This window comes from Macrobrachium rosenbergii, chromosome 56, assembly GCF_040412425.1.
Source record: "Macrobrachium rosenbergii isolate ZJJX-2024 chromosome 56, ASM4041242v1, whole genome shotgun sequence".
Lineage (NCBI taxonomy): Eukaryota > Metazoa > Arthropoda > Malacostraca > Decapoda > Palaemonidae > Macrobrachium > Macrobrachium rosenbergii.
In genome coordinates this window covers 58,495,455-58,639,633 of record NC_089796.1, presented here as the reverse complement: position 1 = coordinate 58,639,633, position 144,179 = coordinate 58,495,455, and the positions used below count along the sequence as shown (strand labels likewise).

At 40.4% G+C, this 144,179-nt stretch overlaps 4 protein-coding genes, 1 long non-coding RNA gene and 1 pseudogene across 14 annotated transcripts in view; 4 read left to right on the top strand and 2 right to left on the bottom strand.

Annotated features, from left to right (window-relative positions):
- LOC136836556 (uncharacterized) overlaps window positions 1-24,976 on the bottom strand; it is a 109,095-nt gene extending 84,119 nt beyond the window's left edge. The window contains exon 1 of the long non-coding RNA XR_010852426.1: window positions 24,906-24,976. This is a non-coding gene — a long non-coding RNA (uncharacterized lncRNA). The remainder of the gene's footprint in view (window positions 1-24,905) is intronic.
- A 23,517-nt stretch (window positions 24,977-48,493) lies between these two features.
- On the top strand, window positions 48,494-49,228 carry LOC136836219 (uncharacterized). Its single transcript, XM_067100220.1, has one exon. The coding sequence runs from the start codon at window positions 48,494-48,496 to the stop codon at window positions 49,226-49,228; it is 735 nt and encodes a 244-aa protein (XP_066956321.1).
- Window positions 49,229-55,530: 6,302 nt separating this feature from the next.
- LOC136836218 (uncharacterized) lies at window positions 55,531-57,868 on the top strand (annotated as a pseudogene).
- Window positions 57,869-60,597: 2,729 nt separating this feature from the next.
- Window positions 60,598-119,156, bottom strand: LOC136836631 (uncharacterized). Of its 5 annotated transcripts, none has more exons than XM_067101093.1 (10): window positions 102,531-102,621; window positions 100,810-101,073; window positions 94,334-94,411; window positions 92,987-93,087; window positions 91,006-91,216; window positions 89,752-90,489; window positions 76,799-76,919; window positions 74,244-74,446; window positions 66,910-67,314; window positions 60,598-63,288 (listed from the first exon to the last, which is right to left on the bottom strand). In XM_067101093.1, the coding sequence occupies exons 3-10, from the start codon at window positions 94,407-94,409 to the stop codon at window positions 63,281-63,283; spliced, it is 1,863 nt and encodes a 620-aa protein (XP_066957194.1). In that variant the 5' UTR covers window positions 94,410-94,411; window positions 100,810-101,073; window positions 102,531-102,621; the 3' UTR covers window positions 60,598-63,280. The 5 variants fall into 5 exon arrangements, with proteins under 5 accessions (XP_066957194.1, XP_066957195.1, XP_066957198.1 ...); XM_067101094.1 differs by having other exon boundaries at window positions 102,534-102,621; XM_067101097.1 differs by having other exon boundaries at window positions 92,987-93,084; window positions 102,534-102,612.
- Window positions 119,157-130,025: 10,869 nt separating this feature from the next.
- Window positions 130,026-144,179, top strand: part of LOC136836272 (zinc finger protein 37-like) — a 92,752-nt gene continuing 78,598 nt past the window's right edge. For 2 of the 6 annotated variants that reach the window (XM_067100300.1, XM_067100305.1), the window contains exons 1-2: window positions 130,346-130,466; window positions 142,931-143,679. In XM_067100300.1, coding sequence (XP_066956401.1) covers window positions 143,034-143,679 — 646 coding nt within the window. In that variant the 5' untranslated portion in view covers window positions 130,346-130,466; window positions 142,931-143,033. Of the gene's footprint in view, window positions 130,185-130,253; window positions 130,467-142,930; window positions 143,680-144,179 lie in introns of those variants that run through there. The other 4 variants (XM_067100301.1, XM_067100303.1, XM_067100302.1 and 1 more) reach the window with 4 other exon arrangements.
- The window catches only part of LOC136836273 (uncharacterized), a 130,018-nt gene continuing 116,183 nt past the window's right edge, over window positions 130,345-144,179 (top strand). Inside the window, exon 1 of the mRNA XM_067100306.1 lies at window positions 130,345-130,426. The gene's annotated coding sequence lies outside the window, so the exon portion shown is untranslated. The remainder of the gene's footprint in view (window positions 130,427-144,179) is intronic.

Here is a 144,179-nt window from a genome sequence, read left to right as displayed (position 1 = left end):
GATAAATCTGTTTGTCTGCCGACAAACACAGATGTCTGACATCGCCAATAACATCTTCCAAGATTCTAACATTTATCTCAGTAAGAACAACTGACAATAAACCAGTTAACACCCAAATGTGTCGCTCATACTACATCCTCTCATACTGAAACACAAGCATACAATAAATACATTTCTTCAGACTTCCTTACAACATACTAAAAAGGTATATTAAAATTCAGAATATAAATTAAGCAACATTTTAAAATTTTGCCTTCTTTTTAATTCAACAAATGTTAAAAGGGTTTTCGTGCTTTTACTATTTACTTATTTTTATATTTTATTAACGAATTAGTTCCTCAAGAACATCAAAATTGGAGCGATTGAAAATGTAAAAGATTCTGACAAAATTTCTTTCACTGATCTATTTCCAAAAGTTCTCATTCGTTGTTGGTCATACTTTGGACACTCGCATAATACATGTCTGACTTATTATTACCCTGCACTCTGAGCACTCGGGAGCCGGGCCATGTGGGCTGCTCATTATGTGCCCATGTGTCAGACGAGTATGGCCTATTCTGAGACGTGTTAAAATTACTTGTGAGTGTCTCTCTCTCTGATATAATGAACTCCATTTTTTAACATTAGGTTTTACTTCTTTTAATTTATTACTTTCAGGTTCTTCATCCCATATATATTGCCATTTATTTATGATACCCATTTTTGTGCGTGTTACATAATCAGTAACAGGGATATTCACATTTGATCTTGTCATTTGAGTTGCTGCTTTAGCTGCTTTGTCTGCATCTTCAATTCCTTTGATCCCTAATTGGGCAGGGATCCAACATATTTCTACGTTTTTTCCATTATTATATAAGTTATGGAGATATAATTTAATTTGTTGTACTATAGCAGTTCTGGAGTCACTAAAAATCACAAAATTATTGAATGATGATTAATTATTTTTATAGCTGATGCAATTCCATACAATTCTGCTGTATTAGGAAGAGAGAACTGATAAGTTTTGTCTTGGGACACTGCAGCATATCCCACTCCGTGTTCTGATTTAGATCCATCTGTATATACTGCGTAATGTGGACCTTTTTGGCTTACATGCTCTATTGTATGTTGTCTATGGTGTTCTGGTGTATATGATTTACTTTTTGATAAATACTTGAGCTGTGTGCAAATTCTCATTTTATTCATTGTCCAGGGAGGAGGTGATTTTACTATTAAAGGCACTTGTATATCTATATTCAACGACTCAAACAATCTTCTAGCTCTAATTGGGAAAGGTGGTGGATGGTTATTTATAAATACATCTCTTAATTCAAATAATTTTTTGGTTGGAGAATCACTAGTTGAATTCTTAAAGCACTTTTCATTGTTATTAGCTCTATATGGAGAGACAAAGGCAGTTCACCACATTCGACTTGTAACGATGATTTTGGTGATGATCTAAAAGCTCCTGAGCATATTCTAAGGCCTTCATTGTGAACAGGGTCTAACATTTTCAACACCTTGTCAGATGCTGAGCTATATACTTCGCTTCCATAATCAATGATGGACAACTGTTGCTTTATGCAGTACAGTAAGGGTATGTCTATCAGCTCCCCAAGTAGTGTTCCACAGTTTTCTAATTAGATTTAATGCTCTTTTACTTTTAGATTTTACATATGTAATGTGGGCTCTCCAGTTCAAGTGAGTATCAAATACTAATCCTAAAATTTTGCTGTTTGGTCTATTGGTATACTATGGTTTCTGATTTTTAAATTTATTTCTTCACCTTTTTTTCCAATTTTTTTTTTTAAACATGATTGCTTGAGTTTTATCTATGGGAAATTTAAAGCCTACAGATGAGGCCCATTCATCTATTTTTACTATGCTTTTATTAATGATTCGTTCTGCATGTTTTATTTGGGATGCTGAATAATATATGGCAAAATCATCCATATACAGGTTACTTTTCATGCCAATAGGTACATTTTTACTTATATCATTAATTGCTAAAGTAAACTGTGCCACTAAGGACGCTTCCCTGTGGAACATCATTTTCAAGTGGAAATGTTCTAGACAATTCATCATCAATTCTCACCTGAAAACTGCAATTTGTCAAAAAGTTCTGTATAAACCTAGGTAAATGTCCACGGATGTTGTTGTTTTGTAAAGTTTTTAATATAGCATACCTCCATGTAGTATAGTATGCTTTTTCAATGTCAAAAAAGACAGCTACAGTAATTTGTTTTGTTCAAAACATCTATGTATATGGTCTTCTAAGTTACAGAGAGAATCTAATGTAGATCTGTTACACTGTGACCCAAACTGAGTGGGAGTTAAAATTTTATTTTCTCGAATGTGCCATGTTAGTCGAGTATTTACCATCTTCTCTAACAATTTGCATAAGCAGCTTGTTAAAAAAATTGGTCCGTAATTATTTACATTACTGGGAGCCTCTCCAGGTTTGGGGATAGGAGTTATTATAGCTTTACGCCATTCATCTGGAAATAAATTTTGAAGCCATAAATGATTATAAAACTCTGATAAGTATGACTTTGCCAAAGGTGCTAAGTGGCAAATCATCTCAAAGCAAATATTGTCACATCCAGGAGCAGATTTATTGCTGTTCCAAAGAGCACATTCCAAATCTGACATATTAAATTTTCTATTGTAATATATATCTTCTATCATTTCAAAATTTATTGTTATTTATTCTATTTTATTTTTTTGTGCGGAGTGTTCATTTCAATTTTTATCACTACTTACATTTCCTAAATTTTCTCCCATTATATTACTTATTTCTTTTGGATCAAGTGTTCTTTTCCCATCTTTTAATATGGCATGTCTAGGTGGTTTAATATGGGTACCATTTATTTTCCTGAATTTTTCCCATATTTTTTGTATGGGAGTATTACTAGAGAGATCTGATATGTATTTCCTCCATGAAATGATTCTTCCTTGAATTACTTAATTTTTAAATTCTGCAGATATTTTGTTGTATACAGGTTTTATTGTATCAATTTCTAGTAATAATAGTCAGTTTTTGTAAAGTTCTTTCTAATATCGGCAATTTTTTTTCATTTTACTGAACTTTCTATTCAAATTATCTAATCGTCTCCCTATTGAGTGTTTTATATTTATTAATTCTGTTAACTCATCAGACCACCATGGAACTTTGTGTTTTGTTGGACGGGGTTTTGAGTTTGGTATTGCTTTATCTGCAGCATTTTTAATGAAATCAACAAGAAATTTATGTGTTTCATTATGGTCTTTTAAATATTCAAATGGTGGGATATTTCTAGTGTGCATTTCATATCATTCCCAATCTGCTTTATAAATGTTATAGTAAGGGACATGTTTTGCAGGATAAGTTTGTAATGAGGAAATTAATACTGTATTGGGAAATGATCACTGGTGTGCAAGTCATCAACTGTATTCCAATCCAATCTGTCAACTATACTTGGTGTACATAATGATAAGTCTACTGAGGAAAATGTTCCATGTGCTTTTGAAAAACGTGCTAATTTCATCATCATTTATACAGCATATGTCGTTTGAATCCATGAACTCTTCTATTTTACTACCTGTTCTATTTGAGTTTGTACAATTACAGTCCCATATTGGGTTGTGAGTGTTAAAATCACCTACTACTGTATTAATGTAGGTTCCTTGGTATTGTTAAGTAAATCTTTAAGTTTATCAACGTCGTAATTTTTATCTGGTTGGTTATATAAGTTATAAATCATGTAATTATCGTTTTTTATTCGTATTTTAATACTTGATATTTGCAAGTCAGTAAAATTTACAGGTACTCTGTCATAACATACTTTGTTATGTACATATATAGCAGTACCTAAATTTCCTTCTTCTTCTCTAGATGTAGATACTAAGGTATATTTACCTACTGTTGATATTGTTTTGTTGACATGTTGAAAACATAGTATCACTGGTTCATATTCCCTTAGTAATCGTTGTATTTCTTCCAAATGTAATCTGGTCTGTAGACCATTTACGTTCCATTGTATAATATAATTACTGAAAGTATAATGTTAGTGTGTTCAAGTGTTATTTTCTTTTTGTGGATCATCAATTTGCATTTTTTCTAAAATCCTATTTACAATATTTATTTGTTTTTCTTTATAAGACATTATGTGTCCAATGCACATACAGCCCTTTTCGTGAGTGTCTAGACTAGTGGTTTCTTTATTTCTGTATCTTATAAAATTTCATATAGTGTTTGTTAAACTGTCCTTTGTCATGCTTTCGTTTTTGTTGCCCAGTTCAGTGAAACATTCATTACAGCCACAAGTGTTTTCATGTGTCTTTTTTCATTTACTCTTGCTGCACCTACTGTTGGTGATGGAGTAATCTCTTCTCCCATCACATAATCATTCTTGTCAATGGTTTGTTCCTCTACTATTTCTTTGATGTTCTGGGTATCTGTTTCTATTGGTTTTATTATTACTTTAGGAGACAAAGGTATATTCTTATTTTTTGATTTATGTTCTTTCTTGGGGTCTCCTGCTTTTATTTTAATGGATGTATCTCTAATAATAGTTGGTTTTTTGTTGGTCTTGGGTGGAGTTCTCTCTAAAGGCCTCTTTTTTTTTTTTCTTTAGTTTCTAGTTCATCATAACTATCTTCTGATATTTCTGTGGTGCCTGTATTATCTTCTAGTGCTTCCATTTCTTTTATTATCTCAAATGAATTTGAGCAAAGATTTGTATACATTTCTTGGGCCTTTGCTATATAAGTTTCTTCTTGCAAAGTGGTTATTTTTCTTCAAGACTGATCTATCAGGGTTTTGTTACTCTTATTTATTTCCATTTTTGTTTTATTGTTTGATCTTATTACTGTAGAAAAAGTTCATTGCTTAGCAGGATAATGCATTCCTCTAACCTTTAATTCTAATTTGGCCTCTTTTATAGGCATTCCTGTCCTTTCCTGAAGTAATTTTAATTCCGTATTGTATATATAATACATACACCTTAGATCTTGCATGGTGATTTTGTCCACAGTTCACGCATTTTGTTGCACACTCCACTGTGTGTCATGTTTGTCAGACCACAGTATGCACATACATATGTATTATGGCAATTTTTCCTTGTATGTCCATACACACTACAGTTTTGGCACTGTAGTGGTTTTGGAACATACGGTCTCAGTTCTCTGCTTTGGCCCAAGATTTTAATTTTTAAGGTAATTCATGGCCTTCAAAATTTTATCTTTGCTATTCTCAGTGTTTTACCATCACTCCGTCTACTGGCTGTGTCGTATATTTCGCAATCTTGTATATTGTTGTAACTTTTTTTAAGGGAATCCAGCAATATATTCTTTTCTATTGGTTCATCATTATCAGGGAGTACTATGGTACCTTGCACACTGTTCATATTGTCATGTCTTTTTATATGTACTTTTACATTGTGAATATTTTTTATATTCAAGTAATTTTCTGACTGATTTCTTGTTGTGGTTTCTATCAACCACATCTGTTCTTTTACTTGTCTGAATGACACTTCAGTAGTTGAATGTCGATTAAACAGGAAGTTTTCTAATTTCAATGCCGATATTTTCTTCTCTGTTTCTAAGGTCAGGAATTTTGGCCAACTTCCGCTCCCAAAGAGGGAGTCAAAGTGAGACGAGGTTGGGTCAAGACGGTATTTACTTTTTATTGGTTTCCTCTGTACTGGAGCATATGGTTCCAGTGTTATTACATTCTGATTTTGTTTTGACTTTTCTAAAGACGGGTTGTTAGATGAGGTTCCAGCGGTTGTCAACTGTGCCAAGTCACTACCATCAAAGGGTCCAGGGGTACTTATATCCTTATAATGAATTGTCATAAAGATTAAGGGGAGAGAAAAAAAAAAGTAAACCTGAAAATCTTAAAAAGATATCACCAGCCTTTCATGGAGTTTATTCTTCCACTAATGGCACAAGTGAGAATTGACTCCCAAATGTCCATCTCCCTACCCTACCCCACAGGGGGATGGCACAACATGATTAGAGTGGCCCAAGTGTAAGCCAAACCCGCTTGGTAGGACTGAGAGTATTACAAGAATACAATCATCCCCACCCTAATCATGCTATGGACAAACCGGATAGAATGCAGAGAGTCCTATCCCTAGAACCAGACCCCCCGCCCCCTGGAATCCATGGTCTAGCCCTTAAGAATAGTTCTGCCCTTGAGCTATCAATCTGATAACTCTCAGGTCTGAACATTATCGGGTAGTTGATGGTTCTATCACATTTTCTCACTATTAAGCTTCGGATATAAACCCATTCCCAGCTATGATATCTTTTCCTATTTATCAGGTCCAATAAATTTTAATAACAGTGGAAAATTCCACATAACTTAATCCAAACAAATATATAATGCCATATAGGATTCTTGGACTTAAACCCGGGAACAGATTCCTGGGGTTCAAGAGCCCCCTCACCACGTCAAGGTGGTCCCTAGTTGAGGGGGCGAAGGTTCCTTTAATCAAGCATTAACCCAACTCTTTCCTCTCACTTCGAGGAGGAAAGAAGGATGGAGGAATGGAAGCAGGCCTCCTCCATTCTCCTTCATGGGGAAGCTTCTGCAAGATGACAAGATACCAAGAGGATTAGCTCTAGCCGGGTTGGCATTTCCCAAATCGGGAGCACGGGAGAGGAAGCAGGATGGAAGTTTGATGAAAAGAATGGCTGAGACCCAATGGAGATAGATACCTCTCCTGAAGGAATCCATTCCCAGGTCTCAGCAATGTCGCTGCCAGGTCCAGAGACTCTATAAGTGTCATTTCATTCAGGCATCTGCAGTAGGAGAACTTCTGCCCGGCCAATACTTCTTTCTCTCTTCCCTTCCACCCTCCTCCCTTATGGAAAAGAGGGTGGAAAGAGACACAGTTATGTGCACTTTTCCAAAAGGGAAGAAGAGGGCTATGTGTTCCGCGATCTTCTTCCGAAGCCTGGGACTTCTTAGGAGTTGAGGGGGCTGGCTTGAACTCAAGGCTGAGCCGAGATGACTAAGACCCAAAGGTCTTGGCTGTTGTCCAAAGGACAAGGCAGTGCACTGGTACGAACCTTGACTACCATGGTATCTGGCAAATCTCTGAAAGAGAAAGGCAGAACCAAGTAAAGGTTCGTTCCTAAAGGCTGAGCCTACTCAAGACTTACGAAACCAGAGATCCGAATTAGGACAAAGTCCTTCTTCTTAGCACCAGCACTGCCCACAGATTGCTGTCTGGTATAGGAATATCCACCCCTGGACAGGACCAGTCTCCAGAAGCCAGGGTTCTTTCCAGGAATGGTCACATCCAAGGAGAGAAAGCCTAAAAGTGAAGGATCATGGATCCAACAGGAGACTGCCTAGAGGACCCAGCAGGTGTCCTCCAAGATCACCGCCTCTCATTGCATAAGAGAATACCCTTCACGGCAAAGAGAAGCAGAGAGAGAACCCAGTCTAGGTGAAGCAGAGTCAGAACAACCTGCAGTCAGCAAGACCCTCCGAGGCAAGATGAATTTGTACTCTGTCGAGGTAGGGGAGGAGCTTGGTGTCTCGACCTTAATGAGCACCTTGTCCAAAGAAAAGTATTCATCTGGCTGAGAATGCTCTCACAAGCAAGGACTGCAGCGGCCCCCGAAACTCTTGACCGTTTCAGGAGCTGCAAGGGTTGCAAGTGATGAAGATTTTTCATTGGGGGAGCCGCGGTCCTGTCCCAGGGATCCTCGCATTGACAAATTGGAGCAAAGTTCTCCAAGAAACGAGGGTGATCACAACTTGAAGAGGAAGACCCTCGCTGCTTCCGAAGCGTAAAACTCCTGTACCTCTCTCCTTGAAGGAACTGGGCGGAATCAAACGCGGCTGGCTGGTGAGAACTTGTGCTGTCCTCCAGACGGGCCCCAAACTTCTTCGAGGCAGAAACCTCGCGAGAAGACTGAGTAGAGGACCTCTTCCCCGTCTCGCCAGGTGTCCGGACTCGAGACACTGGCGCACCTTCCTGGGTACCTTGCCTGACACTCGTATAAGTGCTAGCAGGAAGAGTCAGAACACCTGCTTGTCCGGACTCTTTCTCCCGTCCTGTGCCCGCGTCGGTACAGAGAGAGGTCTCTCCGGTACCAGACTGGGGTACCCAGGTCTCCTTAGAAACCCAGATACTCGGTGCAACTCATGAACAAGTGTCTGACAGAGCTGGCCTTAGAAGCAGACTCCTTCAGCACAGCAGCAGGAGTGCAAACCCCTCAGCTCTTGAGACGACTGACCCGGGGGTCAACGAATCGGTTCCCTGGCCTGCGGGCCAGGAAGAGCTGACAAGAGACCTCACTGTCTTCCCTGTGGAAGGAGGCAGTCCCTTAGAAGTCTCGGGGTGAGACTTCTTGGGGGGGGGGGAGACAGGCTTCTTCTTCTTCAGCTGGCGAACCTCAGAAGAAGAAGAAGAAGAAGAAGAAGAAGAAGAAGAAGAAGAAGAAGAAGAAGAAGAAGATGACTAGGATGACGAAGATGATGAAGACGACGACACCTTCCTAGACCTCTTCGTCGTCATCTTCAGGATGGCGGTCAGGTCCCCCATCCAGAAGGGAGCAGCAGAAGATGCAGGAGCAGCCACAGGAGCCAGGGAAGAAGGCGCAACCCGGGCAGTGGGACGTCGATGATTGGGTCAGCAGCTACTGGGGCTGGTGGTGCAGCACGAGAGCCAGGGAAGCCAGGAGCAGGTGCATGGGTAGAGAGCACGGGTGGAGCAAGAGCAGGAGCCAGGCTGGGCCGAGAGTCAGGAAATCGCAGCAGGAGCGGCTGATACCTGGGTGCCCAGGTGCAAGGCCACTGTTACAGGCAGCTTGGCAAAAGACGTCATGGTGACGGCTGACGTGGTGGAAGTGGCAGCTGCACGGGTTGTCACAGGAGTGCCGGACAGATAAGAGATCAGACCCTCCAATGATGGAACACCAGGTAGACTGAGGTGCAGCCAGGTAGATGTGAGGTCAGAAACCTGCCCACTGAGAGAAGCCTCCACCACCAAACCTGAGGAAAAATCGGGTCAAAAGAGGAAGCTCTACTTGCTCTGGGGGGGAAAAATTCCCCCCCCCCCCGTGAGGAGAGGCCACAGAGAGGATGTCCTGATCATCCACTCCCCCACAGCCTTCCACACCTGATGAAGCGAGTGAAGAAGGTGAGGGGGAGTCCTCACCCGAAGGAGAGGCAGCAAGAAGGGGAGGCATGCTGGGAGGGTGAAATGATCCCGACGGGTTAGCCACCAAGGGAGTCATCGGGGGCGTATAACCCTCATATGACGCCTTGGCAGGCTTCCTTTGGTACTGCCTCCTCCCCTCAAACTTCGCCCATTGCTCGGCAGACCAGGAACAACACTCCGAGTAAGGAGAGTTAAGAGAACACACACATCCTCTGCAGGTGGAGCAAAGGGTGTGTGGGTCCACATTTATATGCAAGCAGAAGCTATTGCACTTCTTTCCTCCCACCCGAGGACATACATCAAAACAAGAAAGATCCCACTGGGAAAACAGCTCAACAGCAATCAGGGCAGAGAGTGAGAAACACGTCTGCAGCGCATGATGGCCGAAAGCAAATTGGAATGTTTACATCCAGGCAGGCAGTACTCCCGCTTCCATGACGGTAGTTAACTGCCTAACCACCTTGTTCGAAAGTTCAACAGCTGTTTCCAGCTCTGCTGAAAGTAATTCCTAATGTAAAGAGACCGATGGTTTGTATACTGTGTCGGAACAGCTATTATCTATAGCTCATTAATAGATTAAGGCCGTAAAACAATTCATAAATTGCAAAGGTTATGGCCTAATGAAAAGCCTAACATAGACCAATTATTTTATAATGGAATGTCTAGACCAATTACTTTATAATGGAGTGTCATAACATTCAAGAATTACTTTTAAAAACAAAACTATTGTCGGCGGCTCCCTACTAGTTCATAGCCATAAAATAATTCATTAATTGCCAAAGTTATGGCCTAATGAAAAGGTGTAACATACAATTTACTTTTATAATGGAATGTCGTAATATCCAAGATTTATTTTTAAGACAAAACTATTATCGGCGGCGCCAGAAGCCTAACCGGTAAACGAAACATAAATGCAAATGGAGTCATTTACCAGTGGCTTGATGATGACTCTGATCAACGTACAACAAAATAAGAAAAAACTCATCCTGAAAAACTTCAGTTTGAAGGCTACAATACATACATTCCCATAGTTGATTTAAAGAATCCTCCATCGCAACCCAGTAAAATAATTAGAAAATAATGAAAACTGCTTGCTAGGTCATTCCAATATTCCGTTAGTGGGACAGGCTGATCACCTACCCAATCTACAGTATACTGAAGTGCTACCCGCAAAATTTTGAATCTAAGCTGCTGTTCAAGTGGAAACTATAGCTGTGTAATTACTTGGTAAGTACAGTATATAAAAAAAACCTACTTCTGCTTGTAGGGGGTGAAACAAATATATCTTGTAGTTCTCTCATTTCGTGCTTTCCTCCACCCAAACACCCAACTTTCTGAATGTTGTCCCTTAATAGGCCAATTATGGGGTAAAACTGAAGACTACACCCTCTGGCTTGGTAATTATCAGTTTATGTGCAAAACGTGTGTCATGTTTAGCAGGATTAAGGTGTTTAGTAACAGCCCCTTGGGGGATGAGCTTAAATGTATAGACAAAACTGTAAATATCAACATATACAAGACACAAAAGTAAACAAAATCACATACAAAAGGCGCTAAATATTCCAGTTTGCTACTGGTTGGAACCAAGCTGCAGCAGTAGTCTTAAGTTTGGTAGAACTATAGTATAACTTGCCTTCTATAATTAACCTGGAATTTGACATTTCCTACAGCATTTTGGTTGCATATCAAGAATTTAATATAACAATTTTTAAAAGTAAATTGTATTTTTCCTAACTATACAAACCTGAGGTCCTTTACATTAGGATTACTTTCAAGGCGTAGGCTGAAACGCCCGCTTAACTTCAAACAAGATGGTTAGGCAGTTAACTACTGTCAGGTAGGCAGGATACCCGCCGCCCGGATGTAAACATTCCAGTTTGCCTTCGCCCAGGTACAGATTGAGGGGTGGCATGAGGTGGGAGACAGTAAGGACCTCGGGTTTTGTATAGTTAGGAAAAATACAATTTACTTTTTAAAAATTGTTATTTGTTCCGACACAATATACAAAACCTCGGTCCTTTACATTAGGAGACTTACTGATTGGAGGGAGGAATCTGATAAAGTCTCTCTGAACTGACTGGAGTTCACCACCTTGTCTTCCCTTCCTGGTCGTAAGAGCGAGGAAGGGAAAACTGCCTCTGACAAAAAGATCGGGAAGGGAAAACTGCCTCTGACAAAAAGATTGGGTTGTAGGAAATGCAGGATCAGTTGTCAGACTTCTGGGTCCCTTTGCATGAAAGAGGAAACGTCAGTTCATGCAAAGTAGGCTAGGAAGAATTTGACGTCGGATGACAATAAGGCAAATACAAGCATTGGGTTTGTCTCAAAAGTCATGATCTCCTTCCTCCCTTGCAAGAGGAAGGAGTGGGGTTACTTCTATTAACCTGAACGGAAATAGAACGGGAGCTCCCCATTATGTGCTTACCTGCCTCGATCCCCGGTCCAGCTTGTAACAGCACGCCCGCTTCCTGCCCGTGGGAAGAGAGCCAGGATGGGGAGAAAGAAAGAGGCCTCACCAACATTCATTCTCCCAATCAACCGTACAACATAGGCGAGATGCAACCTGCCCCCGTTAGGGAGCTGGATGCCACAACTTGTTGAGCAGCCACCACAGGACAACAAGGAAAAGTGTCCAGGACTTGTTGCAACATCCCGGAGGTAGAAGGAGGTGAAGGTAGTCTGTTGGGACCACACACCTGCCTTCAGCACCTGTGGTACCGACATATTCTTCTGGAATGCGAGGGACGGACCAATGCTTAGGACCTCGTGAGCTCTCGGACGGCCGCACGTGTCACTTCTCCTGCAGCAGAGCACGCTCTCCTTATCCTCACGGCCAGAAAGAGATGGTAGGCTTGACACTTCTTTCTTGGTCAGCCAGTGCTAATGAAGAGTCATCGACACTCAGGCCGGAGGTGCCGAGTCCTCTTCAGACAGGCGCCGCAGCACCCTAACAGGACACAGTAGCATCTCGTCTGGATCATTACCTACAAAGTCCTCTAGGGGAGGATCGTGAAGGACTCGAACCATCAAGGCCAGGGACCGAAGGGTTCTGAGTCTTGCCGCACCTGAAACCGGGATGAAATCGAGCGTAACTGATCCCCATCCCTCGAGTGTTTAACATCAAAGGAAAGTCTGTGAAGTCGCCAACTCCTCTTCGCCGATGCCAGGGCAAGCAAGAAGACGGTCTTGAGGGTCAGATCCCCTGTCTGACGACTCTCTTAAGAGGCTCGTACGGTGCACAAGTCAGGCCCTTAAGACGAGAGTCACATCCACGCAGGGCCTGAGATCCCTGGGCTGGCAAGACCGTTTGAAGCTTCTCACGAGTAGAGAAATCTCGAAAGAGGAGGAGATGTCTAACTCCTTTCAGCCGCAAGACTAACAAGTGCGGCGGTGCAGCTTTACAGCTGAAACGGACAGCTTTCTCGGCGAAGGAAGACGAGGAAGTCTGCGACCTGCTGAACAGTAGCTCCGACCGAGAGATAGTCCCTTCAACGACACCAACACAGGAGACGGACCACTTTCTCCTGGTCAATACCGCCAGTGAGGATCTTCTGAGGTATCCTGCCATCTCTGTTGCTCGGGCGCCAAAAGGCACCTCTCGCCCAAGAGATGGTGGATAACTCCAGCCGTGAAGACACAGGGAATGCACTGCCAGGTGGAACCGCTCGTGAGGTTGACGCAGAAGGTTGGGCCAGGGGAATTCTCTCGGTGCCTCGGAGAGGAGAGCTAGCAGGTCTGGGTACCAAATGGCCTGGGGCCATTTGGGTGCCACCAGAGTCATTTGAGATCAAGGGTGATCATCACCGGGCTGATCACATGGCGAATCAGACAGAATGGGGAAAGGCGAAGCAGGAGATTGTCCCACAGGTGTTGGAACGCTGTCTCCGCAAGCCGGCCCATGGGTCCGAACGACAGAACAGAAGACCTGAGTTTTTCTGTTGTGCCGGGTGGCAACAGATCGATGGCTGGACGCCCCACAGGTCGAACAGCCTTTCCGCTATTTCCTGATGGGGACCATTCGGTCCCTACCACCTGTCTCTGGCGGCTGAGCTTGTCTGCCACGACATTCCTCTTGCCTGGAATATACCTGGCTGACAGCTCTACCGAGGTGAGCCTAGCCCACTCGTGCACCTACACCGTCAACTGATGAAGCTGGTGGGACACCAGTCCCCTGCTTGTTGACGATGCCTAAGACCCGAGGTATTGTCGCCATCAGTACCACGGAGTGTCCATCACTCGATCCTGGAACTCCTGGAGGGGGGAACCTTGAGCTCCAGGATGTTGATGTGCAGGTGCTTGTCGCCTCGGTGCCAGAACCGAAGTCAGCAACTCCTCCAGGTGTGCGCCCCATCCCTCGGTCGACTTCCGAGAACAGAAGATGTCCGGAGGGGGGGTACAGGATACTCTTATTAAGAGGTTCCTGTCGTCCAACCACCAGTGAAGGCCCTTTCTCACCTCCTCGGAAAGAGGAATGAGGAAGGACTGGGGGGTCTTGGGACTGGGACCAATCCTCCTTTAGTCTCCACTGAGAGACCGCAGGTGAAGACGCCGTGAGGTACTAGTTTCTCTAATGCCGACAGGTGACCGATGACGACTTGCCATTGCCGAGCTGGTTGCCCCTGCCGTGACAGGAACAACTGTGCTGCCTGCCTGAACTTGCTGGATACGAGAGTCCGGGGAAAGACTTTTCGCTGCCACCGTATCTATCAGCATGCCCAGGTACTTTGTCCTCTGCTTGGGGGTGAGATCTGACTTCTCCAGATTTACCATGATCCCAGATCCGGCAAAACTTCTGAGGAGATGATCCCTGTCCTGTAGCAACAGCGAGCGAGAGTCGCTGGGACTAGATCCAGTCGTCGAGATACCTCCTCAGCAGACGTTATCCCGATGCGAATGGGCCCCAAGCTGACATGAGAGAGAAAACTCGTGAACACCTGGGGCGGTCAAGAGCCGAAGCAAAGTCCTCTGAATTGGAAGAACGACTTCCCGAGGACAAAGCGGAGGTGTTTGCGCGAGGATGGATGGGTGGGTATCTGAAACACGATCCCTCAAGTCCACCGTAAGCATGAAGTCATTCTCCTGATGGAGGCCAGCACAGTTTGCGCTGTTTCCATCGTGAACCGAGTCTCCTGAATGAAACTGTTCAAGGAGAGAGGTCTATGACCGGTCTCCATCCCCTGAGGCCTTCTCTATGAGAAAGATGTGGCTGTAAAGCCTGGAGACTGGTTCGACACGACTTACAGCACTCTTGCTCAGCATGGCTTGCACTTCTTGCTGTAGTGCGATGTAGCTTGACAAACCTGGTAGATAAGTTTGGAGATGGACCGGAGTGTAGGTGAGGGAGGCCGAGACTCGGCGGTGCAGTAGATATCCCTCCCGAAGGACATCCACTATCCAGTCTCCGCCTCCGAGTCACTGCCACGTTGCCCAATGGCTCGACAGGCAACCCCACCTCGGCAGCTTTGGGGAACGCCGTGAAGCGTTTCCCTTCTTCTTCTTACCTTGCCCCCTTTACCGGCATGGAAAGGGGGCTGAAAGGAGCGGGAGTGACCCCTTCTCGAGGAAGAAGAAGGCTGGTGTTTGCTTGGGACCCCTTCGAAGACTGGGACTTCTTAGGGGCCGAGGAACGCCAGCCTGGCCGAAGACCTGGCTGCAGTGGGGGAGAAGACCCGGAGGTCTTAGCCACTGCCTGGTGAACAAGCCGGTCGCTGTCATCGGGCACAACGTTTGTCCACTTTCGGCAAGGCCCACCAGCTCCCTGGGGAAGAGAGGAGAACCCAGCAACGGTCTATTCCAAAGGGTGATAGCTGACTCCGGGACCTACGGACCTGGCAAAAGAGAGAACAGCGTCCTCCTCTTTAGCACTAGGTTTGCCCACAGGTTTGCAGTCTGGTGGGTGAGGTAGGAAATGGCCCTACCTCCAGACTGGCACAGTCTCCCAAAGGCGGAGTCCTCCCCAGGTACGATAGCGCCTGAGGAAGCAGCTACCTTCGATACTGTGAATGACCACAGATCGAGCCAGGAGACTGCTTGGAAGGCCACCATGGCAGTGGCTTCCATGGTTGCAGCTTCTTGCTGAGAGAGAGTAATGTTTCTCTGCAGTCAATTGCTGCAACGACAGACCCGGATCCAAACGAGTCAGGTCCGGGTCAACCTGTTTGGTCAGCAACGCCCCTTCTGCTGGTGCGTAGAAACGCTTCTGATGAGGCAGAGGGTGGGGGGAAGAAGCTTGTCCGAGCGGCTCGCTCAAAGCGAGCTGTCCTGCCCGGACACAAGACCGTTCACCTGATCAAGAACCCCCTCAGCAAGCGTGGACCACGGCAGCCCCACCGAAGCCTTGGGTTCCTTCTTGGGTCCCCAGAAGGATTCGAGGCGTGACAGACGATCCACAGACGGCCGTGGTCCCTTCCCGAGGTCATTGTGCTGACGAATCAGCGCGATAACCTCAGCAAAGTCCTCTGTATTTCGGGGTGTCCGCATCCTGGGCAGAGGACCCTGAGTCCTTCCAGGGGTGCAGTCTCCCGAACTACTCTCCCTGCAGGAGGGAGAACTCAAGACCCCTGAGGACCTTCCTGAACTAGGCAGGCGTAGGGACTGGTCGAGCCAAGGACCAGCCAGGTGCATACCCCCATGCAGTAGAACTCTGAGGAGAACAATCCCAGAGTTCCTCCTCTCCGACTCGCGCCCCTTTGGAGACCAGGGCGGAGGGGACAGGCGCAGAAGATTGGGCGCTCCCACTGCCTTTACTGGCAGAACCAGCAGAGGCAGCGGCGAAAGCGGTCACCAACCCGCGGCGATGACGAGGCTCCCAGGTCCAGGAGACCGCTTCAGCCCAGGTGAAACGATCCCGAGGAGAATGGAGTGGCTCGCGAGAGCCGAGCTGCGCACTCGCCTCCCAAGCCAGGCTGGCGCACGGAGGCGTGGCCGGGGACTGGGAGGAGCGAGGCGCGGCTGGCTGGCTCGAGCTTGCGCTGTCCTCTGACGCGCCCCAGACTTCTCTTCGAGGCCGAGCCTCCGGGAAGACTGAGTGGGGACTCTTCCCTGTCTCTCTCGGGCAGCCTGGGCTGAAACACTGTCCAGGAACCTGACTGGCACTGGAAGGAGTGCCAGCAGGAAGAGGCGGAGCACCTACATGCCCCGTCCTCTCTCGAGCCATGGCCCTGGTTTGGACGCGAAGTGTCCACTGCATCAGACCGTGCCCGAGTCTCCTTGGGGACCCGGTACTGGAGCAACTCGAACGAACGAGTGTCCGACGCGACTCGCTGGCCTTAGAAGCAGGAGGTTTCTTAGGCGCAGGGAGTGCCAACCCTGGTCTGCATGCCCTTGGCTCCCGGTGCCCCTGGGCCGGGATATGCCAGAGGCCCTGATCCGAGGATCGGGAAGAGCCGACGAGAGATCCCACTGCCTTCCCTGTGGAACTGAGGCAGACCCTTAGAAGTCTCAGTACGAGGTTTCTTGGGGGGAGAGGCAGACTTCTTCTTCTTTGGCCGAAGCCTCGGGAAGGAGAAGAGGAATGAACAGCAGACAAAGACGACGAAGATGAAGATGAAGACGATGACCAGCCTTCCTAGACCTCTTCTTCTTCTTCTTCTTCACCATCTCAACCTGGAAAGCAGTCAAACCCAAGATGATTAGGAAAGCGAGGCCGCCACTCAGGAACAGCAGGAACTGCCCTGCTGTTCCTGCAGCAGAAGGCACATCCTGGGCAGCGACAGCGAGCTCGGCCAGCATTTGCCTGGGCAGAGAGAGCGCGCGCTGGCCAGGAACCAAAGTGGGCGGGCCAGGGATGCAGGCGCCACCCTCCCACGCGTGAAGATCAAGTCGGGCGCACGGTCGCTGGGATGGGGATGAAGCAGACGAAGGGGCGGGCGGGAGAGTCGACAAGGAAGTGTAACGAAAACAGGCCATGGTCAGCAACAGGGGCAGCAACAGTCACATATGGAAATGATGACATCACCATGTAGGAGGAGCCAGGCAGCGTGAAAAGCCAGGAAGCCAGGCGGCAGAGGAACAGCGTGCTGGCACGCGGATGACGCCGACACTTGGGTGTCCAGATGCTCAAGATTGGAATCGGCATCTGGACGAACCTCGAGTAGGAGACGGTTGTCGTAGTGGCTGTCACTGCCATGTGGGTCGTGACTGGAGGGGGGGGCAGGGGAGCCAATCCCTCCAGAGCCGAGCCAGGTAGGCCCAGGTGTAGCCAGGAAGAGCTGGGATTCATCGCCTGGCTATCCAGTCCAGGACCTAAGCAAGAGTTGGGTTAGAAAGAAGCCTCCACCAGCTCTGGAGGAAAACTCCCCTCCGGAACAGGAAGAGACTTCGAGAGGATATCGTGGTCCAACTCTCACAGCGCCCTTCCACAAACGAAGAAACGTAAGAGGAAGGGGGGGAGTCTCACCTGAGGGAGAGGGATAAGAGGGGAAGTTCAGTCGGGAGGAGAAATGAACCCGACATTCGCCACCAAGTCATCAGCGATTTCCCTCAGACTCCCTTGGTAGGTTAACAATTTGCGTCGCCTCCCCTCGAACTTGCCCCCATTGCTCCTGACCACAAACAACACTCACTACAAGTATCGTCCGTGAACACACACGCCTCCTGCAAGATGTACAGAAACGGGCGGGTCCACGCCGACTCCAGATCTAAATGAATTACACTTTTTTCCCCTACCCCGGGACACACGCTGGGGATAGGAGGGTTTAGATGGCTTTTCCATAACTGAAGAAAAACAAGAATTTTCCAACCAAAAAGAAAAAATGAGGGTCAGGCAGAGAGCAGCAAAGAACAACGACCCGAGCGCTACGACGGCCGAAAGCAAATTGGAATGTTTACAAATTGCGGTACCCCACCTCCCGGACAGTAGTTAACATACAAACCTTGTTTGAAGTTCAACGGCCATTTCCAGCCTATGACTGAAAGTAATCCTAATGTAAAGGACCGAGGGTTTGTATAGTGTCGGAACAAGTTACTTTTTGGCAGTCGACTGTAATTAACCTGTAATTGACCTCAGAACTTTATTCAACTAGGTGGGGACCCCTTGTGGGAATCGATTCTAAATGTGTTGGAAAGACCAGGAAGAGAGAGCTAAGTTATTGTATGCTGGCCATCCTGGGAATGCTATTGCACATGATCAAAGTGTAGTAAACTGCATTTGGGATCAAATGTCAGATACTGAGGAGGTTTTCGCATGAGTGAGGCAAACGTGCAACTCATGCAAAGCCTTCCTGCAAGAATTTATAGTTGGATTGAAGAAAGGAAAAAACCAGAGATAGAGTTTCCTTATTGCCAGTCTCTCCTTCCTCCCCTTGCTAGAGGAAGGAGCAGGGTTCTTCTATGATTCTAGAAGAAAAATAGAAGGTGGTGCACTTTGAGTCATCTGCATCAGATGTCAGATCCAGATTATAACGGTTTGTCTTATTCTCAGAGGGAAGGAGGAAAGTAGGAGGATGGGAAGGAGGAGGAAGAGAGACCACACACACAAACGGTATCCATTTAACTTCCAGAACCATACACTTAGGCGAGATGCTACTAGTCCTCTTGAAGGAGCGCTCAAGAAAAGCGCAACTTGTTGAGCAGCCACCACAGGACCAAGGAAAAAATGATCCAAGGGCCTGGCAAGACCATAGGAAGACAAGAGTGCAGTCTATGAGACCACATCTTGCTTCCAAACCGACAGAAACTTCTGGAATGCAAGGGATGGACCAAGCCTTTGTCTTCGTGAGCTCTCAAAAAATAGGGAAAATCATTGTCGCCAGAAGCCAAGTAAGAAGAATCGCTTGAAGAAGGAAGAAGACACTTCCTCAATGGGAGAGATACCCACAATGAAAACGTATGACAACATCCAGGTTAAATGTCAAGCCTTTTCAAGAAAGTACCACAGCTCCCTAATAGGACAAAGCAACGGCTGATCTGGATCATCGATACAAAGTCCAAGGAGGAGGGGAACAGGAAGGATTCAAACCCAACAATAGATGGCCAGAAACAATTTGGAATCCAGACAGACATCTAGGAGAGTTAAGGCATTGATCCCTTCACCTGTTCTTCCATCTTAACGACCTAAGGCCAGGGAAAGATGAGAGATGGTCCTAAGAGGGCACATCTCTATCCAATGAAGGAAGGGCGCTGTGCAGAGCAAGGGACAGGAACCCTAAACGAGGGTCACATGCCACCCAGGGAACAGTTCCCTAGGACAGCAAGATCCGAAGAAGCTTCTCATTCGTAGCTAAATCTTGACTGAGGAGAAGAAGGCTACTTCAGATAGAAGACTAGGTCGTAAGGGCCTACGTTCTTCACAAATGAAAGGGAGAGATGCAAACCTCGGCGGAGAAGACGAGGAAGTTCAGACTTGAAGAGCGATTCTGACCCGAGAAGAAATTCTGTCAACGACACCAACCAGCGAAGACGGATCCAGTCCCTGGGACAGTGTTGCAGAGGACTTCAAGAGATATCCAGCTATATCTGTTGCCACTCAGTGAGAAAGCCTATGCTTGCAAGGAAAGCTGGAAGGTCTCCCAGTCCTGAACACACAGGGATGTGCTGCTTGAAGAACCGCTTCTTGTGTAGTTGATACATGAGGTTGGGCCAATGGGAGCTCTTCTTGAAAATTGGAAGCAGAGGAATCAGGTCAGGCAAAGGTGAAGACTTCAGCATTTGTCTGTGACTCAGGGTGAGCAATGTTTGTGAACCCCTGTGTATTAAAACAGACAAATACAATCCGGTAGGAAAAAAACGTAGATATCAGTTCCCCCCAAAAAAACAGCATGCCTCACCGTAGCAGCCCCTGGGTCTGGTAAAGGAGTGAGAAAACTACCAATTTTGTTGTGCAGGAGACAACAGAAAGATGGTAAAAATCTCAGACGAGCAGTCTCTTCGTGAATATTATCACAAAAGTGGAGAGCATTTCCATCCCAATCACTCAAACTCGAGACCGAGCTCAAGCCTACCAATACATCCCAACTGGGAATCATCTGGCTAATTGAGCTATATATGTTCCACAGAGAACACTAACGAGTACCCTCAAATGCTCGACAGATGAAACAAAGTTGAAAAACGATTCTATAACTGTTTGTCGACACTTTTAGCCTCTCAGCATTGTCAGCCATGATGAAGCCTGTTCTTTAACTTAGGAAAAGAGAACAAGTAGAGAGAAAGATAAATACCCTTACCTTATTTGCCAGAAGACCAGTGTATATTCTTCAAGGGTGAAAGGTGGCGATAGAAAACCAAAGGAGATACATTAACACAAAACTGTAAAGATATTATTTGCCGTAAAAGCTATAACTGGGAAAATCAGACAGAAAAAATGCAACTGTATAATCTGAGAACCCTGTACATAACTGTAAACCTGTTCTTTAACTTTGAAGAGCCAACTGAACTTTTTAACTATAAAAACTGATAATCACCTTTCAAGCTTGTGGACTGGGAGGAAAAAAGCGAAAAAGCCAGAAGAACACGACCAGGGCTGGGCTGGGCAGGGCAAGCCAACAGCTGAGCAAAGCCGAGCTGATCGATGGAAACAATTGGAACTGGACAGGCGGAACTCACCTGCTGTGAACTCAAAAGCTAGTTTCCCAAACTCCAAACTCCTTCAGAGGTTGAGGAAGGAAGGAAAGTTATGGTTAGGGAATTCGTGTTAAGGTTAGGAAGGATGCTCAAACCCCAAGATTCAAACACAAGGATGAGTTTAAGGTTGGGGAAGCAACTGAAGCACCTGGTAGGCAGTATCAAGACATCCGAATAGCCTCTCGGTACCTAATCAAACCAAGGTCTCCAGCTTTCTCTCACCCTGTGCCTCTAGCCAACATAGGCCTGCTGTAGATTCATAGCAAGAACAGGCTGACCTACTGCAACTCCCAGGACTGGGAGCTAACTGTTTTCAAGTAGCCTAAGAAATCAAAAAGACCAGGTCAGAACCAGTCACAGCCCTGAGGCCAAGAAGCCAAAGCCCAGCAACCCAAACTAAGCGTGAGACCCAAACTAAACGAATCGGTTCCATAGCCTCGGCAAGCCCAGAGAATCTTAGCCTCCCAGACCAGACTAAGCTAACTTAGCCTGACCAAAGATTAGGTAGCCTGACCAACCCAGCATAGCCTTCCCATTGCAAGATAGCCTCATCTAGATCAGCCTGACTGGGATTAGACTAACCCAGGCTGGAGAAGCCCTGTTACCCGAGCCTGACCCAGCAGCCTGACAAGACCCACTCACCCCAAAATACAGAAAGACGCTTTGCCTTAGGTCTCTTAGCTACCAACTTGAAGAACCTCCTGGTTCCAGTTCCTGGTTCCTGGTTCCTCGGTCATTCCACAAACATAGAAGAGCACACTACACGAAAAGGAAGCCCTTTTTATCTGCCTTGAATACATTTTTTGCAGGAATTTTTATTTTGGGAACATTATATCAATACAATTTTCTGTTTTATTTTTCTCCCATTAATACATTAAAACAGGGGTCATTTAATTTAGCACCCTACCCTTAACCTCCCAAATGATCCAATATTGAGAATTTCCTCAGAAGGAGGCAGTCCCTTTACGTTACTGTTAATTTTTAACTGGTGCAGCCTTGTTTTCGGTTGACGCGATGGATTTCTATCTGGTTCTTGGGATTCCACTCAAACCACAGGAGAGGAGGGGCAGAGGCCAGAAGTTGTTTTCTATTTTTGTAAGTTGGAAGACAGTGGCCAACAAATGTTCTTCCTTCACCTTCATTCTGCATCTTCTACAGACCAGATCCTTAACATCTTAACCGGTAGTTAGCTTTCAGGTCCAGGAACATATTCAGAAGTTTCCCTATTACATGCATCTTTTGTCTCTAGTTCCCTTAGATACACGATCAAGGACAGTTGATGAATCTCAGCTCATGGGGGTTTTCCAATGTCTGATATCTTGCGTTATTCTTCAACGGCCAGGAACTTCATGAAACACATATTTTTCCTTCCATTTAACGATCAGGACGGCTGGCGGCAGGAGACCAGGTTTTGAGACTTTGAGCCAACTTTGTACTTTTTGGTCGGGCTTAACACTTTGATTAGATTTTCTTGGGGAATTTATAATATTGTGAATAGCATTATTTTCTTGTATTCAATTCTATAGGCAACATATGCCACAGCTACCGCATGAAGGCCAGACACCTGGGTGCCTTTGGCTGTTCATACATTAAGGGGATCCAGATTGCATTTGTCTAGAGCTTGACCCGACCTGGAAGTTGTGCCAGACAACCATGTTGGCAAATAATGTTGAATGACCACTGTTTCGATCTTTTCCTACCTCTAATGCCATATTTCCAACTTTTCTTTACGTATCCAGCCAACTATTTCTGTTCTTAGTAGGTACTCTACTTTTTGTTTTCTCGATTTAATACTTGATTAAAAGAACCATTTTGGAGAACCACTCTCACTCAGGGGAGACTGGTACACAGCAATGGAGGCCGTTTTTAATTCGCCCAAACCACCTCCACCAGGAAAATGGGTATGTTTATCAAAGTTACTCCCAAAGTTACACCAAAGGGAGATGGAAGAACCACCAGTCTGGGACTGGAACTTTGTTCAAAGGAGGCACTGGCAGGAAGCACCTGCTAACACTTGGTTTGACACCCTTTGACCTTTTCCCTCCAGGTGCATTGAAATGTTCTTCCAGCAGAAAACATATACCTTCTAGAAAGGAGTAGTCATGTGGGGAACAGGGCGGAAGCAAATTTAGGGGAGTCTAATTTCTTTATTCCTGAAGATATTATGTTCTTCCTGTTTATTTCATTCACTTTGTCTGTTCTCACAGATAGTTTTCAGTATCTAAATACCCAGGGCCTTACTGGAAGAGGCTGTCCCAATAGTCTGTTACGCCTCAGGGCAAATACACCTGCTTTGCCGTTCAAATCCAAGACATCACAGGGGCATCTTTCCATCCTATCATTTTCCCAGGCTTTTAATGCAGTTTGTATTAATAGTTTTCAAAACATAATATACATACAAATACACCAGATCCCACCGGGGCCAAAGCACTTACATGACAGTCAATCACGCGTTCAGGGTTAGCAGGTGATCAACTCCATCTTAGTCCTATGCCACCAAATTGGAATGCTTATCTTTCCAGGCAGTTTAGGCAGGTTTCCCTCCAACCTCGGTTTTTCAACTCCTCTAACATGTTACCTTGATAAATATTTCTCATTGTTTTCTTAATAAATAATTTGCTTAATCTTTTGGCCGATGGTATTTTTATTTTCATTCAGGGAGCAGTTTTAACCTGCTCTATTTGCCCGGAATAAGAGCCTGATCTCAGGCTTTCTGGTCATTTCTGTCCCCATACTTTTTATCATTATGTTATTTAGGTTAGATTAGTCCGGGGTAGAATTTATTCTTCAGCCTGATTTAGCCTATCTTCTCTTTGTTTGAATGAAGGCTTCTTTGACGGCTCTGGCTTCTAATTTTTAGGTAGCTTTTCTCGTTAGGGCATACGGGACATCCATGAAGGGTTATGGTTATTTATTGAGGAACCTTCCTGGTGCCAACTGCAATCAGACAGCTACTAAGGTCAGGTTTGTCACAATAGTTTTGGATAGTTCCTTTTATCTTCTAGGTTTCTTTCAGGTTTTCCCCTCCCTTCCTTAGCTGATTTTTTATTGCCATTGACATATGGCTCCCCAGACTGAACAGCCCAGCAGTTTTTTCTTGGTGGCCATCAGCAACAATAAAACTCCATTTACTCTCTCCTGTGTTTTATTTCGGCTGCCATTTCTTTAATCCTGATTCCATCTTTTTGGATGGAGATTTCAATAATAACTGACCTTAATAAACACCACTTGCCTTAGCAATACTTCTCTTCTATGCAAAGACTTTTTTTTCTCTTTAGGATGTGCCATAGGCCCTCATTAGGTCTCTAATATTTCAGTTTTTCTTTTAATTTTCTTTTATTATCTTTCCAGGCATTTGTTTATTATTTTTCAACAGCTTTTTCTACACTTTTGGTGTTATGATACTGGTTGCATCTGTTTGTTGTCGGCCAAATGGAATGTCCTGTCGTCTTAGTGTTTTTACTGGCCCAGGGGATTTTTCTCCTTCTCCCACATTAACAAGTTATTGCATGACGGACAGTGGGATATGAACCGTTCGAATTTGTAACGGAGTCCCAGCTTTGTCTTCTGTCTATCCATTTGGAAACTTGTTGGATGTCTTATTGGGGTTAATTATAATAGTTAATTATTAAACTCGAGCACCAAAACTGACTTTCTGTGATTTTTCCTAAGTTGCAACCAAAAACTTTCAGCAATTCTAAAGTTTTCCTCCTTTATTTATTTGCATGACTATTGCCCAACAGGGGTAGTTTTTCCTATTTCAGTTAAAGTCCCAAGGATCAAAACTTTTAAGACGTTATGTTTATTTATTTATTGTTTATTGGTTTTACCATCATTATTTTATGTGAACCCTTCACCCCCATAATGAGGGACTATAAACATTTGACCATTAGGCCTAGCACGTAAAATGTGCTTTGTTTACAGCTTTCAACAAAGGACTGGATACTTTGTAAAAACCACAACTCAGGTTCATGTAAGTGAGTTTTTACACACAAAACTGCTCCACCTCATCGATTATTGAAAACATATTAAAACATAAGAAAAACTTTATGCCAGAATGCAATTTACATAAAATAAAAATGTACTCAAATGGAATTAAATTCACATAGCCTACAACTCCTTTCACACATCCACTAATTAGGCTTTGTCTTGTCTAACTACCTTATGTCTCTCTACGTATTCCCAGTTACAAATCATGCTTGCCTTCATCCTGCATCCAATTATCGCCTATTCCTTGACAATTTCTTACTGCAAGGAGATAATACCTCGATTTTAAAAATGGATCGGCATGAAACATTCACTCAACTCTTCTTAGCCTTTCCATTTTTGTTTTGAAGTTGTCTTCTTGGAGTTTTAGTTAGATGACATTCGGTCGGCAATATTATGTTCTTTAAAAAGAATTACCCACTTTCCTCCACTTTTGTTATCAGGTGTGTTTGGTTAAAACTTACTGTCCTCAGACCTATAATCTCATTTTTTTATTTTTCTTGGTTCTTTCTGAGTCGCTGTCCTCATTGACTTATCTCCTTATTTTGACTTTTTATGACTGAAAATTGTACTTTCCCAGTTTAGTTTTTAAGTTTTGGCTTTGACAAAATATTACATTCAAATTCTTGTAGCCAGCTAAAATTTATTCTTCCTATCATTTCCTATTTTGTGCTACTGATCCAGCCGGCTATATTTACTAAATATTGTATTTAAACAGAAGAAGATCACATGAGAGAAGGATTATTTAATTTTTTATGGTGATTTAAGATGGATGGTTCTTATGGTGTTTTGAAGTTCCAATTTGCATTAAGAGGGATGCTTTTTTCGTGACATTTATTTATTAAGAACCAAATTTTCATCATCTTTGGCCTTGCTGCTGTTTTATGTTTATTTTAATTCTTTCAGGATTCCTCACACTCCAAGTGTTGTACTTGGAAGAGCGTGGACATGGTTGGACTCCTTTGTCAGACATCCCCACCCACATACAAGTTTCTGTCTGACTTAGCATTGTTTAGACGGGATTTTCTGGTTGCAACCCCTTTCTGCTCCTTCATGTGTTTTACCACTCCCTGTGGATGCTTTGTGTCCTGATTGTTCCAACCAATTTGACTGTCAGCATAAAGCTCCTGTTTTCACCCATTAGAACTCAGCGTCCTTTCTAGTTTTTCTTTGTATGCTCTTGCCTGACTCTTTCATTAACAGCGGACCTTCTACAACGCCTTCGGGAGGAAAACTTTCTCTGTGGTTTTTATCCATTCAAGCTGATAACAGCTCTCTTATGATCTGGGTTTTTCTGAATAATGATTTATTTTTCATTGAACCTTTCCTCATCTGACTTGGACACTACAACTTATTCCTATATCTCTAACCTACACGAGAAATGTTTTCTTCATCAGAAATAACATCTTAATCTTCATTAGCCGGTAGGGAGTTGACTTTTCTCTCACAACAGCCCTGCTTTTCTCATAATTTTCATTTGAGACTTGGTTAGGGCTGTGTTTGCCCGGTCTAGGGCACTGAATAGAACCACTTTTTGCATTTATCACATTCTGCACTTTGTTGTCTGGTCTGGGCCAAGCTGACATTGCATAAGACATGGGCACGAACCTCTTGGAGACTTCTGCCCTCCGTTGTGACCTCCTTTCCTCCCGAGACTGACAGCGCAAAGAGGTCCAGGTCTAGTAACAGGAGATGTCAGTCAGTGTACCCAGCTTTTGGTGGGCAGATTTTACATACACCCAATGACACGTCTGCTTTCATCAGCTGACGGACTTTTTCGATTGCTTCTTTTTATTCTGGACTTATCTGAGTCAAACCCTTGGTCAACTTCTGATTGGGAGGACCCACAGACTTGCATCAACGCTTCTTCCGCCATGTTTGTTACCAGCAGACCACGCTGGATGTCTCATCCAACAAAAACAACGGCTGCCTTACCTTTAATCCAGATCTGATTCCACCCTTACTTCCTTTTCTCCCCCTTTTAGTTCTTTTTACTTTTCACACACTAGCAGTTTTTCCACCCCAAGGGTCTAACCTTTTTAAATTACTACCACTATCTGCAGGATGCGGAGCTGAACCTTTAACCTTTAACCTTGAATGAACCAGTGTTCCTTCTTCCAGACAGGACCTTTGACTAATTTCCGTCGCCTCCCGACTTTTCCTCTCTTCTTTCCCCATCCCCTCCCATGGGTTTAACGAGGCTCCTGTCGAACATCATAAGGAGAAGGTGGCTTCTTAAACATGTTAATTAGTCATAATTTCTAACTCGAGGCTTTGAAGAGAATATCCATTAACGACGAAAGTCGTTTGCGTCTCCTCAAACAGACGACGAGAATTTTAAGTTCATGACAGTGACGTCATCAGTTTTGAATCATGATGATTGTCGAGGAAAACATATTAAAAATAATTTCAAAATTGATATTGCTTACTGCAGTGTAATGTGTCAAAGAATATTTAATTAAGTATTATTTGCTTATATATTTATTAGATCCAACGAAATACGGATAATTATCACAGAATAATTGACGCCTAAGGCCATTCAGAGCCAATCGTGATTTCTTGAGGTCCGTGAAACAACAATAAATAAAATAAGAAAATTTTGTTATTATCTACATAAAATACAAAATATAGTATAAAGTCTTGATGTTTATTTAATTTTGTTATACATGTTATACACAATTGTGAATACGGATAAATACCATAAAGTAAAAATGATTCGAGTGACCTGGATAGCGAGTTTTACTTCGTGACGCCTTCTTTAACCGTCGATGGAACAATATACAATAAGAAAAACATAAAACACGGAGACTTATCACATGGCATAAGTAAAATTAAATCATGTATGGTATTATCACATCTCCCAAGTTATACACTTCTGTTTATATATAACGAAATATGGTGGAATTTATGGGGTGTTTGTTTCATAACTTGATAGGGAACCTCCTGACTGTCATCTGCTGTTTGGCAAATCTGGGGAATGTTCTTCATTCGGTGGTTATATCAATGCCTGACTGTGCGTTTGGGCGGAATGCAGCAATGTATCGCCGGGACATCCACGGATAATAAGACGGTAAAATGGAAACCATACATTACTGTATTGATATCCAGAACCAGATACCAGGATCCGTTCCAGTATATGTGAAGGGTCCCCCTTTGTGAATGAATTATGGGCGGGAATTAAGACTGCATTGAATGAAAACTTAATGTTGAGACTGTGGTGAACGTGAAGTCTGTGAATGAATTAAGACTCAGTGAATAGAAAAACCGGCCACGTTGAGGAGTGAATAAATTAGCTGACTGGGAATTAAGAATCATCCGAATGAATAAAGTGAATAAGTTAAGACTTGGTGAATGTATTCAGTGAATGAATTAAGACTCAGTGTCCTCAACCCGTAAGTTGAGGACTCGGTGATCTGAATTCCAGTCCTGAATGAAGCGGCCAGAGAATATGATTTTAATGTATTCAGTGAATGAATTAAGTTAGACCATGATCGTTGGAATGGGTTGAGATGCTGTGGTGAATGTATTCGTGGTTGCCAAGTTGGCCAGGGCAGAATGAATAAAGTGAATAAGCGGGAGCTCCACACAATGAATTAAAATCAATGAATGAATAAAGAGAATAGTTAAGACTGGAATGAATCAAGACTCAGTGAATGAATAAATGAATAAGTGGCTTCTGTGAATGAATTCAGTGAATGAATTAAGAATCACCTGAATGAACGGTCTACCACCGTAAGTTAAGAGGTATATTGGAGTCCGAATGAATTAAAGGGCCCGATGAATGAATGGGATGTGAATAGTTAAGACGCCCTAAGTTGTGAGTGGAATAAATAAATAAATTGACTCGGTGAATGAATTAAGAATCACTGGAATGAACAAAGTGAATAGGTTAAGAATTGGTGAATGAATTTGTCCTTTTGACGGGATAAAGTAAATAAACTGGCTTTTAAAAGCAGTTTATTGGACAAACTTCACTGAAGGTGTGAGAGAATCGTGGATGATGTCATTGAATCCAATAACCTGGCGAGCGGCAAAGCAGCATCTACAACAGACAGGGCAAACAGAGGCCTTCAGGCATCTGATGTTTCTTTGGCAGACAAACAGACGATTGTGAGAGACAATAAACGTACAGTGATGAAACATATATCAATGAAATGCTGGTTTCTGAAATATGGCCTGTTGCATGAGATTCGAGACAGATTAATGAACACAATGCAGTAGCATAACAATGTGGAATGCGAGACGTCAAGAATTCACAAACAGAAACACACATTTCTTGATACAGGAAGATCGTGGAACATTATGCATACATGATTAGAATGCGCTGCTTGGAAGACCATGCGTCCCTGTTGATTGTACATAAATCGAGACAACAATGGTTAGGAGAAACAGATGGAATGTTGTGATGGGTCCCCTTGGGTTCCTTGAGAGAGAGAAAACGGGATGCTCTTGTTTTTGTCTGTCTGGGTCCTCCGAATGCAAAATCACGCACACACATACGATCAGAGTTTTAATAAAAGAGATCATCACTTGTTGCGAAAAATAGCACGAGCATCAAGTAGCCGCGCAATGACGTCATCTAGCCCAGCAAAATGCTGGGTCCATTGCATGAAATCGAAAACACCAACCAGCTTGGTGTTGTGCAGAACCGTGGCTTTGGCAATCAACGGCCAGCAATTGCGCTGTTAAAACAACACTGATGCTAATTATTCCACTACAGAAGGTAAGCTGGAAAACCAAAAAGACATGAGGATAGAAGCGCCTCAAAGGTTAATTATCTTTATTAAATGCCAAATTCCTGCCTACATTATAATGTGGAGTGTGAGAACTTTGTTCATTTCTCTCCTAATTTCTTTACTCATTTACAGCAGTAACTTCTGGTCTGAATTACTCGTGAATTACTCTCATATTAAACATACATATAATAGTAAAAATGCAATAATAATAATAAAAGCTGGAGTGACTGCTTTGATTTACTGAGAGTACAGCTGTGAGACCTCACCAATATTATTAATGTCATGACAAGAATAGACAGAAACATTAGGTCCCCAGGATGCTTTTAATCCATACTATTTAATATCTATTTTTTAAAGCCTGGGAAGGTGGAGATACTTGAAATTAATAGGACAAATAGTGTGACGTGATGAATGGCTGTCTTTGTAACAGATAAAAATAAAGGTACCTTAATCACTAAGTTTGACATAATTTCCAATTTAGTGAATATTTTGTGACGTGACCAGTTGAGCGAAGGTCTTATCTTTTATTAACTGAGTTTTATAGGCTAAATATTATTTCATCGTATTGACGAGCTGTATAGGGTACAGTATGTTGACAATTTCTGCACCATTCTGTTTTGATAAAAATGGAATAGCTTTTCAGATGACATCCGTTATGTCCACGGCTTTTTCGCCTCCTAATAACAGCTGAGAGAGAGAGAGAGAGAGAGAGAGATGAAAGGGGCCCTTTAGTCACTATAGGTGGTATATGCTGTGCTGAATGAAGTCGGGACTTTTATTTCTATACATCCATTACTCATAGGGAACTCGACAGAAGGTGTAAAGCTGGTGGTCCAATTAGCAGGCGCTGAGAAGAGGGTCTGGGTCCCGAGTTAACGGAGAATTCCGGCAAAGTCGGTATCGAGGCGCTTTGGCCCCATCGACTATTTTTCATTTTATTGCGCCAGAAAATCGGCCCTAAGGGTGACTTTCCATTTATCCTCACGATGAAGTCCCAGGAGTAATTCTGGCCTGGATGGATCCTCTGTCCAGGAGCCTATTTTCATGCCGAAGAGAGGATTTTATTCGTTCAATTCCTCTTCAGGCGGCCGGGTTTGGGTGTCATTTTCCATTTATTCCTCTCTGGATGCTAGGGAAGACCGACATGAAGGCTCCTGTGTCGTGCCAGCATCATCCTGCGGAGGCTGTCCATCTATTTTCGAGAAACTTAGTGTTTTGAGGCCCTGGGTTCTTCAGGCTGCCCCGGCCTGTCCTGCTGGTCAATCACCCCCGTTTTTGAACGGTTGAAATGTCCAGGCAGTTTGGCTGTGACTTTCAATTTCTCTGACTAGCTCATTTCGGGACCACCTCATTCTCCTGTATCATGAAGGTGGGCGATCTGTTGTCGATCTCTGTCTCGGCGCAAATGTCCGGGCAGCTTGCCGTCCTCTTCCATTGATATATGTTTTATCTGTTTACCGGCTGAGTGGCCATCTTTTGTCTGTGACAAGCCACGGAGATGTCCGAAACATAACCTCTGCGAGGTCCCTGGTCTGTGTGTGTAGAAACGATTTGGGCTCACACCAGCCAATAACAACCATGGGGATTCTGTAGCAAATGAACTAGACAACACCCTGCATTTCCACTATGTCACTCAGTCTCCTTACAACTTATGATTTGTTGCTGAAACAGAATTTGAATTTTGACCAGGAGATGATAACCATCTTTGTTGCCTCTGCTTTTATCTAGTTATGTTTTATTCATTTATATATAATGGAAAATTTCAATATAGCAAGAAATTACTATAAACATTAGGCTTTTTGCGATGGAAAATTATGTAATGTGAATTTAAGGCCGAGAAGAAGAAACTTTTTTGTGGTCCTGTATGTGAGGGTATATGAGATATATATATATATATATATATGATATATATATGTTGTGTGCTTGTTGCATGGAAGGGCGTTGAGCACTGTGTCGGCCTAATAATATTTATCAATAAGGTTCATTGTCTGAAACACTCTCAATAAAAGCCTGAACCTATAGAACCCTTTAAACCAGCTTCTCTCTGTGGGAAACCAGGATAAGTTTAGCCCACCTTACCTTCAGTCATAATTTGACTGGGAGGGCCTCAGGGGGCAGGCCATGGCTGGGAGGCAGGTAAACCTTAAGACATTGATGCCCCACCAAGACTTTTTGAAGGAGGGGCCTTTGAAATAATAATAATAATCCTTTGAATAATTTACTGATAATAATAATACTCGTATAGTTAGAAGATGAAGGCAGACGTGTGGTTCCGCTTTACCCAGTACTGCACAATGCATGACAGAATCCCAGCTAAACCTGGAATACCCAGAATACCTCCACTTACCCTGAATAAGAGCGTTTTTTGAGAAATCCTGGGCCAAGAATACGCCAGTTTACTCCAAAATATAATGGCTCCCAGATACTCCGAATCACCAGAGTACCAGGTGTCAAAGAAAACGAGCATTACCCAGGTTACCTGATTTAGAATACCACGGCTTATACCCAGAATACCACTGAGACAAGAATTGACTGTGACCTGAGAATACCACTGAGGTACCCAGAATACCACTGAAACATACTGAGATACCCTGAATAGATACACTGAATACCCAGAATAGAACAGAGTGCCACTGAAGGTGTATAAAATAATAAATAAAAATGATTAAAATACCACTGAATGCCCAGAACATTGAAGAAAACGGGAATTCACCAAAGAAAACAAGCTCACTTGAGAGAAATGGAACCCCCAAACATACCTCTGAATGCCCAGAATGTGACTTAGAATACCAAATTACAAACAGAACAAACCATATCTAGCAATTCTTCCAAGGTCTCAAAAGAAAAAAAGAATGCCACTGATACACTATACATATATATATATATATATATATATATATATATATAAAATATATATATATATATATATATATATATATATATATTTCTTTTTACTGAAATGGGAATGTTATTAGAAAATATGACACCAGATTCATTTTAATGGCGCCAAATTTTATGATTTTTAATACCAGAATACCAAATTTGTTTTTCAATACTACAAACACATTTTTCAATACCAAATTTTAACTAATTTTGTATAGAAATATACCAGTTGGCAACCCTGCTTGAGATTACAGCTATGGATATATTTACCTTAAACACATGATTATTGTGGTGAAATTTTAAAGTTTTAGGCCCACATTCGGTACGATTTCATTCAACCTTAAGCCCTCCTGCACTAGCTTTGAATGAGACCAAGTTACAGTGCTGAGGAGTTTACTAACTTACTTAAATATACCATGAAGTCAAGAAACATTGCATTCTTTCCAACAAAGTGCAGTTGAGAAACAATCAACTATATTTCTGCACCAATTCTTTTTGGGTGATGCCACACGGGTTCACAAATACGCATTTAAAAGTTTAACACATATAATTAATACTTAAAGAACACAACAATCATCCAAGTTACGTTAAGAAGCAAGAAAACATTAACACATTACTGCAAAAATTAACAAAACATTACGTTACTTCGATAGAGGAAAACATAAATGGGCAAAAAAAAAAAAAAAAAAAGGGATTTCAGAATATCCTTATGAAGAAATTACTGCAATGGCGACGACAGTTCACGAGGTGATGGGGCTGTACTCTACTAGTACTTCTTCTATTACTCTCCTTCCTGGAGTTTGCTGTTAAACAGGCAGAGCTTCACGTTCACACCCTAGAAGAAAACTCTGGAGGAGTATATCGCATAACACAGTCACATCTACAAAATTACAGGGTTACGTAACAAACATCAACTAAAAAACAAACATTAAGCGCTTTAATCGTAACCCAACATACAAAAAAAAGGGGGTTTCGTCCAGAAGGCAAGCTTAAATCACTGGTATGTGCCCTTACAATAAGAAAACAACATATATATTCTCCACAAGAAGAAGTTTGACATCACTGTAATCATACGTCATCTAATTTTACAGAGATGGATAAAATTTGCAAAAGGTGTTTTTATTATTTTAAATATCAATGTACTAATTTATACCAACTCATTGCTATAGTTAATATAATAAAAACTTCTTCTGTGGAGCAAAAACAATCATATCAACGTATTTTCATAAAAACTGGGAAATACATCAAAATAAGTATTCAAGAAAAACTAGGAAATTTTATTCAAGGGGAATAAATGGCAATTTTTGACAATTATTATTATTATTATTATTATTATTATTATTATTATTGGTAATTCTAAGTATTAGCTCCGAGCAGCCTGTTTTTACCTTGGATACTTTTTTTTATACACTTTTAGGGCTTCTGATAATGGAGGTGAGTTTGTTTATTGTCAGCCAACTGTTATTTGCCCCTTAACTCTAATCAGCAGTAAAGGGGGACTGTGAGAATTTGGGTTCTGGGTGGGGGAGAACACAGAAATGGAGTGGACTTGTTTACATTTTGGAAGCATCCCTGGAGGAGGAAAATGCCAGGGAGCCAACCGCCGTTAGGAGCAAGCGGCTAAAAAGGAGGGAGGTAACCGGTGGTAGGATGGGAGAAAGTTTCTCACGTGCCCCAACAGAGGTGGGGGGGAGGAAGATTGCACAAACGCAGAACACGTTGGGAACAAGAGTGGGTAGCAATGAAACAGTAGGGGAGGGGGGAGAACGCACACAGCCTGGTAATGGGCATGGGACAAAGAACGTGCGGTTGACAAAAACAAAACTTCAACTCCTTTACTAGCAGCCCTAAAAGTGTAGAAAAAACAATTTCCAAGGTAAAAAAAAGGGACAGAGATGTACATAGAGTTCCAAATTCATAAAATAATAATAAAAAAAAACAGTTCAGTACACTAAGAAAAGAAGCCCTAAGAAACTTACCTTAGGGACTTCGAGATTGCACCCATTAGGCACCGGGGCTAAAATTAATTTTTTTTTTTTTTTAATAGGCTGTGATTTAGATGCAGGTAAATTAACATCTCGTAGTTGCCGTAAAAGTATACGTTAAGTTCCTGGAGTTGACGTAAGAGTTTTTGCAGGTAACGGCCAAAGGTGGCGTGTTTTAGGATCAAAGGAACGTGCAGCAAGGAATCAGCCGGTGTACTGAAATGAAATACTAGTGTCTAGTTATGAATCGTTCCAACACAAACAGGGAGCTGCAATAGTTGGATACCCCTACACCCCCTCCAACAACGGGAGAAACTTCTCAATCCCTCCTGAAACCCCTTTTGCCATGTTTGGTACTGGCATCTGGGGAATCAAATGTATTTTGCCGTGTTTGATTCTGGCATCTGGAGATTTAAATGTATTTTGCTGTAAACTGAAGCTTTAAAAGGACTGGAAATAAACATTATCTCCCCACACCCCCTCCAACAACGGGAGAAACTTCTCAATTCCTCCTGAAACCCCTTTTGCAGTGTTTAGTATGGGTACCTGGGGGTTCAAGTGTATTTCGCTAAGTTTAGTACTGGCACCTGTGGGTTTAAATGTATTTTGCCGTAAATTGAAACTTTAGAAGGACCGGAAACGAACATTAAACCCCAGCCCCCCTTTTTCCTTAGTAAGGAGCCGGCCTGTGTACCAAAAGCTCCCCTATAAGATTGTGCATGCGTGGCAGCATTAGGAATAGCAGTAGTAGTGAAAGTTTTTGTCTTTGTAACGGATACCTTTGTTGTCTTGTTGTTTCTATGTTTGTTCGGGGGTTTTTCATCTCTGTAGCGCCGTAAACAGTAAAGTTTGGGTGTTCTCTCATTACCCGTGGTCTACTCCACCCATAACCCGACTTTCCTTAGGGGTAACCCAAATTGCAGGGTAGTAACACCCCACCCATAACCCAGCATTCCCATCCGGTCCCCTAGCTTGTTGGATGGAGGGAGCAAATCAGCTGTCCCAGTGGTATACCCCACCCATGACCCTGCTTTCCCATCGGGTCCCCTACCTTGCTGGATGAAGTTGCAAAGTCCCCGCTCAACAGGTTTTCTTTAGTGAACCTTCCGTTTTCTATGGTGCCTTTTCTCCCGACCTTAGGTCGCAATACCTAGCCATGTTTTATTTATGTAAATGTGCATTTATTACTTACTCATTTGTGCCCTTTTGTATTGTAAGTGTGTCAGAGCATTGTTGTGTCTAAATCTGTTAATTTTATTTGTCACGTTATCTGTTTTTACCTGTCCTGTTTCACATTGAGAACAATTGACCGTGGGTCACCTGTATGTCCTTGTACTCAAGGTCTAGACCTTGTTTGTACTGATGTCCGCATGCCGCTTTATAAGCGGCCTGCTCCCTTAATAAACTAGCAGTCAATGTCTACCTGCTCTCTCTTTTGCACCCTTTCACAGTGGTGATCCCGGAGTGGTTCCCAGAGCCATTAACGGACCCAAACAGTGCCTTAGTCTTGGCCCGATGAACTTGTAAGGACTGGGGTATGAGTGACATACTGGCTGGGTGTTTACTGGTTTATTGGTGGTTCCTTACTGCGATAACTGTACAGAATCTTCGATGTTATTGACGTAAAAAGAAGCGGTAATGTAGTGTCTACACACAGACAGGTAAAACAGAGATAAAAGGTTCAGACATCTGTGTTTGTCAGCAGACAAACAGATGGCGATATCAAGAGACATGATTAACATACAGTGATGAAACATACATCAGTGGAAAGGCCAGGAAATTTACATATGGCCAATTGCTTGAGATTCAAGACAGATTAATGGATACAATGCAGTAGCATAATATATGTGAAATGGAGAGACATTTGGCATCTTCACAAAACAGAAACACACGTACAGTTTGATACAGAAGATTAGTTGGAACGTTATGAATGCATGATTAGAATGCTTGCATGGCAATGCAAGTAGTGGTGATTGTACATACATTAAGACAACAATGCTTATGGAGAAACAGACGGAAATATTGTATGGTTAAAATCGCGTTCCTGTAGAGAAAGAAATGAGATGCTTGTGTTGTCCTGTCCACTTCGATGATGACGATTGATCGAACACACGAACACACACGATGTTATGAAGAAGACAGCGTCATTAGGTCATAAGTACTTCTCCCAAGACGTGTGTAACGCCTGATTGTTTGAAGAGACGGCGTCACGGGCTTTGCTCATTAATGTTCCCCGCGAGCGAGCATCGATGCGGAAATTAATCCTGCCGACACCAGTTGGCTCAAGAGCTTGGGTTAGGGCGGTAGAGGCTGAAGGGTGGCACTGCCAGCAGGAGCTCGAGGAGGATGGGAGCGGGTTGAAGGGTGACGCCGGATGATCCTTCGCGGCCGGCTCGAGGGGGCTGAAGGATGGCGTGGCTGATCCTTGGTAGCCAGCTCGAGAGGGGCAGCAGCAGGCTGAAGGATGATGTGGCTGGTCCTTCGCTGGTCAGCTCGCCCAGTACGTGCAGGGGCAGCTTCAGTTTCCTGGAGGAGGCGTCCAGGGCTCCGGTGGGTGGTCAGTCCCGGATGGTCGACTTACTGAGAACTCAGGAACGGCGGGAAGCAGCGCAGGGCGCGAATGGTCTGTTGGCGCGGTCATCATCTTGGGTCGCCAGGTCCTTCGGTCACTCTGGGGTCACCAGTGTAAGGGACTGGGGTATGAGTGACATACTGGCTGGGTTTACTGGTTCATTGGTGGTTCCTTACTGCGATAAATGTACAGAATCTTGATATTATTGGCGTGTGCAGCGGTAATGCAGGCCTACACACAGACAGGTAAATCAGAGATAAAAGGTTCAGACATCTGTGTTTGTCAGCAGACAAAACAGATGGTAGATATCAAGAGACATGATTAACATACAGTGATGAAACATACATCAGTGGAAAGGCCAGAGAAATTCTACATATGGCCAATTGCTTGAGATTCAAGACAGATTAATGGATACAATGCAGTAGCATAGCCATATGTGAAATGGAGAGACATTTGGCATCTTCACAAACAGAAACACACGCACAGTTTGATACAGAAGATTTGTTGGAACATTATGAGTACATGATTAGAATGCTTGCATGGCAATGCAAGTAGTGGTGATTGTACATACATTAAGACAACAATGCTTAGGAGAAACAGACGGAAATATTGTATGGTTGAAATCGCGTTCCTGTAGAGAAAGAAAACGAGACGCTTGCTTTGTCCTGTCCACTTCGATGATGACGAATGACGAACACATGAACACACACGTGTTTGGAAGAGACAGCGTCCTGGCTCTTAAAAACTACCCCACTCCCCTAACGGACTAACTACGGCGCTTTAACAAAGCATTTGGGCGTACCAACCCTTGTCGGCAGATCACCAGCGTCATTAGCAGACCCACACGGCACGCTCCCAAGCGTGTATTGACACGAGTGTAACTCACACTCCGAGTGAGAGTGCAGAAGTGAGCATGTATGCAGACATTCCCTCCCTCATACAAATAACTGTGAACTTTGCGGAGTCTGATAGCTTCCTCGTGCAAAAACCACTCGCACCCTCCCCCACGCCAAGGCTCGCATGCTCCTCCACACCAGTACCCGCTTCTTGCGCGCTGCCCTTCCTGACGGACCAGCCGAGGTCTGCCCTCGCCATAAAGCTGCCACCATTCATGCACCACAACCCGTCATCATGGCTCTACAGGGTCGAGGGGCAGCTCAGGGTGGCAGTCCTGACCGACGAAGTGCTGCAGGCAGATATCGTAATTAACGCCCTCCCGGAGAAGGTTTACAGGAAGATCGCCCTGTGGGTGTCTTCCGCAAGTCCTGCCACCTACCAGAAGCTGAAGGCCTCTCGTGAGACCTACTCCCCGCCGATCTCCGAGAGCCGCCAGCGCTTGACTCGCCAACCCCGGCACGATCAGAACCTCCTGGAGACGTGGAACGTCATCCAGACCTTCTCCTCCTACCCGGGATGGACAGCAGCGGCAGGCACACGGAGATGAGCCTGCCGAGGAGATCTTCCTCCATCAGCTTCTCCTGGAGGTTCGGACCCAGATCTTGGAGCCTTACACCCTGTCGCTCGAGGACCTGATTAAAACGGCACAGCAGCTGACTGACTCCATGAGGGCAGCGAAGCGGGCATCCACGCCTGCACACCCCATCAACTCCCTCTAGCCGGAGGAAACCGCAGAAGAGGAGATAAACGTCGTCGTCAGGAGGCGGCCAACCCATCACCAGAAGAAGCAATTGCTGGGGCCTTGCTACTACCACTGGCGGTTACGGCAAGGATGCCCAGAACTGTGAGCCCTCCCTGCCCTTTCACCCATCCAAAAAATAGGGGCAACGGTGGCCAACAGCACAGGCCGCCATGGCAGCAGAAGCACCCAAGACCCCACACCAGTAGTTCTACGTCCTCGACACCGTCTCCAGCAGGATGATGCTGATCGACACTGGGGCCGTGCGCTCACTGTTCCCACCATCCAGAGAGGACCGCAAGCGCCCGTCAGACCTGGCTGCCTCCCTGACGGCTGCCAACGGGTCCCCCATCCCCTCCTATGACACCAAGCTCCTGTCGGTCTCCATCCTAGGCTGGAGGTACAAGTGGAACTTCATCATCGCGGATGTGAGGACCCCACCCCTGGGTGCGGACTTCCTTGCCCAGTTCGGACTGGCAGTCGACATCGGCTGCAAACGCCTGCTGGACACCGAGTCCTGCCAGTCCCTTCCCCTGGCAACAGGTCCCAGTGCGCCCACAGTCTGTTACGTCGCTCCACACCAGTACGCCTCATTTCTGAAGGCATTCCCTGAGGTATTCAAGCCTAAACTGCATCAGGTGCCTGGATCCCTGCCAAACATGGAGTTTACCACCACATCAAAATGAAGGGCCTCCCCCGACGCACGCAAAGTTCCGGAGGCTTCCCCCTCAGCGCCTTCAGGAGGCCAAGAACGCTTTCGCTGAGATGGAGCGTATCGGCATTTGTAGAAAGGCCTCCAGCCCGTGGACCTCCCCCCTCCACATGATGGAGAAAACAGATGGCTCCTGGAGACCTTGCAGCGACTACAGGTGGCTCAACCTTGCCACAGAGCCAGATCACTACCCTCTCCCAAACATGCAAGACCCCACGGCCTCTTTCCACGGGGCCAAAATATTTTCTAAATTGGATCTTTTAAAATCCTACTTCCAGGTACCAGTGCTCCAGGGGATATCCCCAAAACCACCATCATCAAGCCCTTCGGGTCCTACGTCTTCTCCTTCTCCACCTTCGGCCTGAGGAATGCAGGGGTGACTTTCCAGAGACTGATGGACAGCATCCTTGGGGACCTGAACTTCTGCATGTTACGACAGATGACATTTTAATTTTTCCAGATCCCACAAAGAACACCTGTGGCACATCTGGAAGGTCCTGCAGCGCCTGTAGGAGAAACGGCCTCAGTCGTCAGGTTCGACAAATGCACCTTCGCGCCGTGAAGAGTGACTTCCTTGGTCACGCGAGTATCCCCTGGAGGCGTCAGCCCACTCGCATCGAAAGTCGAAGCCGTTGCCAGGTTCCCCACCCCTACCTCTGTCAGGGGCCATACAAGAATTCCTCGGGACGGTCAACTACTACAGGAGGTTCATCCCTGGGGTCGCACACACCATGGCCCCCCTGACGGAGATCCTGAAGGGCCATCTGAAGACCTTAGTGTGGGGCCCCGACCAGCAGCTCCCTGACGTAGGCCGCTCTCGCCAAGGCACAGCTTTGGCCCACTAAGTACGCAACGCCCCCCTCCAGCTAACGACGGACGCCAGCAACATTGCCTGTGGGGCCGTCCTGGAGCCTGTGGGGCCGTCCTGGAGCAGGTCATCACCAGAGCCCCCCAGCCCATCGCCTTCTTCAGTAGCAAGCTCAGCCCCGCCGAGTTCCGCTATAGCACCTTCGACAGGGAACTCTGTGCAGTGTACTGGGCAGTATGCCACTTCAAGTTCCTCCTGGAGGGCACGCCCTTCACAATTTGGATGGACCACCAGCCGCTGGTCCACACCTTCACAAAGCAGGGGGATGCATAGTCCTCCATCTTGCTGCCATCGCGGAGTTCACCTGCACCATCAAATACCTCACCGGCAGGAAGGACCCTGTAGCAGATGCCCTCTCGAGGATCGAACTCAACGCAGTGCAGCTCGGGATTGACTACGAGGACCTCGCCCGGGAGCAGGCCACCGACCCAGAGGTTCCAGCTTACCGCACTGCCATCACGCCGCTCAAGTGGAAGGACGTGGCCCTCACCCCTCTGGGACCAACACTGCTGAGTGACGTAGCACCAGCCACCCTTGCCCACTGGTGCCCCCCTCCCGCTGCTGTCTGGTTTTCGACACCATCCACGGACTGTCCCACCCCTCTGGCAGGACGATGGCCACGCTGCTGGCAGAGAAGTTTGTCTGGCACGGCATACTGAAGGACGCGACGACCTGGGCGAGGCAGTGCATCCGATGCCAGACCAGCAAAGTAGGGGGCCACACCTAGTCGGGGGTGAGCGACTTCCCGCCCGGCGCCGACATCCATGTTGATGTGGTAGGCCCTTCCCCATCAAGCGTGGCCAGGTATCTCCTGACAGTTGTCATCGCTCCACCAGGTGGCCTGAAGCTACGCCCATGGAAGAAGCCACTGCCAGTGCGTGCACCGAGGCCCTCCTCTCCAGCTGGATCAGCCGGTTCGGTGTCCTGGACCATATAACAACGGACAGGGGTCCAGCCTTCCTGTCTGAGCTGTGGACTGCCCTGGCACGCCTGCTGGGGACCACTCACCACAGCACCACCACCTACAACCCAGCGGCCAACGGATTGGTGGAAAGGTTCCACAGGTCCCTGAAGGTGCCCCTCATGGCCCACTGCACCACCGAGAATTGGAAGTATCAGCTGCCCTGGGTCCTCCTCAGGCTGAGGACCGCCCCCAGAGCCAGTGGCGACCTGTCCACAGCAGAAAAAGTCTATGGGGAGTCTCGTAGTCCCGGGCGAACGCCACAACCTGACGACCCAGAGACTCCGTGACACAGTTGAAAAGTTCGCCCCCTGCCAGTGGACGTATACTGACGGATGACCCCCTTCACGCCTCCTGGTCTGTCCTCCACCACCCACGTCTTTGTCAGGGACGACGCCGTCCGCCCACCCTCAACCAGGCCCTATAGGGGGGCCCTTCTTCATGCTGGAGAGAAACAAAAAGGCATTCTGGCTGGCCATCCACGGGAAGAACGACTGGGTGTCAATAGACTGCCTGAAGCCCGCACTGTTAGAGGAGGACGTCAGCGACACCCCTCAATGCCCTTCACAGAAGACATCGCCCCCGCAGCCCACCCGCCCACAAGAAAGTCACGTGGGCACCCCGGTAAGGTCCCGGACCCAGGCAGCGCTGCAGCCAACCGCTCCTGCATGCAACGCACCCCCCAGCTGACATTGCGGAGCCGTGGCCCTCTCCAACGCCCCAGCAGATACCTGCTTTAGTCAGACGTTACCTACATCTTGGGGGAGGAGTATTGTTGTAAAGTCCCCGCTGAGTAAGTTTTCTATGATGAACCACCCGTTTTCTTCGATACCGCTCCTATAGGATCGGGTCAAGCAAAATTAGCCATATGTTTCCTGTGTAAATATGTATCTATTACTAATTCATTTGTATCTGCTTCTTTTACACATGTGTTAGAATGTTGTTATGTCAATTCTTGTGGACTCACTTTTTACGTTACTTGTACTTATCCATTGAAATTATTGCCGAGAGTAATTGACCTCGGGTCGCCTAAATTCTATTGTATTCCTATGTGTGACATCTGCATGTCACTTTATAAACGGCCTGCGTTCTGAATAAAGTAGCAGTACCTGTCCTCCTGCTCATTATTTAGCACCTCTTAAAGTAGTGACGCCAGAGTGGTTCCCGGAGCCATTAGCGGACTCATACGGTGACCTAGTTTTGGCTCCATGAACTACCCCACGTCCCTAATGGGGGGGAGTATTGTAAGAGACCCGTCGCACTGACCTCGGTCTCTTTCCAGCACACGTGTGTGTTTGTGTGCTCGTCATCCATCAGAGGGGACAAGACAACACGAGTATCCCATTTATTCTCACTCACAGAACGCAACTTCTACCATACAATATTTCCGTCTGTTTCTCCCTAACCATTGTTGTCTTGATTTATGTACAACCACCACTACTTGCATTGCCATGCAAGCATTCTAATCATGTACTCATAATGTTCCACCGAATCTTCTGTATCAAACTGCATGTATGTTTCTGTTTGTGAAGATGCCAAACATCTCGCCATTTCACATATATTATGCTACTGCATTGTATTCATTAATCTGTCTCGAATCTCCTGCAATTGCCAATATGTAGAATTTCTTGGCCTTTCCACTGATATATGTTTTATCACTGTACGTTTATTGTCTCTCTCACAATCGCCATCTGTTTGTCTGCCGACAAACACAGATGCCAGAAACATTACCTCTGTTTTGTTCTGTCTGTGTGTAGACGCTACTTTTCTGCCCGCACAGGCCGATAACATCTTTGAAGATTCTTTACATTTTCAGTAAGGAACTACCAATGAACCAGTCAACACCCAGCCAGTGTGTCACTCAATCCCGTCCTTACACTGGTGACCCTGGAGTGACCCGAACACCCAGCCTTCTGATCTGGTTCAGTTGCGAGGTTGAGTATTTGTAAAGTCCCCGCTGAGCAAGTTTTCTATGATGAACCACCTGTTTTCTTCGATACTGCTCCAATAGGATTGGGTCAAGCAAAATTTGCCATATTTTTCCTGTGTAAATATGTATCTATTACTAATTCATTTGTATCTGCTTCTTTTGCACATGTGTTAGAATGTTATGTCAATTCTTGTGAACTCACTTTTTACATTATTTGTACTTATCCATTGTAATTATTACCGAGAGTAATTGACCTCTGGTCACCTAAATTCCATTGTATTCCCCTGTGTGACGTCCGCACGTCGCTTTATAAGCAGCCTGCGTTCTGAATAAAGTAGCAGTACCTGTCCTCCTGCTCATTATTTAGCACCTCTTAAATTGTAAAGTCCCCGCTCAACGGGTTTTCTTTAGTGAACCTCCTGTTTTCTACGGTGCCTTTTCTCCTGACCTTAGGTCGCAATACCTAGCCATGTTTTATTTATGTAAATATGCATTTATTACTTACTCATTTGTGCTCTTTTGTATTGTACATGTGTCAGAGCATTGTTGTTTCTAAATCTGTTAATTTTATTTGTCACGTTATCTGTATTTACCTGTCCTGTTTCACATTGAGAGCAATTGACCTCAGGTCACTTGTATGTCCTTGTATGTCTTTGTACTGACGTCCGCACGCCACTTTATAAGCGGATTGCTCCCTTAATAAACTAGCAGTCAATGTCTACCTGCTCTCTCTTTTGCACCCTCTCACAAAGTTTTGTGGTTATTTACAGGTTAATTACAACTGTGTGACAAAAATTGAAGGTAAATCCATAATTAGCAACCAAAAAACTGTAGAAAGTTAGAAGGAAATCGCTGCCTCGGAGCTACTACTTAGATCTACCTTATTATTATTGATAAGTCAAAGCTAAGGGCCTCCAGGTGCTGAAGTATGAATTCACAGGTTCTGAAGTGTTATCAGTAATACTACCCATTCTCCCGCTCCCATTGCTGGGTCTTTAACCAAATATTCATAAATCACAATCAATGCCACCTGTTCTTAAATCCAGTTTTTGAACTTCACCATCATTTAATGCAATCGGATCAAAATGGTGATAGAGTCCCCAATGTTTTCTTCCAGTAAAAAGCTCACTGGTAAACATCCAGGTCTGCAGGTATATAACCATGTAAAGACATCAGACGTCTCTTCATTTTCACATCGATCATGTCATGCATTGCATTTCTGAATATGTTAAGACTCTCATATAAATAGTCATGTGTAGAATTTTCTGGCCTTTCTGCCAATATGTATTTCATCACTGTACATTTATATCTTCATTGCCATTTGTTTGTCTGTCAACAAACAAATTGCTCAGAGTGGAACGGACCGGGTCGGGCACCACGTTTCTGTCTGCACTCTGCCATCTATACCTGCACTCAGGTAATAAACAAGATAATACCCAGTTGACCTTTCTTGTCCTCATAACTGGTGACCTTAGGAGTGACGGTAAACACAGCAGTTTTGGCTTCATCATTAACGGACTCACTACGGCTGCTTTGCCTTCAGAGACCCTTTAACAGAACCACACAGCAACAAAAGTCTAGGCCTCTGAAAGCTCATCCCTCGGAGAACACCCACGCCACTAATGGACTAATTATGGCGTACCCTTTCAGGTACGTTCTGGCGTGCTCAAACGGTTTGGCCCTGCCATTTATGATCACATCGCCCATACTCAGAAGTCATTAACAGAACCACGCGGCGTATAGTTTTGACCTCTGATGAGCCCCAAACACCATTAACGGACTAAATATGGCACATATTTCGCGTTTTGGTGTGAGGAAGACTGTCAGACAATGAGGTACAAAGTCATTCCGAGGATGCACAGGTCCTCTGCATCCCTCTCTTGCCTTCAAAGGCAGCAATAAGCCAGGCGATAAAATTCCCTCCGTTCTCGTGACAAAACACTGCATCCTGGTTTCCGGGGGCAGATGTCCATTTCCGGGTGGCAAAAATTACAGATGAGGAGACCAAGGAGGACGTAACCATGACCACGCTTCTGGAGGAGGTCTTCAACAAAATCACCCCGTGGTTGGACTCGCAATTAGGCAAAGTCAAGTACAGAGACCTGCGAGACAAGCTCATTGAAACATACTCCATGCCCGTCCCAGAGAGAGCCCAACACGCCCTCGACCTGATGACTCAGCCCCTGGGGGACGCATCACCCAGGGATGCCTGGGACTGTAAAGTCACCACATCGACGTCAGCGGAGTGCTTCGAAGGCGTCATTAATTAAGTCTCAGCTGAGCAAGTTTTCTTTGGTGACTTCCCACTTTCTTCTCACTCAATTCGTCACGCCTAACGTTCCAGGTCACGCAGTTTCTACCATTTCAACTTTATATGTATTTGTCCAACTGTCATAAATTATGTATCATATGTTTCTTTATTCGCAGGCATCAAGACTGTATCCATATTGGAGTTCTGTATGTTTTTGTATTGTAAATTGTACTTGTTCGCCATATATTATTGTTAATTGTTTGTAACCTCAGGTCATGCTCAATGTCATTGTCTTCGGTTCAGCGCCAGTCGGCCGCTTATATAAACTGCCTGAATGTGTAATAAACCAGCAGTAACTTTTACCTGCTCGTTTCTTTTGCACCTCTTACAGTGGTGACCCCCAGTTTTCCTTCTCTGACGGAACACGATTTCAACCATACAATATTCCCGTCTGTTTCTCCCTTACCATCGTTGTCTTAATTTATGTACAATCACCATTACTTGCATTGCCATGCAAGCATTCTAATCATGTACTCATAATGTTCCACCAAATCTTCTGTATCAAACTGTATGTGTGTTTCTGTTTGTGAAGACGCCAAACGTCTCTCCATTTCACATATATTATGCTACTGCATTGTATTCATTAATCTGTCTCGAATCTCATGCAATTGGCCATATGTAGAATTTCCTGGCCTTTCCATTGATGTATGTTTTAACACTACAGTATACCTTTATTATGTCTCTTGATATCACCATCTGTTTGTCTGCCGACAAACATAGGTGCCCGAATCTGTACCTCTGTTTTCCCCTGTCTGTTTGTAGATGCTATCTTACTGCTATCTTACTGCTCGCACACGTCAATAACATCTTCGAAGATTCTGTACATTCATCTCAGTAAGGAACTACCAATAAACCAGTTAACACCCAGCCAGTATGTCACTCAATCCCGTCTTTACAGGACCGCGACCGCACATCCAGTGCTGCAACCGAACTGGTGGCCGCAAAAAAGCCCCATCCACTGCTACGGAACTGTGACCTGCAGAATATCCATCCTGGGCCATAACTATGACTGGTCCTTCGTCATCACGGACGTCAAGTTTCCTCTCCTGGCCGCTGATTTCCTCGCACACCACGGACTTCTGGTAGACGTCGGCAGAAAATGCTTGCTGGATACCGGAACCTGCCGCTCCCGACCGCTCTCCACCGGGCCGGGGATGCCCGCTGTCTGCTCCATTTCTTCAAACAAATGCAGCACCCTCCTCCACGAGTTCCCTGACGTCTTCAAACCAGAGCTGCATCAGTTGTCAGGAGTCCAGGCCAAACACGACATCCATCACCATATCACAACGACAGGCCTGCCAACACACGCCAAATTCCAGCTCTTGCCACCCAAAAAACTCCAAGATACTAAACGGGCCTTCACTGAGATGGAACGGATGGGCATCTGCAGGAAGGCATCAAGCCCGTGGGTGTCCCCCCTCCACATGGTAAAGAAACTAGACGGCTCCTGGAGGCCCTGTGGGGACTATCGTCAGCTGAACCTAGTAACAACACGAGACCACTATTCCTTGCTGAATATGCAGGACCTAACAGGCGCCCTGCACGGGGCCAAAGTATTTACAAAAATGGATTTACTCAAGTCTTATTTTCAGGTACCAGTGCACTCCGATGACGTTCCAAAGACAGCCATCATCACGCTGTTTGGGATGTATACCTTCTCCTTCTCCACCTTCGGCATCAGGAACACCGGGACCACATTCCAACGCCTTATGGACAGCATCTTGGGGGACCTGCCTTTCTGTGTTTGACGTAGACGACATCCTGATCTTCTCCAGGTCCCTGGAGGAACACCTGCGCCACGTCCGGCCATGCTGAAACTCCTGCAGGAGAACAGTTTGGTCGTCAGGTTCGACAAGTGTACCTTCGGAACGGAAAAGGTAGACTTCCTGGGCCATGAGACCTCACCAGCAGGTGTCCGCCCCATGGCCTCCAAGGTGGACGCAGTAAAGAAGTTCCCAACGCCAAAAACCATCAAGTCCCTACAGGAGTTCCTCGGCATGGTCAACTACTACCGCCGCTTCATACCAGACGTCGCTGGCATCATGTATCCCCTGACTGCAGTCCTGAAGGGGAAGCTGAAAGCACTGGCATGGGCAGCTCCACAACAACAGGCATTCGAGCAGACAAAGGTAGCCCTAGCCCTCGCCAAAGCCACCACATTAACACATCACAACCCCACTGCCTCCCTGAGACTTACCACCAACGTCAGCAACATCACTTGTGGGGCGGTGCTGGAGCAGGTGTTAGAAGGCTCCCCACACTCGCTGGCCTTCAGTCGCAAGTTAACACCGCCGGAGACCCGCTACAGCGCATTCGACAGGGAGCTGCTAGCAATCTACCAAGCCGTGCAGCACTTCAAGTACCTCTTGGACAGCACCCTTTTTACCATCCTCACAGACCACAAGCCTTTAGTACATGCGTTCACGAAGGTGGGAGACGCATGGTCTGCAAGGCAGCTGCGGCACATGGCTGCTATCTCCGAGTTCGGTTACAGCATTAGCTACGTCCCCGGCAGGAAGAACACAGTAGCCAATGCCTTATCAAGGGTCGAGATAAATTCCGTCCACCTCGGCATAGACTAGAAGGACCTGGCGAAGGAACAGGCTGCAGACTCGGAAACAGCAGCCTACCGCACAGCACTCACTGTGCTGAAGTGGGAAGACGCGCCGATAGGAGGATCCAGTTCAACACTTCTCTGCGACACCAGCACTGGCTGCCCATGCCCCCCGATCCCCGCTTCCAGGGGGAAGCAGATGTTCGATGTCATCCACGGCCTGTCCCATCCATCAGGCCGAACAGCGGCACGCCTGATGACAGAGAAGTTCGTGAGGCACGGTATCAGGAAGGACATTCAGCAGTGGGCGAAGAACTACATACCGTGCCAAACAAGTAGAATCACCCGGCACACGGAATCAGGCATCGGAGAATTCCCTCAACCACGTCAGTGCTTCGGTCACATCCATGTAGACTTCGTAGGTCCTCTGCTGCAATCAGGGAGCATCAGATACCTCCTGACGGTCATAGACTGTTCCACATGGTGGCTGGAAGCAACCCCGATGACGGAAGCATAAACAAGCGCCCTTGCAGAGGCCCTCCTGTCGAGCTGGATCAGCCATTTCATTGTGCCTGACAGCATAACTACGGACAGGGGCCCGGCATTCTTGTCGGAGCTCTAGGTCGCCCTGATGGGGGACAACTCTCCACAGTACGATGGCATATAACCCCACAGCCAACGGCATGGTGGAAAGGGCCCACCGTTCATTGAAGGCAGCTCTGATGACACACCGTATCAATGACAATTGGAAGGCCCAGCTCCCCTGGGTCCTGCTAGGTCTCTGCACCGTACTGAGGGCAGACAGCAACATATCATCCGCAGAGAAAGTCTACGGCGAAACAGTAGCCGTTCCAGGAGAGTTCTTCCCCATGGCGCCGGACGACGCAGATACCTCCCTTCCAAGGCTGGGGGAAGTGGCACAGAAATTCGTGCCCTGCCAAAAGACTTTCATGGACAAGACCCACGTCTACAGCCCTGGGGGTCTAGATACCTGCACCCACGTCTTCATCCGGATCGATGCCCACTGCCCACCCTTGACCAGACTGTACAGGGGCCCATACCGTGTTGTCAGCAGATCATCCAAGACCTATCTCATCAACGTCCACTGGTGTGATGACTGGGTTTCTGTCGACCAGCTGAAACAAGTTTTCCTGTTAGACAGCAAAACTCAGGAGGAAACTGGCAGGCATCACAGAATTCCTCCACAAAACGTGGCTGCAGATGATCCCATCGCCATCCCGAAACGTGGTCGAGGGCGTCCCAAGGGCCGCACTAGGGAAGTCATCCGCTTGGCTAAGCCGCCGGGCGATTCAGCAGTCAAAGCCGCCCCACATCTGCCGGTATCAAGAACTTGGGGCTGGCTCCTGCTCCCAAAGCGATTCCGTGATTGATTTTTTTTCAGATGTCTTCCAATCATTACTTTTGTAATTATTGTGTTGTGGGGGTGAGTACTTGTAAAGACGTCAGACATCTCTTCATTTTTGCATCAATCACGTCATGCATTGCATTTCTGAATATGTCAAGACTCTCATGTAAATAGTCATGTGTAGAATTTTCTAGCCTTTCCGCCGATATGTATTTCATCATTGTACATTTATTATGTCTCTCAAAATTGCCATTTGTTTGTCTGTCAACAAACACAAATTGCGCAGAGTGCAGGTCGGGCACCACGTTTCCGTCCACACTCTGCCATGTATACCTGCGCTCAGGTAATAAACAACTTTACGGGCTGCTCTAGAAGCAAGAGCCCGTGCTGGCACAAGGCCAGCTAAATCTAAAACAACAACAATAAACAAGTTAATACCCAGTTGACCTTCCTTGTCCTCACAACCAAGGTAGGAAGACTTTTCCAGCTTGCTTGCTTGGAAGAAAATAAAACGCAAAATCTGACATTTTATAAATGAACCAAAATAACATTTGAAAGATGGATTTAAGACAAGAGGACCTTACAGTATTTCTTTAAAAAACACCAAACCCAGGAAAATCCAACCAACAAACAAAGAACAGAAAAAAATGAATGAAACTTATCACTTACAAGAGTGCTACAACTCGGTAATGTACAATAAGAGACAGATTATATTAAATACCCGAATAAATCCCATCCTTACTTATCCAAGCTACAGAATAATTTTGAAAGATATAAACGCAGCGTTGCATACCTGCAATCTACGATACCCAATAGCTGAATGGGTAATTCTACAGAAAAGGCTCCACGGGACGTTGTGTTTGGTAGCAGCTCCTCGAGGATGAATGCAAAAACACAATCAAAAGACTATAACTTTCTGAAATAATCTCACTTGTACTGCATAATTTAAGCCATTTTCTATATTATGCAGTCATGAATTTTCATTAATGAAGGATCTCTCCATGATGGACATGGGCACATTCATTAAGGAAACCATAATCATTAGAACATGAACACGATAAACACGGAGTCAGTTCTTGAGCCCCAGCATCCAGCAGCGTACCTGGGCATCCTCATGGACAGTAGGAACATCGGACTTTCGTGTCAGCAATCTCACGATTGTCAAACAAACTGAGTTGATTCATTGCCTTTGGGTTTCACAAGATGCAATGTGACTCATGACGAAAATACCATCCAGTCTGTTGGCTAGAAACTTTTTAAGATTGAGACAACATGGACGCGTTGATTATGACTAAGGGGGTTAAAGAGGAAATGACACATGAAGTTCACTTCACTTTTACTTTGTTTCACTTTGGTTTTATGTACATCCCCCCACAGGGATAATTCTCTCTCTGGCGGGTCCTTGTACGTTTTCAAAAAAAAGGTGCTTCTTATATTTTGTAATTGTCTTTCAGTGTTTTCTCGTCAGTATCGTAACTCCTGCAGGACAGGAGAGTCTTTAGTTCCTTTTTAAATTTGCCTTCTTCTTGTATGCACTTCACTTCAGGCGGTATTTTGTTGTATAGTCTTGGTGCGCAGTGTACAAATGCTCTCTCGCCTGACTTACAATTTGTTCTAGGTTCAAATAGCCTATATGCTTCACTTGCATGCCTGATTACAATATTCATTTCGGGTCTAAAGAAACTTAAGCAGTTTCTCAGAAATGTTGGTTTATCATATTTTAGTGCTTTAAAGACTGTAAGTAGTATTTTATATTCTGTTCTAGCTTTTACTGGGAGCCAATGTAGCTCAATTAGTGCTGGGGTTATTCTGTCACGGGAACGTAGTTCTTTTATTAAACTGGCGGCTCTGTTTTGTACTCCTTGCAATTTCCTTAGTAGGCAGTCAGGGAGGCCGTAGTATATAACGTTGCAGTAGTCAAGCCTCGAAAGTAGGCTATTTGGTTGTAAATTGATGTTTTCAGAGTATCTTCGTTTAGGTATTTTCTAATAAATGAAATGTTTCTAATATGATAGTTACAGGTTTTTGTAAAATGCAATATATGATTCTTCGTCGGCAATTTATTATCAATAAATACTATTAAGTTCCTCACTGGTGCCACAATATTTATTATTGACGGACCAATAGTTATTCTTTTGAAGTGTTCATATTTTCGTAGTGCACTGTCAGATCCAAATAGCATACACTCTGTTTTGTTTTCATTAAGTTTCAATTTCTTTGCCGACATCCATTTTTTTATATCTTTCATTATTGCATCAATTTTACTAATGGTGTCTTCTACAGTTTCAACAGGAAAATAGAACTGGGTGTCATTAGCATACAGTTTATATTAACCTTGTGCTTATTTAGGAATTTAGATAATTCAATGTGTAAATGCCAAATAGCAGTGGACCCAGAACGCTGCCTTGGGGCACTCCTTTCACTTAGCTTTTTCTTTCTGATTTCACATTTGATATAACCACGGTAACCTTCCTATTTTCTAAGTAGCTTTTGTACCATTTGTGTACGTCATCTTCGATGCTCTCAGGTCTTCAAGCAGTAGATTGTGGTCAACTGTGTCAAATGCTGCATCTAATTAGGTCAAGCATAACCACGATGCCACATTTTCCATTTGCTATAATTTCTACCATATCATTTATAATTGCGCACAATGTAGTCTCTGTTGAGTGGTTTTTTTCTGTATGCTGACGGATCATCAGGTATAACGTTGAGTTGTTTCAAGTGTTTCCATGTTTGTTTGTGAAATGTGAACTTCCGTTTCTGTAAGTTTTTATAAGTTCGATAGGTTCGATATTGGTCTATAGAAGCTTAGATTTTCTTTATCACCTTTTCCTTTATAGACCGGCTTTATACAGGCAAGCTTTTCACCATTTTGGGAAAGATGCCTGTGCTAGACTCATGTTGACAATATCAAAATATAGCTCCCGCAACTGATCAAAGTTTTTTGCCTCTTTTGTATCACTTATGGGAAACGGGTCATTTTCTCAATAGGTGTTTTTTACTTTACTCATCATTTTGTCAAAGTCATTCATGTTCAATTCTTCAAACTTGCTGAATTGGCTATTTCTCATTGCGATCATCGGGAGATCAGGAGAGAACTCCTTATCTGAACTATGACAGATTCTGTCAATTTTTTCTTCAAAGTAGTTCATAAAGTTATCGGCCAGGTTTTTGTAATCACCAGTTACGTCAGGTAGAACTTTTTCTTTCTTGAGTCCCAATATTCCGGCTAAATTGTCATGGATTTTTGGGGATTTTTCTCTACACTAAACATTTTATTGTAATATATTTTCTTGGTTTTAATAATCAAGTCGTTGTAATGATTTCTAGCTGTTTTATACAGTGACCAATTTTCACTACTCTGCTTTTTTCGATCTTTTCCATAGATCATCCATTTTTCTTTTCTTTTTCTTAGCTTCACGTAATTCACTGTTAAAACACTTGGCATTTTCTTTAACTATTATTTGCCTTGTTACTTCTGGACATTTATCGTTGTAGTTTGACGCCAATATACTTTTGCTATAGAATGTAAAACAGCTTACACATATTTGGTCACCTGTCGAGGTATTCCTCAGATTACACCTGCACTCCTTGCTTGTTTCTCTTATTCTCTTTATGCTCTCAACAACAAATTCGTCAGCTTTAAAGTTGGTTTTGTTTCTGAAAGTGTTAGTTTTCTTCAGTGCATAACCTTTCCAGATATTTATACCGAATATAACTAGTTTATGTATTGGAGATATCACGCATTCGGGCTCAACTTGTATGTCACTCACAATCTCGTTGTTTTTGTTTTGTATCACTGGGTCAATGGTATGGTTCAATAATGATGTCGGTTTTTTCACAACATTTACGGGGTCGTGGCTTTCAAGTAACTCTATAAATTCTTTGACTTATTTGTCATCATTATCATCCAGATGTAGGTTGAAGTCACCGCAAATCAGTATATTTTTGTTATCACCTAGCAAGTCGAGGAAGTCACTGAATTCATCTAGGAATGATCTCTTACTTGTGCTGGATTGTTTATAAACTGTTATGATTTGTATGTGTTTGTTTAAGTGTGTAATTTTGGTGTTGATACATTCAAATGTACTGAACACATTTTGTTTCAGCATAGATACTTTGTACTATTTTTTGACAAAGATTCCCACTCCACCATCTTTTTTCCTCTCAGTACATGGTAAAAGTTGCGAGACCTTGGCGTCATTTCGTTTATTTTAGAATAATCACTTACATTATTGCTTAGCCAAGTCTCCGTTAGCATGCATATATCTAGATTGTGATCATTTATAAGACTCCTAATAGTGTTAGTTTAATTTCCTACCGACTCTATGGTTATTAAATTGCATAGAAGATTATTAGTCTAAGCCATGATCCGTGTTATTTTTCACCTTTGACACATTCTGTATATATACTGTGCACTTATTGCCATCATATATTTTGTGTTTAGTATCACTATGGCCTTTCTTTACACAATTTTCACACTTGAAGATGCTGCTAGCACATTCATCTGATTTGTGATTTTCACCACATCTAGGGCAAACTTGGTCATTTCTACAATTTGTTGCGCTATGACTAAATTCCTGACATTTATAGCATTGATAGGGCTTGTAACGGTTGTGTATTTTGCAACGAATATACACGGTAAACAATTTGTCACCTCTATCATAGATAGCCTTTGGTATTTGTGGTGTGCATTTGATGATATACGAGTATAGTGTTTATATTTGTCATCTTTGACTATCATTTCCTTTACAATTTTTAGGTCGTCATTTTCAGATATGAGGTTACGTATCCATGGATTTTTCTTGACAATGTTATCGACAATGTCATCTTCATCCTTCGGGACATAGATTACTTTTATTTTTGGTTTAAGTTTACCCTTCTCATTTACTGATATATTGTTGATATTCTGAATCTCCAGTTTTGTCTTTTCTAAGTTGTTCCTGTCTGGAAATCTTACAAATAAGTGTCCATCTCTTGTTGTTTTAACCTGTTCAACCGGAGCCGTTATTTTACTCATAATTTGTCTCTTCATTTGCTGCTGTTCTGTCTTCGTTTGTAGATTTGATCAGAAGCACTTTTTTTTGTCTTTAGTGATTCAGCATATCTTTACATCTTTATCAACACTGTCAATTTTGTTTTGGATTTCATCTATGTTGATCATTACGTCACTAGTTTTCTGAGCCGAATCCTTAATCAACTTTGTTAATATCTCTGTGTTTTCTTTTATTTCTTCAAGTTTATCTTCAACGAATTTTGTGCACGTTCTTTGTTCAGGCCTCTTGCAACATTACAGATGTACAACATGTTATCACTACGAAGTATGGGTGTGTATCTGACCTCGATTCCCGAGGATTCATAGTGCTACCATGTGACACACATTTCACAGCTAGTGCCTACATCATCAACTTCTCCAGAGCAACGTCTGTAAGGACTGGGGTTTGAGTGACATACTGCCTGGGTGTTTACTGGTTTATTGGTTGTTCCTTACTGAGATATGTACATGTTGTTTTAGATTTAGCTGGCCTTGTGCCAGCACGGGCTCTTGCTTCCAGGGCAGCCCGTAACACTTATATGTACACAGTCTTCGAAGATGTTATCGACGCGTGCGAGCGGTAAGGTAGCGTCTACACACAGACAGGTAAAACAGAGATAAAAGACTCAGACATCTGTGTTTGTCGGCAGACAAACAGATGGCGATTTTGGTAGACATAATTAACATACAGTGATGAAACATATATCAATGGAAAGGCTAGAAATTCTACATATGGCCAATTGCGCCAGATTCAAGACAGATTAATGAATACAATGCAGTAGCATAATATATGTAAAATGGGGGAGACGTTTGGCGACTTCACAAACAGAAAACATACAGTTGGTACAGAAGATTCGGTGGAACATTTGAGTACATGATTAGAATGCTTGCATGGCAATGCAAGTAATGGTGATTGTACACAAATCGAGACAACAATGGTTAGGGAGAAACAGATGGAAATATTGTATGGTTGAAATAGCGTTCCTTTAGAGAAAGAAAACGAGGTGCTCTTGTTGTCTTGTCTACTCCGATGGACGACGCACACATGCACACACACGTGTTTGGAAGAGACGGCATCAGGCTCTTAGAGCCCTTATACACACGAGGACACTAGTGTCCGCCACCGGTGTCGGACATTAGTTGCCTCCCATATTATCAAATGGAGCCTTTCACACGAGGCAACAGCAGTTTCAAGCAGACAACTTCCGGGCAACAGATATTTCGGTGTCTCGCTCCCGCAATAATGGGCGGACACTGACGGTTGCCGCCACTCACTGAAAGCATTGTTTTAAATGGAAGCTTTCACACGTAGCCACCAGTGTGCCACCACTGCCCACTGGCCAGCTTCTCATGCTCAGTTTGACACCCACCATCATCCCATGATGGAAGGAGAGAGGGCCTATCAAGGACAATTTCAAGAAGGTGGAGGACTGAACACGGAGGACCTCATTTGTGAAATAGAAAACTACCAGCACTATGGGACCCATCTTGTGAGGGATATGCAAATAAGATAGAAAAGCAGAACTGCTGAATGCAATAATGGTGAAACTCATTCCTGATTTTGAAGAGAAACCCTCTCAGAAAAGAAAGAAATACGTAAGTCCTTTATGTTTATTTTTTATTTTCTGTTTCATTTACATGTTCACAAGGCAAGTAAAAGAATCTACTGTGCTTACGTATACAAGTTTATTCATTATTACACACAAAAGTTACCCTATTCCTGTCACCAACCACACACACACCACCACGCCATGTCACCACCACCTACCCACACCACCACACCATGTCACCACCACCTACCCACACCACCACACCATGCCACCACCACCTACCCACACCACTCACACCATGCCACCACCACCACCACACCACCACACCAGGTCACCACCACACCATTGTCTAGATACATTGTAACTGCCATGGAAGTGCACTCTTGGTCACTGACAAAGTAGTCCATAAATTTGTCTCTCAAATGGCTGGCAAGTCTTGGAAGTTGGCCCTGCAGCAGGTTCCATATCAAAGAGCCCTTCCACGGTTAAAGTATCCTCAATTCGAACGCCATCTCTGTCTCTACTAAAATTATGCAAAACACAACACGCCTTGATGATGTCCTCTGCCAGTGATAGGCTTACATTGAGTGGTCGATGGAAGATGCACCATTTGTTTGCAAGGATTCCAAATGAGCATTCAATGAGTCTGCGGGCTCGTGAAAGTCTGTGTTGAAGATGCGTTTTATTGACTCAAAAAATTTACCAGCATAAGGGCGCAGAATGTGTTGGGATAGTCCAAAAGCCGTCAGCCACAAATACAAAAAGGCATGGGTGTTCCAAAGCCTGAGTACGATTCTTGTGGAGCAGGAACATTCCAGGGTTTGATTTTCAAGTTTCCTGAAAAATTTACTCTCCTTGAACACAGTTGTGTCAGAAGACTTCCATATGCACCTTACATCAATAAATATGAATTTGTGTGATGCATCGCATACAGCAAGAAGCAAAATCGAAAAGTAGTTCTTGTAATTATAATAAAAGAACCACTATTCTCTGGTTTGATTACCCTGATGTTTCCCATCTAAGGCACCAAGACAATGAGGAAATCAGTCTTTTTGCAAAACTGAGCTGCAATTTCCAACCAAAATCTTTCTGTCACATCAGGAAAACAAACTGTCTTCACTTCTTTCCCAAATAGCCTTGCAGACTTCCCCAGATGATGTTGCGATGGTAGATACGCCTAGTCTGTACTGGTATTGAGATCGTCATGGGTGTCACCGGTGGCCAGATACCTGTAAAAAATTTAAAAAAAGTAGGAATAGGTTAATTGTGACTGCAGCACACACACACACACACATACTGACGTTGTACAGTTTGCAAATCGTATTTCTGATGTTTATGATTTCTCTTTGTCAGTGGTTGTTGTTCAGAAGAAGTGGAAGGGAATCCGATCCTGCTATGCCAGAGAGCTGTTGAAGAAGAAGCAAGAAAAGAGTGGATCAGGTGCCTGTGGGACGTAAAGCAATATGTCTACTTTGAAGCCCTGCGTTTTCTTGAAACTGTCTCCAAACACACTGCAAGCAATATGGATGAAGAGACTAATCAGATAACGAACATGAAGACTCCCAAGAGCTAGGTCAGAAATGCAAACTTGGGAGACTGAGAAACGTCCTGGAAAACGTTCTGTAACCAGTCTCGGAACACAAAAAGTACTGATGATTAACTCATTGAACCTCAAGAAAAAGCATTGAGTGAGAATAAACAGGCAACAAATGAAAACGACGAGGATAGATGTTCTTACTATCCTTAGTAACAGAACTGCACAAGGTACCTGCAGACAGAAAAATTGAAGCTAAAGCAGGATAATATTGCTACCATTTACCAGGCTCAACAGGTGTACCAACAATGGCCACAGGACTTTCAGCATCAGGCACCTCCCAGATACCAGCCTCCACAGCCATCACCAGTTTTCCACTATGCCCAGCAACCAGCAGTTCATGGGGATTATCATAATTCTCTGAATAACATTCCTCAATGCAGCAACACTAATCTACAAACAACTCCTATGTCTACACCAGCACCATCACCAGCCATGTCTGACATCAGCAACCATATGAATGATAATTAGTTATTTCTTGCATAGTAAGCATATCATTGTTTGTACTAAATAGAACTGTACTTGTAAAGAAATAAATATTACTAATAGATCAAGTTTTTTAAGTTTTTTTTTTGTCTTATTAATAGATCTAGTATTTTTTTTATCATGTATGTCCTGGCAAAAAGTACCAGCAACTAGTTATATAAGGCTTACCTCAAAGTTACAGCAAGCTTCCTCGTCTGGTGCAATGCATTCTCTCATGTTTGTGGTAGTTCCTGTGATGTCTCTCCTGACGTAGCTGAGAAGTTCTTCAAATGACGGCTTGCTCATACGAAAATAGTTGAAAACTTCTTTTCATCGACACACAAATCATTGAAAAGTGTATGATGCGCTCCTGTGTTCATTCTGATGACAACATGGGATGTACATGCACCTTCTCTCTACAGAGCGCCTCTTCGATTTCTTTTTGGCCAGCAAAGCAACAAGTAGAAGCTCTTCGTTTCCCGCCAGTCTTCCGACTGGTGTGTGAGCGGCTCACTAGTTGCCAGGCGGTGTCTTGAGCAAGGACTCTAGTGTCCGACACCGGTGGCGGACACTAGTGTCCTCGTGTGTAAGGTCCACAGGTCGCTGACTCTCTCTCCATTTGGGTTGACTCATCCTTCTCCAGTATTTTCTTTAGAGTTCCATCTTTACGTGCTGCTTCAATAATTATGGGGTAATGTTCGTATGATAGTTTGATCTTCCCTTTACTTGATTTAATTTCTACAGTATTTATTTTCTCTTTTTCCTTCCACTTCAAGTTCTTGTTATTCACTTTGAACATCGCGCAAGGCAGGCACTTTTACACAGAGCACTTCACAGACACGTCCTACTGCACGATCGCTACCATATTTTTCCTTATTAACGATGTTTCCAACCACTGTAGTGGTATATATATGTATATATGTAATTCTAATAGCCACAATGCCCTCTTAACTTCGCTAATTCTTCGCACTTTTTGATATGCTTGTAACTAAAGCCGATATCCAAGCGGAAGAAATTGAAGAGCCTATGACGGCTGGCCGCAGGAAGCGAACCTGAGTTACCTTAATCACAAGGAGGTAACGTTGCCGACCTGGCAATCACAAAAGGAGGCAAGCGTTACACTCCTTGTGATTAAGGTAACTCGGGTTCGCTTCCTGCGGCCGGCCGTCAGCAGGCTCTTCATTTCTTCCTTGAATATCGGCTTGTAGTTACAAGCATATCCAAAAAGCGCGAAGAATTGAAGGAAGTTAAGAGGCTATTGTGGCTATATTAGAATTTACATATCGGTAAAATGATAGTAGATTATGGTATATGTATAATATATATATATAGATATATAGTATTTATATAATATATATTTATTATATATATATATATATATATATATATATATATATATATATATATCTCATTTCATACTGTGAGAGAGGATATTTATCGTATACACTGTATTTCATCATCACTAAATTGTTTCACACTGAAAATATATTGGACCAGACGGGGTAAGGGCCAAATACTTTTTAGTGATAGAAAAAAAGTTTCCACAATTTACATTTTATTCAACAATAAAATAAAACATATGAAATATGCATACAAAAAAGGCAAAAAGAAAAAAAAAATTACACACTAGACTAATACACATAAATCACAATGAGAACAGTTAATTACAAGGAGATTCAACAGAAATTGAATATAAACGAGTCTCTCATATAAATGAACGCCCAGAAAGCAAGTGGGCATTTCCTTCATCCCTCACTACAGAAATGAAGAATACACTTCTCGGGTATGAGCACTGATATGTAATGACGACTTTAAAACACTGAATGATTACAACTCTTGCAAAATTAAACGTCATTACTAAAGGATAAATGTCTCAGATAAATGACCTTTAGAAAAGAGATATATATGGAACAATATTAGCCTTCTGAGATGTAATCTCTGTTACTAAAGAATTTATTTGTAGAATTACCTGTTCTTTGAAGAATAAATGATAATTTTAATTATATGGAGAAGATGCTATTAATAGAAATATCTATTAGTATTAATATCAAGGCCTATGGAACACTCGTGTTCTAACTGGCTTAATATATTATTTTCTTAAAAGTATTTCGGCTCGCTTTTGTTGTATAGTTTATTCATTCATAAGGTAGCTTGAAATGCAAGAATGTGTAGATAACTTCACATGTTTTCTGACCAGAAATTGTTAATATAGAGATGTGAATGCTAAGTGTACTGTATTATAATTTATAGTAAGCTAAAGAAATCTAACACACCTAGGCCTAGGAAACCAAATCTTGCTTTAACAAAAGAATAATTGCATAGGCGGAATATTTGCTTGTGCCATAATTTTGAAGTGGTTATGAAATATAACAAATAATTTATTTTGTATGAAAATCCAAATATTCCTCTAACAAATATAAAATAAATGGCTTCAAGATACTTTCACTGTCGCTACTCATTGTAGTGTAGACCCAAGTTACACCAACAGGTGCACCGCCACTCTAAGGTTGCGCCATACATGCTCCGCTCACCCGTTGATATCAGTGGATGCATTCTACTTTTGTATTTACTCATTTAAATTTTTTTCAGCGTTAAGGCGTAAAAACAATCAGATAGGACTATTCCAAATTTTATGGTTGCATTGTAAGCAAAAATAATGTTATGAAGCATTTTTTTCATTTTTTTTTATTTAACATTTGAACTGAGGTTTGATGATGACTTTGTGAGAGGTGCTAAAGAAAGAGCAGGAAGACAAGTACTGCTAGTTTATTGATTGTTGTTTCAGATTTAGCTGGCCTTGTGCCAGCATGGGCTCTTGAAGCGGCCCGCTTATAAAGCGGCGTGCGGACGTCGGCGTATACGCAGACGTCAGTAGGCCTACAAAATTTACAAGTGACCCAAGGTCAAATTATTTCTCTGCACAAAACAGGAGAGGTACACTCGGCAAGGAAAGTGAGGATACAGTTTTCATTAGATTTCGTTCATCGAATTTTAATTTTTTTCTTACAGAAAACACATAATCTCGGTAAATTTACTCTAGAATCTGAAAATACAATGCAAATTATATCATATATATTAAATCTGCAAAACAAAAGCGTTCAGATATTTAAGAACACCATGATGTCCAGAAGTAATCAGAATTTTCAGATGACTTTGTTCATAGAGATCTAAAAAGATAGTGTATGGATATCACCGGTGTGTAGTCACTGTTTTATCAGAACGGCAATATTTACTTGTTTTCCGGTTATGAACAGGTTTAGTATTGCATCATCATACAAGGTAATGATAATTTATTTAATTTTTACATATTCATATTTGTATTTCACGGTGTTAAAGGTCAGCTGGAATTAATGGCAGTAAAGTTGTGACAGCCAGGGTAGGCTGACCAAATCTATTGAAATCCGCAAGAGCGTTCTCTATGATGTGAGGAGGAGCAGCGCCAGAACTTTAGCGGAAAACACAGTAACTCAAGTAACTGGATGCTCTGACGTTTCTCTCTCTCTCTCTCTCTAGTCTCTCTCTCTCTCTCTCTCTCATCATAACATTGCATTCGTTCCTTTATTGTCCCCCACGTTTTTTGTTGACATTGCTCAGATTTAACTATTGATTTCATTATGGAAGATCGCGTTTCCTGTTATGCAAGCGATTCCGTTCATTGTGGTGTCATAAATTCATTTGTGTAAGGTTACTTGGTAGGTTATGTCGAAAAAATGTTTATTTTGCTCAGAACTGTAGCTGCAAATTACAACTTGAACGAATACTGTAAACACTACTGCATTTAAGTGTCAATGATTTCAGAATCGTAGAATATGATTGAAAAGTTAGAGGAGGTCACAAAAACAAACACAAATAAGACTGAAGCTCCTCCTTTCTAAAATTGCCAGATGTCGCATCATTGAGCAATATATGTCCGAAGATTTAAAATCTAGATCCTCACTTTCTTGTTGAGTGTACTTATAGACAACATGATGATTAACAACAGCTGATTGGACACAAAAAAATACTCTGACACATATACTATGTATAAGGACAAATGAACAGGTAATAAATATACAAATCACAGTAATGATAATAATGTTGTGTAAGTGCTGATGACTTTTCTCTTATTGTCAAATGCATTGGCGATGAGTGAATGAAAGTTTTGAAAATGTTTCGTAACTTTTTCCGATATCTGGCTACAAGTGACATTCTCTTACAGTTTTGAAATATATGACAGATTTCACTCTTATGAAACATATTAAGACCTTACTGTATGCAATAATCGTGTTTTCGCACTGAAGTGATGGATAGATATGGAGCATGTTAGTTGCCAGTTCGTGAATTTTGAACGAAATCCTGTGCAATCATGTCGCATCACTTAAGAGCATAGCTGTACAAGAGACAGACAGAAAGACAGCTAACTCACACTTCCATCATTTCGCAAAGAAAAGAAGAACCCAGAGCTTCGTGTAGAGGAATTTAGTGGCAGCTGAGAGTGAAGAGCGGTTACTAAGACTAAGAAGTTAAGCCCCTTCCCAGACGTGTGGTTCTTTGCTTTCAGAACTCTATCCTTGGTATCTCAAAAGAATGTCATTTGAGGTGGCCTCAACTTAGATGTTGGTTCTTTCGGGGCATTATCTAATGCACGATTGAAACTAGCACTGTTTGCTTTTAAGCTTCTTTTCTTATTACCAAAAATGCAGTTTTGTTCATGGTGTCCTTTGTTAAAGCTGTTGGCCATGACGGTTCGTCTGTCACTCATCCATTTCATGTCCATTTGAAGCTGAAATGAATTACTCCAAACCCATTCACATCAATAAGAAATACAATTCACTTCCAACACAAATAAATACATTAAACGAATTCTTAAATTACAACTTACATTTTTTCAAATGGACTGCCTCCTTTTCTGCTAGGGCATATTAGAACATGTGAAAGACTCGTTATTTCCTAGAATGCTCGTCTTGTCTTTAGCAAAACATCAGGCAGAACACTAAGACAACTCCCTAATAATGTTTGCTGGCCCCTCTTGCTTAAAACAATTAAATGATTGACATAGTCGTCTTGCATGTTAAAATCGTTGGCGTTACTGAAATTAAGTTAATTGGTAAGATATTTACAGCGTTTTTCTTAAAGGCAAACTAATAAAGTCATCCAAGATAAAAAGCTTTGAATTGTAAGGATGAATTGCATTCTCCCGCCTGCACGTGCAATTTTTTGCTTGAAGGTATTTGATGATAAAAAGTCTGTCGTAAGCCTCCTGCTTTATTTTCTTTTTCTTCTTCTCGTAACCATTGGCGCTACATTTTTTTCTTGTTTCTTCGCAGATGGTTGAACCCATAGGGCACCGCATTACCCAAATATTCTTGCCTGGTATGAAAGACGGCATTGTATAGGTCGTCTCGTTGTTTATCACTTTGATAATGTATGGCCACTAACTTTAGCGTTTTGGGTTCATTCTCCTGCAATAAAATAAGTGTAACTTTAAACAGATGCATACAGATTCAAGTCTTGATGCTTAACTATAAACTGAGTGATATATATATATATATATATATATATATACATACATATATATACATATACAAGCATACATACATACATACATACACACACACACACACACACATATATATATATATATATATATACATACATATAATTTTTAAGTTTGAGTTCATGGCCCAGTTTCATAATTCAACAGTCAAAGTATGAGTTTAGTAGTGACAGTTATTTTTCCTCTGGAGCCATCTCCTGTAAAAAGGGTTATAGGTTTTGCTTAAAACTGAAATATATATATATATATATATATATATATATCATACCTATATCGAACTTACACAAGTTTACAAGTTTAAACAGACTCTAATCATGTTCTATATTAAGCTAACTTTTACGTGAAATTAAAGTTACTGTAATTTCATTTAAAATTTAGCTTAATAAATTACCTTTAAAAAAATAAATAAATGGTTGACGTAAGAAGAAAGTGTGAAGATTACTATACTATTTCTCTCTCTCTCTCATCCATTCCACTTATCTATTTTTAGAAGTCTTCTCAACCTCTTTTTAAGAACCTCTTAATTCTGTCTTTTTCTCTTTGTCCTGAAATGCTATACGTCTCAGTGTTTTAGAATGGCGCATTTACAGTTCTTAGTGGTACACATAAAATTAGATCAATTTAAAATTATCTACTTTACAGGCAAAGACGCACAGAGAAACAGTAATACGTATGTTATAAAATATGTGTGAGAGCTAACAACGAATGAGAGAGAGAAAGAGAGAGAGAGAGAGAGAGAGAGATAAGAGTTGTCCTTACTTAAGAGACTGAAATTATTTATAGATTATTACAGACACAGATAGAAAGAGAGAGAATTACAAGACTCCTTTGACATGCTAATCAGCAACACTCCCCCTTCCTGTCATATTAAATTGACATATTTGACAGCTTTGCCTTTGAGCTTCTCTTTCAAGCATTAACAAAAGATGAGGGAAAGATATTTGTTTGTTTAAAATACATATCACATATGAATTTTGTAGTTACAGTTGTATTATTATTATTATTATTATTATTATTATTATTATTATTTGAAAATTAGTACTTATGGTAAATAATTTATTTTTCATACAAAACAAATAAACATATACACGTACCATAAAAATTCTCTCATTGCAGTAAAGGAGAGAGAGAGAGAGAATTATTATTTTTATTGTTTAATGTTATTTAATTTACACATAAAAGCTTGAAAACTTATAAATTACATAAAAAATTAAACATAAACACTATTCCAGGGTTTCTTGAGGATTCACAAATGTATGTGTGTCAGTGAAAAACTCATGTATGACAATTAGTTTGGTTCCAATGAAAAGTTCACGTGTCTGTGAATTTTCACAAGTTGGGGTATTACTGTATATATATATATATATATATATGCTATATATATACTATATGTATATATACTTTTTATATATATATATATGTATATATATATATATATAATATATATATATATATATTCTTTAGTACTATTGGGAGAGTTCCTTTATAAGTACATTTCATTGTTATATGGTAAGCACAAGCAAATTGTTTGTGTTGCAAGGTCTTTTTTATTGTTTTGATGCAGAGTCTACTTTTTCTAGTACACTGTTAGGATTTTTAAATTTCTTGCATGTATTCCTAATCTTATCTATCTCATCAGGGTTGTATATGCGTAATGCTCTTAAAAACAGAGCTGTGAACACTGATTTCTTAATAACAGTCTGAAAGATATCCCCCATCTTCTTAAGAATGTTTTAGATAATGTGGCATTTAAAAACAATGAAACAATGACACATGTACTGAACTTATCAGGAGACAACTTTTGCATTGGTCAAACTGTTAAAACACTGGAAACAAGAACCGAACATCATAAAAACTGTATAAGATATGTACAGGTGAACAGTGGCATTTTTGTGCATGTTAGTGAGAACAATAATACAATCAACTAGGCAAGGACAAAAGTGACAGCTTATCCTAATAATGCGATGGAAAGAACTATAACTGAATCTAGCTTTATAAAAGAAAGTTTTGGCCATAACAAGAATATCAGTCAAGGCCTGTATAAATTTAATCCTGTTATTTCAAAATGTTAAGGAGGGCAGTAGATACGTATGGAAAATGGATTATCATAATGTGTTTCGTCACCCGTCCCCTTTGACACCTGTAAGGTGTGGATCTGTAGTCTCAAACGGTTTTTTGTTTGTCCATACTGTCTCTGTAATATATAAACCGTGATTTCTACCTCTATAAATTAATCCTTCATTAATGCCTTACAAATAAAGTCGAAACCGGTCAGGACCTATACCAAGTCTTATTTTTTCACCTGTGGTGATGTGTGATATATATATATAAATAAAAAAAATATATATATGTATCTGACTCATATCAGGATCGAACCCAGGTCTCTCAAATGAAAGGCTGGGTAGCTACCAACTGACCCACACAAGTGATAAAAGAACTGAAACCTAAGTACTTATGTACCTGAGGTTTTTCTTGGCAGGCTGCTGCTTAACATGCCAGTGAGTTTTACCCAACTTCCTGACCCACCAGTGACCCAGTTGTCAGCATTTCATTCGAATTATCCCTACAGCATGAAGATGATGGAACTAATCAACACTTGATCACGTGTTTCACAGAAATAAATTTCTATCTCACATCGGGATCTAACTCAGGTTTCTCAAATAAAGGCAAGGGCGCTACCAACTGCCCCAAACTTTAAGCAAAAAGTTATATCCCTTTACAGGGTTGGTTCCAGAGGAAACACAACTGTCACTGCCACACTCATACTTTGACTCGGTCTGTTAACAACTTTTTGTATCTCCAAATTTCTCGTCCTTTGAACTGTTCTTACTACATTTAATAAAAAAAAAATCATTTCAGTCTTTAAGCCTTCTTTTTTTTCATTTGTGTTCAACGTCCACTCTTCATTTTCTTTAGACACTCCAGGCCTCTTTTAAATCTTTTACACAGAACATGCTCCTTCCGTACTTCATATATTCTTTGGCTCGCCTTTTCTCATCCCACCAGATCCATTAAATTAATTCCTAGATGTGTAAACACACATGGAGACATAAAACACGCTTGTCTCAGACTCACTTTTAAACCAACCAGTCACTTTCCTGTCCACAAATCATTTTATAATGAAAACCCTCAGCACTCTCCACAGGGCATCTCTCATTTCCGCCATGAGCTTTTTACAGGTTCATGGGTGCCACGTACAGCCAATTCCTGTACGCTCAATATTCTCAGAGAACTGTTTCATATCAAATACTTTTCTCTAAATCCACAGTGTCCTTCCCTGTCAGTCATACTGCCATCCGTTTTATTCTATTCAGAATCCTACCAGACACCTTTCTGAAAGATGAATTGGAAAACAAACCTGATGACCAACAAATGTTACTGTTGTTAGCTTAAGCTACCATTGCACCATCACTGACTATTGTTTCCTGAACACAATTAGTATTTTAGCATTCACCGTGTTTAAGACCATTTCGATGACTGCTTTGCCCCCTTTCGATACCGTCATTTAAAAAAAACCTGTTCTTACCCGGGCAACTCCCTATATGTTCTGCTCTTATAATATCGATGGGCTTGGTCCCTGCATGGGTGACGTCATTCGTTGTGCGCGAATCTCGTATCCCACATTCGCAGGCATCATCTTCTTTATATTCGACTTCCAACTTCATGATATCGTCTTCGTTAGGGACACAAACCGTTTTCAGTCTTATTCGAGATCTTGACGAAATGCAGCTTTTCATTTTCTGATGTTCTTGGCAAGACATCACCTCTGTAGGACAGGTCTGCAGCGTAAATGCTTCGTCAATCTCAGCTCCCTTTGGAATCAGTTTGTCTAGAATGGTGGCATTGGCCATCCGCTGGCGGAAAGTATTCCAGGCGAGAACGGTCTTCCGAGGATTCCAGATGAATGAGCACTCTCCTTTTGGGTTTTTCTCTGGAAATAAGGAGGAAAATAAAATCAATAAATCATTTTGTGATAGCACACTGTAAGCAGAGTTCTTTCAATCTCAAATATCCTATCCCCTGAAACGAATTCGTATGCCAGTCCGATATTTCAAGCTTAGAGTTTTTTTCTTTAGCAGCTATGTAGGCATTTCGAGTTTATGAACTGATAGCGAAAAAGACATACTGCTTTCAATAAGCAAGTCGACGTTCACAAAGGTAACGACAGTTTTTATTATTATTATTATTATTATTATTATTATTATTATTATTATTATTATTATTATTATTATTATTATTATTAACCTGTATTAACAGACACTGAATTAACATTAGCAACACTCACAGGGATGGCCCGAGGGATTTGTTTTTGGTGAAATATTTTAATCTTATTTTATTACTATTAGTGCAGCTCCTTAAAATTTCAATGACTGGATGCACTGAAAATGTTGGAAAATCTGACAAAATTCTTTCAAAGATTTGTTTAACATACTTGGTATTAGTTGCTGGTTGAAAGTTGGAAGGTCACTAAAGATATGTTTGAGTGTGAGTGTTGATCTTCATTCACTGCGCTCAGGATGAAATACACCACAGTCGAACAGTTACTTCAATCTGCTTTAACTTGGTACTGTTTTTTACTTGTTAATGTCCGAGTTATTATTCCACGGTCCCTGGCATTTACTAATAATGATGGGTTTAGGAGATCATAACAGATCAATGACAGGATTAAGTATGTTTTGTCAGTTCATAGTCTTTGCATCTTTGCCTGATTTGTCAGCATCTTGAGTTCCTGCAATGCCAACATGTGAAGGGACCCAAGATATTTCACCATTTATACCAATTTCATGCAATTTAAGAAATGAAAACTTAATTTGTTGAAATGGGGGATTTTTAGGAAATTAACTTTGCAGTGCTTCTACTGCTTTAGTAACAGATACATTACTGGGTTATAACTGGATTGTTTCACCAGACGATATTGCAGCAAATCCTACACCCGAGTAAGACTGGATCCCTCTGTACAGATTGTGTAACCTGGACCTCTATGTCTTATATGGTATAGTCTACGTTGTTTATAGTCGAAGTGTGCGCATCAAAAATTATCAGTTTGACTCAGTATCATTTATTGTTTTAGGCTCTCAAGACAAGTGGAAGTTAAAAGAAAGAAAGTATTTATGGCTTGACACTTTTTTCTTATTTAATTTAAAGTTTTTAATTTGCAAGAAAATTTTAAACGGAGATCGTGTAAGCACAAACCAGTAAATATGACACTAAGGCCAAAGACGGTGACCGTGATCATGTCGTGACGAAAACACGCTGTAAAATGTTAGCCATTGAATATTCTACTGATTTAGCCTTATTAGTGGCTGTGTATCAAATTTGCTTGAGGGAGTTACACTTTTAAAGCCATCCAGAAGGAAGGGATGTAAAGCTTCTCAATAGTAACACAACGACTTTGGGATTTGTCTTTTCTTTTTGCCTATCAATTTTTAATTTATTTTTTTCAATTTTTGATTAAAAATGATACGCAAAGACTTGGTCAACAGGAATTATCAAGTGAAGTTCTGTGGGACTGCTTTAAAAAATAAAATGCAAAGAGATTTTATACAATTTTAAGATATCCCTAGATTAACCTGTATTTAACTAGATTTAATATACTGCCAAATATCCGTTCTTAGGATCCCTGCACGTCGCAAAGAAAGAAGAGAGAGAGATTGAGAGAGAGAGACTGAGAGATATCTGTCTTTTCTTGGACCTTTAAATGGCCAGCCCACACCCTAGTCTATCTAAAAATAATCGTCAACGTTAGTCAGTTGCGTACCCTAAACCTGCCTCCTCCACCAAGCCAAAGCGTCAACCCTTCCAAATCCTTTTCTCTCGGTCATTTCTTTCCCATTTGGTTCCTGGCACCTCTCGGGTAAATTTCGCATCATAGAAAGTTTACTTGCAGCTAAACGAAAACGAGGGATCACATGTGGGACTTGTGAAAACTTAGGATGCCACATTTAATTGTACCCTACCTTAGAGAGAAAACAAAAATGCGAACAGAAGTCTTTGATAAATCAGACACTCGACAACTGCCACTAAAGAGAATAACGGCAAAGGTTGCATCAGCACAACGGGCACACACACGCTGCACATCCTGCTTGTGAGGAATTTCCCTCGCAATTCTATTTTTTTTTTATTCCTGTATCTTCTCTTTTGTTGTTCCCCTGCTGTTCCTTGTTTAATCATGACCTTTATTGTGTGAACAGCTGACATAATTTCTGTTTCGCCTGTTTGGGAGTACTGAGACATTTCTACACAAATGATGCGAGTTTCTTTTTCATGATAAAATGTTTGTTTGTGGCACCCTGTAACCGTGACGTGTTTACAAAATCCCTTTGTGAGAGATCATAGTGGGTAGAAGGTGTGGCGTTGCCTTCACCAGACACGCAATCATTCTGCTGAGAAAGTCTCCCACGTGGCAATAATCGGAAAAGAGTTCATAATACCGTCATTCCTTTTTCATCTTTAGTAGTGAAATGTACATTAAGTTTTTTCTATAAAATTAATAATTTAAACGTTATTAATGTGTACAATGTTGTCATACTTTAACTGTTGTCAACATTTTCGCAGAAAAATCCCACTTCCCTAAAAAAGGCTTGATCTTGCCCATGGTGTTCAAATTGGTGGTACGTGGTTTTGTTTCATCATAAATGTGAAAACGTTGTGCAGAACTGTAATCTTGTAGAGCTAAACTGCTCTTAGCGCTATTAGCTATTATGCAAATTTTGCTAAATGCCAGTGTAAGCCCACGATTTTTGTTTTATTATTTATTTTTACTCGCGCGCTGAGATGACGCTGGCTTGTGGAATTATACAGTTATCAATATCTATGTGAGTTTTATCTCGAGAACCTAATCACAATGATCTGAGTACTATTTGATACAAGGGAGCTATTTCTGAGGCCTTTGGTGTCAGATATTAGATACGAGAGTATTCGTATTTTGACACGGGCTACAGCTATCTCCCCTTTCATTTGGAAATTATATGAAACACTCTTGGTACATTTAGACCATCTAATAAAACTAGTTTACAACTTCATACCAAGCCGCTGGACGTCTTCTCAGGGAAGTTAAGCAATACTAAAACTGGTCATTACTAGGCTGGCTGACGAAGGAGAATTGCCACAGCACGTGGCAGGGTGGCTAGCACCCTCATCCCAAGGCAATTCACTGATAACCAGAAAGGCAGCACCTTCTGAAACCATCCCCTCCATGTAGGATAGAATAGAATTTAGGCCTAAGGCCAAGCGCTGGAACCTATGAGGTTCACTCAGCGCTGCTACGGAAATTGACAGTAAGAAGGTTTGAAAGGTGTAGCAGGAGGAATACCTCGCAGCTGCACTATGAATCAATTGTTAAAGAGGGTGGAAAGTCAGATGAAGACAAAGAATATGAACGGGTTACAGTCAAAGGAATGAAAGAGGCTGCAGCCAGGGGCCGAAGGGATGTTGCAAAGACCCTTAAGTAATGCCTACAGTACACCACGTGAGATGCACTGACGACACTACCTCCCTGCGGGCTAAATATAACTGCAATTAAATACCTTTGCGATGGAAGGTAAGTGTGTGCTGTGGAGAAGAGAGATTGGGCCGTTTGTTTTCGAAGTGAGAGTGAGCATGAGTGAGCTATGTCTACTGTGCGTGGCTGAGGCGCTATTAGTCAGAGAAAGGAAAGTTATTGAAGCTTCGAAAATAATGATTTGTGAACTGAGCGCAGAATAGGTGATGGTTGCATGAAACTGCTGTCTTTTTTTTTTATATTTGAGCGGCTGAGTATAGGTCTAGCTGATATACTCGTCTCTCTTAATACCTTTATACCATTAGTAAATGTGGCTACATATGGGCACGTTTTGGGCATCTTGACTTAGATGTTATCACACTTGGGGCCTAGCGCCCAATATGTATGAAAAAAATCCAAGCCAAGCATCCTTGTGCTCAGTCGACACCTCCTTTGTGAACATATGCAACAAAAAAAAAAAGTATCAGAATACGCGCTGTTAGATTTTCCATTTTCGTTTACCGCTGGTGACAATTCTTGGCTGAGGCAAAACAAACTCTCGGGGGAATATTTAGTGTGGCGATTTAGAAATATATCAAAATATATATTTTGGCATGGGTTATTTTTTTCTTTTGTGTAATTTCCCCTAGTGGTATTACTTTGTTGCTGTTTCAAGATTAGTAAAATATTCCATTTACTGTAATGTTCTAGATCTTTAGTTGTTGTTATTATTATTATCACTCAAAATATGAATGCAATTCATCGGAACAAGCCCACAGGGGCCATTCACTTGAAATTTAAGCTTCCAAAGGTTATGGTGAAAGAAGTAACGGAAGGTCAATTGTAAAACAGAAAGAAGAGATCGCTTGTTAAAAAAAATAAATTAACAAAGATAAAAATGAAAGTAAATTATGAAAATGCAAGGAGAATTGTATTGGGGTAGTAATGCATTGAATCTCCTTTGAAATTTTGACGTTCCAATTGCACGATATCCTCAGGGAGACTGTCCACAGTCCAATATTGTGAGGAATAAAGGACTCTGGAACTGACAAGTTCTACAGCGAGACACATTTACTGCACATTGGCGCTGCTGTTCAGCGGATCTGGTTGCTCTTGGGAAGAAACGGGGATCAGGGATCAGTTGCAGTTATGAATATCTCTGGTAAAATACAGCTCATGAAACAGTGACAAAAATGAGATGGTCCCATCTTAAATGCTAATATTAAGAAACAGAAAGCTACCACCAAGAACCACTCCGTCTAAAAGAGATAAATATCTGGAAGAAGCAGACATCTACGCTGGAGAACAGTATTCTAGTAAAGGAAGGACAGATGACTTAAAATAGGTTGCACTGATTTTATCACTGTTGTAAATATATGAGGCCTTTTGTACAATACCTAACTTTCGTGCGGCATTTGTGACACTTTCAATAGATGATTCTCAAAAGTAAGATGTGATTCAGAAGTTACACCTAGAATAGTTTAAGCTTCAGACTCATTTAGCAGAGTCCCGGTCACCTGAAGGGGAGGATGGGGTGGAAAATCTGTACGAGATCTGCTAACCAATAGTGTTTTCGTTTTACTCGAGTTCAGCCTCATATCCCACCGACTACACCATTCACTAATCCGGTTCATGTCACGATCAAGGCTAAGGGCAACTCAATTTCTCCTAAGTGGAGACTTTACTACACCCACAAGTGTTACGTCATCGGCGTATTGAACAAACTTGTTTTCGAGCCCAACAGCCATATCACTTGTATACACTAAAATTAACAGAGGACCAAGAACGCTACCTCGTGGAACTCCAGACATAGTATGTCTTGAGTCGCTAAAGATCCCATCACCAACTCGCTGCTGCCTATCTGTAAGAATATCTTGACGTAAACCTAAAACATATCCACCAACTACAAGATTCTGAAGTTTATAAAAAAGTACCTTGCGATTTACTAAATCGAGAGCACCACTAAAATCTACTTGAATTACTCTGCACTCATAACCTCTATCAAGGCTCTCTTGCAAATGGCATGTCAAATCTAGAAGAGCATTGCAGGCACGTCACTCAAAAATGTTTTGCAACATAGGCGACTTCAAAACTTTTCGGACAACAGCTTACAGTAGTGACATCTGGTGCTATTTGGCAACTCCAACATAATCGCATGAAACAACCACAGACACGACTGGTGCGTCAGAGAAATTACCTCCCGTTTCCCAGCAATTCTTATTTCTATCCTATACTTTTCCACTGGGTTATTTATGCACGAAGAAGAGTCTCCGAATTTACTCCCATAAGGATTAAATGGATGACTAATTGTAGTTTTTATTTGACTTTTACCCTGCCATCATGGGCGAAATTTTTCAAAATGTTTCGTTATTTTCCGTCATACCGATTTTTCACTCATCATTCTTTTTTGTATTATTGACCGTATGATTAATAACAAAAATCGAATAAGAAAAGAACATTTCCTTGTATATATCAAACGAATAAATTAGTGTAAGATGAGCGAAAACTTCTGGAACATGTTGCAAAACATTTTTGAGCGACTGTACCTAACTGCTTCCTATATGCATATTGACTATCAGCTAACAATCCCTTAGATTCTACATGTTTAAAAACAAGTTTTTCTGCAACTTTGGAGAGCACAGAGATAATAGAAATTTACCTGTAGCTACTGCAGATATGACTTTCTTTAATTACTTATAAAAGCTTCTTTTTGAGAACGTAATCGTTCAGTAAGATCTTAGAAGAAATTTTCATGTATAATTTAATAAATTTGAAAGCATGTTAATTATGTTTTTCTTAGAGATTTTACAAAATCCGTTAAATCGAGATATTTCCAGGCTGGCCAGGTTGACCAAGAACACAATACGTCTGCTCTTTGTGTGTGTATGCAAGAAATTTCGAGAGCTTGAGGCGATCGTAAATAGCAAGATTTATCTAGGTCTTGGTAAATGAGTAGCACGTGAATGCAGAAGAGACAGACGGCAAGATAGTCCCACGTTCCCAGTCGTCACACTCATACAGAAAGAACACAATTCAACGATATTTATTTTAGTGTTTCACCTCAAGATAAGAGCCATTCCTGAAGTCAAATCCCTGAAAGACATCTTCCACGAGTGCGATCGGCCATAAGTTATTGTGATTTCCCGAGTTAAGTGTTGGCAGTAGACTTTGTACTTTTTTATCTGTATTTCGTGCTTTAGTTGCATTAGGTATAAAGGCATTTCCCATTGCCCTTGACGAACCGAACGCAACATCATTGTACGACAAAGTGGAACAAGTGTATCAGTTGATAATGAAGAAAAACTTATATCCTTTACGGCATTTAGAATGTCAGTAAGAACACAGGAAATAAAGCAGCCTCCCAGAGGCGACAAACCTACCGGCGACTCGTAAGTTAACTTGTGAGAAACAAGCGGATGAATTCTTGAATTCCACAACAGAGTAATAAGTATCTTCAAGAGCATAGGTCACGTTCCTGAGGCGAAGTTCGACTAGTCCGTCACAAACTCCGTATTCAACACTCATGTCCCAGGAATCCGATGTTTCAAAAGTTGCCAAATCATTTCTTAAAGGAGACTTTATCCTGAAAAACAAAAATAAATTTTTCTTTACTTTTCTAACTTTTTTTTTTTGCAGTAATGTTAGATGCGATAAGAATACAAAGACAGGTAATGCTTAAAACAAAATTATTACCTAAAAAAAAATACTTTCTCCACAGTAACGTCTCACTGGATGACTTCTGTGAAAAGTATCATCTTCCTCTCCCCCACCGCCCCGGGCCCGATCCCCCCCCCCTTCTCTCTCTTTCTCTCTCTCTCTCCACATATGAATAAATTCGTTTTCAGCGTCCATACAAAACTCCCTCTGCTATCAGCATGCACAAAAGAGGAAGATCTCATTACTGATAAAGTTACAGGTCTCAGAGGCATCATCTGCTGTATAATTGTCTCTTTGACGTCAGAGCCTAATAAAAGCCTTCAGTATCATCCCTTCCTCGAACGGAGGCACAAAAAAGCAAGGCTTTTGGGAGAATGGTTGAACTTTTGGTTTGCTGCACTTCTTTGGTGGGTTGAATCACTCTTCGAGCAATCGTGCTACGACATGGCTCATTTACAAAGAGAGGAAAGGGATCACGATATGGTCATCATCACGAACATCATATTTTTGAAACATTCTTAATTTCTTTTTTCTTTACATAAATAGGATCCTATTGAATATTTTTTTTTCAACACTAGAGCATTTTCTCTAACAGCGAATGAATGCAGATACACATCACTAAGATCACAGCCAAAATTTATACTTCAACAGCTGAATCGAGGATGAACTTTCATGGAGAAAACTTCCATTTTTTCAGCTGCTTCTTAAGCCTAGGCTGAAGGCTCGGCCTTGCACGCATTCTTTCGAATCATGAATATGAAGGCTTTCTAGGCCATGCTCTCTCTCTCTCTCTCTCTCTAATACACTCCATTCTCTCCACATGACCAAATCATCTCATAGGTCCATTTATCACTTTTCCATGTGCCTCCTCATATATTTTCACTCCATTATATTACACAAACAGTTCTCAACATCTTCAACCTTCTGCTTTTTATTTGCATTGAACATCCACACTTCACTTCCATGAAGCTGGGTTAGTTCATCAATCCCTTCATACATTCCGACTGGTGCACGCAGCAACCCCCACACATACACACACACACATATGTGTATATATATGTGTGTGTGTATGTATATATATATAATCATGTGTGTAAATGATTTGTCAGTTGCACACATAATATTTCTATGCCCTCAGGTATGAAAAAGAAATAACCCGTAAATATCGAAATCACTTGACGTTGGGAATAACTTATGGTAATTGCATTCACTCCAAACTTATGCATTTTTGGGTTGATACATGTGTTACAGTGACATAATCCGTTCATCTGTGTGTTTTCTATTGGCCATAAGGACCACTTAAGTTTTCGATTTCCTCACACTTTTTCGGTACACTTATCGAAAGTGAAGTTCACGGATTACAGTCTTGGGTTAGACTGTTGGCCTCTGCTTGCTCCATTAATTCAGACAATTTTTTGTTTTCATGAGAACATACTCTGTCTGGTACGTACAGCCTATTGTTGTCCATTTCTGTTGCTAGGGCAGTCCAAAGATCCACACTTTGCTACATTAAGCAAAGATCCGTGCTTCCTTAAAACCAATCTAATCCTAACCACCACGAGCCAAACAACGATGATGACGGGCGGATGAAGGAGCAAGAGCCTGTGCCACTACAAGGCTGCCCTAATCTAAAATAACCAACTGCTATTGTTATTCAGCTGCCTCGGAGATGCCTTGACATGCAGTCCGTACTAAAATGCGTCGGATCACTTGTCAGTTTATAAATATACAGTAAAATTCTAAATTTCAGTAAATAATTTTCATTCTCCATAGCCTTTGACGAAACCTCGACAACCCCGTGGATAAAAAACAAAGAGTTATACGATTTGGAAAAGTAATTCCACAAGTAAGCACCTCGTGCACTGCAGCTTCTTTCATAATTTTGTTTGAAAGGGAATTTCAAATAATAATTGCACTAATAAATATACAACCATTTCCTCTGCGAATGGTAGGCCAAGTATCTCTTGATTAGAGAGAAATCAGAGTGCAAAGAGGGTCAGAAATATCTTTGCAAGTGATTTACTTTGTTTACAGAAATCTGGGTTCATCAAAGTTGTTTGGACCTGAACAAAAATGGTATAACTGTCATAAAAACACTATGACATTCCAGTATCTTTGTATACCACACAATACAATAATACCTCTAGGTTTTATTGCGTATAAAGACATAATATTCTTGATGTCTCTTTCTTAACTTAAAACATTCCGCTTCGTTAAAATTCGCAAGAAGAAGAAAATGAAAGTATGTGGCATGCAGTAAATAAAATTAGATTCTTACAGAAGAGGCTTCCAGGGACTCGTTTCTCTTCTGACTGTGATCCACGTGATGTCTTCCAATGGATATGGGACGAAGAATGGCATGACGTTGTTACAGGCTACATAGGACGTCTGAGTAACTCCTACGGAAGTGTGAATAAGAGTTAGCACACAGGAGACAAAAAATCATCTTTGCATCGATCTTTTTGTATATGATCACGGATGAAGAGAGATGAATTCGTTTGTTATGGATGAAATCTGATTCTTTTCACAACAATCAAATAAATTCAGTATGGAAAAGTGCTTATCACAAATATCTGTATATTTGTACTGGCACCATCATCATCGGTGATTACTATATGGAATAAATTTGAATTCATTTAGCAATGACAATCTAAATTCCAGACAGGACCTGATGCAAATCAAAAGTGGGAGAATGATAAATCTTTACCATTGATGTTGAGATACTTATGAGTAGTGCTGTAGGAATAAAGCCTTTCTTTGGCTGAGTCGGTTGAGCTTCGGACTGTCACTCGATGGGCCGGAGTTCAATTCCCCCGGCCGAATGATGAAGAGTTAGAGGAATTTATTTCTGGTGATAGAAATTCATTTCTCGCTATAATGTGGTTCGGATTCCACAATAAGCTGTAGGTCCGTTGCTAAGTAACCATTGGTTCTTAGCCACGTAAAATAAGTCTAATCCTTCGGGCCAGCCCTAGGAGAGCTGTTAATCAGCTCAGTGGTCTGGTAAAACTAAACTATACTTAACTTTAGCCGTAGGAATAAAAAAGAATGCTTTATCAATAAGAAGACATTCTAACTGAATTCAATTGTTTAATTTATGGTATCTTAAAAAATGGGAATGTTAAAGTGACACTAGAGAACTGTGAACTTTATTAAGTGCACAACCATTCCTAGATAAATCACTCTACAAAATTTGTTTGGACTGCTACTATAACAGCAGATTACGAAGACATAACCAACAATAGAAATTAACGGGCAGATCAATTCAAGTAAGATGTTAAACGCTTCTTTGTTATTCAGTAAACCTATGCCAAAAATGAACTTTGCAGTCGAACATGGTCAAGCACTGCGCACAAAATAAATGTTTTACTCCCATCGTTGACAAACTCGCCCAGGAATGCCCCAGTCTCGAGCATGACAGTACCTCCACAATGGTATTTTCATATCATATGCTTTGTAGCTCTTTTTTTTCTTTCTTTCTTTGTATGTATATGTTGAAAGATATTTTTCCATAAGTTAGAAAGACACGCCAGCTTGAACCTTTGCAGAGGGTTTGTATTGATTTAAATGGTTGACCTGTGAAATCACTGATGTTATGAAACTGACTGTGATGGAATTCCTAAAGATGTTACTTTGGCCACTTCAGGCAGCCTCTGCCACACCTTGATGATGTGTGCTAACAGTGATAATCCTTTGCTAATTATGTGTATCGCCATTAGCCTGAGCTTCTACGGGTTGCCAGAGTATAAAGAATAGGCAGAACTGAATGAAGGTAATTCAGTCTACACTGATTCTCATTTCAGTGATAACAGTTTTCTCTGTGAAATGTGAAACTATGGCGTGAATTTTTAGCGTAAATCTGTCCCATAAAAATACAAGAAGTAAATGAGGTATGTCTAAGAGACTATGTGTTGTCAGTCAGATCAAGAGGCACAGTTTCTATATAGCAAAGCCCTTGAAGAACCAAAATGTGAGAGATTTTACAGTATATCTGCACATGGTTGAGATTTAGTCAATTATACTTGTGGACTCGGGGCAGGTGTTTTTAAAGAGGTACAAAGTTTGGTAATCAAGTTAAGAGTTAGAATGTAGACATTTCATTATTTAGATATCCAGCCTTCCTCATTGGTACTTTTCCCAGTTCTGTCTTGTTGTATTTGTGCCATTAAAATATAGGCCTCCCAATCATAACATTCATTTACAGTTATTCCTAAGAATAACCAGATCCTGCATTATTTTTTATTTGTGACATTCCTATGTATGTCCTAGTTTCCCCACTCCAGCCGTAAACAGTGCACTTCCATTATATGCTGGACACGTGGTAAAAAATTAATCAAAGTGGGAACAAGAAGTATGAATGGCTAAGATTGATCTAATTCTAACTTTCATATTTAGCTCTCTGTTAATGAACAGTGAACTGTTGCTCTGCGCTTCATTATTACTTAATATTTAAATTCCTAATATCCTGTGGATTAGGTATGTCTATTGCCAGAATTAACATTTGTTAGAATGAAAAATTAATTCATTGCTTTGCGCAGACACAAGCATTCAGGGATCAGTTGACAACTCTCATGTATTATAGTTTAAAGCTATTTGAGAGGGATCAGTAAATAAAGCTGGAACTTCTCATTCGTAATTGAACCCGGTGTGTCCGCTTGGAAATTTCGCAGTTTTTAAATATGTGTAAATCTTGTTCATTACTGGAGAACTTTTCATTCTTTTGCAATGAAACTTTTAAAAGCGCAGAATTGTTCAGCCTGAATTTGCCCTACTAGAAATGGAAGAGTTTAACAAAGAAATACTAATTTTAATGGGCTGTACTATGTTCCTCGAGTATGTGCATAAACATGCATTATGTACATTATCTGTCTTGAACTGGCAAGGTATAGAATTTAACCTTTTACCTTTCCCTTAGCAGGGACTTTTTCAGCGTCTGGCAAAAGACCTGTTTTTGCAAATCTTTCTAAGCCAAACAGTGCAGGGACAAGCCTCTGAACTTTGCCACCGAATCATTAACCATATCTACTGTATAACAACAGATTATCCATGAAATATTGTATATTTCCTGGTGGTTTTTTACTAAAGTGGAATTAAATCTCTAACTTAAGCCGCCTTTGAATGGCTTGTGGCTATGAAAGTAAGTTATTAGTGTAATCTGCAGTGAGGTAGTAGTGGAGTTAGATAAGCATTAAAGTAGTAGTAGTAGTAGTGGTAGTAGCATACCACTTTACTATTATGATAGTATTACTTTTAACATTATTGATGCTGCTCATTTTGCACTTACTTACAAAAATAACATCATTGATGTTATGATTAAATATAATAGCTGTTTCTACAGCATTTAATTTGTATAGAGTCTTCTCTATGCGTCCTTTAACCATCTTTTAATCAGTATGTAGCTGGTATATGAGGTTTCCTACGATCGTATCAGGATGTTCGGCTGTAAAAATGATTTTATTTCCTCCAGTAGTTCGATTCGCGCTCTGGCAACCATCTACTGAGTTACAAAAGTGAATGAATTGAGATACAAGATACACAGCACTTCATAGCGGACAGGTGAGTTACAGTTAACAGGTTGACTAGTGTGTTGAATTCTGAGGGCTGTGTTAGTGCTGTTGAGTCTGATTCCAAAGGCACTGTTATCTTAGCAGTGTCGATGGGGTTGGCTAAAGGTAGGGTGGTGATTGGTGTACCCGCCGCTGGTGTGGTTAGTATGACCAAGTATGACAGTCCACTCAGGTAAGATGATAACTTCTCGTGTTATTTCTCTCTCTCTCTCTCTCTCTCTCTCTCTCTCTCGTCGGTGTTTGGCATCGGCTGATTTCTTGTATTTTTCTTTTGATAACAGTAGAAGTAAATTCGGTTTCTTTTACTCTGTTAATGATGGTTTTTTCTGGTATGTACAAAGCCCTGAAAAGGCCCAGGCGTCAGCGATCTGGTGCTTCGTCTGTAATTTCTATAGTTCTTATAACCTCTTCTCTTTCAGGTCTTTTATCATGATTTTGTTGGTAATGACTGAAGAGAGCTTCCTCTTGAAGGTGGCAGGAGAGATACTTTGCGTGTTTGGTGGTAATTATTCCAATATATGGGTGGTGGCATCCTTCTACAGGGCATGTATACTCATAGATGACATTACTTTCCTTCAATGACCTGTCTCAGAGCTGGCAAGTTTGTTCTTGACAGGAAACTGGCTGGTCTTCATATTCTTGTAGTAAATTACGAAGTTGATCTTTTTCCTTTCTAAGGTAAGTGAGAGCATTTCACTTATTATTTTCCAGAGTGCTTTGTTTTCTAGGTAATTGAGATACAGAAATTATCTCACAGCTAGAATTTTATAGCACCACTTCAGTTAACATTGTTGGACATGATTTCATTTTACCAGTTATTCATGGCAATCTAGGTTTCCTGTTTCACCATTTAATTTGAGAAATTGTTTTTAATTAGCATTTGTGCCAGCCCTCTGATCTTTGTGGCACTCCTCCTTGTGGAACAGCGTGTGAGGGCACAACGAATGCGGGTAGCCACCATAAACCTTCTGTACTTGTCTGGGCAGTCACTGGAACCATTAAGGCAGAGAGCCAGGTTTGCTTTGCGGGCTCTTTATAGACCATGGTGGTATAACACGTCGGGATATGCTGTACATGGACATCCAGGAAGGGGGAGACACCATCAGCTTTGCTTTCATAAGCTCTCTCTGTCCACTCTTCTGGTTGAAGTTGATATCTGGCTTACAATAGGTCATAAAAAGTTTCAGGTTTGCGGGTTTTTGCTGCACTATAGATAGAACCCAGGTTAAAGTCACCCTGCCAAGGGAGAGTTTGGAGGCATTTCTTGAAACATTGACCCTTTCTACAGTCCTAATGATATTTCATCAGCTGTCCCCTAGGGGCTTCCTGTTGATTTTCCGAAATTTTGATTCACCAGCCTGGATTTAGTCCAATTTCTGGTGATATTTGGTGGTATGGATGAGCACCAAGGTAGCTGCTCTGTCCGTTCTTACTGTGATTCCCTGGTTTTCTCTTAATTTCTTGTCAGTGTCTTTCATCTCCTATATTAAGACAGAGCTTGTGTGGGGCACCACTGTTAATAAGGGATTCAAAACAAGGGCTGGGAAGAAATCGCTCAACTTGACACTATCTTGGTCGTCAAGAGACTGGACAGAGTCAAGGAGGACTTCCAACCTTCAGGCACTTGACATGCTAACTGTAACCCACCTATGAGCTATAAATACCTGTATATCTTGTATCTTAATTCATTAAGACACACGGTACACAGTAACTCTCAAAAGAATGTGAGTCAAGATGCTGGAGGAAATTACACCATTACAACCGAACTACTTTATATGACCCTAGGAAACCTACCAGCTAAATGCTGATAAAAGATTATAAGAGACATTGAGAAGCCTCTGTACAAATTAAATGCCTTAGAAACAGCCATTATATTAAACAGAATTGCCCTTACAGAAGGTCTCCTCCGAACTGCACTCAGATATGGCTGCATATTTTTATTATTATATGTTTCTCTCTATGAAGGAATGTCTCCGTCATGAATCACTGTTCAGGGTATTTACATAGTTTGGTTGCCTCAGAAGGACTGAATAGTTGTTACTGTACCTTCCAAACCAACGACCTTAACTCCAAGGCCTTTGGCACACATACAATAGACGGCTTATTAAGACTGATATGAACCATAACAGCTACAGTGGAGTAGCTGCAGAGTTTTACAAGACACTTACAATCCTCTCCTGCCTACCTAACATGCTCATTATTATTATTAAAATAGTTTAACAGACACTGAGCTGACTAATCAGCTCTTATAGGGCATCTAGCCCCGAAGGAATTAGGATGAAATGCCAGGTCTAGGCCATGGGCCTAGAACTTTGGGGACAAACTTTCGTCATTTCGCATGATGATGAATAAATGAAAATGAAGTTTAAAAGAAAAAAATGTATAACAAAAGATGCTTTACTCTGGAAACGCATGTATACAATAAATACATTTGCTCGTTTCCGTGCATACAAAAAAAAATTAAGATTAAAAAGAATAAAATAAAATTTCACTTAAAAATCTAAAATTAAAATTCAAATTTACAATTTTTTTAAACGCCCTACAGGCTTCTGTATTTTCATTATTTACTTATTTATATTTTTGTCTATCAAGTTTACACTTCTTATGAAAGATAAAATTGGGATGACTGAAAATGTATAAGATTCTGATAAAATTTCCCCCATTGATTTATTTCCAAAGGTTGATACTCGCTGTTAATTATATTTTGGACAGTCGCACAGCACATGTGCAGGGCATGGACTGTTCATCAAGTGTCCATGTGTCAAACGAGTATGGCCTATTCGCAGACGCGTCAGAATTACTTGTGTTTGTCTCTCTCTCTGACATGATGAGCTCCATTTTTCCAACGCTGGAATTTATCTGTTTTCAACTTATTATTTATAGGTTCCTCGTTCATATGTTTTGCCATTTATTTATAATGATTGTTTTTAATATCTGTTTATGTAATCACTAATTGAAGTTTTATATTTGTTCTTGCCATGCGGACTGCTTCTTTAGCTGCTTTATCAGCTTCTCGTTTCCTTTGAAATCCCTACCATGGGCAGGATCCAACATATTTCAATATTTTTTTCCATCATTATGCAATTTGTGGAGTTCATATTTAATTTCCTGTACAATATTATTTTTTGAGTAGTAACGCCAGACGGCTTCTGGCGCTTCTTGAGTCGTTAAAAATAACAAAATTATTGAATGTTACTTGCTTTATAATTTTGATGGCTCTGCGATTGCACATAACTCTGCTGTGAAGACTGAGGCATTATTAGGCAAAGATAACTGATATGACTTGTTTCTGGGATATAGCTGCATATCCTACTCCATGTTGGGATTTAGACCCATCTGTATAAATCGTAATGCGAAATAACTTTCGTCTTTATGATCTGTGGTTTTTTTTTGTCTATGGTGTTCTGGGGTATATGAGAACTTTTGATAACATTTCAACTGAGTGCAAGTCCTTATTTTATTCATGGTCAATGAATTTGGTAACTTCACTGTTGGAGGTACTTGTATATCTATATTCAGTGGTTCAAACAATCTATTAGCTCTAATTGGGAAGGTGGATGATTGTTTATAAAATATCTCTTAGATCAAATAGATTTTTGTTGGTGAATCACTTTGCCTTGATTCTTAATGCACTTTTCATTGTTACGAACTCTCTATGAAGGAACAGTGGCAGTTCACTACATTCGACTTGTACTGAGGAGACTGGTGAGGATCTAAATGCTCCTGTGCATATTCTTAGTCCTTCATTGTGAATCGGATCTAATAATATTTTTCCAGTGCTGCTTCTGACGCTGAACCATATGCTTCACTTCCGTAGTCAATGATTGATAACACTGTTGCTTTATACAGTGTGGTAAAGTATGTCTATCAGCTCCCCCAATTTGTGTGTGATAGTTTTTTTAATTAGACTTAGCGCCCTTTTGCATTTTGATTTTATGTAAGTTTATGGGCTTTCAATTCAGGTGTGCATCAAATATTAATCCCAAAGTTTTGCAGTTTGGTTGGTGGTATATATGGTTTCTGATTTTCAATTCTATTCCTTCACCTTTTTCCAGTTTTTATTTTTTATAAAACATGACAGCTTGAGTTTTTCTATGGATAACCTAAAGCCTACAGATGAGGTCCATTCATCTATTTTTATTATGGTTTATTAATCATTCGTTCTGCATGCTTTATGCGTGATGCCGTATAATATATGGCAAAATCATCCATATACAGAGTTCTCTTAATTCCAACCGGTAGTTTGTTACTGATATCATTAATTGCTAATGTAAACAGAGTACCACTAAGGACACTCCTTGTGGAACTCCATTTTCAGAATGGAAATGTCTTGGAATAAACATTATCTATTCTCACTTGGAAAGTGCGACCAGTCATAAAGTTTTTAATAAATTTAGGAAGATGGCGTATGTTATTATTATGTAATGTTTTTAATATTGCATACCTCCATGTAGTGTAGTATGCCTTTTGGGTGTCAAAAAACCCAGCTACTGTAATTTTGCTTTCTTTCAAATCCTCTACGTATGTGGTCTTCCAAATTAGATAGAGAATCTAATGTAGATCGATTACGTTGTGAGCCAAACTGGGAAGGAGTTAACATTTATCTTCACGTATGTGCCATGTAAGTCGTGCATTTACCATTTTTCTCTAACAACGCCATAGACAACTTGTTAAAGATATTGGTCTATAATTGTTCACATTACTATGGTCTCTTCCGAAGGCTTTGGTATAGGAATTATTATGGCATTTCGCCATTCATCTGAAACAAGTTTCGAGCCATAAATGATTGTGAAGTTTCAACAAGTATGATTTTGCCGAAAGGTGCTAGGAAGGCAGATCATTTCAAGCAAATATCATCACCTCCAGAACAGATTTATTGCTGTTCAAGAGAGCATATTCCAGCTCATCCATAGTGAATTTCTTATTATAATATATATCTTCCTTTGTTTCAAAATTAAGTGTTATAGATTCTGCTTTATTCTTTATTTTTCTAAAATGTTTGTCCAAATTTTGGTCACTACTTATTTTGGCAAAACTTTTCCAAGTATGTTACTAATTTCAGAAGGGATCTAAAGTTTTTGCCATTGTCTAATATAGCTTGTCTGGGTGGTCTAATGTTTGTTCCATTTATTTTTCAGATTTTCCCATACTTTTTTGAATGGATGTTTCACTTGTTATTTCCGATACATAGGACCTCCAAGATATTATTTACCTTTTATGACCTCCTTTCTGAATTTAGCTGATATTTTATTATATAAAGGTTTTAATGCATCTATTTCTAATAGTACAATTGTCATTTTAATATATTTTCTTCCAAAATGGTTTGATTTATTTATTTTTATTGAATCTTCTGTTTAAGAGTATCTAACCTTTTTTGCTAAGAGTGTTTTTCTCGTACTAATTCCAGATAGATCATCTGACCACCAGGAACTTTATGTTTTTTTATTATGGGGTTTTGAATGAGAATAGCTTTGTCTGCTGCTGCCTTTTAATAGAAAGAGTACGAAGAATTCGTTTGTCTCATTGGTGTTTCTCAAATAATCATATGGCGGTATATTTCTGGTGTGCAAGTTAAAAAATGTCCCAATCTGCTTTTTGCATGTTATAACGTGGAGAGTATGGTTTCGGTTTATTATTTAATAAAGATATTATTATGGGAGAAATGATCACTTGAATAGGAGTCATCACAAGTATTCCAGTCTAGTTTGTCAACTATATTTGTTGAACAAGGGTGACATCTATTGAGAAAATGTTCCATGGGTTTTTGGCAGTACGTATTTACTTCGTTGTCATTCAGACAACAGAGATTATTAGTGTTCATCAAGTTTTCTATTTTTTCTCCATCTTTATCTGGTGTAATGTTGTTACAGTCCCCATATTGGGTTATGTGCATTAAATCACCTACAATTAATATAGGATTCTTACAATCTTTATTATTTTCTGTAATATGTTTAAATCGTACTTTTTATTAGGCTGGTTGTATAAGTTAATAATATCAAATAAATTATTTTCTATTTTCACTGTTATTTGAAATTTGTAATTCAGCGTAGTCTATATCTACTTTGTCGTATATCATTTTTATTATGGACATATATTGCTGTTCTAAGTTATTTTCATTTCCTTTGATGTTATGGCTAGTAGATATTTACCTATATTTGGACAATTTTTCAACATGTTGTATACATATAATCATTGGTTCGTATTCCCTGATAAATTCGTTGGACTTCTCTAAGCGCATTCTCGTTAATAATCCATTTATGTTCCATTGAATTATATAACGATTGAATAGTGTAATATAGTGGTCAAATTATAAATTATTTAAGTTGATTTTTTTTTGTTATAAGTTAATTTGTATTTTTGTAGTCTTGATTCATTTTTGTTGTTGTTTTATTTTGACTTTCGTTGGCTGTTACATTTTACTATCTTGATTTAATTTTTCCATTTTGATTTTTTAGAATATTATCTACAACACTGATATATTTTCTTTGTAATATTCTAAATGTTCAGCTCACATACAACCTTCTTCGTGAGATTTGATGTTTGTTTTTTCCTTATTCTATGCCTCATGAAATTTCTTATGGTGTTGGTTAGGCTTTCTTTAGTTATAGTTTTATTTTTGTGGCACATTTACTTCCAAAGCATTTACACTACAACCACATGTGTCTTCATGTTCTTTAGTTTGTTGTTCCTTCTTGGTTTTCCTTGTGGTGCCTATAATTGGTGATGGGTCCCAATTTCTTTGCTTTCATCGTAGTTATCTGTGTGTTGGTTTTCCATTTCACCTGAATTTTTGTGATTCTGCTCCAAGTATTATTATTTACTATGGGAGACAGTGGGTATTGGTTTAGCGTTCTGTTGCTGAACTTTAGCTTTTTGAGTGAGATTGGTGGGTTATTTATCTTTTTACATCTCTGGTTGGTGGAATTAGGTGGGGTCTTATCTAGTTGCCTTTTCGAGTTGTGTTATCCATTTGTTACATTCTTGTGATTTTAATTCTTCTTCGTCTTTCTCTATGTCAATACTTGTATCTATTTCTGGTAAGGAGGTAAATCTATTGTCAACTGTGATGTGTCACTGTTGTATGAAATCTCCATTGAAGAGCTCTTTTGATCATGTATTTTTTTAGTGATATTTCTTGGTTTTTATTGCCATTCGCTTCAGTTTTGGGTATTTTTGATTTTGATGTATCTCTGCATGCCTAAATTTCTTAGCTGAGTCATTCAATCCTCTCACTTTTTAGTTCTAGCTTTGCTTCCCTAATCGACATTCCAGTTCGTTCCTGTAATTTAAGTTCAGTATTGTAAATATAGAATGCACATGTTTTAGATCCGGGCATGATGTTCTAAGCCACACAATTTATGCATTTTGGTTGGTCACGGTCCCAGCGTGTTTTATGTTCTTGCAGAACTGCAATAGGCACATCTGGAAAAATTTCTGCATTTGATGGCTGTATGGCCATATTTGCAACAGTTCTTGCATTGCATGGGTTTGGGAACATAAGGCCTTAGTTCCCTGTTTAATCCAAGTTTTCAATTTTCCAAGGGCAAGGTTTGGCCACTGAACTTTATTTTTGCTATTTTGATGAGATTTATTTTTGTCTTTCCTGCTTGGCACCTCATATAGTTCACCAGTCTTCAACATTGCTGTATCTTTTCTGTAATGAATCTATAAACATTGATTTGTTTTGTATTTCTTCTTCAAGATTTGGTAATATCACAGTGCCTTGTACACACTGTTCATGGTATCATGCCTTGTGACGCTTATATTTATGTTCTCAATTTTTTCAATATTTTGATAATTTTCTGACTGGATTTTCGTTGTTGTTTCAACCAGCCATTCCCTTTTTAATTTGTCTTATGCTCATCTCTTGTGGGCATCAGTTCAGCAAGTAATTTTCAATTTTAGTAAGGATATGTCTTGGTCGACATGTAGATTCAAAACTGTGACCAGTTTTGATTCTCAAGGGAATCAAAGTAGATCAAGGTTAGTCTAGTCTATATTTTCTTTTGTTTTATTTTTTTAGGCTCCAAGGGCATTCAGTTGAATAGTTTGAACTACTTTTTGTTCCTTTTTTGATAGGGACACAGGCACAGAAACATCTGGCTCAAGGAGAATGGTTCCAATGTAACAATGCCAGGTCACTCCTTTTACAGGGACATCCTTTTTTTCTCATGGGTCATCCAATATTTGAAATTTTCAATCTCAAGGTTGGTGCAAGAAGGTCGTCATCTGTGCCAAAACAGTATCATCAGGGCCCAGGGTACTCGTTCTTCTTTACTACTCATAAGGTCGAATAAAGAAAAAAATAATAAACCTGAACACTTTAAGATATCATTAGCCTTTCATGGGGCTTATTCTTCACTAATGGCACAAGTGAGCCGACTCCCCAAATGTCCGGCCCCTACCCTACCCCACAGGGGATGGCACAATACAATTAGAAGTGGCCCAAGTGTAAGCCAAACCTGCTTGCTAGGACCCAGAGTATTACAAGAATACAATCATCTCCACCCTAATCGTATTATGGGCAAACCGGATAGAATGCCGAGTTCTATCTCCAGAACCAGAGCCCCCTGGAATCCGTGGTCTAGCCTAAAAGAATAGTTCCCCTTTGAGCTATCAATCTGATAACTCTCAGTCCAAACATTATCAGGCAGTTGATGATCCACCACAGTTCTCACTATTTAGCTTCCGGATATAAACCCATTCCCAACTATGATATCTTTTCTGTTTATCAGGTCCAGTGAATTTTAGTAAGTGGAAAATTCACAAAGATTAATCCAAACAAATATACAATGGCATATGGGACTCTTGGACTTGAACCCGGGAACAGATTCCTGGGGTTCAAGAGCCCCCTCACCACGTCAAGGTAGTCCCAAAACGAGGGGGCCTAACATGCTCAAACTGCACTTATTTTTAGGGGAAGCCTTTGACCTTTGACATAATAGTCTTCCCCAAGGCGAGGTTGTGCGTAGCAAGGGAGGTTTATAGGGTGTCCTTTTATCCAAACTTTGTGACTAGATGCGGGTTATACACATGCTCAAGCAAGTGAAAGAGGCCACTCTTTCGCCTTCAGGATTTATCATGCTGCAGAAGGAGATGGCTCCAGTTAAATAAGGAAAAGATAGCTCTTATCCAGGCATGTGTGTCAAAGGTTTAGTCTGAGGCATTATTATCACCAGAGAAATAAAATTCGAAAGTGTGTGCTTGCTATGTAATATAAAAATGTTTATATAAAACACTGTACTGCTGGGTATTTTCAGAAGCCTGAAAGCTGAGCAGGCTCTCAAAAGCTACGGTTTGTACATAGTCAGAAACTTGAATTACATGCCAATCAAGTTGAAACCAGCAAAAACTGGCTTATATTCAGGGTGTGGATGATGACTTTCAAACTGCTTGCGTTTCAGAGAATAGAGATTTGAATTATTTTCATAAATTTAATTTTTTAGTACGTATTGATATGCATATTTGCACATATATTTTTACACTAATGTATCCTAGTCATTAATACCTTAAAATTACAGTTTTCATCAGGCAAGTCAAGCAACGTAATTAGGATTATACTGACTAGTGTATAAAACACTTGTTAATTACAGTTCTATCAGTACATTACTATTAGTAGTAAAAGAATCACGCAAAAGCCATAGCTCAACTGATTCGCTGTTACCTTCTAGCTGCGGACATTGTTCTGCAATCTTCACGTGTAGTATGGTTTCTAATAAACGAACCTTCAGGTTGCCTCCACCGCAGTAACACTTGGTCGGTTCAATATACTCAAGTATTGCAATTTTGGTGACATTTCCCACTCTGATGCGCAAGCTAACACGCTTTTTCAGCTGATCAGCAGGGATCATGTGATTTGGAGGTCCATTGCAAGAATGTAACGGACATCTTTTTACTGGAATCTTACCGTCATCCGTCAGTCTCGATTTCCTCAGGATGTTGAAGACTTCCGGGTCTGAAACTTGACTCTTCTTCCTCACTTCTTTTTTGACGCTTTCCCACGTCATATTAAAAGTTGTGGCAGGGAAGAAATGCGGTTTGAAAAGCAGATTTGTGATTTTTGCCTTATAGATTACGGGAAATATTACATCATGATTTCGTCCTAATTTGCAAGAACACTCTGTTGCTTCCAAGTAACTAAAATAAAGAAATTTTTGAGTATTCAAGACATCAATTTCTACAGTGGCGTTTTTCAGCTCAAATGATGAGGGTCTGCACTGAGCCCTTCGATTCCAACAAGACATTTTTAAAGAGGGACACCATTTTATATAAATGCCCTTCACTTTCGTTCTTGAAAGGGGAAAAATATCCTCGATATCAAATTTCCTTTTTAAATTCTCAAGTTGTGCCTCGATTTTCTTCCACCTCACAAAGTACGTCTGCGGAGAACATCGGTGCTTCTCTGTAAGGCCAATATTAGATGCAAAAAAATGTACCTTCATGGGACAGGATGTTTCTGATGGCTAATATGATATCATTTTGTGTTTTATGTATGAAAATGCTATCTAAGATGAAACCTAATCGGAATAAGCACGAAATATAAGTTTAATTTCAGCACATTTTTACTAGCAAGCTGTACAACAACAAAAGTAAGTTGAACAGAGTTTCACAGCAGTTATAGCAGAATTTGTAATTATCCGGTTTGTCGTTCAAATTATAAAAGAAGTCAACTTCACTTTTAACTTACAATTAAATGTTATAGCACGATGAACCTGACTCAGGAACTCGCTGAAAAATGTCCCAGCCCTTACTTATTGCCATTTTATATGTGGTGGCAGGTTAATGGTTGGACAGTTAACTAATGGGTACCTTAAGGGGTCCATGCAGAGAAGAAATTTGTGAACATTTCGTCTCTAAAACACAGAATCATAAAAAGAACAAGAGTTATTATTCAAGTGATTTCGAAGACAGAACCTACCTCGGACTTTCAAAGACGCAACTTGACTTATTACTGTTTTATTGAAATTGACCGCACACTGATATTTCCCACGGTCATGTTGGGTCACCTTCGCGATCTGGAGGGTCCATTTCATGTTGCCATCATGTATGACAGACAGTCTCTGATCACTGATTTTCTTGTGGAGACCAATACTTATAGTTCTTCTTGGGTATAATCGAAACCATGCAACCTGATCAAAAGAAGAGTTTAAGAATTATGGGAGAACCTACTTAGTAGAAGACAACGACAAAATATATATGAATAATTGACTCTTGAGTAGTGTTGTTGCGACTTGACATTTTAGTCCTTCTAATGAACTGCTGATGTGCAATATCTTCGACAAATTGGCTTGCCTCTCATTGTTCCACCAAGAGTAATATATAAATTGATAGAAAAATCCACTTGAATATTGATACAATTCAATCCAATATACTTGCTTAATATCTAAATCCTCGACAGGTTTTGGGAGTCCTTGTACGGCTTGAAACAAAGTGGAGGGGACCATAAAAGTTTCTTACGTTCTTATATGGTTGATCATTATTTCTTTTAATTAGTTTCTTATTATAGTAGCTGCTTATTAAAATCAGTTGCTTACCATAGTAGCTATTATAGTGGCATTATCCTAATATCATCACTTGATGACATTATTATTGTCACACACTGTAACTCTACAATTCTCAGAATGAAGGAAATGTCTGAGCCAGAAATCTAAAATGCTAGACCTAGGAAAAAATTCAGTTATTTCTTGGTGTACATTTAATAATATAAAGATGGTGTCATCAAAGTAAACCAAATATGGTGCATTGAAAGACTGCAACCGAAATTCGGTTTGGAAATTTGCAAGCAATATTCACTCCTTGTGAAATGGGTATAAATAAGATAGATGAAGACTAGACTGAATCAGATGGTCTCCAGATGTACGAAAAGATGGTTGGTAATTTGATCTGTCATGGAAACAACTACTGTATGCCTGATCGGTGTTATACTATCATAAAGTTGCCAAAGGCAAAACTTGCCTTTATGAATTTTTAAATGTACAGTTTTATCTTTCAATATCATTATTGTACAATAACCAAAATTTTAACATAATTAATTCCCTGGTTAAGTTTGGTTTCCATGTTACAGACAGGAAATTCTAAAAAATCATCAAGATAATAGAGATTATCGTTTTTAATAGTTATTGCACGGTGGAAAACAGGAGAGTTGCTGATTTTAGCATCTACAAGACAAGGCCACATTCTTATTCTAACTGTTGGCAAGTACGGTATGTCGGGTTCTGAACTGTTCCTGTATATCATTCTATATAACAAGAGCTTTAAAAAATCATGTACACCATATGAAATAAAAATACAATGAAGTAAGTTACGTCTTCATTAGCTCTGAAGTGCAGAAAGTTACACCAACTGGTTACACCAACTGGTTATATATATATATATAACATATACTATATATATATATATATATATATATATATGCTGCTCTCTCTACTCTCTTTCTGCTCTCTCTCCTCCTAGCACCTCCTAGCAAATACAGCTAATATATTCAGTAAACCTAAAATTGAAACTGATTTTTAAAAAAGTCAGTATTATGGATACCCAATCCTAAACTTGAAAAGCTACATGTCATACATCATTTATAGACATCAGTACACATCCAACTGCACTACGCTTAAGTTACGATGCAAGTGACATTTGGTGTGACCTGTCACTTTTGTAATGTAGTACCATCTGTGTCATCACGTTCAGCTTAATTGATTGCTTTTATATAACAGACTCTGTTAGGTAATGTTCAGTACTGCCAAGGATTCCAGGCGGAGAGGATTTGTTCATTACCTTCATTATTATATGAAAAGATCTTTCTTCATGACGTACCTAACAAAAACACTCTCTTTCATTGTCTTATTGACCTCGTAATAAATTTACATTTACCAAAGGTATCACTGTGATTTGTATTTACTTACCGGACGATATTTCGAGAGATTTTCTATCTGACACGTGAAACTGACCGTTTCCCCTTCATCGGCTCTGAGACTCTTTACATGTCCGACGAAATTTGGGCCTACTTGAAAAAGAAGACAAGAAGCCTATATCAGCTTTTTTTTTATCTAATAATTGTACCCAAATTAGCTTGTTATTATTAGACATTCATATCTCATATATAAATGGGAGTATAAGCAGTTTAACTAATTTGTAAAAGTTTATTCAAAAGATTTTGAAATCAAAATGAAAGCACGCGGACTTTTACCGGAATTCTACAACCCATTAAGGATAAGGTTAAGGAAAAATAGAATTGCTTATTTTCTGCGTCAACATCAAAAGTTACAAGCACTGTTAACGAATTCCATTAAAATATATGTGTTAGCGCGTTAAGTCTGAAAAGCTGGCAACAATCAAAATTTAAGAGTTAGAGATATATGCAACTCCTCAGCTGAAGTGTGCCAGGTCTGCTTTCTGTCAAAAGCTTTCGAAGGTGAACCTTCCCATCGGCACCCTATACTGTATACAACTCACTTCACAGCTGTAATTAAATCTCTTTGAGTTCATTACAGCCGCTGATTTCAAGCGAAAGCTTTTGCCCATACTTTTTATACTTCTCTGTTGCTTTTAAGACTAGTGAGATCTTGATGTTATCAAATTTATCGATTTAGTAGATACAGAGCAGAAGTGTTTTCCACTCAAGTAGAGTTGAATGGCAAAGTAAATCTTAAAAGACAATAACATAAAGATTTTAGTAGAGCCCATATTAACTCACTCAATAATATATCAACTATGAGAGATTTTCACAGCTTCAGAAACACCTTTGCCAAACAGCAATGATTACAGAACACGTAACTTTCTTTATCTTCGTTAACAGTATTCTCAAAAGTAGCAGGGTTGTAGCCGGCACTAAAATGCCAAATCCAATAATATAAATTGTGTTTAAAAATAATAGAATATGCACAAAGCCCTAAGGCTGATTTGCTCAAGTGGGTTTGTTTTACAAAAATAAAAGTAATGGATAAATACAATGTATTATTGTTCCCTGTTGAAAAAGATTATCAGATAGCTTTAAACTATGCTAATAGGAGATTAATTCTATGAAAATGGCCATGTATGCTTCTTTCTTTAATTCTTCAAATCTGACTTCAATTAACATTCTAGATTGTTTTTTGTAATGCTGCAATTTAGACTTGCAAACTTTTGCCTCACTACTTGTGATTTACATTTCTTATAACAACACACAAGTAAGTACAACTGCTAAGTGACTTGTAAAAAATTATCTGTAAATTTTTTCTCATACAACGAGAATAGAGAAGTTTCGTACTTACTGTAGGCTGATGCTAATTCATATGTCAACATCCCTGCTATGGTAATGGCTAGGAAAACGTTAGCAGCAGCTGCCATACCTGGAAAATAAATCTAAAATGACAAAACCTTTCTGAGGGTTGCACAGATTTCGGTCATTGGTTGGGGCCGTAGACTGAACTCTCCCTAACGTTATTGTAATTAAAAGTACATTACAAAAACAACAGAATCACATGGCTAGACTCCCTTGGGTTTCGTTCAAAGGAATTGTTGTTTAAACCAAGGCCTAGACTAGAGAATACAAGGTCTACCTACCCATGCGCTGGTGGAGCTGGGATTTGGTGTTGGCAAGTGTAGTGCGTGACGTCACGTCTGCCACTCGGGCTCTGTCTGCGCTTAGCGATCCATTAATATTTGCGGTTTATTTCTACTATTTGACTATCAAATATTGTGCGAAATAAATAATTTTATTTACTGACTAAGACTACACCGAAAGAATAAATTATATATCAGACAACGACAAAAAAGCTCCAAATCATTTACTAATTTGTAATGTCAAAGGAGAAAACTGTATGTCGGCCAACAAATAAAATTATATAAACAATAAAAAAGTATAAATGAAACACTTACTACATACCATTAGGGCTCATTTCTTTACAAAAAGGTATTCATGTACGTCCTTTTATACAAAAGCACTACACTGATATAGTGGCAAAATTCTATAAACAAAGTGATAATCCCCTGTCTTTCCATACAACCACATTACATTAATTTATTGCTAAAAATCAGTAATATTGGTAAACATCTATGACTACAGTACACATGAACGACATCATCTCTATCACTTCACAGTTTTTTCACCTTACTGTTTAATTTTGTAGAAGTGATGGACGTATTCGGGCTTCGCATCCTAAAAAACGTTCTACAACGAACAAAATATGAAGTTATATCAGTAGGAAGCGAAACCAACTTTGCAATATTCGATGATAACATTCATATAGCCCCCTTTGCCTGGTTTTAAAGTTTTCCCCAAGGTGACATTTGAACAGTTTTTCACCACTTTTAATTTCCATTCGTCGACGCCTGAAAAACATCTGTATACAGCTCAAACTCTTGGCACTTTTATAATCACTCAGGAAATCTGAACTAATATTTAAATCTATAATGACTGATATCTAAAAATGAAAAATAACTCGGAAGTATTTCTTGCTCATCTTGACGATTCACGTGTTTGTAAATAAATGGTTTAGGTATATATTTATTCTTGCTGTCTTAGCTCGAGGTCGAAGGGATCGAGTGCGGCCAAAGCCTCCGGAAGATCTGACGTCACGACTGGCTTGAGCTGCGCGGAAAAGGTCTTATTTTGGGGGGTCGCGGATGGATAGACCTCGGTATTAATGATAACTCAAAACTGAAGTCAAGTAAAGTTAAAGAAGTTGGACATCTCAAGGAAGGGACTGCAAAGAACGGGGGCAAATTTAGAAGCAAAGAGGAGGAACGTTGCAAAGAAGTACTACTTAGAGAACGAATGTTCTCTCCGGAGCCCACTTTTGAGGATTTTCCACCATTAGAAGCAAAATTCTGAACACATGCAGTTAAACCTCTCAAACAGACAATTGATTTTGCATTTGGCCATTTCAAGAACTTAGAATATTCTAATGTCGTAATATTCCCTATGGATTACTGGATCTGAATACCAGAAAAAAATGAAACAGTACAGCAGTGCAACATATTAACAGGAAACTACATGAAAAAGCGGAAATTAACCCATAGTCCTACCTTACAACAGTTCATAATCCTAGCTCACATCATCTGTTCTCCTAACTTTCCTTATTATCTCCACAGTAACATATCCAACATCTCATGCAAAGAACTTAATTTGGAAGACTTTTTTCTAGTATTTTGCTACATACACAACCACTCATGAACTACAAGACCTCTTTGCCTTTTGCCATACTCATTACATTTTTTTAATTTTTTATTTTGCAGCATTTTGGCGGGAGCCGTCGAAGTCCATGGGCATTGCCTCTTTCATTCAATTGCCAAGTTCGTTAGGCAAACTCTCTCTTGTGTCTGTTGACTTTTTTTTTTATTTCCTATCAGATTTAGTCTGAAGAATATGAAGTTCGTTGATAATATATCTAAAAATCAGCATTATTATTATCAAAAGTGCCATTTCAAACTAACAGCGTCTAACACAATCTACGTTCTCTCAGACCGCTGTGCAGGGATGTAGCGAAAGGGACAAAGGTCATGATCATCTATGTTTCACCCGAGATAAGGTCACAGGAGTGGCTGATAACTTTGTAGTGCATCTTATCCTTATACTTCTTTTTCATCGAATATTTTCGAGCAACATGACTTTTGTCCCCAAATGGCATGGTTTCTACCAAGTACCAGTTTCTCTCCTATGCCAACTTATTTTTAACAATTACAAAATGAGGTTTCATTACTTTTAGTCATCGAATCCTACGAAATCTACGATGATCGATAGTTAAGTCAAAAGTAGCTATCAGTACTTCATAAAGGATGATTACAGTATTGCGTATTTATGCCAACTGTCATTTCTTGCTGAAGGAGGAAGTGGAAGATGAAATAACAGCTCTCTCTCTCTCTCTCTCTCTCTCTCTCTCTCTCTCTCTATATATATATATATATATATATATATATATATATATATATATATATAGAGAGAGGAGAGAGAAGAAGAAGAGAGAAGAGAGAGAGAGAGAGAACTTGGATGAGTAGTGCTTCGTCAGAACTATGACCCCTGCCCAGAACATGCACTACCATAGCACTGAACAACAATGCCTGCAGTACTACGGTGAAGCCATTCATTCGGTAAGCTACCTTTCTGTCTATGTATACCAGAGAAACCACTACTCTCTCTCTCTCTCTCTCTCTATATATATATATATATATATGTGTATATATATATATATATATATATATATATATATATATATATATATATATATATATATACGTAGGCAGAGAAAGGTACCGTAATATTGCAGGCCTTGTTTTTCAGTGCTATGGTAGTGCACGTTCTGACCAGGGGGTCATAGTTCTGACAGAGCAATATTCATCCATGTTCAATTATTTCTCTTTCTCCCTTCAAGTTCAACCTTACAGTAGTTAGTTTAGCAGTGACCCGCGTAAATGCACGAGAGGCGGCCGCACGAATATATCTTTTACAAATATAATTTTTCGGCTAAACAATGCAGAAAATGGTGTATATAATGCAGTAAAGGTGAGATCAATTGAGAAATCTCCCGAGATAGTGAGAAATTCACCGTCTTCTGTCTATATTTTTACTTTCATCCCCGAGGAGCTGGTACTAACCACGGCGTCCCGCGGAGCTTCCTCCATAAACAAAATACGCCAAATTTCTCATCATCTCGGTAATTTTCTCAGATTATCTCATCTGTACTGCTTCAAATGCAACCTTTCCTATATTGTTTAGCCAAAAAATTACATCAATAAAGGATAGCTTCGTGCTGCCTTCTCCTTTGCATTTGCCGTAGGCCGTAGCAGTCATATAATAACTATAGTCAAACCAGTTGAGTCTAAATATTTCTTTCGTTTTACCTTAAAGAGAAGGTTGTGTAGAGAAATGAGCGACCAATCTTTGTAGGTAAAGACGGATAAAGCCGGATAACCTGAAGCCGCCTATGCTTCTCAATTTTGACCGCACTGCTAACGGCAACACCTTTTCATCGAATCATTCGGATAAAGGTGAAAGTTGGCAAGTGGATATTTTATAACCCTACCTAATTTTTGCAAGTATTATTTAGTACCTAAGTTCAATAGTTCTGGTACTTACCAAAGTAAAAGCTCGTTTCCTCTACCAGAGCCATCAAAATCGCGGGTAGGGGTTTTGAACACAATAGTGACGTTAACCTATGACATCATGAGGCTCCACACCACACACACACACACACACACAGCATGGTTCTCTCTGCACACAGTGAAGGGAAGTTTACATATGGGGCAAACGTCTCTTCACTGTGACAAGAATGGATTTGTCATCGTCGTCCCCTTGATTGCATTATCTTTCTCAATTATTATTATTATTATTATTATTATTATTATTATTATTATTATTATTATTATTATTATTATTATTATTATTATTATATTTTCTGGAGGTTTCATCGCAACTTCCACAGCAGTTGTTGCGACTAAGTTGTTAGCTTGGAATTCTGCCATTTTCTTGATATTCGTATTGTTTCTACTTTACAAATAATTCAGTGTATGTAATTCATCCACATAATGAACCAATCTATAGCTCATTTATTAGAATTACATCTATTCAGGGTGGGAATACAAAAAGACAATCCGTTTTGTTTTACCTCAGGTTTCGACACTATAGCCTTCTATTTGCAGCAGGCCAGGAGCAGTCACTAGAAGTAGAATTCAGATGAAAAGAGAAGGTCTGCTCACCTCCCCCCAAATTCCTCATGTAAGAGGAGCTTTGCCTACCTCCTTATTGCGTCAGCAGGTGAATTGCCATAAAGAAAACGAAAAAAAGGACCTTGAGCTGGTACCTCTAAGATACGCCATCGCCTATGTAGTTACCACTGTTGGGATGCGACTGCACCCAATTGGTTAGACCTTGTCTCTCTTGGCCTTGGATTGTCTAACAGCTCCTGCCCACACTTCTGGGGTGGCCAAGTAACTATTACCCACTACAGAAACGATTACCTATTCATGCTATAGTAAATCTTGCCACGGGTCTTCTCGCTTGGATACAAAGTGGCAAGCCGTAGCTCAAATGCAGTCTTGCAACCACGGGGACAGTTCCATATCCTGCTGGCCATTATCGAATTTGTTGAATCCTAGGCTGCGTAAGCATTAGTAACTTACTGCTTTCCTGGGGGATGGGCGGATCCTCATGACGTTATATTATGTTGAGGTTACGAATGGTTTTAGGATCCTTGTCTATGATTTTCTCGGTTCCGGCACCGGCGACTTCATTTTACTCTATAAATGTCAAAACTATCGAACTTAGGTACTAAATAACACTTGCAAAAAATAGGTATTGTTATAAAATATACACTTGCCAACTTTCACCTTTATCCGATGCTTTGATAAAAAGATGTTGCCGAAAAACCGCGTTTCATCGGCTCTGAATCCCTTAGTACCTCCCCGAGTATAATAAAGTACGGCGTCCCCCTTTTTCGCTACTTTCACATGATTAACATCCCTCACTGGCTCTCTCTCTCTCTCTCTCTCTCTCTCTCTCTCTCTCTCTCTCTCTCTCTCTCTCTCTCTCTCTCTCTCTCAATTCGGGCTTTTAAGAAACATGAGCCCGTGCTGGCACAAGGCCAGCTTAATTCTTATTATAACGGAGAGATTAAGACGAGCAGAATCTCCTAATCAGGCTGTGAAAAGAATATAGGAAAAAATAAAAATCATAAAAGATAGTTGATAATGAAAGATTATATAATGAATAAAAGAAGGAAAAATCTATATATAAATGAGAATGCTTCCTCAAATGATGGAAACTTGCTTCCTAGAGAGAGAGAGAGAGAGAGAGAGAGAGAGAGAGAGAGAGAGAGAGTATCTGCGGAATAACAACAGGCGCAGATATAAAATTGACATTGTGTTTCTTTCGTGAAATTATCTATAAATCTTTCTCAAGATTTCCCTGGGTGAAGCAGAGAGAACATGCTTAGGAGAGGTTTCCATTATACACGGTGTTGAGTGGCTTGCATTGTCAACAACGCTCAAGGCTGGTAGTACGGTACGGTACGGAATGTTTTTCCCTACTTCGTACCTGGCTAAAATATCGTACCGTAATTTCGTACCGTACCCTAAATTATTTTTCCGTACCGTACAATACGGTAAAAATAACGTACCGTAATTCCGTACTTTTATCGTACTACAAGCAAACTCAATCAACATCAGCAAAATCCCCTCTGTATGAAAATTTCAATGTTAACAGTTGTAAATTAGCAAAGGGACTTTATATGAACATGTGTATATATTCAGTTGTCTTAATAATAATAATAATAATAATAATAATAATAATAATAATAATAATAATAATAATAAAGCATTATGAGAATATGAGATTATATGGCTGAAGCTGTAAACGTTTGCAACGTTTTACTTCAAGAATTCCAAACACTCACACACACATGCATGGTATGTTACAAACTAAAATGTTAAGTACCTTAGTGATCTCCTTGTGCAGTCACTGAAGCGGCCAATTATGCATTAGTAATTGCTTAGTGATAAATCCATGCCTAAGGGACGGTACGGTACGGAATTTTGCCCATTTTTTCCGTACCTGAATCGTACCGTACCGTACTTCGGTAAAATTATCGTACCGTAATTCCATACCGTACATATAGACTAAATATCAACTGTACCGTACCGTACTCCGTGCCGTACCATATCGTAATGCCAGCCTTGCTGGGCCCACATGTACTGTACATAGAGATGAAAGACTGACTATAATCAAAAGATTGCCATGGATGTAACCACTTACCTGTTATGTGCTGGTTGCTCGCTCTATGGCTGTCCAGGAGTAAATTGGATCCTCGTATTCCCCGCGAGTTTTCAGTAATTCACGTTTTCATTTCCTCAAGATGTTTTTGTTCTTTTTTTCTGTTTTATTTTCCGTGTTATATTCGGGTCCGCGGCATTTTCCATTTTGCTACATCAGGAAATATGTTTATGGTTCATTAACAAAACTTTGAACATTTCTCCTGGGTCTATAGCGTAAAGGCGGGTATTTCGTCTGTGAGTTAACCTGGAGGAAATAAGTTAAAATCTAAGGTGCTGGTTTGAAAGGGTGAATAAAGATTATCACTTCTCGGCTAATGCTACTCTCCTTCAATTTTTCTTATCAACGATATCTTGAAATATATACTGATTAACAGTCTAACTTATTATTTCTCAATTTTATTTTCAAATATACCCTTCCAGACAAAATGTTGACAGATACAATGAACAGTTTCTAAAACAATGTTGAACTAGGCTAGTGTCATCGTCATTTTAGAACTGAATGGTTGGCGCACGGTATGAACTGGCAACTGACATGATTTCCGAAAAACTAGATATCTGTTCACTTGAAATGATAATCAAGTTTATCGTGTGTTGCCCCTGTGGGCTTTGCAGTTAGAGGTAAATCACTGAAGGGTGCGGTCATCTGACTCATCACGTCAACCTCAAGGAGAGACGAAGCTTTCTGGCACATTTCATAGAACTTTTAGGGCACAACCATCCCCGAGGAAAATGAAGTCCTCTCTCTACAGACATCGGTAAACAGACTGCTGCAAATGAATTTTTGATTGTAAATTGAAAGAAAAGGATATGTCAGCTACAAAGAACGCGGTAGCGAAGAAAATTAATGATATGCGTTCTGCTTTCCCCAAGGAATTACAAAAAAAAAAGTTGTCAACTGCCAGAAATTGAGAGCTGATACTGTAGTGTAGATATATGCCACCCTACCTTATGCTATTTATTCCTCGAGGATAATGAAGCTCTAACAGGTTTGGTGAAAAATACTGATGAGGAAAGTACATATGAAATAGCATAAGCCATTTAAATTATAAACAATCAATGAAATGGTTTTATATTTTCACACGCCAAATGCATGAACAAATTTAGGGATGCTAAGAAAAGATGTTTTTTCATATAAAATATTTTCTTCGTATATTTCTGACATATTTTCAAGTCTATCTTCTGACATATTTTCAAGTCTATCTCCTGTTTTATTCATGGACAGATTTCACAGCTAATGGTGAAGACCACATTTTCTTAACCAGTTCTTTAACTCTATAGCAAAGTGCAACTGCAAGCCAAACTGAACAGTGTGCGAAGATCATATTTTTTCATTTCACTCCAACTGAATGTTAGGACTGACCGTGTATGACTGGCTTTACGCATTACCACTGTGACGAACAACTATATACGGCTCAGATTGTACATATACAGTATATGTATATATATATATATATATATATATATATATATATATATATATATATATATATATATATATATATATATATATATATATATATATATATATATATATATATATATATATATATATATATATATATATATATATATATATATATATATATATATATATATATATATGAAAAAATTATGTTTTGCTGCTGGGTACACAATTTGGCGGCAAGATGCTAAAAGATTCAGAAAAATGAGCCCGTATGAAACCTTTATATGTGCACAGACCACCTTTTCGCATTGCAAGCACCAGAAACTTCAGCAGATGATTGGATATGCACTTGATCATGAGCCCAGGTGCCCAAACACTGCCGCCAACTCAATTACTCAAGCCGAGTTGCCAACCATAGTCATCCGTACTGCCGACGCACAGGGCCGACGCAACAACGTGCCACATCTTCAAGACCAGTGGATGGAGAATTCACTTTATATGAAAGTCAATTATGTAGTCCGAAAGATGGTCGTAATAAGAGCTATTCTAATGCAATTAAATCATTTATGATACTATACATTGCCTTTAGATAATGAAATAAAAGGTTATCAAGAGAGATCTGGCATGTACTGTGATATCTCGAGAAAACAATCCCAGGTCACTCAGGGTGAGCACACCTAATCGTAGCTATCCTGGACAATCGTAGCTTTCGTCTTAACTTCCTGAATGTCAATTAAATCTCTTTAGCCGTTCGTTATTGTAAAGTCTCTCTCTCTCTCTCTCTCTCTCTCTCTCTCTCTCTCTCTCTCTATGAGTTATATTTGGTCTGCAATTTAAACTTCATTCTTTACAAAACTCTGCATTCTTTGTATATGGCAAATAACACTATGAATGAGGAAGGAAATTTACTTTAAAAGCAGAAAAAGCTGTGTATTAAAACAACGAAGCAAATATGAAAACTTTAGAGATAGAAGTAAGATGCTTCCATTGTTGAAGTATGGCAGGCAGTGACTCTACTTTTACGTCTATAGTAAATGATAAGATGTTATCGATGCAGCAGTCAACCCTGTTTTAGTTTTAAGAAAAATTGTTTATGCCGGGTTATGATAATTGTCTTATTCGGTTCCATTTATCGTTTATTTATGACTAATTATTAATGAAGTCATAAAAACGAATGCAAACCTTTCTTACGAAGAAAAAAATAGAAGTTCGACGCTGGGCAAAGACGTAAGGTCTTGGAAAGAGATTAGTGTAAATCCAGGATCCAGAGAAGAATCTTTTCTGGATTCTGTGTAAATTAAAGAGAATGACCTCTAGTGGGGATTTTTTTCCGGGTCAGACAACAGCGAATTCAGGGATGCATTTTACCCAAAAAACTCCGCGCGCCGCCGAGACTGATTGGCTTGACTACATTATTATTATTATTATTCAGACGGTGAACCGTTTTCATATGGAACAAGTCCACAGAGGCCATTAACTTGAAGTTCGAGCTTCCAAAGTATATGGTGCTCATTAGAAAGAAGACGACGAGGTAAAGGGAAATACAGAAAGAAGAGATCTCACTTAATAAAAAAAAAGAAAAATAAATTAATTGACAAAGTAGCACATAGATAAAAATGTAAGTAAATTATTAAAATGCAAGGATAATAGTATTAGGGTAGTAATGCATTGTATCTTCCCTTAAACTTTTGAAATTCCATGCTACTCATATAACTGATCTATAAAAATCTAGTGTGTTCGAGGGGAAATCTAGAGGGTTTTATTGTTTAATTTACGGGAAAATAATACTGGGCGATGTCAACACTGAATAGACACATTCTATCCGCGTTTAATTCTGGATAAAACTATCGTCATCGTTATTACGATCTAAATTAGTTTCTTTCTAGTGTGCGCGTGATTGTGTGATGATTATCTTTTTACGGCCGTTAAACTGATTAATAGTACTTACATCAAAACCACTGTCATTACCACTCATGTATATGGGTAGATACAGGCTATCACCTCCATCACTATCACCTGTATTAAGGCCATTGTCATCATTGCTAATACTTTGTTTGTAAGGACACTTTTAGTGCTATTATCTAAGTTTTAATGTGAATAACTACGAGTATTATATATATTTTATTATAGCTCATATCGTTCTTGTTGTGCTGTTAAGACCAATGAAATTCAGTCTGAGCTAAGGTGATACAAAAAATTACGAGTTTGTCTCAATAACATTTAGGCTCCATTTTAACTAATTTCCACTAAAATCTCACATCTCCACATTTCTTACCATTTCAATATTCCCTCTCGTACTTTTCTTTTCTTTTTTTTTTGAGAAATAAGATATCTGCATTAAGGAGAAGAACGCTCAGTGAAATTCAAGTGGAAAAACAACAGGATACGATTCAAGAGGGAGAAGGAAGGCGAAGAGCCCCACCACAAGGCAATTCATGATACTCCTCATGATACATGATACCCTCTATGAGTGTTCCGTGCGTATTTCTGGCAATTGCTTGGTGTGGTCATTATCTTCTGCGGAAACTTGCCTAACACCCACTGGGCGCAAGAGAGTGGGGGGACGGTCTCCCGCTCACGTCTTGAGTCATAGTGCTATTGTGTCTCCGAAGAGGGTGGTGGGGGAACTCTTGCAACTGGGAATTCATTGCAGGGGGCTTCCGGTCCATATCACTCTTCTCCCCCCCCCCAACCCCCTCGATCCTCTCTTTAACCCCCAAGCAGACTGGACAGGTTGAGAAACGGTAACACATTATATGTAGCAGGGAAGGTATTCACTTCTTGAAAATTGTCTGTTGTACTGCGTGCTTTCACTTCCATAGGAACAAGTTGCTCGGTATTTAACTATGTTGAAGCTTACACTTATCGTGCTTAGATGTCGGCTATCTTCAAAAATTTCACAAGTGTTTATTAAAATCTTGGTTTAAATGAAAATTATGTTTCCCCCTAAATACATTTATTTTAGTTTTCAAACTATATATAAACTTTCCAACTTTTCAATGGGTGGTAGTGACCGAGTCTTTATCTTAAAAGTCACATTGTACTTCTCCACACATCTCACACACTCCCTGCCCTGATGCCTTTTTCCAACTGACTCTGCTTCCAGAGTCTTCGGCTCTTCGTATATACATGGGTATTCATTCGATGCCGAAATCTGGTATAATTTCCCAAGTTTCGTTCATATGGGCTTCCTTTTCTTTTAATGTTTCAACGGTTGTTATCGAGCTAATGTTATGATGCGCAAGAGGTCACCCGGTGAGGTCAAGATATCAATTAGTTCTTTTACCCAGTGCCGTATGAGATGAACACTGTAATTAGTATGGGCGACGATGGTCAAACTCGGCATCTGGGATCGCTTAGTTTCGTTATCGCCCCTTTTCTGTTTTGCTCTCTGTCTTTATCGGTGATTTTCTGTATGCCCTCGTGCGTGTATTGAGATATTTATTTTATTCAGTTGTAGACTCGATTCCATTATATATACCTTGTGTGCCCTCGTGCGTGTATTGAGATATTTTCTTTATTCAGTTGTAGACTCGATTCCATTATATATACACGCGGTAAGAAAGGGGTCATCACACACGAAAAGTAGGTGAAAGCTAGGTAAATAATATAATACAGTTCATTCTAACACTTTAAGGAAAACAAATCAATATAGAAAAACTTACTGAATATGAAGAGAACTCCGTGATAATGAAATGAATAATATTATTTATCAATGCTATCGTTATTATTACAAAAAGGGGTGTTCAAGAACTATTACGAAATTTCACAGCCGATGTTACGTTGGTCATTTCCATTTTGAATAATATTGTTTGTCTTTTCGGCGCAGCTTCAGTCGTAAGTCAACACTTCTTCACCAGACCATTGCAGCCAGGTTGGTAGGTAGGTATATTGCTTGACCTAAGGCCATAAGTATATATAGACATGGACCATTTGTTAACAAACACAAGCTTGTCGGCGAAAAATAATTTTTTTTTTGCATGCCTATCATTATAAATTCAAACTTTAATTCAAAATTTCGAAGTGATTATAAAAATGTTATGAGTCGTACTGTATGCAGGCGTTTTTCAGATGTCTAAGAGTGATACAAAAACATTTTATTCTGTCGATTCCCAAAACAAAATACTAGAAAAACTTAATTCATTTCTGCAGGTGATAGGATCCTGCTGATTACTAGAAAGCCAACAAGTATGGTTTACATTTCCAAAACAAACAAAAAAAAGAGCATGTGATAAAGATCTTACGTAAGAAATACTGGATCAACCTGTTCCAAAATCTTTCAGTACAAGGCTTAAGGAAGGAGAAATTCTGCCCAAGATATCACTTACAACGCAAAAGAAATTATAGCATTCAATATATATGCATTCTGTTTATATATATATATATATATATATATATATATATATATATATATATATATATATATATATATATATATATATATATATATATATGTATGTATGTATGTATGTATTTATATATATATATATATATATATATATATATATATATATATATATATATATATATATATATATATACACAGTATACACACACACACACACACACACACACACACATATATATATATATATATATATATATATATATATATATATATATATATATATATATATATATATATATTTATATAAACTATATATATGTACTGTATATATACATATATATAATCTAATGATATGTCTTATGATATATGAAAGTAATATTTTTTCTGTAAATTTTGTGATATGTTTCTTTCAGATTTCTCATGTTGTAAAAAGTGCTTTTGAGTGTTGGGTGAAAGGAACAGACGCTTCTCTTGAAATGATGTATTTAATAAATCCTCAATCATTCTTCATTTACATCTTCATAGTAGATCACGTCAAGCGCGTCGTTCACTGTAACACAACAGTGGCACATCAATAATCAATCTAATTTAATTCAATTTTAATCAGAAAAACAATAGGCTATATTATATTACAAGATCATAAATAATTAATAGGTAAACATTTCTACTCATTGTACTATCCCCACTCAGTTCTTAACACTTTATAATGAATGACTCGTGCCAACCTCTCGGTCTCGCTGGCATGTGCACTGTCCCAGGTGTCCCTTCAAGCAATGGAGACGCGGCGCCGCTCTGGCCCTGAGAGATCCGAGAGGCAGAGGGGAGCCAAACAGTTGCATTTATATCCACATTTAAACTACAAAGAGCAGCTCAACAATTCAAAAAACAGTTTAATAAATTTCAATGGAACCTAAATCTATTTTTTTTCATCATTCATGAAATCGCCAAATTGCAACCAGAAAAACATATCAATACAGTACAAAAATTACTAACTAAAAAACTCAGTCATTTCCATCGTAGCAGCCTCCCATTGGCTGAGAAACAACAAAGGGGCATATAGGCAAATTTGGCATCGCTCAGATATGGCAAACAAAGTGCAATAGAACAAAAAACACTCAATTCACGAAAAAGTGCACAAATTTTTTTAATGAATTTTGATATACAACACCTCATATTTTAGTGCAATATCAACCAAGAATCATGCTTTTTTAAAAATGAAATGAGAGTGGGCGAAGAAGGTGCGTGGTCGTGCATGTAAGTCTTTTTTTTTTCTTTCCTTTTGAGTCCACCAAAGAGCACTGTTATCATTGCGTATACTCAATTAATTCTTTTAATATCAGTTGGCTCTAGGCGTTTTACACATGTGTTGTGAAATATAACAAGGTGATTTTGTAATATGCATGATTTTGTACATTGCTTGTATATGTTTTCTTTTGTGATCATCATATATGGACTGAAACAACATTAATAATTTTTCTGGGAGATGTTAAGAATCAAATCTTACAAAGGTTGGTTGGTTGGGTGATAAGATAAGATGTCTTCCTGTAGCTGTGTTTGCACAGCTGTGTGTACTCAGGTGTGTGACCACAACGGAAATGCGAGAGAGATTTTTAAAAACCACTTATGTTATCACTGAAAAGGGTTGACAGGCAAAGGCCTGTGTCTGTGTACACAAGTGATAAGGCTGGATGTTGTTGTCAGTCATTCTGATAAGAGGAAAACGTATGTCACTTTCTGAGCCAAAGAATAAACTGTTTATTCCATAGAGAAAGAAATTCTATTCCGTTTATTCTATTGACAGAGAAATTCAGTTTATTATTGTTTCTTCCAGGATGACCACTTCCTTCAAATGACTAACTAGCAACTCAGGTTTTAAGTCATAGCAGACATGGTAAAGTAAAATAGTTCAGTTCAGATAGGGAATTGGCAGAAACAGGGTCTCTCTCTCTCTCTCTCTCTCTCTCTCTCTCTCTCTCTCTCTCTCTCTCTCTCTCTCTCTCTCAACCCATCTTTATATAGAAGGGTGTAAAATTGTGGTCATTCTCCCAACCACATAAGTTTTGTGAATTGTTAAAAATATTTAATGCTCCCTTGGTAGAATCTGATATAAAAGAGAGAATAATATTGTAACAGGCCTAAAACTAAAGTGTTTTTATGAAGAAAGAGGAGTTGTGTAATGGTGTACAGAGGATTGTGAAAGGTAAAGTGTTATTTACTTAATTTTTACCATGGTAAAAAGTTGAATGTGATTTGGGTAAAAAGTTGAATATAAGCTATTAAACAAGGTGAACATGCTCTTTTAAAAGGTGGATGTAATCTTTAAACAGATTTTGCCTTAGTGAAAGTATTGTTGATAAACTTTTTGTGCATTTATACATGTTCTTATCTTAACATTTATTTTATGTGTCTTGTGTTTACAATTTCACAGTGTTACCCAAGATTTTGTGTGTGATTTAACATTGATTTAGTTAGCACTTTATATGTGTTGATACTTTAACATTAAATACTTGTGTTGGTTTCATTTCTTAAAATTTCTTTTTCAAATTTGGAATAAATCTTAATAGTTTGAATTTTACTCAGTTAACTTAATTTCTTGATAAATTAAAGTTTTGTGAATCAGTCTTGTTTAAGAATTAATTAAATCTTACGCTGTTTTCAAGTAATAGTAAATTTTTTGAGATTGTGGACTTTACTTATAACTTTTGAACTTAGAAATAAATTTTTGTATTTAAAGTTTTAAAAGCATAGTGTTTCATTTTTGGCCACCAGAGAATAGTTATTTGTGTATGCACAAGGTAAGTGATAGACATGCTTTGTTCTTCTTTGTTTATTAAAGTGAATTAAGACCAGGGAAACGATTATAGTTGTTTGATGGAGTGACGCCCTTTCCCCTCTGGTATATTTATTGCTTAATTTATCAGTTGTTACCTCACCCAGAACTTGATAAACTTAGATTGATTTTTCAAGTGATAAGCACGTTTTAAGGGATCACTATTACCTTTAGAGTGTTCAGTCGTAATATTATTGTTATGAGGTTTCAGGTATCTGGCTGAAGTGAGGTAAATTTTTTGGATTTAATAGTTGTATAATAACCAGGTACTTGATCACTTTGTGACAATATATTTGGTGCCCAAACCCGAGAGAACAAAACAGAATATCACTCTGATTTACGGTTTATACTGGTGGTGTAAGGGGTATATTTTGATAGGAGAGTGACCACATAGTTGTCTTGAGTTGTATTGTACAATATTTAATTGAGTAAGTTAGAGAAAATGGCTCTGTTTGAAGTTCAGGAAATTTTTAAGCGCTCCATCCATCAGAAAGTTATCTGAGCCTCACCTGACTAAGGCACAGTGGACTGTCTTAGCAGTGACATGTGGGGGTAATGTAACCAGTGATATGATTGAGGCACAAATCAGATGTATTGCAATTCAAGCATTGATAAACTGGTAAAGTAGATAGAGAGTTAAATGAGGCATATGAATTATTGAATGCAGCTGAGGTGGCATTTACATATAAACAAGGGCAAGAGAATGAGAACAGTGATGCAGAGGCAGAGCTTAGACGTTTAGAAACAGAAGAAAATTTGTGTAGACTGAAGGTGCTAGAATCAGAAGAAAAGTTGCTTAGGCTGCAGATGCATGCTGATAAGGAAAAAGAAGACAGAGAAAGAGCAAAACATGAAAGGGAGTTGGAGTTAATCAGAGCTCGATCCACATTACCTGTAAACCCATATAACTATATCCAAGGTAATGCAGACCCTGTGTTTGATGTAGTAAGAGTGCAGAAGTTAATTCCAAAGTTTACAGAAGAAGCGCCAGGTGAGTTTTTTGAGTACTTTGAAAAAGTGGCTGCAGGTATGGGATGGCCAGAGGATAAATGGTCAGTCTTGTTACAGAGTGTTCTCATTGGTAAAGGAAGAAGTGCCCATTTAGCCTTATCAGCTGATCAGTGTAAAGAGTACAGTGTACTGAAACACAATGTGTTACAAGTTTACCAGATGACCCCTGAATACTACAATGAAAGGTTCAGATCTTTGAAGAAGTATGACAAGATGACTTTCTTGGATTATGCCTATAAAGTAAGAAGATGTTTCAGACGATGGTTGGAGGCCGCTAAAGTTAAGTCTATGGACGAACTTGAGGAGTTAGTAGTCTAATTAGAGCAATATCTGAGAGGAATTCCTGAACACATAAGAGCTTATTTGAGAGAGAGAGAGAGGTGAAGAAACTTGACAAAGCTGCTACCCTGAGTGAAGACTATAATATTATAAGTAGTAGAAAGAATTATAATGTCAAGTACCAGAACCAACAACTCACAGGTTATAGGTCTCAGTCGAATATTAGGAACATTGATGTGAGAAACCCTTCTAGTAGCTATGCCAGTACAAAGCCAGGATATACCCCTCAGCAACTGAATGGTAAACCCTCACCTTTCAGTTTCTCAAGACAGATGCAGAAGACTAATGTTGTCTGCTACAAGTGTGGAAGAGTAGGACACTATAGTCGAGATTGCTATAAGATGCAACAGCAGATCAAGCTAGTTGGACAAGTGGCAAAGGGTAACCAGGTAAAGCCAGCTACGAGGAATAGTGTGGGAAACAATGAAACTAGACAAGCAGAGTGTTTAGCAACCAGTGGAAATGTAACTTCAGGAAGTGAGTGGCTGAACAGTGTGGAGGCTTTTAAGCCATATATTTATGAAGGTATCCTGACAACTCCCTCCTTGAGTGGCAGGTACCAATCAAGATATTACGTGGTACAAGAAGTAACCATAGTGTGATAGTCCGTGGTGCTCACCCACAGTTGGAGAAGAATCTCACAGGAGATTCAGTTATTTTGAAGGGTATAGGAGGAGAGGAAGTAACTCCTATATGCCGCTTGCATTTGTCCTGTGAATTGGTGACAGGAAGTACTGATTTTGCTGTAAAGGACTCACTAGCTGTTGAAGGTGTACATGTTTTACTGGGTAATGAAGTTGGTGGTATACACTTCATTCCTTGTCCTATAGTGACAGACAAACCGTTGAGGATTATTCCTATGGTAGAGATAGAAAAGAAACAACCCCCACCTGTTTCCAAGTTGTGTAATTACCAGGAGTATAAAGAGAACTACGTATGGAAGTGAAGTAACTGAGGACTTGCTTGTACCAGAAGGATCAAGCGAAGGACCTTTGAGCTTAGAAGAGCTGTTCCAGGAAAATGAAAATTTCCGTAGTGCTAGAAATGAAGAAAGTGTCCAAGAAAAAGAGGATCCTGTTGTTATTGAAGAGATTCAGCGTCAAAATGTTCTTGAAGATGGTAGTGAAACTACAGTGGCAGAGTTGGCGGATATTGAGAGTTCAACCCTTGAGTTGTCAAGTGACTAGAGATAAGCTAATAGAATTGCAGAAGAAGGATACAATGTTGGCGGATTTGTTTTTCAGGGTTGTTGATCAAAAAGAAATGCAACAAACTCCTACCTGTTATTACCTAAAAGAAGGATTGCTAATGAGGAAGCATCGACCTGCAGATATTCCAGGAAATGCTGAATAGGGGGAATATCACCAAATTTTGATTCCATATCAGTTGAGAAAACAAGTAATAGTATTAGCACACGAGTCTGGGCATATGGGAATCAGGAAGACAGTTGAGAAGATTATGAAATATTTTTTCTGGCCTGGACTTCACAAGAATGTTAGCAGATTTTGCAGAGAGTGTCATACATGTCAGATAGCTGGAAAACTGAATAAAACTATTCAGAAAGCCCCCCTACAACCCATAGAAGTTAGAGGAGAACCTTTAACAAGGTGATAATAGATGTGGTTGGACCGCTTCCAAAAATGAAGAAAGGACATGAATATCTGTTGACATTAATGTGTCCAGTAACAAGGTATCCTGAGGTGATTCCTGTAAGAAGTATAAGTGCAAAGGTAATTGCTGAGAAGTTGGTAGAATTTTTCTCCAAGTTTGGAATACCAGAAATTGTAAAAAGCGACAGAGGAACGAACTTTACTTCAAAATTGTTCCAGGATGTGATGAACTTGTTAGGGGCGAAACAACAGTTATCAACTGCTTACCATCCAGAGACTCAAGGAGCCTTGGAAAGGTTCCACCAGACTTTGAAAAGTATGTTAACAAAGTACTGTAATGAATCAGGAAGAGACTGGGATGCTGGTTTGCCTTTAATGTTATTTGAAGTTAGGAAAGCATACCAAGAAAGTATGGGATGTTCACAAAATGAAATGATTTTTGGTCGAGACATAAGAGGTCTATTGAAGATTCTTGCAAAGTATTGGGAAGAAAATCAAGAGGAAGTCCAAGGAGTATATGTGAAGAACTTGAGGAAAAGGTTAAGAGAAATTAGAAAATTCTCTTTAGAAAATTTGAAAATCAGTCAAAAGAAAATGTAAAGGAAGTATGATGCTAAGACTAAGTTAAGAAATTTTAGTGTTGGACAGCAAGTTCTATTGTTCTTACCAGTGAAAAGATTTCCCCTTACAAATAAGTTTCAAGGTTCTTATAGGATAATAGAGAAGTTAAGTGATCGAACTTATGTGATTGAAACACCAGGGAGAAGGAAACAACAGAGGAAGATACATGTGAACCTTTTGAAGCCTTACTTCTCAGAGACTAAAACTGAAACAGTGTCTATAACCCAAACAACTTCATCTACAGAGGACAATGATGGTTACGAATTAGGAGCTGAAACCAAGATGAACAATTCTTCCATATTGGAAAATTTGGAGAACAAACTAAAACACCTGAGTGTTGAAGAAAACAAGGAGTTAAGTGAAATAATTCAAAGTTTCCTTGAGATTTTTGCAGATGTTCCTAGGTGTACCGACTTGACAAAGCATGAGATAAAGATCAGAGAAGATGGCAAGCCCTTTAAACAAAGAGCTTACCATGTATCACCTTTTCATCGGGATGCTTTGAAAAAAGAAGTTGAATATTTATTGCAGCATTGATTGGCAGAACCCAGTTCAAATCATTACAGTTCTCCTTATGTGTTAGTGAAGAAACCAGATGGTTCGTTTAGGATGTGTACTGATTATAGGAAACTAAAGTCCATCAGTGTGGCTGACAATTATCCCTTATCTCTTATTGATCAGTTACTTGATAATATTGGGCAAGCCAAGTTTGTTTCAAAAGTAGTGAAAGAGTTACAAAGATTTGTGAACGTGCCTAGACTTTATAGCCGATTCTGTACAAGTTTTTCAGCCATAGTAGCTCCCCTGATTGAGTGTATAATCATACTGTGTAGAGAGAGAGGACATTTTTGGAAGAAGCAATGTAATTTTGCATTATTTATCTCGTTCCGAATCGTTGGATTTAAACCCGGGATAATTGATCTTTTGGGGGGAGGAATCTAATGATATGTCTTATGATATGTGAAAGTAATATGTTTTCTGTAAACTTTTGATATGTTTCTTTCAGATTTCTCATATATATATATATATATATATATATATTTCTATATATATATATATATATATATATATATATATATATTAGTATATAGTTGGAGAAGAGAAATGAATGATCTCATGCTTATTTATTCAATGAATTGAAACTTTACCCTGGTGACTGGTTTAATTATTCGAGAATGTACGAGTAAACCGAAATGGGATTATCCTATATGGTCTCCCCTCTTATAGAAATAAAAAACACACTTGCATGAGACAACCAATATCACTGTACAAGAGGTTCCTGCCCACACTTCACTTCATTCCTTGGGGCATATAATCCCAGAGACATGTAAAGCAATTATTCAAGTTATGCAACACAAGTTTACAAAGGTAAAAAGTAACTATGTTGCATACACAGCATCCTGCATAGTCTAGTGGTATATAGTCTAGCATACAATAGGTCTGTTATCCGTTAAAGCAGAATAGGCCCTTAGGCTACGTTCACACGGGGCGTTTTTAACTGTGCGGTGAGACACGCGCAGTCGATTGTTCAATGTTAGCTTATAGAATCATTCACACATAATCGCCTGGCCGTGTCGCAGCGGTTTCAATACTGTGGTAGCGAGATTCCCCTCGCCAACGCGATTGCTGGGCGTGTAAAGATACATACTGAGTCAATGACATTGTTCACACACAGTGATGAACCGCGCTTTTTGAACAGCAGAAAGTTGCCATCATTGGCTGAGTCAGCCAATGAGAAAAGAGATTTGTGTTACCATAGCAACCCTGGTCATCACGCCTGGTCCCCGTGATCACAAAGTCACACACACTATTGCATCGCTGTCACTATCAACTGTTAACTATGGAGAGGGATCATTCCTGACACTGATGTCAAAAAGTAGATGAATATATATATATATATATATATATATATATATATATATATATATATATATATATATATATATATATATATTTATATGCATCTATATATATACAGATATATATATATATACAGATATAATATATATATATATATATATTATATATAGCTATAGTCCAAATAAGAAGCATTACCACACAGTGGCCGCTGCAGTCAAAAACAGCTTCATTGAACGATGCAGCATTAAACGATGAACCACCGTTATTAAAAACGCCCTGTGTGGGCCTTCAGCAACCTATGTTTCTGAAGTAAAATTACAATTTTCAACTTTTTGTGCATACAATTTTTGGCTTATACAAGGAAAATTTAAATATTATTGAAAACATTATCATAAACTTTTATTTTATGTATGGAGAATAACAGTGTAATTTAAACAATAGTACTAATACATACACACACACAACACACACACACACATATATATATATGTGTGTGTGTACGTATGTATTAGTAGCCTACTATTGTTTAAATTACATTGTTATTCCCGTACATAAAATAAAAGTTTATGATAATGTTTTCGATAATATTTAAATTTTCCTTGTATAAATGAAAAATTGTTTGTACAAAAAAGTTGAAAATTTTATTCCTACTTGACTACAGAAACGTAGGGTTAAGGGCCTATCATGCTTTAACGGATCATAGACCTGCAGTATACTAGACTATATATACCACTAGACTATGCAGGATGCTGTGTGTGCAACATAGTTACTTTTTTATCTTTGTAAACTCGTGTTGCATAATTTGAATAATTGCCTTAATGTCTCTGGGATTATATGCCTCAAGGAACGACGTGTGGCAAGGAAGCGAAGTGCGTCCAGCAACCTCTCGTACAGTGATATTGGTTGTCTCGTACTATGTGCTTTTTATTTCTATAAGAGGAGAGACTGTATATAATAATTTCATGTCGGTCTGCTCGTCCATTCTCGGATAATTAAACCAGTCACCAGGGTAAAAGTTTAATTCATTAGTAAACAATTGTGAGATAATTCATTTCTCTTCTTCAACCATAGTTCAATCCAGGTTTTCCATTTTCGCTGTGGTTTTCCAATTTCTGCTGCGAGAGCACAGTCTATAGCGTCATCACTGAGCGGAGCTGACACGTCTTCACTCTACCAGGTTTCGGCAAACTGAAGTGAATCCAAAGGTCAATGGGCACCGCGGATACCGGAGTTAGTAGGGAACCTGATCCGCCGGTCACCCAACGTCTGGCGAGGCCCATAGTTGGGTTGTGAGGACAAGAAAGGTCAACTGGGTATTAAATTATTTATTATCGTTCGTTCCAGATTTAGCTGGCCTTGTGCCAGCACGGGCTCTTGCTCCTAGAGCAGCCCGTAATTATTTATTATTATTAATTTATTACCTGAGCGCAGGTAGGCCTATACATGGCAGAGTGCTGACGGAAACGTGGTGCCCGACCTCGGATTGCTGTGACCGCACTCTGAGCAATTTCTGTTTGTTGACAGACAAACAAATGGCATTTTTGAGAGACATAATAAATGTAAGCTACTATGGTGAAATACATATCGGCGGAAAGGCCAGAAAATTCTACACATGAATATTTACATGAGAGTCTTGACATATTAAGAAATACAATGCATGACATGATTGATGCGAAAACGAAGAGACGTCTGACGTCTTTACGAGATAAATAATTAGTATTAATGCATTGTCGCGCATGTTTAATTTATAATTATTTCCGTTGCAGTAGAATTTCACTTGTTTACTCATTTGGCACTGCAGTGTTAAACAGTAAATGGAAGTTCATAATGGTTGCACGATATTGACAGAAAAATGCTTGAAACAACAACCTACACAGTAGGCCTATATGTAAATCAGTTACCGCAGTCACTCCTCCTGGGGCGGACGTGACGTCACGGACTCCATCCAACCCCACCCCCGGATGTGTGTCAAGCGAGAAATGCCCATCGAGTGAATGCGCTCTCAAATTGAGGAAAATTGTGAATGCAGCTCAGATTGGCTAATGATCACTTAAGTTTTGAGGAATTCGTCCTCTGCTGGCACTCCGCACTACTGCGAATTGACTCTTGTTCGGTAGTCCCCAAACATTTTGGTTATTCTTTTATTCTAATGTCAATTTCCCCAGCATAAAGCAGATTGGTGAGAGGTAACTTACACATTGAGCATTTCGAATTTGAACTGCAAAATAATCACGCTACAAAAATTAAATAAATAAATAAATGAAATTGTGGTAATGTCTGCAACATTTTCTCTTCTTGGAACTGGAAGTAGTATGTGATAACTATCACTGAGTCCCGGATTTTCCTCCTTTTAGTGGTGGCCAGATTTTTGTTTAACGTCTTTCTTCTTCTAGGAGATCGCGCCCTTAAAGGTTCAGCAATACATTCGCTCTGCCAAGGAAGAACATTGGACCCTTATATTTCCGAGTAATGCCAAACATTCACTGCAAGTAGTTCATCATGGGTAACAACATTTGGCCCTCTGTGGTAACATTGACGTCGATTATCACCAGAGACAGTTTAAAAGGTCTCTGGTATCACGAGTTTTTTCCCAAAATTTTCGATAGATTTATCTATTCTCTCTCTCTCTCTCTCCTCTCTCTCTCTCTCTCTCTCTCTCTCTCTCTCTCATTTCACGAGTTCGAGTTTGCTTAGGAATAAGTACCCAAGTAGACGACTCAGAAAAAGTTAAGTATATCTTAGTTTAACCAGACCACTGAGCTGATTAACAGCTCTCCTAGGGCTGGCCCGCAGGATTAGACTTATTTTACGTGGCTAAGAACCGATTGGTTTCCTAGCAACAGGACCTACAGCTTTTTGTGGAATCCGAAACACATTATGACGAGAAATGAATTCCTATCACCAGAAATTGGCCAGCCGGAGACTCGAACGCTGGGCCAACTGCATGCTAGCCGAGAGCTCTAGCCACCCCTCCAATAAGACGCTTCAGAACCTAGCTGTAGTACAATTATTTGGTTCGTGGACATATCTTTCTGAATATTTTTGTCTGCGATGAAGAAAACTGAGAAGGATCTAGGACCAATTTAATTTTTTTCGGCCTGTTTATCCACCTATCATGTCTTTTCTTGAAAGGGATGATAAAGCAGGTTTGGCTCTCTTGTCAATTACCCTGCTTATATTTATTTCTTTCAATGAACTGAACTTTAGAAACGGAATTTCCCGTAGTCCTTAAAACTACTCATAAGAACTTTTCTTTAAATCAGTTGGTTTTTTAAGCTAAATAATTGAATCAGTGGCGTAAGCTCTCCTCATAAATCTATTACTAAAATATTTTTAACTTCTATTGACAATGCTGTCCGACTCTGTAACCTACTACATACGACATTCAGTTATCAACGATTCTGGTACACCATTATTTTACATATTAAATTGGGTGATAAACATCTGCTTTTTTTTATTCATGTGGCTGAATTGCGTACTAAAGGCTAGAAATGTATGCTTGAATATTGGTTACTGTTAATGTCCTTAATTCTCTGGCCCCCTAGCTTCGAAAAAGAAAAGAAGACTTTTTCAGGGCCATGCCTCAAAAAACAAATCTGTAAGTACTCTATCTCCAATCTAATTTTTCGCTTAATAATGGCTGTTATTAATATCTTGAAACAATCTTGGGACACATTTTAAAAATGCTCTAAAGTGTAGCTCCAAAATCTTATACCGAACTGAACATCTTAATAGTAGCTCGTACGCCGGGGTTCGAACATTCAGTCCTATCTTTATCTAATTCTATTTCCATCCAATAAAATGTGCAACCACTGCGGATCAGTATCCATGGTCAGTTGTGTTTGTAATCCTCTCGGTCTCCTCCTCTAATGTTTTATACTATCTTTCATTCACCACGTAATCTAAATTTAGAATGTTGTGTCTCATGCAATCTATTTATTCTTGACCGCCGCGGCATACGAAGAATTCAACGCGTCATCTTACCCTTAATCCTGATCTCACCCCAGATTAATAGAGTTCCGGGTTAGTCCGTCCCGGCGATACTGCACACCTTAATGTGACGTAGGCTGGGCACTTGGATGCTCACAATAGAAGAAAACCAGGAAAACAAGGATATGAAGCGTCACACTATGGCAAATGTTTGTTCACACAAACATTCTCTCTCTCTCTCTCTCTCTATGATTGACGTCTCCGTTAATCTCCAGGTATTGCTGAGATAAGGGATATGAATAATCCTCTGTCTTTTTCACTGCCATTTGGCTAATGCAAAAGCAGTGAACGCGGTCGAGTCGTGTAACTGACTGATCATCTCAACCTCGACTTGGTCGGAGACGGACGTCTTACCGATGATCTCACCTTTAACGTCATTCACGTTCGCAGAAATGATATGAACTAATTGCCGCAGCGTCACCCCCAGTTTATATTTCAAAGTTTTACGCTTTTTCCTACATGATCTCTCAACACTTTCTAGTCATTATCATGGACATCTGGCAGATCCAATTCACTTTTTTCAGGTTTTCACTTAACTCATTCAAGACAGGGATATTCTTGTGTGCCCATGTGTTACAAAACCATACAAAACATACGTTCTACACTGGCACTGTCCTTCTCCCCGATCTACATATCACGAACAGCAAACGCTCAACCCGGGAAGTCCCGTAGGGGGTTAGTGTCGTCAGTGTGTAAGGACTGGGAATTGTGTGACATACTGGCTGGGTGTTAACTGGTTTATTGGTGGTTCCTTACTGAGATAAATGTACAGTTGTTGTTTTAGATTTAGCTGGGCTTGTGCCCAGCACGGGCTCTTGCTCCTAGAGAGCAGTTGTAACTCTATGTTGATGATGAGTCTGTGAGATGGGTAGGTTGGATGAAAACTTTATTATGATGCATGAAAGTGATTTTGGTGGGGGTGATTTTGAAAAAAAGATTTAACAGGCAAGGTTGCAACCTCTTTGAACCCTAAGGTACCCATCAGATGAGGATGTGCAAGATAGCAGTGAGTGTTGGCTAGTGGGAGAGGCCAACAGATGGAAAAAAGAAGAATTAAGTAGTAGGCACAGGTAGCTAGTATGCTCGCTCGTGGTGATCTAAAGCCATATTCCTTGTCCGGTCCTAATCCCTGTGTCTGTATGTGTTTTGTTTATTTCTTGGTGTTGATTGTGGTGGATGGAATGATAGGAGGGAGTGATTAAAAGAGTCAGCATCTAGAGATGAATGGTATGGCTTTGATTTGTTGTCTGGTCGGTCTGTTGTGTCTGATTTAAGAATTAGGAAGAGGAGTGGGTGGTTAAAGGTATGGATTCTTTAGAGTTACCGTGGTGGTGGGTAGGAGCATAGGAAGCCTGCAAATTCATGGATGTTTGTCAGGATGTGTTTTGTTATTTGGGTAGCTGTTCTTTCATTTCCTTCATAACTTGTTCTTAACTGCTCTGCTTCTGTACAGTCAAGTAGGTAGTGTTCCAGGTGTTCTTCTGGGATTGTTTCACAGTACTTGCATGGTTGAGGGTTATCTACTATTCTTTGCCATGTGCACAGGTATCCTAGCCTTAGCCAATGGATTATGACTGCTGTCTTTGGTTATATTGTGTGATTTTAGGTTTACGTTGTCCATGTACTATTTGGCGGTTTTTGAGCCACCAAAACAGCTCTTCTGACTTTTGCTTTCTCCTGTAGTTGGCAGTGTGCTGCTGCTTTGTTTTTCAGTTTGTGAGTGAGGGTGATTTTGATACTAATGGTGCTGTGTAGCAACCCACTTTTGCTAATGAATCTGCTTCTTCGTTTCCTTGGATTCCCACACATGGCTCGGAATCGAGTTTAATGTTATTTGCCTGTTCCTGTTTTGATGGAGGCTTGCAATTGCCCATATGCTTGATAGAAGTCAGATGTTTTATTTTGCTTTTCCTTTTGTTATACCCTGTATTGCCCTTTGAGTCAGTATGAATTGTTGTGTTTCCTGCCTATGCTGAGAGTCTTAGAGCTTTGCAATGGCAATTAGTTCAGTTTGTAGAGTGGAGGCATTGTCAGAGAGCTCCAGCACCCTTTGAGGGTTGTTGAGTGGACCCCAGCTGCTGCTGCCGGGATGCTGAGATCACTGATCCATCCATAAATATTCATTTGTGGCTGCAGTTTTCCTGATTGCCTCTTGGGCTGCTAGTCTTAGCTGTTGAGCAGTGCATGCTTCTTTGCTTGCAGGGAGGACTGTAAAGTTTATCTTTGAATAGTTCAGGCCCCAGGGTACTTGTTCTTTGTACTCTGCAACTGGCGTGTCTTCCTTGATTAAGTGCAGCTTGGTTTTGCATTTCTACTCTCCTTAAAGCTGCTAGAGGTCGCCAGCATATGTCTTGGGGTCTAGTTCCTCGTGAAGCTCAATGTTTTTTCTTATTTCTCTCTTGAATGGGCAGTTCCTGCTACCTTTCAAGGTTTTTAGCAGTATGGATATGTTTTCTCTGATCTATTCTGTGCGTTAGAGATTGTAAGTTTGTTTCGTTTCTCTCAAGACACACAAGTTAGTCCACATGGGTGCACCTGTGATGAGTCTTAAGGCATTGTTCTGGATTACTCGAAGCTTTTTGTTCTGTGTTTGTGAGGCAAGTAAGGACAGGTGCTGCGACCACAGTTGACCTTATTGTCTGTATGTAGAAGGTTCTGAGGGCATGGTATACTGCGCCTTGTTTTAGAGAGGTGATTCTTCTCATGGCATTGTGCCTGCATTTGATTTTTTGCTTAAGTATTTCTATTTCCTTGCGTGGAGAGAGTTGTTTGTTGATATTTACCCTAGGTACAAAGTTTCCTACCCATTCAATAGGTTCACCCATGAGTTGTATTTCATTTGGGTTTAGGTTGTAAAGCCTGACGCTGTCTCTTCCAAACACGTGTGTGTTCGTGTGTTCGTCGATCGTCATCATCGAGTCGACAGGACAAAACAGGAGCATCTCGTTTTCTTTCTCTACAGAACGCCGATTTCAACCATACAATATTTCCGTCTGTTTCTCCCTAAGCATTGTTGTCTTAACGTATGTATTAATCACCACTACTTGCATTGCCATGCAAGCATTCCTAATCATGTACTCATAATGTTCCAACGTAATCTTCTGTATCAAACTGTGTGTATGTTTCTGTTTGTGAAGACGCCAGGTCTCTCCATTTCACATTTATTATGCTATTGCATTGTATCCATTAATGTGTCTTGAATCTCATACAATTGGCCATATGTAGAATTTCCTGACCCTTCCACTGATGTATGTTTTTCATCACCGTATGGTAATCATGTCTCTTGATATCGCCATCTGTTTGTCTGCCGACAACACAGATGTCTGAACCTTTTATGTCCGTTTTACCTGTCTGTGTGTAGACGCTACATTACCGCTCTTTCGCTGTCAATAACATCTTCCAAGATTCTGTACATTTAGCTCAGTAAGAACAACCAATAAACCAGTTAACACCCAGCCAGTATGTCGCTCATTCCCCAGTCCTTACACTGGTGACCCCGAGGACTCGAAGGACCCGCCTGACCCAAGATGACGCCCACTCCACGCCGATTGACCCTTCGCCGCCTCGCTGTTTCCCGCCGTTCTGGAGTTCTCAGTATTAGTCCGACCTTCCGAGATGACCCACTCACCACCGGAGCCCCGGATACCTCCCTCCAGAGAGCCACCTGAAACCGCCCGCACCTCGTACTGGACGATGACTGCGAAGGACCAGCCACGTCATCCTTCAGCCTTCGCTGCCGCCCCTCTCGAGCTGGCTACCAAGGATCAACCGCCGTCATCCTTCAGCCCTCGAGCAACACCGAAGGATCATCCGACGTCATCCTTCAACCAGCTCCCGTCCTCCTCCTCGAGCTCCTGCTGTCGGTGCCGCCCTTCAGCCTCCTACCGCCCCTAGCCCAAAGCCTTCGGAGCCACTACAATTGTCGCCAAGACAATTTCCGCATCGATGCCTCGCTTGTGGGAATTATGAGCCCCGTCGCCGTCTCTTCCAAACAATCAGACGTTACACACGTCTTGGGGGAGTACTTGTAAAGAGCCTGACGTTCTCTTCCAAACACGTGTGTGTTCGTGTGTTCGTCGATCGTCATCATCGGGTCGACAGAATAAAACAGGAGCATCTCGTTTCTTTCTCTCAGGAACGCGATTTCAACCATACAATATTTCCGTCTGTTTCTTCTAAGCATTGTTGTCTTAACGTACAACAATCACCTCTTGCATTGCCACGCAAACATTCAATCATGTACTCATAATGTTCCAACGAGATCCATATAAACTGTGTGTATGTTTCTGTTCAGGAAGACGCCAAAGTTCCATTTCACATTTATTATGCTATTGCATTGTATCCATTAATGTGTCTTGAATCTCATGCAATTGTCATATGTAGGAATTTCGACCTCTTCCACTGATGTATGTTTCATCACCGCATGTAAATCATGTCTCTTGATATCGCCATCTGTTTGTCTGTCGACAGGCACAGATGTCTGAACCTTTTATGTCAGTTTTACCTGTCTTGTGTAGACCAGACAGCCGCTCAAAAACGCGTCAATAACATCTTCAAGATTCTGTACATTGCTTTTAGTTACAGGCTGCACTAGCAGAGCCCGTGCTGGCATGTAAGGCCAGCTAAATCTAAAACAACAACATTTAGCTCAGTAAGGAACAACCAATAAAACCAGTTAACACCCAGCCAGTATGTCGCTCATTCCCAGTCCCCTTACACAAGGTCATGTTTAATTGCCATTGCTTGGTTTTGCCAGCTTGATTTTTAGACCAAGCTCTGTACAGCTATTTTCAATTTGTAAGTATTATGATTTGCATATTTTAGGATTCACTCTGTGTGTGCTCAGCCTACACACATCGTCTGCATATGTTTAGACCCCACTCTCTGGGAGGGTGATTGTGGCTACATTTTCCATTAGTACATTGGAAGAGGAAGGGGCTAATTATTCCTCCCTGTGGTGTTCCCCATTTTCTGCTGAGAAAATCTGAGCTTGCTCCCTTTGGAAGGTGACCTGGCTTGTCTGTTTTGGTATGGGTCCTTTGGCCCATGCTAATTACCCTTTAACTCTTTTGTCCACCAAGGATAAATGTACATGTTGTTGTTGTTTTAGATTTAGCTGGCCTTGTGCCAGCACGGGCTCTTGCTCCTAGAGCAGCCCGTAAAAAATGTACATTGTTTTAGATTTAGCTGGCCTTGTGCCAGCACGGGCTCTTGCTTCTAGAGCAGCCGTAAAAAAATGTACAGAATCTTCGAAGATGTTATTGACGCGTGCGAGCGGTAATGTAGCGTCTACACACAGACAGGTAAAACAGAGATAAAAGGTTCAGACATCTGTGTTTGTCGGCAGACAAACAGATGGCGATATCAAGAGACGTGATTAACATACAGTGATGAATTATACATCAGTGGAAAGGCCAGGAAAATCTACATATGGCCAATTGCTTGAGATTCAAGATAAATTAATGGATACAGTGCAGTAGCATAATATATGTGAAATGGAGAGACATTTGGCGTCTTCAAACAGAAACACAGCAGTTTGATACAGAAGATTCGTTGGAACATTATGAGTACATGATTAGAATGCTTGCATGGCAATGCAAGTGCGGTGATTGTACATACATTAAGACAACAATGCTTAGGGAGAAACAGACGGAAATATTGAATGGTTGAAATCGTTCCTGTAGAGAAAGAAAACGAGACGCTCCTGTTTTTGTCCTGTCCACTTCGATGATGACGATTGATTTAGAACACACCTGAACACATGTTTGAAGAGACAGCGTCGGGCTTACTGGCTTGCAGAACTTCATGCTGTAGGCTACACGGTAGGCATTACTTAAGGTTCTTTGCAGCGTGCCTTCGGCCCCTAGCTGCAACCCCTTCATTCCTTTTATTGTACCTCCTTTCATACTCTCTTTCTTCCATCTTTACTTTCAACCCTCTCCCAACAATTGATTCATAGTGCAACTGCGAGGTTTTCCTCCTGTTACGCCTTTCAGACCTTTTACTGCCAATTTCCGTTTCAGTGCCGAATGACCTTATAGGTCCCAGTGCTTGGCCTTTGGCCAAAATTCTATATTCGGTTCAGTTCAACCTGGGATGGAATTAATAATCATATTAGGTTAGCCTCATCTATTAAGAAGTCACCGTATAGTTTCTAAACTATAGCCAACTCACCTATGAAATCGCGAATATTTCAAGATAATGTAGGGCCCTTGATTCATAGGCTATAGGCTACTATGTTGCTAACTTCTGTTTAGATTTTCCAATTCAAGGACAATTACGTAAACAGCTGTTCCAAGGGCTAATTGGCAGCCAAAACACAAGGTATGAAGTTCGCGAGTCACCTTGTCTAACAGCATCCTATCTCGACAAAGCTATCCTTAATTTTTGAGGTGTCCCTAATTGCTTGCTAAAAATTCTGGTAACCGATTTCTTTAGTAAATGTAATTTAGTACAATTAAACGAAAAAAATTATTGTATTTCTATGACTGCGATCAAGATAAAAAAAAAAAAACTCAAAGATGTGTCGATGGCAACTCCCGTTCGTGATGAGTAATTGTTAACGAATGGAGAAACCAGATGCGTCCGCGAGTGTGTTCGTTTATTTTAAACAAGCCAGCCTTCAGCTTTTGTTTCATATTAAGCAGCCATGCATTAGGTTCTGGTTCTTGGGCAGCCCGTAATGCTGCAAATGCAAACAAGAGCCATGCGAAGGGAGTCTGCGATGCAGTTACCAGGAGTGCATTAAAACTCACACCTGTTGATAGAAATCCAAACAGCTTACACGTGGGTTAGGCCTTAAACAGTTACTGTTCAGTGCTTGATAGCTGTAACTGATTGAACTAATTTTCAGGAGTCGGAATCCTATAATGAAAGAGTTCATAATGCATCATGATGAACGTGGGGGATGCAAGGAGAAAGAAGTGTGGTCTCTCATTAACCACTATAGCGATAGGTAGATTCAAAGGAACAGAACAAGGAAAATTTCCAGTTAAGAGTGTATACAACGTCGGACACCTTAGAAAGGCATTAAGAAGAAGGAAAAAGTAGTAGGTAAGGTATGAAATGTCTCAATATTTGTCATTCTCTTCTAGTTAATTTGGTATGTTGTATTTCTTACAGCATGTTACTTTCCCCCGAAGGTTTATTCAAGTTGATCTAAGCTTAGACTCCAAAATGATCGGACGTTGTACACCTGAATCTACATTTACGGACATTTGATCTAGGCTGTTCCCAGAATGTGTTGCCTCACAGTCATTCACATTCCTTTTATTATTTTTCTCTGCTTGTGAGATACTTGTATACCACTGAAATTATCCGGGAACGAAGTAAACGCATTCGGTACTGGTGGAGACTAGTTAAGTGAGTTTGCTGCAGGGGAATGTTGTCACCACTGCTGTTTATCTTTGTCACGGATTTTATAGTAAAAAAAAAGTAGAAGGAGATGGAAGAAAAGGTTTAGATCTGAGTAACGATAGAAACTTGACACCTAGAATGCACAAATAATACAGTTTTAATCAACAAAGATGCAGCGTATGCACAGTGATACAGCGTGTGCACAGTGATATAGCGTATGCACAAAGATACAGCGTATGCACAAAGATACAGCGTATGCACAAAGATACAGCGTATGCACGGTGATAAAATAACTCCAGATGGACGAAAGGATTAATAAGGACAAATGTTTCAATATTTAAAAACAATATCTGGTACATATTCTCTTGATTTGAAATTCACTTACCAAAATGGTAAGTCAGACGATGGCCAGGTTTGATAAGATTTAAAAATCAAATAAACTGAAATTGCACTTGAAAGTAAGATTATGCATTAGTCCAGTATGACATGTATTACCATACGGGCACCAGTCATAGTACGATGATGATATATGTTAAAGATTTTGTCTGTTTGAGAATGAAGCTTTAAGTGAATATTTGCAGTCAGGTGGCAGGCTAGAGTTAGAAATGATTGATACCATAAGGGATATTACAGAAGTTCCGTAGGTGGATGAGATAACGATTAAAGAGAGATGGAGCTGGCTTAAATAGTGGCTTTAGCATGTCCTTTGCACTACCCTGAGAGAATAGTATGCAATACTGTCAGCTGGGCTCTGGTGGGCATCGGAAGAATTGTAAGAGCCAGTCGTACTTGGGTGAAAACAGAGAGAATGGAGATCGGAGATGAATAGATAATTTGTGGAAGTGAAAAGACATGCGCGGTGGAATTTCACAAAAGCCCTTGGTGTCGCACGGAGCTGGAAATGATGATGAAATTCTTAACTGTCTTTGCTATGTGCACTTTACATTATTAATTTTGCTCTTTTAATATCAAGCCATATATTTTAGTAACTTGCGATACATTCATGACAGTCCAAACATAATTCCTCTGTTTACTATAATACCCCTGGAAAGAGGCATTTATTAATCTAAGAATTTACCTCCCTGTGAATTGGGTTCCATGTCAAGGACGTTAAACATACACCTTTTCACACAAGGTATCAGACAGGTTGCCCAAAGTCGGCGACAATCCACAGATGTTTTTGAAAGTTTATCATATTATTTGACACTTCTTCATATATGAATGACAAAGAATGAAACTGATTTGACATAGTACAGCAACTGTTTGACAACCATTTTGTCACTAATTGACAAAACACATTTAAAAGGGACAATGAGACATAATGATTGACAGTTTATTTATTTGGTAATTAACAAAACTCCTCAAATGTTCAAATTTTATATAAAATGTTGTAAGGACTGTACAAAAACATAAATGGTTTACATAACTGTATCTACAATTACTTAGAACAGAAATAACAATTACTTAAGAATGACATACAAATTACAATTCTTGAAAAAACAAATGCTGAGGAAGGGATTAATACTATAATGTCTGGCAATAACGATAACTAGCCAAACTTGAATCAGCAGTTACAGAAGAGACGCCAGCCATCACTATACTGTACTGTACTTGTTTTAGTAGGTGTTTTTTCTGCATTCTTGGTATTCATATCTTGTATGTAGCATGAACATCAACTCAGTTGATTAGTATTCAATTGGCATTTTATGTTCGTACTTCAGTTAATGAATCGTCTGACGGACCAAGAGCTACAATTCTTTATCATTCACATTCACAAGTAAATAAAATTTAAATACTGTAAATTACCTTACGTATGATATTTATGTGAAAAATATATACGTAGTTATGTACTAGATTCAGCGCACCATATCACCATTTCAACGTCATTTAGACATGTTAAAGCGAAATATTTATTAATTGATGGGGGGATAGTAAAAGAGTGAACATTGTTGCATGTTTATTTGGCAGTTTTACAAAATTCAGCGAATACATTATAAATGCAGGATTATTTACAAATCATTCAAAAATACCAAAAACAAATATATTTCTTAAACCATTTACAACCTAAAAGAAAATCACACTTTTTATAATAGGTATTCAAAGTTATGAAATGCATACCTATGCATTATTTACAAGATTCCTGAAATACATCGCGGAAAAGGGTAAGATATATATAAACCCTGTTCACTTAATCCCAATTGTCTTCACTTGCAAGACATCTTAAGTAGGTATGGCTATGCTGTTAATTCTCTGAGCATAAATCAGTATCCTATAGTCAGGATGGCATCCATTATCACTTGCTTGAGTAAGTGTTCTCTATACGCTCTCAGCATCGTATTGTGTTCTCTTGCAGTGCGAGCATCTACTCTATTTACTATCACATTTAGCTGCCTTTTGATGTTAACTTTGAGAACAGAAAAACAATTCTTGATAGAATTCAAGAATGGAGAATACGCAGAGAGTTTTATTTCCCACTCCTTAAAGTCCTATTCAATTCCAGCATGGATTGGTGAATTATCTTTTGATACCACAGTAGGATCTGGACCTAATACGGCAAAGACTGAGGTCATGAAGTGTTTGAACACGATTTTGTCCACCGATTGAGTATGAATTTCATAATAAAATAAACCTTGATTGAGGTGGCAGCTATTAAGGTTACATTATTTCCTTTGCCCTGCCACACCTTTGTAGCACGTTGACCACGTGGGAGTCTACCAGAAGTCCTACTAGTATATAAATTGTAACCTGTCTCTGTCCACATAAACTCTGTGCTGACATATGATATTGAGCATGAGTTAAACGTGCATTTTTAACCTCGTCTGAATTTCTGATTTTCGGCAACATTCTGAGATAATCTTCAAAGTAATTATTCTCCATTCAAAGCTCTTGATATCGTCATATTACACACGAGGCTTCTGAAAGGCTTTCGGAAATGCTTGAGCCTCAACAAGCATCACTAAACAGTTAAGCTTCATTATCCAAAAGAAGCTGCTCCCTACTGCTCTGTTTTTCTAGTTCCTCGTTGGGAGAGTCATTGAGTTCTTACCTGCCAGGCCCGAGTGAGTCTCCGACCGGCCAATGAAGAATTAGAAGTATTTTGACAGAAACCATTTCTCGGCTATCCACAATAAGCTGTAGGTCCTGCTGCTAGGTAACCAGTTGGTTCGACAAATCCTTGTCTCCGAGATCAAGCCAATCATTGCATGCACTTTTTCCTCCTGTCTCGATAACCTTGTGACATGTTATTGTCCTTGGGATTTGCAAAATTCAGCAGCAGTATCAAGAAGTCTTTTTCCAATCTCATATCGGGCAATAAGTCTTTCACGATCTTCATCCGACACTGCGATATCTTCTGTATATGAGGAATTACTGAACGATCTATCGAAACAGAAACAACATCGCAAGTATACTGTGCCTTGGCATGCGACACTGTTTGCCCCTAACGAAAGAAACTTTTAAGAAACCTAAATTCCACTTTGCCCATTACCGTTTTAGCCATTATAATTGGTTTAGTTGCATTATTATTTCTCAAAAATCATTAGTAGGGAAATTCATTTTATTACAAAAATTATTTTTTTTAATTGTCAAAGTGAAATGTGATTGTCAAAAAAATTTTGGCAAACTGTCAATTCACGTTTATTGGTTCGTCAAACGATTAGTTAACTGTCAATGTTTCGTTATACTGTCATATTTCTGAGGAATGTCAATTAGTCTTGTTACTTCGTACGAAGTATTTCGTTGCATGTCAATTCAATCTGGGGTCTATCAATTTGTTACGAGGTATGTCAAACCCATATGCAACTCTGTCTGAAGTGAAGTGTGAACAGGTACTTCATAACGGTAAGGTCCCCGAAAGACATTTTCATTTGAAATTAGCGCCTCCAAATGTAAACAAACCTGGAAGAAGTGACATCTAACAAGAGTTCCTGTAACTAGTCATTGCCGAAAATTGTATGTATTTGCTAAACCATATTTGGGCTTTTACGTCTGTAATATTCCTAGTTGTTTGAATGGTTGTGATGTAATTTTATCATAGTTATAGAAAATGATAATAATTACCGTTGATGTTCTCAGATTGTAAATTAATAAGAGGAGAAGTTATTGTATGAGTTGCCAATTACAGAATTTTCATAATATTATGGTTTCCCTTCTTCACGATAAATTCAAGGTACTCAAGTTAAAAGTTCTTCACGGATAAAATTCGTAACATTTTCCTAACGTCTTGAGGTACTGAACCAAATACACTAGTTGATAGCGAACACTTTTGGTGAGTTAAGGCTTCTGTCTAAGTGGATTTCGGGGACTCAATTTCCTGTTAAGTGCTGTTCTTAGACCTCCTACTGGCTACTTAGGCCCAGGCCTAGTTGTACCCAGTGGGCAGCAATACCCTATAGGCCACTGCAAACCTGACTTGCTGACGATAGGTTAAAAGGCAGTACCGGCGGGCAAGATAACTGAGAGGTCGATTATGGTACACCGGTTATATATACTAATTTTCCCCCAGAGGAATGAACCATTCCATTGACCATTTAACCTAAGTTAGGTCTGACCCGATCATTCAGCCCCCCGTTTAGGCCCGACCCTTCCCCCTGCCTGGCATGAATGAAGTGGTCTGAGTGGGATACGCGGTTTTTGGATAATTCTGTATATTAGCTTCATGCCTGTTCTTACCTTTTCAACTGGTTTTTCGAACACTTTTAGGGTTCTGTTACTGATGTTTGTTGTCGCCAAATGGAATGTCCTTGCTTGGCGTGTAGTACTGGGGTTTGCTGGGCACCCACACGTTAAACAGTTATTGCACTTGCCGGACGGGATAAGTGAACCGTCCTCAAACAGATGTAGCCGTGCTCTGTCTTCTGAAGATCGATGAAACCTTGTTGGATGGACGAATATTAATTCAGGAATTTAGACTCGAGCGTCAAAAATAAAAGGTAAATTCATAATTAGCAACCAAAAAACTGTAGAAAAAGTCAAGTTATAGCGCCGTAGGCGACGCGAAGCTACCCTATAGGTCTACCGGTTTTTGGATGAGAGAACTAAAAACCAGTGACGTGCCCTCATAAGCTAAAAAAATGCACAGGCCTGGGTCATGACTAGTGAATGTTCATTTGTGTAATCAGTGAAAGTTAAATAAATACAGACCTAGAGGGCCTGGCCTAGGCAACCGCTCAATAACAGAAGTAGTTTTTTGGCAGTTGGGGCTGTGGGTTATATCTAGCTAGCCTACACAGTAGGCTAGGCTAGGCCTAGTCAGTTTGTTTTATTTTCAGGGTGGAGATGTGGTCAAATCCCTATTTTTTTGTAGCCCTATTTATCCCACTAGTTTCCTTTTGCAATTAAAGAGAAAGTCACAAAGACCTTCAGTAGCCTAGTCTTCTTTTGAAGCACTGGTGTGGAGGATATACTATTTTGTTTTGACCTTGAATGCCTGTCCTATATGACTGTTGTATCCTTTCCATATTGTATCTACACCAAAGTTTGATAAATATTCAGTGTTGGAGTAAAACGGATTTTCCTCAGATATTTCATTATCAATGACTGTGCTGCAGGTTAGTTTTAAATAAGCAATATAGAATGTAAGTTTAGGCTTTTATATTGATGTTTGAGTTTATTACCCATACTGAAGTTAATTTAGTTATTTTATTTAGAGGTGAAACAGCACTCATTTGACTTTTATTTACAATCACAGAGAGAATAAAAACATTAGGTAACAAATCTGGGAAATTTAAGCAGTTTTGCAACTTTTAAGAACTTCCATGATTGACTCTGGAGGGCTCTTGGTGAGAAGTGTTGACCATCCATGAGTTTTACAAATGGTTTAAGATTTGTTGATGACAAGTAGCATATTAATTAACCATCCTTGCCTGCAATAGGTGACTGGAGATCTACCAACATTTATGTCACATATATCTTTATTATGATCCAAGGATGATGATAAATAAAAACCACTGGAAACTTGATTACAAATTAGTTACTTTTAGTTATTTTATTCAATCTAGTCATCGTTAAAATGAAAATTTTGGCAAACTTCATAAATGGGATTAATCCCATAACCCACACAATAATCATAGAGTGAAATAGTGCATGAATTCATATTCACCTAAACTTTGTACCAATAACAGATCAGTATCGACCTTTCAAACTTGAAAAAAACACAAACTGCACCGTACAAAACTTAATCTATGGTTGCTGGGTCCAGTCTTATGGTTGCTTCCTCTGTCCCTCACCTTAGCATTACATATTGATTAGATGTTCACAAGTTAGATGTTCATTCTAAAAAACTAGTGAAATACAAAAAAAATTTTAAAGTCATTTGTATATTGTCTAGGTATACAAACCATCACCTTTTATATAGGAATATCCATTGCAAACTGGACTGGTTGTTGAACTTGGTAACGAGGTAGTTAATTGGTGGTTGTAGGGGGTGAGTGGTGGGAATATCCCTCACTCACTTTATACCCCCATTCACTTTTTACTTTGGCTGTGGGGATAGAGAGGGGTGGCACTTACTGGGAAAGAACTCAAATATGGAAGAGTTTTTTGAAAGCCATGATATCCTACTTAGAAGATTCATGTTGGAAGGCAGCTAATTCTGGCTATTACCAAGCAAATGGTTCAGAATAAGCTCAAACATCCAAGTCCCATGTAAAGAGGGAGGACAGAGGGAGATGCATCTGCTTGATCACCTCTCAAACCAGAAAGTAAAAATGTTACCGTACACCCCTGTTTTGCACTTCTTGTACTAATGAAATACACACTGGCCTCTGGAAGTGGGTCCTCTTGGATAGTTCTTAATACTCTTACTGTAGTGTAGTGTGAACCAGGTAAAAAAAAGCATCTCATCTGGTTTGCCACCAATATAGACTTGGAGGGAGGGGATCAAGAAACTCTGGAATCTCTCATCTGGAGCAGATGGGCTCTGAATTTTCATCACTAACTTGAGCACAAAAGAATAGGAGAGAGATCCCAACCATACAAGTGCCAAATGAGAAAAGTCAGTCTTTGTAACTCTCCCACCTTTTTCACCAAAGCTAATTCTACAAAAAAAAAAAAAACACTCTTGGGAGGGAGATCTTTGCCTGGCGCTCATGACAGAGGCATGAAAGGAGCCTCAGTAAGGTTATGGAGACCAAGCGAGTCATGCATTCTAGAGGCCAAAGTTCCCACTGTGTAGGAACACCCTTTCTTTTTGGCTTCATGAGGTACTCAAGTGGGCTTAAGACTCCTCTGAGGAGGGCATCATCCTCCCTTCTCACTCAAGAGCACACAAAGTCACACTTTTCAGAACTTTCCAGTGTTTTTTGGGCAATGAGGGAAATGGAAAAGTATCTCAGAGTACCAAAAGCCTAGTGTAAGTCTGGAGGTTTGAATTTTGAGTGACTGGACGTGCTTTCCATCCTTACCCCTCACTCAAGAGCAGCATCTAAGCTGAAGTATACACTGGAGTCAGACAAGATACAGATCAGTACACATTGAGCATCCAGTTCTAGTTACAAGTATTGGTTACCAGGGTGCATCTCAGTCAGTACTCCCTCTCAAGAATGTTGAGGGTAAGAGAGAAGGGGGGGGACATAGTAGAGCTTAATCTGAACCCAGTACTTGGTAATAGCCAGAATTAAGCTGCCTTCTAGCTTGAAGTCTCGTACAGGAGATGTCATGTTCTGGTTTTACTTGAGCACCCTCGCCTAATGAAGGGTACTCTGGCTGCTCTCTTCAATCTACTAGGAGCATGGCATTTTTAAGTGATGTTCAGTCCCAGTCAGTTGTAGGAACTATTTCATACCAAAGTAATATCACATGTAAAAGATGTTGATTTGTATTTCCATAGGAACAATTAAAAATTTTATATAAGTAACTTGCCTAGTAACTACATAGCTATATATTTCTAGTAACTGGCAGCTAGAATTTGAAAATTTGCAGTAGCGATTCTTTTGTTTTGTTTTTGGTGTAACTAGCCCCACCCACTTTTGGGGAAGGAGAGGAACAGCACAGCAGAGAGGCTCAATTTATTTCTGATGGCTCCTGACAAAGGTAGCTTAAATTTTGGATTTTCGTGGGCTTTACTGGTTGCTTTTCCTGAAGTATCAGTGAAGTATTTTGGATTCTTTTGGTTGCCTTTCAGCATTTATTTAGTCAGGATTACATAATTAAGATGAATTCCATAATTTTGACTTATTTTCCCTTTTTGAGACTTGGTCAACTTGCATTTGACATTGTTCAACACAAGTACATGTAGCACTCATTATTGCAGCAAGGAGTGCAATACAAGATTGACTTCTGCTAAATATGATTTGCATACAGTATGTACAAGTTACAGGGGTCAAATGTGTTCTTTAGATCTGACCTGTGCTGAATATGTTGACTGGGACCCTAGACAATGGAAAATTTTGACTTTTCACCTTTCCAGGTTGGGAAGAGATAGGAAAAGGAAAGCAACTGCTACGAGTGACAAGTCTTTAGCCAGCCAGGAATCTTTAAGTTTTCCTCTGATGTTCCTGTTATTTCTGTCATGTCCCCAGTTCCCAGTCCTTCAGCTGTTCCACCTGTTCCCATACCCAGCTCTCAATACTTTCGACCCCAATGCCATTGCCACTCTAGAAGTGAAATTTGATCGTAAGTTTGAATTATTGGTGAATCCTATGGCCCAGTTAGGTGATTCAGTGCTTGCACATATGGACCATGAAAAAAGTGCTCATGGCGAAGTGTTAGTGGAGGAGGTGGCTGTCCATCCTGCCGATTCTCCTAGGCGAAGATCCCTGACACACTCCCCGCACTGGGAGAAGTCATATCAGAGGTCCAAGGAAGGTCGGTGGGGTCTGCCCACGGGCAATCGGCCCCTCAGTTGCACCTGTACCCAAATCCCAGGTGACGACAAAACCTGCTTTTACCTCATGTACTTTTGTTGTAATTTTGATGCTGCTAGCGAAATAGGAGATGCTCTTATTATTTTGAGAGATATAATAATACTGTTATAACTGCGTTTAATGCTGCAATGCACCTTTCCTGGTAGTATAACCCCCATAGGAAGGTAGTGCCATCACTGCACCTGACATAGTGCTGTAAGCATTACTTAAAGGTGTTTGCAGCATCTCTCTAGCCTCTAGCTGCACCTACTTTTTAGCCCTGTATGTTACCTCCATTCCAGCTTCCATTCTTGAGTCCTGCTGTCCAACCTCTCGAACTATTACTTCTTTGTGCAGTGTGGGGTTTCCTCCCAGTTCCACCTTTTAGTTATTGTACTTCAAATCCTTTATTTTCTCAATCTCTTGACTTTGCTGTCCAACCACTCCAACTCCATCTTTTCACTGTTAAGCACTGAATGGTTAAGTGCCCCAGTGCATGGTTTGACAGCCTAAATTTCATAAAACCAAACCAATTGCAGTAGAACATGAACTATACAGATCACTGAAGAAGAGTGCTTTTCCTGTCTGGTTATTTATTAATTTATTGTTAGTTGTAGGACACTTTCAGCTTAAAACACATAATTTACATGAGCTTATCCTTGCAGTATGCACTAAGAGACACTATAGAATGAAGAGGAAAGAACAATACTTTGCCCCTCCCAAGCACACCTGCCATTGCTACTTCATGTTCTAGATTACATTCTGTGCATGAATACTTTTTTTTCACACTCTTGTACTCTTTCTTTGGTATTGAGGCTTGTTTTTTTTTCGTGTGTGTGTTTTATCTGGGTTTTCTCTAATGGTAAACATTAATGGTAAAAGTAATTTACAGTTCCTTCTCAGGTGTGTATAGGTGTCAAAGGTTACATCAACTGTAAATGTATTGCAACTGATCAGTAGACTGACGATGTTAGACTAGGTTTCTTTGCTATGTCTGCTTTCCTTATTGCCCATTTTAGTTAAGTGATGTTGTTAAGTAGTAGTTAAGTTTTCTCTTTTTCTTTGTAGTGAGATACTGGTTATTAGAGTTGGTTACTGTTTGAAGTGTGAATAATTTTGTTCAAATAGAATATCAGGAATATTTTTTTTTTATTACCAGGATCAGGATCAGTATTAATATGGTAGGCATAATTTTCTATGAATAAAGTAGTATGTTACTTTACAACAGTTTTTTCGTGTAACCATGGTTCAAAGATGTGCTAATGCTTATGTCAAGCAGTGTAAACATTTTATGGCTTTCTTAGAGAATTAGAGTTTGCCTGAGGACTTGGATCCCTCACTAGGCCAGGGTAATGATATTGCCCCCTCTATGCCATGTCATTACAGGTCATTATCCCCAGATGAGTTTGAGATAAGCCTGACTTTGATGGAGATGCATATTCTAACTTGCTTTAAGTTGTACTCGGTATTTTGGTCCATTTTATTGTAAAAAGCAAACGTAAGGTAAATAAGTTGAGTCATTCTCGAATTATGGAAGTCTGAATTTACATTGGTTGTAGAGACATCATAAATTTGTAGACCTTTACTCTATCGGTCCTGTGGTGTTCGTAGGCCAAACATTGATGCTCCCTGAAAGGAGCATAGCCCCCACCCCATCTTCCTCTTCCTCATAACTATTCCATCTTATAAGCATATTCATCTGGGGTACATCCTGCTACACTTATTGAAAAGGTAAGTGTATAATATTGTTTATCCAGGTCTTGAAAGGAAATAGTGAAAACTATGGCCTTACTAATAAGGAAATTGTCCAGTGACCCTTTTTAGTTAGCTTCAAGAACTGTATCTGGATCATATTCAGTCAGCACTTTGCCTCTCCAGTGCCTGAGTTAAAAAAAATTCTCTATCCGCAAAAGTCCTACCCTCTTGAGTAGCTAATTAGCATCATGTAAACTGATGGGTTTTTTGTATAAAAAAATCTATTTTATATAAGTGACTTACCAAGCAATTTACATAGCTTTCTACATGGCAGTCTAAGAAAATTCAAATTTTTGCTGTGGTGCCACCATCCCTAGTGTAGGTTACAGGGGTCCCCCCAACTTTTGGGACTGATAGGTACAACTCAGCATAGAACTTTAATTTGTTTTCTGCCGGCTCCCAATTAACATCGGTAGTCTTGTGCAGTCGCTGCTTCATCTTTTTGGATTTTTTGTCCCATGTTTTTGGTGAAATATTCATATTTTTTTGTGAAGGCTTTTTCTATCGTAGTTATGTCATCAGTTAACTTTATTTCTCAAGGTAGACAAATATGTCAGACTCCAGCTCTTCAAGCATTTGTTATTGCATTGAAGGTTGTAAAATTAGATTTATTAAAGTGACTTCTGATTCGCACCCTAAGCATGTCAAGTGTAGGGGACACGAATGTAGTAGAGAAGTTACATGTCCGGGGTGTCAGGTTTGGGAGGATAGTAAAGGGAAGACCTGGAATTCCATCTTAACAACTTAGACTGAGATAGGAAAAGGAGTGCGGCTCCTAGAGCCAATAATAGAGCTAGTCAGGAGATTTCTCGTATACCTAATGTGGTAGAAGATAACTTTGTTTCTTCGCCTTTGTTTCATGCTGTCTCTCCCATCCTTAACCCTCCTATACCTTTACCCCACACTCCTTTACCAGGTTTCCGTGCTTCCGATCCCACTTCTGTTGCCAGCTTCATAGCAAGATTTGTTAACAATTTTGAATTATTAGGAGGCTAGCGTTAGTCAGCCTTCCTGTCGCCGTTCCTCCTCCTACCACTTCTTCTGCTCATCATCAACTTTCTTGGGATGGTCCAGGACCTCTTTCGAGTCAGTGCCCATTTTGTCTTTAAGCAACTTGATACTTCAAGTAAATGCCTGTCACTGTCTGCTAAACGCCCTCTCAGCTCGGAGCACCAACATTTGGGCACTCGATGTCAACAGTGGGGCTCTTGGCGCCAAATTCCGGTTGCTTTGTACCAACTTCAGGGCGTTCGGCGCCAACTGTGGAGATTCAGTGCCAACTGTGGAGCATTTGGTGCCAACTGTGGAGTATTTGGCGCCAACTGTGGAGTGTTTGGCACCAACATTTGGGCGCTTGGCTTCAAAAGTGGGCCACTCAGCGTCTCTTCCTTCATCATCAGCTCAGGAAGATTTTGCTTTGTCCCCAATTAAGTGCCAGCTTGAGGAACTTATGGGATTTTTAAAAAGAAACTGTAGTTTCCAAGAGTAAGGACACCTCTTTATCCCCTGTCTCTTCAGACGAGGATGAACTGGAACAAGCTACCTCTCCTTCATCTGCTTATTTATTGTTGCTAAGATTTTCTGGCACATTTCCAGATTTCTTCAAGCCTGTTGCTCTTGATTCCCCAGCCTCTACATTTCTTATGAGGAAACAGACTGCTGACAATATTTACCTCCCCAAGCTAGCGCTTTCCTCTTCCTCAAAGGAAGTTTTTCGAGAAGTGGACGAGTGGTTGGCCATGAAGAGGGACCAAGGTAAAGCCCTCCTTCCAAACTTCTCGAGAAAAAGCATCAATTCTATGCCACTGGGGAAGCTCCCTCCTTGGGAGTCTCTGCCACCCCCCAGGGGGTTTTCTCCAGCTTGGTTGATGCCACTTGTCGTACTGTGTTCTCCGCAGCCAAGATTTCCTTCTTGTCGCTCGAACTGGACCATCTTGCCAAGAATGTGTTCAAGGTATTAGAAATTTTTTGCTTCCTTGATTGGATGGTGGGGTCTTTAGCTAGAAAAATCGAGGATTGTCTTCTGACTGGTTTGGAGTACTGTCTTGCGCAGGGATCTTTCTTCCGAGCTCGCCTCCCTGTTTTTGACGGAATCTTGAAAGCGAGAGCTGTGGTGCTCTGCTACCAAAGGATTCACCGCAACACAGAAGTCAGTCCCTCTTGTTCCTCTCCATTAGCAGATCCCATCTCTTGCCCCCAAGACACTGTTAAGGAGATCCTCTGACCTTCAGAAGAAATCGACGACTTATCTTCTGGCTCAATTTCCAAGCTGCCTGGGAAGCTCCTGCAACAGCAAACTGTCCTTCTCCTCTACACAGTAGCCCTTTCGAGGAGGAAAGTATGTACTCCTAATCTAGACCTCGACTGATCTACGCTCGTTTCAGATAACCAAATGTCTATTTAAACCAGCTGCTAAGAAATGAGAACACAGTCCTTCACGTCCCGGTCAGAGCCAGGCTACACCTCTTTTGAGAAGAATGGAGCCACAGAGGGCCAGAACCTTGGGTAGTCCAAGTATTGAGGAAAGGATTTTCCAGCCCTTTCCATGAAAAACCTCCCTTTATCCAAATCGCGATCAACTTGACTGCCTACTTCTGTCCTCACTCTAGCTTGCATGCTTTTCTCTAGAAGTAGAGTCCCTTCTTTGCAAAGGGGCAGTAGAGGAGTTTTTAGATCTCAACTTGGGGGGGATTTAAAATGCCATTTCTTCGTGGTCCCCAAGTCATCGGGGGGCTGGAGGCCAGTTCTGGATGTCAGCTTCCTGAATCATTTCATGCTGAAAACCAAATTTCATATGGAAACCAGTCAAAAGGTCATGTCCTCTCTCCTTTGAGGGGACTGGATGGTTACCCTGGGCATGCAGGACGCCTTTTTCCATGTCCTAGTACATCCAGATTCAAGAAAATTCCTGCACTTTGTAATTCGGGGCAAAGTTCTCCAGTTTTGGCCCTTGTGCTTCAGCCTGTCCACTGCCTTGCAAGTGTTCACTTGAATCCTAGCTCCTCTTGGGAAATGGCTTTGCCTTCCCAGTGTCAACGTTTGTCTCTCTCTCTTGGCGATTGGCTGCTTTGCTCTGCTTGGACTTGCTCAGTGCTTCAGTGGATGAATCTGCTGGGGACCTGGACCTCAGTAGAACTGTTTGTAAAGAAGAGTAGGCTTCACATGAGGCCTCTTCAGTTTTATCTAAAGAGTGCTGGAGTGGGAAAACCCAACCAGACTCCTTCCTTTTCCCCCCATTTCCTCAGAGATCAAGACGGACCTTTGATGGTGGTTGTCCGTTGAAAGACTTCGAGGGGGAGTCTCTTCTACCGTTGCGCCCAGAATTTTATTCCTTGCTTCAGGAGGTTTGGGGAGCCCTTCTAGGGAGTCGGAAGATTTCAAGGATGTGGCCTGTAGATCAGAGAGATCCACATCTATTTGAAGAAACTAAAGGCCATTTGACCGAGTCTCCAGGTTTTTTCTCCTTTAGTTTCTGGGAAAGCAGTAGCGGTTTACGCAGACAACACCACAGTGCTGTCTTATGTCCACAAACAAGGGGGCACCCGTTCCTTCTCTCTGTACAAGTCGGCAAAAGACCTCCTTCTCTGGGCAGATCAGTACCAGGTGAAGATTGTTACTCGCTTCATGTGGGGAAAAATGAATGCCCTTGCAGACAAGTTGAATTGCTACAGTCAGGTGTTGCCGATGGAGTGGACTCGGGACTCCCTCGTATGTGACAATTTCTGGAAACTTTGAGACAAACCAGCTGTGAACCTCTTTGTAATATCGAGAAATCATTGTATGCCTCATGTTTCTCCCCAGTCCTGGACCCTCTTGCATGAGCGACGGATGCCGTGCTGTTGGATTGGATGTGCCTTCCCACCTTTCGGATTGATCAGGGAGGTGATCAACAAGTTCTCCCCTCACTAGAACGTCTCGGTGGCCCTGATCACTCCATTCTGGGCCAGGAAGGAATGGTTTCCGGATATGCTGTGTCTGTTAATGGACTTCAAAGACTTCTGCCACAAAGACAGTTGCTGTTCAAACAGCCCCACTTCTTCAGGTTCCATCAGCGATTGTCCTCTCTGGCCTTGACAGGCTTCAGACTGTCAGGAGCCTTGTCAGAGCAAAATGGCTTTTCGAAGCAAGCTACAGATGCTTTTGCTAGGTGCAGAAGATCTTCTGCTGGCATGCTCTACCAATCCAAGTGGTCAGTTTTCAGAGGATGGTACTGACAAAATAACATCTTGTCTTCTGAAACCTCTATAAGCCAGTTAGCTGACTTTTTACCTTTGCTAAGGACCATTAGGAAGTTGTCTCCCTCTACCATCAAGGGGTATAGGTTATTGTTTTAAGACCTCAGTAACCTTATCAGTTCCTTTGAACCCTTCAAATTAGAAAAGCATGGATTTCTCTCCTAGAATTTCGACGTTGTTCCAAAGTGGCTAACGAGCTCAACTTTCAAACACCTCAGCTTGACCTCTTTTAAGAATCTCACTAGGGAGACACTCTTTCTCGTTGCATTAGCTATCGCCGAACGCGTTAGCAAGCGGCAAGCCTTCAACGTGAGAGTAGGCTTTTCAAATTGAAATGCAGTATACTCTCCCTTTCTTGGTTTCCTCTCCAAGAATGAGGACATTTCCAAGCCATGGCCTCACTCGTTCGTTATTAAGAGCGTAAGGGACATCCTCAGGCCAGAGGAGGAAGAGAGACTTCTTTGTTCTGTGGGAGCCTTGAAGTACTATCTTCAGAAGACAGAAAAGATCAGAGGACCCTCTGACAAGCTTTGGTGCTCAGTAACGAACCTTTCACGCCCTCTGTCAAAGAATGCACTTTCTTTCTTCCTTATAAGTTCAATTACAGAAGTGCATTCTCACGTTCAAGAAGATGTTTTATCTTCCCTTAAGGTCGAAGCCCATGAGGTTTGCGCTGTCGCACTCAGTCCGGGGCACCCCTCTTTTTCAACTTGCTTAGCTCCCGCTTTGTCATTCTTCTACTCCTGACTGATTGGCGCCAACTTCTGACTGTGGAGCGTTCAGCGCCAAATTCCGGGCGCTCACTGCCAACTTCCGGGATACGTGGCTACCATGGTTGGGAAAGGAAGCATAGGGGGCTCTCTGACCCTCTACTGTCTCTTCCTCCTTATTGTAAGGTTGTTGAGTTTAAGGGAAGCCTGGGGGTACAGTGTACCTGGAGTACCCACCAGTTTTTAATAGTTTAGGTGGTGGTTCTTAATTTGGTTGTAGGTGACAGTGTTGTGTTTATTCTGGTCTATGCCCAGGACAGGGGCGCTATTTTTTGTCTGTCAGCATCGGTGAACTTTCATGGCAGCAAAGTAACATTGAAGTAGGGGCGACTCTTGGCCAATACTGCCACGCCCTCTACAGATTAAGATAAGAGGCGACCAGAGGCGCTACACACCTGAAGCAGCTCTCTTACCAAATAAGATACAACTAGCATTGACCCAATGCTAACAACCTTTCTAGTTCCAAGTCATTATCTTTATTAATGTTTTGGATTAGAACATGTCCATGATTCCAGCCTCCTCCAAATGTGGAATCAGCTATGTAATTGCATGGTAAACTGCTCATATAAAAATAACATTTTTTTATGATAAAACAGTTTTATATAGACTTACCCAGCAATTACATAATTGGAGCGTGCCCTCCTCCCCTCAATGGACATTTAGGCATCAAACGAATTGAAGCTCTATGCCGAGTTGTACCTATCAATCCCGAAAGTGGGCAGGACCCTGTCATCTACTCTAGCAATGGTGGCGCCACCACAAAAATTTGAATTTCTTTAGACTTCTTTGTAGAAAGATAGTAGCTATGTAGTTGCTTGGTAAGTATATGTAAAACTTTATTTTATCATAAAAATGTGATTTTTAAAAGATTTTCTGCACAAACCCATCAGTTCACACGCATTTAGCTCTTATCCCAGTGATAAGTTCAGACCACATGGAAATGACAGTCTACCATTGGTGTCAGTTGGGTTCCCAGATGCACAGCACCAGGGCAGCCTTCTTCTTTATCTTCTTTCTACAGTGTGCCTCTAGGGGTGCTAACAACATAGATAAGCTCATGTAAACTGATGGGCTTGTATTAAAGAATAAATTTTGTTCTCACAAATAATTTTTCTTTTTCTTTTACAGAATATTGGCTCATTTTCAAGCATATTCAATACTTCCATCACAAAGCAATGTGTGTTACTCATTTAATCAGTGTAATTGATATCGAAGTAAATAAACCTCAAATATGAATGAGTGTGACTTGATAAAAGTTCTAAAGGAATTGAAAGTGTATGCCCAGTCATGGAATAAGGTGACCCTTAAAGACTTTGCATGTCAGACTGATTTTCCAGAACCTGACAATAACAACAGTGTTCCATTTTTTTATTGCTGTCAGTTTTCTTCCAGTGGAGATGCTGAGACACAGTGTGATATCCCATTATCACAGGGTCTTTGTAAGAGTTGTGCTAAATCTCTTTCCGTGGAGAATGCTGCCACTCAGTGTAATTTGTTTAAGAAAGTAAAAGATGCTCCCAACTCTGTGCCAAAGAGGATTAAGAAATATGGTAGGACTATCAAGCATGAAAAGGACGAGGAATTTTTGTCTTTAGGTGTCCCATTTATTCCAAGACATAGTGAAGTTACAAAGGGTAAAGAAAGTACAATTACTCTTGATCTTGGTGACCAGCAGGATATTTGTGTTTCAATTGAGGAAGAGTTTAATACATACCAAACAGACTTGAAGACCAGTTTTCTTAAAAATGATGAAGTTAATGTTCATAGTAAACAACATGACAGCAACTCCAAGAGCAAGGAAACTACCACTTACAATGGCCTGGAAGACTGCGACGACCATCACACCCTTGAACCGATGGATGATGATAATCATGAGGGTTAGTGTCATTTGTTAATTTATCTTCAGCTTCTTCATAAATTTAATATTGAAAATAATTGTTATACTCTAGAGCCAGTTCATTTATGAATGCATGTTACATTTTACATCGCAGTTTCTCAGTATCACTTATAAAGATGGGAAAAGGACTAGATTGCCAGTTAGAAATTAAAGTAGGGCCACTCAGTTGATGTGAGGGTGAATTAGTAACTATAACTCTTTGTGTGTGTGTGCTTTTACTCTGCTATACGAGTGTTTTCATAACATGTGCTCATAATGTCAGATCTAGAGATTACAATAGAAAGGCTGTCTTTTCAGTGAGTTCTAGTCTTTAGCTTCACTGTTGCTAGAGTGTTGGTAGATGGTGAAAAACCATATCAAGTTTTATTTCAAGAAGTTAAATACTGGATAATTTTCTTTTTCTTATAACCAGTCGTAGATTTTTTATATCCCATTTGAAACAAAGAAATGCAATAAAGAAGCTAAACCTGGCTTAACCTA

Excerpts from the sequence above, each read along its gene's own strand:
- LOC136836631 (XM_067101096.1), bottom strand. The coding sequence starts at position 94,409 with ATGGCAGCTGCTGCTAACGTTTTCCTAGCCATTACCATAGCAGGGATG. Across the intron at positions 91,217-92,986 it reads ATCTCTCGAAATATCGTCCG|GTTGCATGGTTTCGATTATA; the intron begins GTAAGTAAATAC and ends TCTTTTGATCAG. Across the intron at positions 74,447-76,798 it reads AGTCCCTGGAAGCCTCTTCT|GATAAAGTCTCCTTTAAGAA; the intron begins GTAAGAATCTAA and ends TTTGTTTTTCAG.
- LOC136836219 (XM_067100220.1), top strand. The coding sequence starts at position 48,494 with ATGGCATATAACCCCACAGCCAACGGCATGGTGGAAAGGGCCCACCGT.